Source organism: Taurulus bubalis (genome assembly GCF_910589615.1).
Source record: "Taurulus bubalis genome assembly, chromosome: 14".
Classification (NCBI taxonomy): domain Eukaryota; kingdom Metazoa; phylum Chordata; class Actinopteri; order Perciformes; family Cottidae; genus Taurulus; species Taurulus bubalis.
Window position 1 is genome coordinate 5,649,882 of NC_136602.1, and position 103,473 is coordinate 5,753,354.

General features: G+C 40.3%; 4 protein-coding genes across 8 annotated transcripts; 3 read left to right on the forward strand and 1 right to left on the reverse strand.

Annotated features, from left to right (window-relative positions):
• Positions 1-30,391: 30,391 nt before the first annotated feature.
• LOC306747208 (bone morphogenetic protein receptor type-1A-like) lies at positions 30,392-45,633 on the forward strand (the record flags this gene model as incomplete). The annotated part of the gene is made up of 11 exons (XM_079230233.1): positions 30,392-30,458; positions 38,723-38,885; positions 39,112-39,211; positions 40,150-40,249; positions 40,336-40,423; positions 40,565-40,700; positions 41,493-41,685; positions 42,459-42,756; positions 43,305-43,480; positions 44,780-44,910; positions 45,508-45,633. 11 exons carry the CDS (start codon positions 30,392-30,394, stop codon positions 45,631-45,633), a joined length of 1,578 nt encoding a protein of 525 aa, XP_079086359.1.
• A 4,318-nt stretch (positions 45,634-49,951) lies between these two features.
• On the reverse strand, positions 49,952-52,496 carry rps27a (ribosomal protein S27a). Its single transcript, XM_079230234.1, has 6 exons — positions 52,459-52,496; positions 52,283-52,347; positions 51,833-51,887; positions 50,596-50,681; positions 50,356-50,487; positions 49,952-50,193 (listed from the first exon to the last, which is right to left on the reverse strand). Exons 2-6 carry the CDS (start codon positions 52,328-52,330, stop codon positions 50,044-50,046), a joined length of 471 nt encoding a protein of 156 aa, XP_079086360.1. The 5' UTR covers positions 52,331-52,347; positions 52,459-52,496; the 3' UTR covers positions 49,952-50,043.
• A 464-nt stretch (positions 52,497-52,960) lies between these two features.
• LOC306746528 (clathrin heavy chain linker domain-containing protein 1-like) lies at positions 52,961-59,806 on the forward strand (the record flags this gene model as incomplete). Its single annotated transcript, XM_079229451.1, has 11 exons — positions 52,961-53,164; positions 54,081-54,268; positions 54,952-55,040; positions 55,741-55,939; positions 56,119-56,234; positions 56,872-56,971; positions 57,052-57,158; positions 57,601-57,772; positions 57,848-58,050; positions 58,478-58,663; positions 59,610-59,806. The coding sequence occupies 11 exons, from the start codon at positions 52,961-52,963 to the stop codon at positions 59,804-59,806; spliced, it is 1,761 nt and encodes a 586-aa protein (XP_079085577.1).
• Positions 59,807-69,204: 9,398 nt separating this feature from the next.
• LOC306747213 (reticulon-1-A-like) lies at positions 69,205-97,573 on the forward strand. 5 transcript variants are annotated; one of them, XM_079230238.1, is made up of 10 exons: positions 69,205-69,891; positions 74,982-75,020; positions 77,041-77,094; positions 78,899-80,770; positions 93,088-93,295; positions 94,093-94,231; positions 95,899-95,968; positions 96,200-96,246; positions 97,006-97,064; positions 97,462-97,573. In XM_079230238.1, the coding sequence occupies exons 1-10, from the start codon at positions 69,366-69,368 to the stop codon at positions 97,502-97,504; spliced, it is 3,057 nt and encodes a 1,018-aa protein (XP_079086364.1). In that variant the 5' UTR covers positions 69,205-69,365; the 3' UTR covers positions 97,505-97,573. The 5 variants fall into 5 exon arrangements, with proteins under 5 accessions (XP_079086364.1, XP_079086365.1, XP_079086366.1 ...); XM_079230241.1 differs by lacking the exons at positions 69,205-69,891; positions 74,982-75,020; positions 77,041-77,094; positions 78,899-80,770 and adding exons at positions 88,971-89,045; positions 90,361-90,384; XM_079230239.1 differs by lacking the exons at positions 74,982-75,020; positions 77,041-77,094; positions 78,899-80,770.
• Positions 97,574-103,473: the final 5,900 nt, after the last annotated feature.

The following is a 103,473-nucleotide window of genomic DNA, read 5'->3' on the forward strand; positions in this document are numbered from 1 at the left end:
CTGGGATCGGGGATAAAACCCTGGGCCCTCTTGCTGTGAGGTGATGTGCATCACCGTGCATCCCATGTTGAACCCTTTGTGCGAAAACTTTACAGAAATACCTCCTTGTTGTGGAATTGGTCGGACCTTCAATATTTTGGACAAAAACCTTTCAGGCTATGGCTTTGTTGTAGTCATTTCCCGATATAATGAGCATTATGGATTCATATAATAAAGATAAGGTTCCGCACAAATTTCTGTTATTATTTCGATGTCTTCATTTATATCTTCGTAAATAGTTCTTTAAGAATTTACATTTTAGAATTCATCTGGGATAAGAAAATACCAAGATTCAGAACATTTTCTTTCAAAGACCTAGATGAATAGACGGGATGGGTTTACCAAACTTTAAACTTTACTATTGTTCGAGCAACTTTTCGAATATGATCACAGAAACAATACCTGACTTGGATGGACATGAAAATCCTCTGCTCCTTCTTCCTTTCCAGCACTGCTCTTCTCAGCCTTACAGTGTCTCCAGTTCCATTGATTATCCGTCAGGTTGTCTTCCTCAGAATCTTGATTCAGATAAGAAAACTTTATGGTACCAGCTCCTTATTGGCCCCCATTATGGCAAATCATTCTTTTTCACTGTCGTGTGGTGCGAGATTATTTCTTTTTGGATCATCCACTTATTAACGGGGGCATATCAGTAATACATAAAAAGATGTCTCAGCTGACTACTTTGTCTAAGAGACTGAATAGAAACTAAGGTCAAAGGGCACTGTGATAACGTTTGTTAGTCTGCTGGCACACATATTATTTCTAATTAACTGCATGCAAAAATATTGCAAAAGAGATGATTCAGATTCAATAATATTCTCAATAAAAATAAGTAGCAGTAGAAGTAGCAGTAGCAGTAGTCGTAGTGACGTAAAGTTAGTGAAAATGATGTTCCCTTCTTTAACACCAGAGGGCGCCTGGGTCGCTCTTATATTTGACTTCAAAATAAAAGTCCCAAGGTCTCTGCAGGACTGAACAGAGCAATCGGAAGCGAAGGAAAAGAAAGGAGTTCTCACTCTGCCACTATATCGGGACAACAAATGTAACGAGTAATATAATTATTAATATTGACTTAAGAATAACATCTCAACTGAAATACTGGTTTTCATGATGATGTTCCAATGGCGGTTAAAGCTTTAAGATCATAAAAATATATAAATATTAAATCAACAATAATTAGAGTTAGAAATTATGTCATAACACAAACAACGTGTTAGATTGTTGTTTTACATGTTATGTTTAGCTTGAAGGTTTACATTTGACCGTTTGAAGCTATAAAGAAGTTTTGTCAAAAAGGGTTTTAAACCACTGAGATACAGGATCAGATGTATTTGTCTTTATTTGTTTGTGTATTTTAATTTTGACCAGAAACTAAAAATAAAGTTTCTTTCTGGGGGGTATTTTCAACTGTCCACCTATTTATTTTCTGTACAGTTTATTTCACAACAATAAGGGGTCAAATGCTGTTTAAATAATGTTTCTCCATTTTGCAATAATTGCAATCAAAGTATTTTCTTAATCATAATCATAATCATTTATTGGCCAAGTACGTTGCACATACAAGGAACTTGACTTGGCAAATAGTGCATACTTCATTTACTTTGACCTAAGTTTACCAAGATTTATAAGGTATTAATACAATTTTAAAAAAACGGGATCAGCCCATTAAATCCTGTATTTTCTTCTTTTTATTGTATGCAACTTGCCCACTATTGATTAATTTGAAATCACTGGAAAAAAATAGCTACTGAAAACATGAGCTAATGTTCCTCAATGGGACCTGCAGCCGTGCAAAGAACGCTAAAATATGTGAAAACTTAAATTTAAACTTTAAATTCCACACCAATTTGAAGATACCTGAAAGGTGGTAGAACCCGCGCATGCGTGGTCAGTCAACACCCACGCTTGCCAACCGGAAATTCGGTTGTTTCGAACTACAGAGTGATCCATCTCTCCGGTCACAGGCGATCTTTGCAGGCTGGTATTTGCTCTCCTCCATCATCAAGCAGCCGCGACCACAGACCGACGGGATCGGGGAGCAGAGGGACTGTACGCCGCCGAAAATCTTTAAAAAACGCTGTGAAATTGCGGTATTCCGTCTGGTTACAATGGTGGGAATTTGTCCTTGAGCTGCTCCGATGAAAGAGCGTCGAAATGAATCTCGCACACGGAGAGAGAACTTAAAGAAAGAAGAAGAAAAAGGTAAGGGTAGAAAAACAAAACTTCATTCCCAATCTGCGGGTCTGAGCCCGACTTTGGGGCTCCGTCTAATCGCTGGATGGAACGCATTCCCTGGGTTCAAGCGCTCCATGTTTACGATGTTTCCAGTTTTAACAGCCGAATACGTGACTTTGTGTGAATAATTATACAACATATATATGCGTGAATATCTCATGCTCATTAGTATGTATTCAACATTACTAAAATCAATAATGGCGTTCGCCGAACAGATTTGTTGTGTGTGTGTGAGTGAGAGTGTTGGCGCCAGAAGATAGACTGATCCTTCTGGCTGCTGTCGTGTAAAAAAAAAAGTTCACTTCTGCCGCCGCACAAAGTTAGTAGCTTAAAAAAAATCACAGTTCCTAATATCATAAATAATTAAATGATCGTGTTTATCACGTGAGTGTTAGCTGGTTTGTCCAGTGAAGGCTATTTACTGCCCGGTTCGCCACATTCCTCGTGAGCTAACTGCTGCATAGTTTACATAGCTCGCCTGTAATTATAGTAAAGCCTGAACGTGTGCGACCAAGTTACTCTCTTCAGTCTAAACATTGCGATCATTTTATTATTTCACACTCAAAAGCCACGTTTTTTTTTTTTATATATACGATGCAGACTAAGGTTTTAAGTGTCAGTTAACTTTAGTTTAGCTTCTGTTTTTTTCTTCTTCTTCTCCATTTAGCTTTGTGAGGTGAGAGGATTTGTTTTGGTCGAAGTTTGGTCGTTTCAAAAGTCTGATCCATGTGTGTTTTTAATTCCATTAATATGTTGTTTCTTGCACAAACATTGCATTAAGTTGTTGGCATCAAAAACATTGCATTATGTTGTTAGCATCGTCTGCTAACTCTGTTTGGGAAGTAACTTGTGACTGATTGTTTATCACAGTTAAAGCCATTTAAAATTCACATTTGCTGTTGTTGTTGTTGTTGTTGTTGTTCTCAGTTTGGTAACCAAAGTGTAACGTTGAACCATCTCATGAGAGCTGTGTGTCGTTTATGTTCAGAGATAAATCCGCTTAATTAAATTCAACAGAGAAGCAAAACATAATCAGATCTTCTGCCATGTGGGCTTTTGTTACTTTCGTTGTTTAACTTCACAGATGTAAAGTGTGTGCAGTTCACATATTTTATTTAAACACACTTGTTGCACTTGGTGAAAAGTAGCATTCAGGAATATGGATAATTATCAGTATTGATGCTGCACGTGATTATTTTTTGTTATCAGTTAATCTATGTTTCATACTTTGCATCTTTTTATTCTATATAACAGCCTAAAACAGTAACAAGTGTCGCAAGTGGGTTTGCTTTGTCCGGAAACCCCCGAAATTCAGTTTACAATGATATAAAACAGGAAAAAAGCGACATTATCACATTGGATCAGCTTGAACTGAAGAATGATTGAGAGAAAGGTGTGAACTAATGCTTGTTTTAGATTCATTTTCCTTATTATTAAGTAAGTTTATTTATATTGCGCTTGTCAAGTAAGATCCCACACAGTCTTCAAGCCTTTTTAAGGGGATTCATTATTACTTATGTATACAAGTCCTGCAACCCTGAAACGTATAAGTGGTTACAGATCATAAATACATGGATGGATGTATACAAGTCACAAGACTCTCACTCTTTCCAGTTTCATGTCATCGTGACGTTAATGCTTGTGGTCGACGTCAGATTTATTATTTGTTGAGCTGTATTGAAAACGCACTCGAATGACTTGTGAACAAAATGATTGCATTAATTTATGCACATATGTAATTTGGAGTTGTAATTATCTTTGACCATATTTGTCTTATGGGGAAAACTGAAGAATTTGAGTGATAGTCTTTCTTTTAGATCATCATCCAAAACGTTTGGCTGGTTTCCACAAACTTTACCAGTATTGCTAACATCAAGCGCCTTCAGCATCAGATAACGTTAGTCTTGTGATGTAGTTATTAAAAACATGGCAGTCAGTTGAATTGACAGATGATGGCGTCGTCTAATCTCGTGTTTTGATTTCAGCCTCTGTTGTAAATATTTGGGCCACAGATGCCGGCTGAATGATGCTTTTATGATTCTAACTAAAAGGTCTTTTCAGTTTTTTTTTGTTTATAAACAAGCAGTTGAACTAATTTAACCTCTGGTGTCCAACTCTCATGATTTACATTTTTTTTAAACATATATTGATTGGAAACCAAAGGTTTATTGTCCTGAAGCTGCCAAGTGACTTGTAGAAGATTCAGTTCAACTTCGACGTATCAACATTAAACGAGATGAGGATTGATTTCTGTTCACAGCTTCAGTCCAAAGGGTGACCCGATATTTTTGTCTGACAATAGTAAACAACGTTTTACTTTAACTGTTGCATAATGTGGCACTTGTTGTTTTGGTGATGGCTGCTCACTCTGATGCGGACAGGGTTAGTCAAATAACCAAAATGTGGATCAATTTATCAGCAATAGTGTCATGTCTGCTGTCACCGTACACTTTCATGAGTACATGATTATATTGTGTTAATTTAATATTCTGTCTGCACAGCTCCTCGTGTAATACCTGTGGTCATCTGGCTTCCAGTCAGTTGCACATAAACTGGTGGCGATTAATGATAGTTTCCATTCAGTGTGTGTTTTAAATCAAGTGCTCCCTGTTCTCAGATTGTCTGACCAATCAAAGGCATTTTGCTTTAAGTTTATTGTGACTTTCACCATCATTATTTTCACTATAATCTTTGCAAGGAACAAGCAACACAGATCATACAAAGGTCACATTGAGTCCAGCTGTATTAACTTTGTCGGCATGTTTTTTTTACCAAACAAGTTAAATAATGATAACAACATCTCCATTTCGGTTTTATTAACTAAAAACACAAAACTGTTCACTTGGATTGAACCCATTCAATGTGTTCTGTAGGTGTTTTATGTAACAGTCCACTTCTGTGTAGCTAAATCTGTCTGAAAAAGAGAAAATAAGTGCTTAAAAAAAAAATCTATTGCATCACGTCTTCCTCTATAAAATGACAATGCCAAGAAAACATTTGTTCTTATTTGATGTTCCCTGTTTTTGGTATTATCTTGACGTCACTGTTAAGATCAGAGGAGCACGTTAACTTTTTTTATTTCAAGTTAAAATGCATACCATTCTTTTGGTGACATCATATACGTTTCTTGTGCTGTCGTTGTGCATTATAAAACAATACTAAAAGTGGAGGAAATAATATTTTATACTTTGAATATGGTGGTCTCATGAATTTCTGTTTTATGTACCAGGCAAGGTGTGTTTGTATTCATTTATTTGTATATCCTCTTTGCTTTTAGACGAACAGAACGGTTTATTTTACTCTGCATTGGGACAAAATCGTAACTAACTTTAGTCGATAATCGGTGTGGTGATGCCTCTGTAGCAGCACAAACATTTGAACTTCATCATGGACTCTCGCCTGTTAAATTAACTTGTGTACCTGATAATATGGTTTTACAGGTTAGATGGTCAATTAGCCCGTCAGCTGTCGCATCTGCCGAAAGGACGGTCCAGTTTTAGCCAAAGACAAGTTCTCAGTTGATAAAGTCCGTCTAAATAAACCAATATTCAGGCGTTCGTTTGAATGTTGAAGCAGGCTTTGTTGCTGTAATAATTCCTCCTCTTCATATCGGCTATTAAAAGAGACGGGCAACAACCTCCACAGTTTGTTCTATGCAAAAAATATAGTCCAACGTTTAACTGAAGTTAACACAAAGCTTCAGCAGTTCTATGTCATCCAAAAGTCTTTTCAGCACAAAATTCCCAGTATTGTGTTTACCTGTTGAGCTTCGATGGAGTAACACAAAGAGGTTATTTCAGACAGAAATGACTTGTAACCTGTGTAGAACACACACCTCATTTGGGCTTCAGATAAACATCTGAATGCATTTTTTTTTTTTTATCCCCCATCACTTTAGTAAATCACTTTTTATGTCCTGTACGAACAGGAGACATGATAACTGAAAGCTAAACCTGTTTTAATGTCCAGAAGGACACCATAAGATGGGCTGTTATGTTTACATTATTGCAAACACCTTACGATGCGTTGGAGCCTCAGGTGAAACGTGTGCTTCACTTGTATCTATTTTACTACACAAATATAAATAACTACTCAACGGCCTCATCAATGTGTTATCACAGACAAGGATGTCTTTTCCTTTTAGAATATTAATGATAAGCAAATAAGCTTAAAAAGCTCTGAAACTAGTTTGAGTTGTGTTCCTTCAGCTCTACCATTTAAAAACAAAGACACTCTGCACTTCTCTACCTCTGCAGTCCATTACCTCCTCCCCCTTTTCCGGGGAACGAGCATATCGGAGTGGGGGGAGGCGTTGTTGGAAATTAAAATCTAGTATTATCCATATGCCAGACAGCTGTACATTCCACAGCCAAGCCCAGGATCTCTGTTACCGAAATAACAGAGTGACTGACTGACTGACTGTGGGTGAGCCAACAAGGCCACAACAAAAGAGAGATAGAGACATATTGTTGAAGCAAAAGACAAAATAAAATCTGGTCTCGTAGTATATTTCTTCAGCAGAGTTTTAGTCGCCTCTTTCTTCTCCTTCATGTCTTGGCTATAGTGAAAGTTGTGTTCATGTTTTTAACCTTTGAACTTGCATGATGGAAGTAACGGTTGCAACATAAGATTATGTTCCTAATCAATGAATCAGCCTGTTGTCTGATTAATCAGTTGATTGTGTTGACTAGAAGAGTGTCGGAAAATATGAAAAAGATAGAGCAAAACTCTAAAAGCCAGAGCCAACGTATTGAAAAGTAAAAAATCTAAAGTTATGCAGCTTCCTGTCATATAAGACAAAGAGAAGCAGAAAATCTTGAAGCTGGCCAGTACCGTTTAGAAATGTTCTTTGAAAAATTACTAAAGACTAATCCATTAATTGACCAACTCTTCAGCTCGGGTACAAATGGCTTACAACTTTTGCAAAGTCAGACCGTTGTCAAACATGCTTCGGTCCAAAGGAATAAATGCATTTAAATGTTTACCTGCACTGCAACTGTTCTTAATGATTAGTCAAATGAATCACCTATAAATTGTGATTTGGTTGTACATTGCATGGAACTAAAAGACACCGGTACAGGGCTGTATTCTACAGGCAGGATGTAACGGCAATGGCAGGGATGGACAAAGGTTAAAATCTCTTGCCGCGCTTTTTCTTTTCTGTCCATCTTCCATCTATCACCGAGGACACAGACGCAATGTAATCTCTCTTCCACCCACTGATTGTTTATCGTGTGTGTGGCTTCAGATCTATTCTCATAGAATGACACCACCACCTCTGTACTGGGACCAGACCAGTCTCCAGGAAAAGGCCAGTTAATGCTGGTGGAGTCTGGCCGAGCTGTATTTGGAAAAATCAAATATCAGCCAGTGAAACTGTGTTCTGACCGACAAACGCACACCTCAGACCAAAGCTGCTGCCAGAGAGCTTAGAACAAAATACAATTGATAACTGGTTGGATTTTTTTTCCACCGCACAGTCCAGTTACTTTATTGGCTAATCAAATGCATGGAAACGCACTGGCCAGCTAAACAACCTTGTAGCTTTTAGTTTGTAGCGTGTACATTTTATCTTGCAAACGTGCACCTTGTGACTTGAGGTGTTTACATTGTAGCTTATAGAGTGAACCTTTTTTAACCTGTATGGTTTCCCTTTTTATCATGTAGCTTATAGCGCGTGACTTGGAGCGCTTACATTGTAGCGTGGACCTTTCTTTTTTTTTAACCTGTATTGTTTATCTTGTGGCTTTGAGTGGTTCCATTGTAGCTTATAACGAGGATCTTTTTTAACCTGTATTTACCTTTTTTATATTGTATTATGTAGCTTATAGGGTGTGGCTTGGAGCGGTTACATTGTAGTTTATAACATGGATCTTGTGGTTTTGTTGTAGACCAAACCTTTTATAGTCACACCTTCAAAGTCACTCCCCTTTTGGCCGGCATCCATGTTTCTTTTTTACTCTTAGCCATGCTCGTAGCAGACATGTAGTTTGGTCGATGTTTAATTACATTGACACCATTTTCGTATCGTCTATCTTGCACAGCTGGAGAAGCCGTGTTCATCGTCTCAACCATGGCAGAAGAAACTAAATGCCTCTTGCTTCCACACGACCAATAATCACCGCACATATTTAATTTCAACAATCCAGACGACAAACTATGTGTCTGTTAATAAACTCACGATTATAACCCAATGATGCTTTTACCGTCCAGGGGTCATAATTTCACAGGTGGTTACCATTTTCTCAGAAAGGAGAAGAAGCATATTTCTTAAAATGTTGAACTATTAAATTCATACACTATCTTAAAAAAGTAAGAGTTAAAAACTAACAAATTACTACATTTTGATTTGAAGTTATTCTTAAAAAAAATGCTAGTATTTGGTACAATGCGTGAGAGACTAGAAGTGAAAGCAAATGACTGTAGATGACTCCATTGCCTGATAAATGTCAACGTTCAAACCAAAATCCCAAAACACTGAAAGCTGCCGACATGTTTTTCTCCTGCGCGTTCCCTCATTTTGTTTTGTTCCCTTCTCTTTGTTTCCTCCATCTGTTTCCCCCCTTTTCACATTACTTTTTTATTGGCTCCTCATTGGAACCTGAACTAGATTTACCTTTTTTAAAGAAAGCAACTGCTCACCTCCAAACTACGAGCAATGAGATTTAGGATTATTTAAATTTGGAATATGTCCCTTTTTTTAATTTTTTTAAAAGATCTTGATGTAGACCACCAACACAGATCTTTCTTTCTTTTCTGAATGTTTCTACTCTCGAGTAGTCTCTCTTTTCTACTCCTTTTCCATCTGTTTCTTCCCCTTTCTTCATTCCTCTTCTCGGTCTACTTCCTCTCGGCTTTCTGTCTCCTGGGACTGTTTCTGAGCTCGGGGATCTCTCTCTTTCCCTCTGCTCTATTTCTATCCCCCCCTTTTTTTTCCTCCATTTCTCCCTTTTTTTTCCTTCCCTCCTCCACCTCTCCCTGTCTCGGAGTGTGTTTCCAGTCTCAGAGGCTGAGGATCAGATTACTCAGGGAGTCTCGGAGGCTCTCTGGCGAGGTGGCAGTGGTGGTGGTGGAGGAGGAGAAGGGAGGGAGGAGGTAGGGAAGGAGATCAGGTTTCACATCTCCAGCGCTCTCCTCTGTCTGCCTCGCCTCCCTCCTCCTCCTCTCCACCCCCCCAGCGGCCTGGAGACAGAGTGGCTGAGCCAGAGAGGAAAACATGCAATCCACCCTCCTCCTCCTCCTCCATACATCCAGCCTCTTTGCTGCAGCACAGCAGATAAATAAAGGCAGTAAATGGGGAGCTGAGCACACAGAGGGACGATTCTTCACCACCTTCACCCCCCATCCCCCTCCCTCCATCCCTGCAGAGATATTTTATATCCTGCGCCGTGTGTTTTCATTCTCCTGGATGTGTGGCAAAGGTGAAACGGCTTCAGCGAGACTTTAGTTTCTTGAGACGACCAAAGCTGAAGATCAAACCTGGACTCAGAAATCAGTAAAATGTGTTTCTGGCAGTAAAATCAGAGGGGCGGCTCTTGAAGGGGTAGTTTTAAGACACTTGTGGCTTTAGCAGATACTGTAGTAATCCTTATTTAATGATTTTGTATCTTGTTTCTTTGGAGTTTTTTTTTTTTTTTTTTACTTTAGACTTTCTTCTTGTAAGAGCTTTGGAAGATTTTTTTTGTCAGACATTAACTGGCTCGGTAAGATGCAGACAAATTAGTTAGAAAGGTTTTCGTTCAAGATGTTATTGTTTTTAAAGTGCTACTTTTATCTAGTGCTGCAACTCATTATTTTATTTTTCACTTGATCTGCAGCTCACTGTATCTATCTATTGATCGATCGATCGTTTCAATGTCGAGTAAAGTCAACAAAAGCCCAGAACTAAAAGATATTCAGTTTACAGTCATTTAAACGGAGAAAACTATACTATTTCTACTGCTTTGCCACTTGAATTAAAGTATTTCACCTTACAAAACACTCCTCCCGCTGATTACTAATCTAGAGTTTCTACCTAATCAATAGTCCTCTGCTCTTGTACTGCACCTTAAGAAACCTGGCCCATTTTACATGCACACTTTTTGTGCAGTCACTCATGCCAAAATAGTTTGTTTAATCTTTGCAGCCAAACAAACAGTGGCTGTCCGGACTTCAGTTGAAGGTCGATGCTGTGCTGCATGTTCAGTCTCCCAGCGACAGCCTCCAGCTTTAATGGTATTGATCTCTGCTTTATATACACCCAGCCCATCCCAGTGAATAATTCAGATCCACCTCCCCACTGTGGTTTGATGTGTACGATAGAAAACATTCCTCTTATTCTAATGGTGGACGTTAGGGAGGAGGCCTGTCGGGTGGTGGGCCCCTTTTCTCTTTCACTCCCTGTAAAATGTGATTATTTGTGGCCATGTGTGATTTTCTGCGGTCATGTGACTGCAGCGGACAGGACGGCATTCCTCAAGAGTTCAAAAATCTAAAGGGTTAACCAAACCACAGGCATGAAATCAGATCTTTATATTGTGCAACAATGCTTCCTCTTCTTTCACAACATTACAACACAGTGGCTGTATATTGTTGTTTTTTACTGTAGTAGATCACTCTATTCCTGTTTTAGCTCCCGTTCGGTGTGTAGTGTTGTTTCTTCAGTGGAGGGGATCATTTCCTTTACATTTAAAACATGTGCAGTGAAACTCCCCCAACATCTGGACACACATTGAGGTGGAAAATATGTGGGGTTGAGATTTCTCTCAAATTGTTGAGTTCTAGCTTCTTCAATGTGAAGATTAATTCCTTTTCTCTGTTACCTAGAACTGTGAACGTAATACCTTTTTTGGTTTTAGACTGTTAGTTAGAGCAAACAAGATATTTGAAGACAATGTAATCTGGGAAATTTAAAATAGACATTTCAAGAATGTGATCTGGAGATTAATCAATCAATAATACAATAATTGTCAGTTGCTGCCCCATTTCTTTGCTTTGAAGAAAATAACTTTTTCTTTCTTGGTTGCAACTTTTTGACAAGTGTGACTTTAACTTTTGACTTCAACGTGGTTTCATTGTTTAGCGAAGACAAACCAATCTCTTTAGATAAGATATTTACAAGAGAGTAGAAACAACGCTCCTCAACACTTGTTTTGTTGTAAGCTCAAAACTAAGATAAAGCTTGATTTAAACGTGTTATCGTTTCTTTCATGAACCTAAACAAGGCTGTGGTTCTTTTAACTAAATGTAATTAACGCTAACATAGAACGAGAGCATAACATGGATGCTGTTAGACGTCTTTGTTGCGTTTCTCCTTCATTCTTGAGGCGGATTTGCTTTTCCTTTGTGGGTAATCCTCCGGCCTGATAGGTGCAGTGATCCCTCTGAAGTGACGGTGGCCCCTGACCTCAATCCTGACCCCTCAACCCCTGTCAGCTCGCCACTAACAGAGTGGTCTCCTCCCCATGTGGATTAGACCGTCTGACCGACTTAACGCTGATTTTCTTTATTCACAAAAGCAAGTACTGCCGGCTGATGAATTAGAACGTTCTCAGAGCGCGTCTGAGAGGTGAGATGAGGCTGGAGGGTGAGTTTGTTATTTAATTAACTGTGTGCTTCATATAGTTTTTGGAAACTATACGAGTTCATGAGAGGAAGTATATGTAATGGTAGATATCTAACGGAATATGTCAGATGTTTAATTTGTATCATAATATTATGATCAATATTGTTTGTGAAGATTTAGGTTGTCTGCTGTTTGGTTGCATATGAGATGAAAACTGATGCTAACAGTCAGATAGCCTTCTTAGTGTTTGTGTTTTAGGGGAAACGCCTTAGAGTATACTTTTAGTTTAAGTTTAGTTTAGTCAGTATTCTGGTGCTTATCGGAGTAACTTTCAGATCGACTTAAGGCTTTTTTTTGTTGATAGGTTTGTATATGTTAATTTTTGTATGTAGGAAACTTTTTGGGAATTCCATTTTTTTTTATTCTCACATGAAAACAAGAATATTTTAAACTATGACAAAACGGCATGAAACCATCAACCAGTCTGACGTTTTCATTTCAGCTGTTTGAGAACAATATCACCATTTCATCTGGTTTTTATTCAGGCAACAGTATTGGAGAACGGAAATATATAGATATATCAGATATATGGATATCACAATACCAGAAATGTGGTGATGTATACCAATGAAATTCCACAATTCTTGATACTCCAATTCGGCGCCACAGTAAACAACAAAACACTACTTGAGCTCGTTAAGTAGTTAAACTAGTCATAATTACCTCTTTTTATGTTGCTACAAAATATTACTTACAAACAACTATTTATTCTACATTTTACAAGACTACGTTTGAGCACATAATCATAATGTAATAATTGTCTTCACCTAATGCAGGACTTTGCTGCCCTTCGGCTGATTTCAACACTGGTTTGTTGTTCCTATTTTGCATTATCAGGGAAAAATAATCTGCCCCCTGGCTCGTTGACAGTGAGTTTACTCTTCTTTCGGATTGCAGATGGAGCTCCCTCTGTATCTACTGTCCGGTAGAAGACGAAAAAAAAGTTTAGAGCATTTTGCCATCGACTTGGTACCGAAGTGTCGCTTCTTGTGACCCTATTCTGTGTTACTGAAACTGTATTTTTGTGTCATTCACACCTCAGCTTCATACAACGCGTCACTAATAATCTAAATGATACACATCCAGAAATTGACCAGCAGTCCAGTTTTCAGGTGCTTCAAGTCTGAAAGAAAGAAACTGATAGTCAGAAGAAACCAAGATGGTGTGTTTTACAAGTAAAATGTGTTTTCTAAATTGTTCCTCTGAACCCAGTTGAGGTTGGTTGTAGGGCTGAACGATTTGGGAAAATAATCTAATTGCGATTTTTTAATTTTTTTTTTTCCCCTCCAATATTGCAATTGCAATTTAATATACGATTTTTTTTTCTTCTCTTTTCCCCAACAAAACATAATGAATGATTTAAATATGACCAACACAATATTAGATACATTTCGTGTAAAATGTTCTTTCCCATTGGCTGGGCCTATTTGTTAGAATTAAATAAAAAGAGGAGTGGGAGGAAATATGAATTTATTTAATCCCATCCACTTTCCACAACTCAACATAATTTATATATTTTTACACACGATAATTTACCAATGGCAAGATGTAATCTGTGCCCAAAACACTGGAGCCTCGTCCATTCATTGCGCCGTGCAGCCAGCACCATATTTGACGCGTTGTCTGTCGTGATGCAGACGTGTTTCTCCTCGTAGAGATCCCGAGCTCCGAGGTTGAAATCTCCGTCAATAAAATGGACTGTAAGACTCTGGTAAGGCTCAGCTGTGCGGCTTGACCACAGATCAGTAGTGGTAGCAAAAAAGTCCACCGTTTTAAGCTTCGTGGCGACTTTCTCTTTGCACTTTTTGTACAGCTCCGGTATGGCAGTCTGACTGAAATATGTACGGGGGGGTATCCTGTACCGTTTATCAAGCGTTTTTATCAATGCCATGGACGAGTGATTACCCCGTGTCATTGTGAATTACGTTCATATGGATTGACGCTTTCAAACATTTCGGTCAGTGATCCCTGTCTTGAGGTATTTGGCTTGTCTGGCGCTCTGGTGCTCGGCATTTTGGCCATACAACTGTCATACGTTGATTTGTGGTGTTTTTTTTAAGTGCTGGAACAAGTTTGTAGTGTTACCCCGTGAAGTAGCAACAGGAGCGCGGCATGCTCTGCACGTCACCTGACGCTGCGCAGCATCTTCTTTTTTGAAACCAAAATAGTTCCACACCACCGACGTGCTGTTCCTCTTCCAGACTAAAGTCTCAGCTGTGTCAGTTTCTGACTGTTCCGTGGAGCCAGAGGCCATTGCGCAACAGGTTAACGGGCCGCCTGAAAAGTTGATGCAGCCGAGTTCTCCGCTCTTTCGCTCGCGTCACGTGATGACGTTGTAATCGCGCACGTTGCGGTTAGAAAATCTCGTTTTATCATATCGCGATATTATCGCAAATGCAATTAATCGTTCAGCCCTAGTTGGTTGGCAACCATCATCGGGCTGATGAACTGCAGGAGGATGTTTTTCAGGCTTAACTGTTCTTTTTGTTTTTTCCTTGGCTGACCTGCTGGCTGCAGCCATGAGGAAACATCAGTCCTCCTCGCTGAGTTTTCCCACTCCGCCTGGGCTCCTGCGAAAGCAGTACCCCCGCCTCCTCGTTTCTGGTCTTTAATTTCAATTAGCTCACGCTGCTGGTTGACTTTGATGGCATTAGCTTCTCCTCCAAGCCTCCACACTCGTCCCTCTGCTCTCGTCTTCACTTGTTGGTTTTGCGAAAGCCGGTGGCTTTAACTGCTGTGATCAGAATCTGAACGCTTCGCTTCCACTTCCTGCCAGCATCCAGCCCGCTGTGCAACCCAACAGCCACACACACACACTCACACACTCTGCAGACTCTGTATGGTCTGCAATGGCTGTTTATGAGATATTGTATGTGGGCAGTCCTGTTAGCAAGGCACAATTAAATGATTGACGGGATACAGATCATCTTGATGTTTCCTGGCAACAAGATGCTCTCATTGGCCTAAAAACAGCATCACAAAGAGGAAACTAACAGATGTTTTTGGCCTTCAGACGTCATTGCTGCACCAGTTTTTATTTTAATGTTTTATTATTGAAGATTAATGGAAACAATCATTGAATTTAGATTTTTATTATAAATGGCCAAAGTTGTCTAAAAGCAAATTCGATTTTTTGGAAACTTTTAATGTGTAGTTTGGCTGGAGATGCCAATTTTATACATGCACCTTTTTTAAAGGACAAATACAGGTAATATATTTAGCTGTTAAGTAAATGTTTCACAGACGACACGCGTGAGCAGATCGTTTGCTTGCAAGGCTTTATAATTAACAATTCAGAGTGAAGAGTCAGGTGACTGCAATGGACAGGGGGAGCTCAACAATGGTGCGAGGTTGCACCACCTGAGAAGTAGACAACTGTTTAGACTATAACAGTGTTCATTGCAAAGAAATAGGACTGTAATTAACATAATTATTGATTGATCTCTAGATTACGCTCTTGAATAATCAGCAATTATAGAAGGAAAACGGGGAATAAAGTCCATCACAACGCTCCAAAGTCCACAGTCTTTAAATATCCTGTTTGGTTCAGCCAACATGCCAAAACCCAAGTTTATTCAGTTCACAGATATTACACTATAAAAATAATTAGAGACATGTTTGGAGACAGATGGCCGTTCCTTGACGGCAGACTTTTTTCTTCTTCTCCCACTGCTGATTTGAAACTGCAGAAAATGAGTCTCCGTTTGTTCTCTCGAGCTCTGCTGTCACTCTCTGCTAGTATTTGTGTTCATGCACCGTCGCAGCCTGCATTCCTCCGCCTCATGAGAGAAGGACTGGTTTCACAGCTTTTCTGTCAGACGGTGGTTTCACACCTTCGTCTGACGCATTTAGGAATTAAAATGTCCCCCATCAGCTGCCTCCGAGCCGTTTATGCTTCAAAACAGTCAAGGAACTCCAGAAACATCTCCAGTTACTTCGCTGCTAATATGACTAGGTTTTATAGTGACAGTAGGCCGAAGGGGGAAATGGAGCTTGAAAATGAACAAAGTTTGCTATTATTTGCAATTTGTTGGGCTTATTTAATAGACCTTTTACACAACAGCTAAATAATTGCCCACACTGCCTGTGCAGGTTTGTAAAAATCTGTATTTGATCATCTTTTGTTGAGAAATTGGCTCAAAAGTCAAGCAAAGTATTTGCTTTGCTGCTCACACTTAACATGCCGTGTAAACGATAAGTTTGGGTTTTATTTTGACATCGTAAAAACCTGGTTCCTCTTGTACCGCAATTTAAATCACAATTTCTTTTCAGCTGTTTGTCAATTAGATATCACTCTAATTCAACACCGTTCAATTATGCAAACCGTCATGTTTTATAACCATCATATTGTAATCTTTGTGCAGAGGATGAAATGTAAATTGAATTTCTAAAGATGAGGTCAGTGTGTAGTTTCCCTGTGTCTCTCTCACACTGCTGGGTTTCCTTTAAATAGCCGCTGGGTGTGTTTCAGAGTGTAAACAGTCCAGAGACATGTACTGCAGCTTTTACTGAGGATGGCCTGTTGGTGCAGGAACACACATCATCATCATCTGACTGAATGACAGGCTGGTGGTTCTCTACTGCGGTTCTTCACTGTGTGCTCGACTGCGTTTCTTTACTGAACTTTGCTGCGGTTTCTTAAAAAAAAAGCAGTAAAGAAACGGAGCATAATAGAGAAATGCAGCATAGTAAGACAGTAAAGTGTTTCCATTTTAAATTAACATTATTAAGAGAAACACAGTACACATGGGCATTTTTATTTATTCATTCTAGACATTGTGTACTTAATATATTTATTCAATCCTTGAAATGGTAAGAATGAATAATCAATAGATTATGAGTTGCTCAAAAGTCAGAATCCTGCACATGTCTGGCGTTCAAGACCCGCCCCCGCACCACAACGTGCCCGGCACCCCGCACTTATGCAAACTCTATCGGAATTGCAATATGGCCGCTTGCAGTTTTCAAATGTCTATACAGATGTTAACCTGATCTGCTGCATACATGTTTGCAGCAGATAAAAACATGTTTTAACAGCTTTATGCTGTTTCCACTAGGCTGTTAGAATACATCGTTGTTCACATAAAAATGGTTGGATGCAGAGCTTCAACTTCGTGTGTGGGAGATCTGTTTTTCCTTCAGCCTGTCTCTTTTTCTTGGCACCACCTTTCCATCCATAAACTGTGTGTGTGTGTGTGTGTGTGTGTGTGTGTGTGTGTGTGTGTGTGTGTGTGTGTGTGTGTGTGTGTGTGTGTGTGTGTGTGTGTGTGTGTGTGTGTGTGTGTGTGTGTGTGTCTGTCTGTGCTGGAGAGAGAAGGCAGCAGCTGTTTTTTCGCCAACCTCGTGACCGCTCTCGGCCCCCGTCTTCGGACATCTATTTTCTCCTCGTCTGTTCTATAATAACTCAGCGGCTGAATCCCCACCGCTGCCGTTTTCCTCCCCTGAGGTGGAGCTGAACACACACACACACACACACACATACACACTCACACACACTCTGAAGCTGCTGGTCAACTCATCAACACAGTTTTCCACGGTGTTCTTAAGTACGTTTTCCAGCTGAGTGTTAGTTTAGGCGGCAGCAGGGTGGTGTGAGTGTGAAGCCAGTGTAGGCGGTTGAAGAGCTGCTGTTCACGGCTGACCTTTGACCTCACATCAGCGTTGTTGTCTTTTTACCTTCGATATCGGCCTCTTCATCAATCTGTCCAAAACATTGGTGCAGAGTGTGAAATCTCCTCATCGGTTATTAAATTGTTACTTGCATTGTATTTGGATGAATGTGGGATTCTGGTCAGTAAACGTTTGCAGGGATCAGGCCTCTCGTGACTTGGTACTATTTTTAACTTAAAATGTGTTTCTGTGGTGAAAGGTCATGGCTGGGTTTTTGGATTTTCTGCCCCCTCATGTGTTCATACGTCGTAATTTTGTTTGGTTTTGTTTGGCTGCTGTGTGAGCAGCTTCCTGTTCTGCAGTATCTCTGCTCGCACTCCTTAAACCGCTGGTCAGCGTTTGACTCTCCTCTCTCTCTCTCTCTTGGGTGTGAATATTAACTCACTCTCCTGACGTCTGCCTCCTTGGATAAATAAAGCCTCCTTTCAGGATTTGAGAAACTCTGTGCGGTCAAATAAAGAGGCTTCTGTGTTTGAGGAGACGAAGAGGAGGAGGACGCTCCGACTGTCAGAAACACTGCTTCACTTATCTCCTTACAAACGGCAACAAGCCGCTAACACACGGACATCAACGGGGATCTAATGATTGGGCACATTCATGTCCAGGAGGTCTTGATGAGAGTCTGAAGAGGTTCCATTGACTTTTGAGGGGGTTTTATTGGACTTTTAGTAAAGTGTATGTGTCCTTGATGGGGGTGCTAGGAACCGTGCATGAGTTTTCATCAGTCATTTGGAGGCTTAAAGAGTCTTAAATAAGATTTCATCAGTCATTGGATGCAAGGAGTCATTGGGAGGAACCAAGGAGTCATTAGGAGGAACCAAGGAGTCATTGGGAGGAACCAAGGAGTCATTGAGAGTAACTTGGCAACAACAAAAATCCAGTTTAGTCCTGAAAAGTCACGACTAAGTGTTTAATAATCACTGAAATATACAAATATTTTAGTTTGAATGTTCCCGTTTGTTTCTCTGGCAGGTCGGTGATTGGGATGACTGTCTAAAGCCGGCCGGCTTCCTCTGCTTCGAGACTACATTTCCCATGGAGCTGTGCGCTGACACACACACTGTTGTACCATGGAGCCACCAGTCAGGTATGGACACACACACACCCCACAGAAGGCTGTTCCCTTCAGTCGGTGTAACGTCTGCAGGATGTTTATTGTGGTTGCATGAAAAACATTACTGGGTGGCTTTACCCTGTGTCTCCAACTTGCACACACATTTTTTATTTTGTTATTTTTTTTTTAACTTGACTAGCCAGTCCCTCCCCTCCTCCTCCTCTTTGAGGAGATTAACCCTTGACCTTGGTGCCGAAGGCAGAGCTGGCCAATCAGGAGGCTTCCTGGCTTTTAATTACAGACTCTGATTGAGTCATTTGAGCTGTCATCTGGTTTGATTAATAACCAAGCAAGAGGGCAGGAAGAGCGGTGATTACACTGAGCCTGGGGTGTGTGTGTGTGTGTGTGTGTGTGTGTGAGAGAGAGAGAAAGAGGTGAAGTCATGCCTTATGTGAGCAAAGATTGTGTGTCTGTTTTTGGTTGGTGTCTGTTACTCCCAGAGTGTCTATAGATTGTAATTTTTTTTTTTTAGACCGCTCCGACCTTTTTGTGCCGATACTTCAGGTCTTTCTATTTCGCACTTTTCTGGCAGAAGAAAATGCTTCCAGAAACATTGCGTGCAGTAGTGACCGTCCACCTCTGACCTTTTCTGACACTCTCTTGCGCGCTCTCTTCTGACAAACACTGTTATCATCTCAGTCTTCAGTCCAAAAGATAGATGGAATCATTTCCAAATTTCACAACGTGTTTTTATCGAACGAAATATTCTTCTTCACACCATGTTTGTTGCCGTTTGACCTTTCAAAAACAAAATTTTCCGCCACTATCAAGGAACCGTTTCCTCTTCAGCTTGCACACAGAGGGGAGGTAAGTACCTGTATTTCTGGACATTCCAAGAATTTTTACCTTTTGCTTGAGTTAGTTTGTTATTGTGTCATGGGACTTGTTGCCGGAAGACAACAATGGAAACGAGTGTGCGTTTGTTGTGTAGGAGAAGGGCTGTTGATCTTGAATTCTTTTTTAGGGGACATTAGTAGTTTTAATCATGCATTAGAAAGTTAGACTTATCTTTTTTTATATTGTTGTGAAAAAAATCTCCTCATACAATTGTATTTATTCACGTTTCTCATCAAAAACTCAATTTTAACACTATTTCCTTTAGACAATAAGTTGTATTATACCTTCGCTCAGTACACATTTTTACTGTCTGGACATTAAACGCACCATAATGTACATGACGTTGCTGTTACAGTAGCGGTTTGCTCCGTGAGAAGCAGGATTGAGACTCTGTGAACAAGCGAGCAAACGTTCCTGTCGAGCCCTGGGAAGGAATTTTTAAATACTTTTTCTTGGAAAATTGTTTGTTTTTCATCATGCAAATGATGACTCAACAGCCGCTTTAAAAAAAAAAGTAAGTTGGTGGAGTTTGACTTCGCTGCTGAGGTTTCTGGACGTACGTGACCGTGTGTTAAAACAAGGCCGGTTGCTGCCTTTTGTTTCAGGACGCAGTGACTCAAGCGTCTGAATCTCAGCTCGCTGTCAGACCTTCAAACAGAGTCGGCCAGTCTGCCGCACAAAATCGCTCCCATATGTTCTATCTGCAGCCCCACCCACACACACACACACACACACACACACACACACACACACACACACACACACACACACACACACACACACACACACACACATACATACCGCCCTGCACGCTTCACCCACACACTGCAGCTCGGCTCGGATCAGGTCGACCCGGCTCAGCTTACAGTTCGTCCTGGCAGAGAGACGAGGTTGGACTGCATTCAGTTTTTAAGTACAGAGGATTTTAGGCTGAATCCACAGAAAATGGAGGAAAAAAAAGTTTGATTGTTTTTCAAAGTAAATCCTGCTGCAAAAATTGCTTGGCAATGTCATTTCACATCACAATATTAAACTACTACTATCAATTGCTACTTTTAGGATTTTTGTTTTGTTGAAGCAGTCATAGAGGAGTTTTAGAAAATATAAATTATATATTTTAGCATTGAACTCGTAGTTAGTGATGTTTTACTGGACTGTATTATATTCAGACCCCCCTTCAGATATGTAAAGAGTGTGAAAGCCATTTAAAACAAGAGTGAATCCAACGTGGAAATGTCTTAAACGTGCAGTCTGCCTAATGGCCAGCAGGGGGCGACTCCTCTGGTTGCAAAAAGATGTCGGTTTGTATTGACGTCTATGAGGGAAATAACTCTACTTCTCACTTGATTTATTATCGCATTAAACTTAGCAAACATGAGTTTAATTGCTAGTTTTGAGTCTTCTATGCAGCGTGATGTTCGGAGACCTTGTGATTGACAGGTCGCTACCAGAGCTGTTCACGACGTCTCTACGTCACTCCTCCGTAGTCCAAATATGGTGTCTTGCGTTCACCGGTTGCAAAAGGCCGGAGGCGCCACAAACCAATTGTTGATGTCACGATGACTACGTCCACTTCTTATCCACAGTGTAGTTATGGCATATCTGCTGCTTGTCTGATATATCTTTACTGCTACTCACCCCACCTCAGTGGTCGTCACTATTTGGATTCTGCTGGTTATCAGAAAATCTACAGTCGGGGTCGTAAATTCCTCAGACACTCCTCTGACTGAGTCACTGTAATGAGCTCGCAGTCACAGCTTCACTCTTTATCATTTGTTTGAGCTTTTTAAAATGAGTAGGTTCTGAGGTTAATACGTCTTGCATGTGGCTTCTGATTAAAGCCAGAAGCATCAGACGGTTAATCCGTCTTGATTTCATCGTGCACGCAGCACCAGAGACAAGTAGCCAGCCGGAAAACAGACCGGTTACCGCAAATATCAAGGGAGTGATGCATAACACAAACAAACAAAATGTATTAAATTAGCCTACCATAGTTTTTAAATGTTTTCCATGTTGTCGTGTATGAAAAGAACCCAAAAGAACGCCGTCAGTGGACTTCTTGATTACTAGAAGCAAATTATTTCAAGAGCATTCGTGGAGGAAGGATTGTGTGCCAAGCTTTCTGATCCATGTCACGTTTATAGTCACCTGATCTGACAGACACGCACTGTAACTGTAACTTTGTTTTGAAAGGCGCTAAAATAAGTTTCTATTCTGATCACAAAGTTCCTTGCGACAAAAACTCATTCTGAAAGTAAATCCTAAAAAGATTTATTTTATTTATTTCTAAGAGAATACTGAATTTGTGATTTAAGGAGTTGGACTGGAGTCATCAAAGGGCAGACTTTCACGCACACACACACACACAAGAAAACACAGCCTTCTTCTTGTGGTCTCACATTAGACATCATTCTTTCTAAACTCGGCACTCCACTTCGGTCCACCAATTCCTCGACTGTTTTTCATGAACATTTTGAGGTTGAACACCTGAAAATAAACAGATTTCTGATCCGGTCCACAAAAAATACTGTTTTTGCCATTTTTACTTGATTCCTGTTTTGGGGTCTTTTAGCCTTTTTGGGGCTTTTTTTGTTAACCAACTTTCTATTTCTGATTTTACATCGGTAAAAAAAAATATTCTCATGTTTTCAGTTTTATTTTTTAGCTTAATCTTTATACAAACTAACACAGAAAAGTACACGCACACACACGCACACACACACACACACACACACCGGACCACCTGTATCGTTGTTTCGTCCATGCACGGCTCTGTGGCCTGGCTGTAGTTTCCAAGGCGACACGGTGGATGAAGCCATCCGGCCTCCCTTCACGGAGTCCGGCCTCGGACCAGACCACCCACTCACACACACACACACACACACACCGCCAATATTCTGTCCGCTACAATTACAGTTATATTTTAGTTTGATGTTGTTTCTTTGTGTCTCTGGGGAAAGCTGTCCGAGTTCCAGTCGTCTCTCCAGTTTCCATTCCTTCATACTGGGATCAAACCAGTGTGGCCTGCTGGCTGCAGCTGAGGCAGAAAATTACTTTTTTCCAAACGGCATACCCACCAAAAACACCAGAAAAGAAACTCAACATCGGCTTCGGATTGGCTCTGGGTGCCTGATCTCGGACAGAGGAATGATTGACGGCACATGTGGGTGAAGAGGGCGGGGCTTAACCGTAAACTTCCTGTCTCTGAGAGAGAGGTGTTAGTTGGTCTCACAATCAGTCCACAGTGAGGACGCTATCAGTGCTGTGACTTCCTTGTGTGTGCCGTTGAGGTGTATTTTCCATTACCTGCGTTGCTTAATCTCTCGTTGACGTACTTAAGTTGTTAAATAGAGTGCGGCACGAAGCGGTAACATTCATGCACTTCTGGTTCCCCTCGTTTTGAAGTCTATATGTTCTTTTTGATTTTTGTTTCGATGCCTTGAATGAGGTCTGTGGTTGACAACTAATTCATAATTGTCAGCTGCAGCCCTATTTGTAAAATATTAGATTGAATACCTAAAAAAAAAAATCTCTCTGAAGATGTAACATTTGGGTCAGGAAATTATATATAATAATAATAATAATAATAATAATAATAATAATAATAATAAAAAAAGATTACACCCAAAGCTTTTCAATAACTTTGTATGTGTTGAAGTGATGAAGGTCAGAGGGACAAACACATTTTCGAGGGATTTTTGTTTTGTTCAGAAGCGACAGCTTTTTTGTTTACCTCTCTTGAAACTACTTGGTTCTGTGTTCTCCGCAGCAGCTAACTGGTTTCACTGGGAAGATTGTGTTGTGTTGGGTACCTCCCTGTCTCCACAGGTGTCCAGTGTGATTTTACGAACATAATGTTGTTTTTTTATGATGAGTGTGTTTTGTTTTTATGACTCTAGTGTGGTGGGACAAAGGCAACACTGTGCCGGTGATGAATAGACCTGTTTCTATGGCGATTAGAGTGATTAAAATCACCTTCAGTGAACCACGTTGTACTGGTTTATTACTTAATGACTTTGTGGTCAAACTCAATGTCTGTCTGTCTCCATTGTGTCCACAGGCTGTGTGAGCAGCATCAGTATCAACACAGAGCGCTTATTCTTAATCAGTCAGGAGTTTACATCTGATATACAATGTAATTAATTTTTTAAATAAACTAACCAACAAAAGACAAAGAATTTATTCATTTTTAGATAATAAAAAATGTCTCTATAAAGAAAAAGTGTTGTATACTTCACTGTTTTAAACACGTTTTTGTGCATGAAGGAAAATGTAGTGACTACTACTCACAAAAGCACATTTCCACGTGTTAAATTGTTCATATCATGCTTTGGTTGGGACAAAAAGCAAACGGGTCACTGTGCTTTTAGCTGCAGCTTGTTCTCCGGGGGAACCTTCATCCGATGCACGTTATGCAAATCGATATATTTCTGTGGCGATGGACGTCCACTGTGCAATCTTTATGGTTGTTGTAGAATTATTCATCATTTAGCTTGACCCAACGTTAAAATTAATTTAATTAATGACGTCAGGTGGACAAATGCAGTTGCTCTGCTTTCCCTCCACATCGATTTTCTTTATTTTTTAAATATATTTAAATTTAGAATAATTGGCTCATGCTCCCATCTTGATATTGTATCTGTCTGAAGAGATCTAGCGTGTTTACTATGAACTACTATCTTCAGGGAAGCAGCAGCAGTTCATTACCCTTAAAGTCAAGATTGCTTTTTTGTTTACAAACGTTGTTCTAAACCATGACTATAAATGTATTGATAAAATCTATATATCGCCCATTTCTCCTTCACATGGACCATAAACCCGAGTTGCCCCCGTGGATGCTGGGTAGTCTGTGTTGCTCTAACATGATAAATGAAGAGGAGGAAAGGGAAGTAAATGTTCCTCCTCCAGTTTGTAGCTGAAGCTGTTCAGCAGATCTTCTCTTGGGCTCTAATGAAGTTAGGCTTTGCTGCTGCTCTCTCTGAGCTGCACACTCGCCCTCATCGTATTCATTTGTGTGCGAGAGAGACAAACGAGACTCAAACACTGCCAGGTTCAATTTCCTTTGAGATCACAAAGACTTAAAAACCAAAAGCTGTGTGTTGCCGCTTGCTCTTTTCGGGGCTTAACGGCTGCATTTCTAATAAACGTCCACTTTGAAATCATATACAAAGTTACTGCTTACAGCGTCACTTCAAATATATAGTTTAAATTAAAGTTAGACACTCTTTTGAGATGGGAGGAATTCAACCTCTTGCCCTGGCCTTCATGGTATTATACGAGCAACCACTGAAAATATATTTTTAATATGCACAGCTGTGGTATGTAATTGTTAAAATTGCCTTTTTAAAGCATCAAACCATAATGCTCATCATGAGTTGCGCTATCCCAAAGTGAAGGTGATCTGTATAGTGATTTAATCATTATTACAGATTAATTTTCTGTTTAATGACTGTTGATTACCTCATCATTTTTAGTATTCTTTGTCTTTACATTTTGCTTGTAATATAACAAATAAAAATAAAAAAATGCAGATTATCTTAATTTAAAGTTACCTGTAATCTAATGGATGAAGCAAAGCACTTGTCTGGCTTGTGGGTTTGATTCTCACTGTGCCCACAAACCCAAAGTGTGTATGTAATTGTCATTAACAAACTCTGTGATGGACAAAGAGTATTCCAGATTAATTGGTGTGATTAATTAAAGGATGAAGAAGAGGAGGCAGAAGATGCAGGGAGGAAGAGGCCCGCGGTGCTGCTCACCGTGGTTTTGGGTATTCTTATGCTAATCCATCGCCGGGGATGAGGCGCAGAGCAGCCAAGCAAACAATGGCAGTGGAGCCAGAAAGTCTGGCCTGCAGTCTCCCAGGCCCTGAAAGGCATGTCGGGCAGGGCGCCGACACCAACAGGGAGGCTGCTGCTGCAGCACCCAGAGGCCCGCCTGCAAGGAGGGGCCCCTGGAGGGGACGGGGAACGGGGCCAAGATGGAGGGCAAGAGAGGAAAGAGAGATGAGAGGAGAAATGGGAAGCAGCAGGGAGAGAAGAGGGGGGGAGGGAAAGCAACAAATGGAAATGGAGACTGGGGGTAAGAAAGAGGTAAGAGAAGGAAACAAGGGAACTGAAGGACATAGGAGATGGAAAGGAAGAGGGGAATAAGTCAAAGAGGAGAAAAAGGGATAAATAAGATACTGGAAAGTAAGGTAATAAAAAACAAATATAACAGAATAAAAACTGAATGCCTAGTTTTGCACATCCAGGCCACCGTACCTGGATGTAACTGGTTCATGTCTGCTCGTTCTCATTTTCAAACGGTTTCCATAATTCAGCGATTGCAACAAAAATCCTACTCGATCTTTGACTCGTAACTTAAATCACACAATGAATGTGTTAGCTAAGCAATAGGGATTGGAAGATTTTAATGACACGGCCATTATCGATTCTTCATCAATTCCAAAATATGGTTTTCAACGGAGCTGTTTTTGTTATCTCTGAAAACGGCGATGAAAGTCTGCCTCATAACATTTGAACGATGCTCCTTTTTTTTTAATACTATTACGTTTGGAAATCAGTGCAATCTATGTCTCACTATTTTCTAACATTTTTTCTAGACTAATAAATAGATGAAAAACATATTAATTGGTCCGATAAGAAGCTCGGGATGAAACTAATGCATACAAACAAACTGCCTCGCTCCGCCCCCTCACCACGCTGTGCTCCATCCCAGCTGTCCCGTCAATAATCTCCACCTCAACGATCCCAATCTCCCTCATTACTGCATTTATTTGGAGAGCTCAGGAGCTGTCGGCCTCCGCCGGTCCTCCAATCAGGCCTCTGTGTCGTTTATTTAGTCTGCCGCCATTCTCCCAGAGCAGGAAGTGGAGACGCATTAAGGCTTGATTATTGATGTCTGGCCCCTCGCGCTTCAGGCCGTCCACGGGGAGGACAAGGTGGTGGGGGGGAGCATGAGAGATGGATTATTAATGCCTCTCCACCAAGGTCTAGTGTCACTTTCCAGTATTTTAACAGCTCTGTGAGGAGCTGTAAAGTTAATAAATCACGTGTGGACTCGAGGTGCTGGAGCTACTTACACACGGAGCTGCAGCATTTTCCAAAACAAACTGTCCAACAATTTGATATAAAACCTTTTTCCCAATAGACACACAGCCTCTCCAGAAGTTAATATTCTGTTGAAACATTTGTGAACCTGTAGATTTGAGTTATACTTTATAGATGTCTTCACTTAGTCTCTACAGAGGCTCAGACAAGTGGAGGGATGGTCGACATTTAAACTTGTTTCTGTGTTGTTGATTTTTAATCTTTCACAGGAACAGAAGACTTTTTGTATTTTTTTACGAGAGAATTTGATGTTCTTGGACCACAGCACTTTTTATTACCAAACAAATAGTGTGACCAATTAAATAAAAGGAAGCACTCTTTGTGACGAAAAAAATATTGTTTTGTTGAACATGAAAAGCTGAACCGTGTACAATTTAAATCGGGGTTACAACTGGCTATTTTTGTCTTATTTTGTCCTCAAACACAAATATTTTCAAAGTATAATTAGACGGCAGAGAAAAGGATCAAATAATCAAGTTTGAGAAACTGGAACAAGCGACGGTTTCACCTTTTTTTGCTTGTGAAACAGCTGACTTAATACATTTAATCTAAATAGTTGCTGATTAATTTTCAGTCAATCAACTAATCGTTTCACTTCCACATAGATCTACCAAAAGGTCTGACGGTACGATCTCTATAAAAACTGAACAAACTCAAGTTTGCTAAATACACGGACATATGTTTGATATCTGAGGAGAGCCCTTGTTGGAATCGAACCTCTAACCCGGTCAGTGTTGGTGCCTTGCTCTGCATCAAACTGACTAAAACAAGATTAACCTACTAATAATAGAAGCACTCAGTATAACTCATACACTCCGCTGCAGTAAGCAGTGTAATATCACTTTACATAATAGTTTTTATTGCCAGCTACCTCTCCGACCAAATGAAAAGTTATTATACCCAGAAGCCTTTAAAGAGCTCTCTTTCTCTTACAACTCTTAACCCGCTGCTTGGGTTTCTATCCCATCAAATTTCCCAGCATCCCCGGAGCAGTGTGACCTCAAATTCCTTCCCCTGAGGGGGTGCTGGCTATGGCTCGGTGGTTCCCTATAAGGGTGTTTTATTCTGTACAGGTGGGACTGCGAACAATACGTCCTTTCATTCCCGTCCTCCAAGACTCTGATGTCACGTCCAGGTAGCCAGAGCAGCGACGCCACATTAACCTCCTGTTGGCTGAGGAGGAGGGAGACGTTGCAGACCAGGACGGAGCAAATGTATTTAAACGTTGTGCTAGAATGGCGCTCCTTCACTTATTTGTACATCTACTAGGACCTTCATTTGTATCAAACCTTTCTATAAATAGTATACACACATAAGGCACACAATAATAACCTCCACACATCATGACAGCTGATTATTTAAATATCTGCATGTCACATGCCACAAACATCGTATATTTAATAGGCGGAAATGTGACACTGGTAGCAGCATTTATTTTGTAAATCTTTGCAGCTTGTCGTTCTGTCAGCTTCTGCTGCTGCGGGAAGGAGTTTGTTGTTGGACCGAGAAACAGACGAAGGATTAGAGACAAGTTTGAACACGAGGATGGAGGGGATGGGGGGGACGAGGGGGAGGAAGAGGAGTGAAGGTTTCCTTACACCTAGAGGGTTTAAGGTTTGGAGAATCCTGCATTTCCTCTCTTGGATGTACATTTCATTTGTCAAATTAAATCGTTTGTTGTATCTCAGCTTGTGTGTGTAAATATAGATACATACACACACACAGTGCGTGTGCGTGCGTATACATTTGTGCGCACAGTGAATGCAATCGCTTTAGTGTTTTCAAAGGGAAGAGCATGGGTTGGATGATTTAGGAGGGGTGTGTGTGGAGGAGGAGGGGGTTGCGTAGTGCGGGGGCAGCTTCATGTCTTGGTGGCTCACAACAGATGATCCTTCCTGAACCTGCCTTGTCTTGCCCTCTCTCTGTCTGACTATCTGAATGTATGTCTTTGTGTGTATGTGTGTTATCTCACCATCCTCTTCCTCCTGCTGTTGTTGTTCTGTAAATGGAGCAAAGAAACACAAATAAACTTTAGGTTTTGTTGTGGCAGCGAGGTGCAGATTCTTCCACTTTCCTGTTATCGACTCGGTGCCGCCGACACAAAGATAAAACGTATTCGCTGTTGCATACAGTATCAGAATGTGTACACACACACACACACACACACACACACACACACAACATCTTACTTTTCTCTCATGCATATGCCTTATCTGAACTCATAGGTTTGAAAATGTGCACCTTTTTGATAGAAAATAAATAAAAGGGCTATCATACCCGTTTTAACTGCAAACTTTAGCTGCTAGATGGGCATTGTGTGGGCATCATCACATCTGATTGGAGTCGCTCCCAACATGACGTGTGTGTGTGCGTGTGTGTGTGGCTGTTTTGCCTCATTGTGATACTTTCCTGTACATTCTTCAGAAAGGTAGTCATTTTATCATAATCACTCTCTGCTTTTATTTGCACATCTGGAGAGCGTTTTGCCTTCCAGGACCATAAAACTTTATTTGACCTCTTTATTAATTAAATGTATTTGTTTTTACTGTAGCAATATCATGTTATCAGACTGTTCTTGGGAAAAAAAACTGATGCTTTCTGATGGAAAGAGGTGGCTGGAGACTCATTCAACCTTCTCTCTCCAACCTTCAAATAATCCTTTTTAAAGTAATGAGGACCCGACTGTCCTTGCGATGCAGAAATGTCCCCAGTACGGTGGTTTGAAGCTGAAATTGGTCCTCACAAAGATGGCAATACAAGCCCACACATCCATCCACACGTTCCCTTACTTGCCACTCATTCACACACACTTTTCCTGTCTCACATCCCACAACGCTGAACCCTCATTCACTTGCAATAATGCGCACATGCACACGCTTACACATATACACCCGTCAGGGCCTGTGTGTGTGTGTGTGTGTGTGTGTGTGTGTGTGTGTGTGTGGCTTTGTCTTTGTTCTCGGTCTCCTCAGCCAGAGATGTGTGAAAAGTGGGTCGCAGGTCGGGCCTCTTTGTCCCCCCCGGGCAAATGAAAAGTGACGGACACTGGCCACGCATCACCACTAATTTACCCTCCCTCTCTCTCACACGCACACACATACACACACACACACACACACACCCCTCCATCCCTTTCGGCACCCACTAATTGCGACATGCCGTTATAAGCGCCGCGCTGGGCCAGCGCCTGTAATTTGCAGAACATCTCTGGACAAATGATTTGGTAGTTAGTTGGACCGTCGCAGGCCAGCGCCGGGCCGGCTGGGGTCACCGGGTCACAGCACACTGAAGGGCGGGCCGGGGTGTAGAGAGGGAGAGAGCAAGCAAACCACCTGTAAGTTTCAAAACCAGGCCTCACTCTGATCCCGTAGACTAATCGGACACATCACTGAATATGTTCATCACTCTGGATCAAAACGTCCACTGATCAGCTGCTGTTTTAAATCAACGTAACTCTGTATCTTCTTCTTCTTCTCCTCCTTCAGGGTTTTGGACCCAAAGAGCCAGTGAGACAGAAGAAGACCTGGTATTGTGATCACCTCCCATCGTCTTCCCCTCTTTTGCATCGCTGCTGCTCGTTTTTTTCCTGCGGATCATCCTTCTCTCCGAGGCCTCTTCTGGCCGGCCGGAGCTACTCCTCCAATTCCCCCCACCTCCCTCGACTCCTGCTGTGAATTAAAGACTTTTATCAAGACTCTGACTATCTGCTGACCAGAAAGCTCCTGATCAGAGGCCGGCCCGGTCCGGGCCCAGTTCCGGTCCAGTCTCTGCTGCAGGATGGCCAGTCTTCCGCTCTGTTGGGCCGTGTTGGCCGCCGCTCTGCTGCTGACCCTCAGGGCCGACGGTAAGACATTCAACATCCGTTTCACGGCTCGGCTGAAAGCTTCTATGTTGTTATTCATAGAAAACACCTGAGGAAACTTTTCCTGTTTCTAGAAAGTGTAGATGGTTGGTACACATACTCTGGTTGACATTCATACACACAGAAAAGGTATATTATTATAACTTGGGGGTCTGATATGCAGATGAGGTCACAAGCAGCTTGCTGAGAGGATTTGAAATCAGCTTTTTAAGTTTTATTGGAATAAGAATTTATATATTTTTTTAAATCATGCGCTCTATTTATGTTGCTTGACCTTTTAAACTTCATGAACTTTGACCTTTGCAAGACTGCACATTGATTAAACTTGTCATTCAGCACAGTTGTATACACAGGAAGCACTTAAAAGTTTGACAGATGATCGCCGATTGATCGGTGATTGACTTGTAAAAATGAGATTCGTGAGCCGTCGAGTTTTAATTTGTAAGCTGTAAGAGAATCCAGGTGACGCTGCACACTTTAAACTTCTGGTTCCCTGTGCAAGCTGTTTGTGCAAATGAAAGCACTAAATTCAAAGTCAAAGTCCTGACCCAGGTTATATTCAACAGATAAGGATGAGCAATAGATTAATCAATATCTACTCCTACACGTAGCTCATGGATCTTCTTTCCTTAGTATCTTTGGATTGTGAGCATACTCGCATGTATGAGGGGGGAAAAAGTGCGGCGACGACCAGGGCATTTAAAAAAAAAATTAAAAAAAAGTATTGTCCCAAATATAAGACGACATCTTGTCCTGGAACGAGAGAATAACCAGTTTAACCTTCTTACAGATTGTATGTCTGCTGCAGTCGTATCGATTCATCACTTGAGATCAATACCTTCACTAATCAGCTGATGTTCAGGAGTTTATGAACTTGTTTTACCACCAAGGAAGTAAATTAAGACCAACTCATCTGTCAAAAAGCCCAAACTTGCCAGCGTCACGGATGATGAGGAGCTCACAAAGAAAGTCTTTAAACTGACTAATAGACAAGCAACTCAATAGATTTCCAGTCGGTATGGTAGATTTCTGTGCTGTGCGATTACTTGATGTGAATTAGATTATACTACGTGACGACGCCATCTTTGAAATACGCGAAAATCTTCCTCCACGGTGATGCGATGCATACTTCTGTAACTTTACGCTGCAAAACCATTTCATGATTACAACATGTCAAATTTCTCTGATTTATCCTTGTTTTTTTTTGTCTTTAAACTCTGAGGGCGTCTCAGCTGCGGAGTTATTCATTAACCCTTCGGGTTGTTTTCGGGGAGATAAGCAGTACATTAACATTTAAAGCCATTATGCCTCTCCTCTGTAATCAGAACCCCCCTCCCTCCCTGTGCACACAGATCTGTATCCGAGGACTTTTGTTTAAAGCTGTGATTAAGTTTCAATTGGCTGATAATGTGGAGACTTTAGAGATTATGCCGTGGAAACAATAGAGAATGCTCTAAAACAAAAACAGACCCGGACAGGAACATTTTCACTCCTTTAAACTTCTGAAAGAACTTAGCTTTGTTTCTGACGGAGACATTTCCAGATGGATGGCTCTGTGTTTGGGAAGCTAACTAGTTGATTTATTGTTTTCTAAAATGGTGTTTGGTAAGAGGAAGTCTTTTTAATTAAAACAAGCTTAAAGTGGCAGTATTTTATGCTTTGAAAAAAAAAAAAAAAAAAAAAAAATCTATATCAGTTTACACTATATTTAGAATATTTTCACATATTTATTAAACCAATTTAGACTTTATTGTTTTGGTTTTTGGGCTGTTGGTTTGACAAAAACCAACAGCAACAGTTCTTCCATTGCCAGACTTAAAGAGAGCAAGTATTTGTGGCCCTGCCTCTAATCCAATAACACTATTTCATACAAAAAAACCCAAATGGCCTTTTCCACCCCACATGTTTTTCCTTATGTGAAACAAAGATTGGATCATATTTGAACGTCGTACAGGTTTTAAATCTCTTTTTTTTTGGTGTGAGAAGGGCGGTTTATTGCGGAGAAATGGCTAAAACAGAAAAATAGATTTCCTCAGCAGTGTATGTGTCCAAAGTCACAAAAACGGCCGCCCTGAACATGAGAAAGTCACCGTCTGACCTACAACCGCACAGAGCAGGCTGATAAGAGCAGGGCGGCGCTCTGCAGGGTTACTGGCTGTGATTGACTCAGACCGTGTGACAATCAGGGGAGGAAAAGGAGAGACCGGCTCTGTCTTCTTATCGAACTGTTTTTCCACTTGTTTATTCACATTTTTAAACTTCACCTTCACTTACTCTGTTTCCAATGGATTTATTTTAGTGTCACTTAAAAGCACGAGTGCACCCCTCAAAAAGCTTTCGCACTAACTTTAAATCTCCCAGTGATGGTCTGAACGTGGCAGTGGATGTTTTCGGGCCCTCCGACTCTCCCCCTCTATCCCATCCACCGCTCGTCCCTGCAGGAAGCTGTTGAGCTGATTGTTGCCGCTCTTATTTCCTCTCGGCACATTAACTGCTTCCTGTATGGCGCTGTACGAGCCGTCGGCGGCGCTAAATGCTCCAAACAGCCATTGTTCTCCGGAAATATCCTTCAGTCCCTCTGGAGACACGGTCGCCCTTTTGAAACAGAGTTTATTTCCTCAATTAATCTTTTCTGCCACTGAGACGGAGAGTTGAGGCTGATTTCACACTTCAAATGTGTTTCTTGAATCTGATTTTAGTATTTAGACCAATGACCTATGAATTGCATTGTATGTTATTAGGGCTGCAGCTAACAATTCATGATTACTATGACTTGTTTTCTTTTCTTTTTTTTTTGACAACTAATTGATTAGTGGTGCTAAATAAAAATTTTAGAGCACAGATTCCCTCTGTGTGTGTGTGTGTTTGTTTGTTTGTTGTTATCGGAGCTTCTCCTTACTGAGTTGTTCTAGCCGGTCTGGCTGCTCGTGCTTTTAGTGCACGTGAGCGTGCCCTTCTGGTTGTTGGCGGTTACAGCTGATAACGCCGTCGGCGTGGAAACGTCGTAGCCCCCACCCTCCGGTTCCCTCTCAGGTAAACACTGTTAGCTCTGTCATTACTTTTGCAGTTGTTTGTTTGCACTTAGTCCCGTTAGCATCGCTGATGGGCGCCAGCTCAGGCGCCGCCATGTTGAGAGCCGTTGAAAGGGAATTTAAATGCTCCCAATCTCGTCTTTAGCACCTTTTCATCAATCAAAACACGAGGTCCCACGATGTCTTTGAATGTCCACAAACCAAAGAGATTCAGCGTACAATGATAGAAATGGCAAACAGTGAATCCTCACTGGAGGCTGGAACCAGAACATGTTTGACATGTTTCCTTGATTGACATTTATTTAATTATTAGATTCAATGTTGAGCAATAACTAACAAAAGCACATGGTTTCAGCACTAAACTTTTTTTTTGTTACTTCTAGTTTTGACTAAATTGAGACATATTTGGTCTCTTCTATACTGACAAACTAACTACAGCTTGATATATAATTTAATGTAGAGGTTTTGAACTTTTGCGGTTCACAAAGTGCTCTCTGGAGACCAAAACATGAAGGGCACAAAAGGTCAGGACATGAGAGGCCTTCAAAATAAGAGCATCACATAAATAAGAATGCTCCAGCATTGCTGCCAATCCAAATGTCCCAGTTTCTGTTAAACAAAAAAACATCAGAACTTAAATAATTGGCTAAACTAACCTGAAATGCCTTTTTAGTTGTGCATGTAGCTGTACAACTACTCTCGGGTGATCCACTAACAGGATGTGTATCGGGAATGGATCACGTTCTCTGGTCATCAGCTGCCTGTCGTCGTCTCCCGTCGACCTGCAGAAGTGATGGCGGCTTGTAACGAGAGGAAACCAAAGAAATCAGTCTCTGCTCTCAGCAGTTGAGATTCAGTGAGGATATTTAGGATGTTTATTTGGATAATTAAATGTCAGCCAGGTTCCTCCTGAAATACTTTCTACTCTAACGTTGCTTTTAAAACAAGTCTCCACATGTCGTGATGAGCATGTCATCAAACAATCAAATCTATGACTTTTTGGCCGGGTGAACGTCGCACTATAGATTTTGGACCCACAATTTTTTTTAATGGCACAATAAATGTCTCTTTCCATGTCTGTTGGTGCTCATTTTTTGACTATTATTAAGAGGGCTAAATTGTCACGTCTTGATGGAAAAAATTTGGCAAATTTTATCTTCTACTATTGTGAATCGATTCTCAAATGCCCCAAAATTCTTTCTGTAATAATGTCAGTTAATAACGTGCGTTTGCCGAAACCAAAAGGTGGAATTTATCTTGTAGTTCAGATAGAAAAGGCAGTATTTAGGCGAATTTGGGATTCAATAACTTAATAATGAGCTTTGCAATATGGAGATTGAAGCATTGTGTGAACGCTTTGTACTCCACCTTCAACGGACCAGGGAACATTTTCCCCTCCATACTCTCTTTTCACCACCAAGAAAAACAATGAACCTGTCATGCTGGTCCTTAAATTACACTTTAATTCCATTGTTCTCAAACAGAAAAAAATACTGTACCATGCGCAAATCGATGCAGTAAACGTTTTCAATAAAAGAAGCCGTATATTGTTTCACTTTTCTCAGCTTTCGACAGTGACCTTCATCAAGACCATTGAGCTTCAATGCCAGTTATGTGTCGTATTATATTCCAGTGGAGGAACGAGCCAGCGGGTTGGTGCAGTGGAATCAAACGAGGAAAAGAAAACCAGTGCCCTCCTTTCTGTTTCGTGAATTGATTCTGACTTGAATCCTGCACGCAGTATATCATTTTCACCCTCTCAGCCTCGGAGGCAGTTTGTCCCCGTTTGCTTTCTCGTCTCGTACGCTCGCTCTTCCTCTCCTCCCCCTCTTCCTCCTCCGTTTCCAAGGTCGGAGGAGGGAGTGGAGCCGAGGGAGGTGACACCGATCGTCCGCTCGGGGTTTCATTGTGGTCGACAGCTGGGCCGTCCTCTCTTCCCTCCCTCGTCTCTTATTTGTCTCCGTTTGGACGAGCAAAAACATTTTCACCTTTTTTTTTAAACCGTATTGTTTCAATTAGAAAAGTGTTTTAAAAGGTGGTTGTCGGATCCCAAAACTTACTATTTTTGATATCGGTTTAGAAATGTTACTACAAAACACCTTTTTTATAGCAAAAGCTCGAAATATATATTTTGTATAAGCACAAGCGGACTTAAATAAAACACAATCTGAAAGTTGCAAGATTATAACTCAATTTCAGTGTTTGACAGTTTTGATCCAGTGACGTCTCATCAGAGGTGGGATTTCCCTTACACCAAATAACAGACACACTTTAACCATTTAAATATCACCAACTGATCGTATCATCCACAACCAGAAAACGATTGTTGAGATGGACTTTAAAGTGTTACAGCTGTCACTCATTTAGCCCAGGAAACAACAACACCCCTGTCCTCAGCCTTGCTGTAAAGTCAGTGTGTACAGAGCATTCGTTTGTTTTACAACGCATGCCATACCAGACGGGTGGAGTTTATCACCTCAGGGTAGTTCAGAGTCAGTCTGGTACATTTCCAACACAGAGCCGAAGATAGCAATAACTTTCAGATACCGTTTAACCGCCTCCATCTACACTTGAAAAAAAAAAAAAATTGGGACGGGCCAGGTGGTAAAACAAGCATTTTTCGGGCCTATATATATATATATGTGTGTTACTATATATATATATATATATATATATACACACACACACACACACACACACACACTTTTTTTAGTTTTAATACTTACGGTACATTTTCAGAATTATACTTTCATACGTTAACTAAAGTAAAAACAATTCAATTCAGGACTTTCTACTTATAACACTATTTACAGTGTTGTATTTGTACTTTTACTGAAGTAAAGGATCTGAATACTTCCTCCACCACAGTTTTTTTTACTAAAGCAAGGAGGAAGCAGTTTAAAGATGTATTTATTATCCCAAAGGGCTGTTTCTTGTTATCGCCGTCTTAATTATTCTTTACCATATTTTTACGGTGTGGGTATCCGTTGACTTTGATCAAACAGTCTTTATTTCTCTGCATATTTGCAGTCGGTGAGTCATTGTTGACTCGCTCAACGTCGTAAAGATTCTCTGCAGGAGAGCAGAGCAGATAACTTTGTCTTTGCGCCCACTTTAAAAAGAGTAAAAACAAACGCTCCCCAGTCTGCTTCCGCCCACATTCCTACCTTTTTATTCTTTCATCCATACATAATTTCCTCTTTAAGGTGTTGACGTTTCAAAACCAAAACGGTTGGTTCAGTTATCAACCGTGTACCTACTATATATTTTGTATTGTGTTTCTTTTAGGATTGCAACTAGCGATTGTTTTCCTGATCAATTAATCTGCTAATTAGTTTTCTGATTCATTTATTTGTCGAGAAAATGTTCAACAACTATGAAATAGCCACACAGAACCCACGGTGAGGTCTTCAATTGTTTTCTTCAACCAAAAGTCTAAAACTTAAAGATATAAATATGGCGGAAGCAGCAAATCGTTACATTTAAGAAGCTGCAGAATGAAACAATGACTCGATTAACAAGATGGACGCCGATACCTTTTCTTTTTTTTTTACTTTCGATTCATTCTTTCAACGTTTTCGTTTCCTTTTTTTTGTTTTATAAACTTTAATACGCTTCATATTTGCAGACGGTGAGTCATGCTTGACTGCCTCTTAGTCGTAAAGTTTCTCTGCATGAGGTGAGCAGTTCACTTTGTGTCAGCAGACCACACCGACTGCTTCCACCCAAAAAACTGAGCGTCCGTGTTCACCGTTTCCTCCGGCAACAGGTTAGGTGTTTTAAAATGAGAGAGAGGACGGCCGCTGAAAGATCAGAGTGTTTTATCAGGCTTGCTGCTGCTGCATGTAAATAAACAGGCGGCCTGAAACAGCGCTGTGACTTTAAGAGTCTGATTACCCAGCGTGCTCTCTGCCAGACCTCAGTCTCCACTCTGACTGCCGGTACAATTAAGCACACATGTGGATGGAGACAGAAACAAGAGCAGCCATTTTCCAGCCTCAGCACACCCACCATTCCCTTTACTTCTCCTTCCTCCTTGCTTCAGGCACGCATAACTTTTTTTTAATATATTTTTTTTAGCCAATCAGAGCCGCCCTAAGCCGAGAGAGGGATGCGCCGACTCAGCTTGGTGTGAGGCAGCTCATCAAAGTCGTGTTTTTCCATTTTTATTCTGTTTTCTCACTCTTGGCGTCCCTCAAACATGAGTCTTCCAGTCCGCAGAATCACAGCAGACGTCTTCTGTGGTGGCCGGAGAGAAAAAGAGAGAGAGACGCGCAGACAGACAGACTGTTGCCGGGGTTACCAGGCAGCTCAAAGTGTAGCTGTGCAGGTTGTTCATGTCCAGACATGACAACATGACTGTCTGCACACCTCAGACTGTTTTTACTTTGAGCTTAAAGAGAGAGGAGAGACGGGGGGGTTGATAAGTAAAAGAAGTGCACGGTAATAAAGAGAAGGGAGTGAGGGAGGAGAGAAGAAAGAGGATTAAAGGAGATAAACAAAAGACAGTTATGGTGGACTGATAAGAGGGATAGAAAGAGCTGAATGAGAAGGCAGAGGGATGGAGGGATTAAGACGTTTCTTCTCTTTCTGACCTCTTTACCTCTCGGTTCATTTCATAAACATTTGAAAGAACATCGTCTCCGTCTGTTAAAGCTGAATTGATCAGTCGATCGACAGAAAACGAATAAACTAACCAAGCGTTTGTATGCTTAAAATCACACTATACGCAGAAAAGCACATTTAAAAAGGAGCCATTAGCAGCAATGTATTATTGATCACAATATCCTGATTTTTTTTTTTACAGACCAAGCAATTCATCAGAAAATATCGACAGATTAAAAATATGCCTTAATATGTCTTATTTGTTTTCATAAGAATTTTTATAATAGTAAATAGTAATCCTGACCAGGACTATTTAAAAATGCCGAAATTGTAAAGACTGACGAGACACACTCAGCTATATAAATAGCCTGTGGTCCTTTTATGAACCTCTTCTTCCTCCTCCTGTTGTCCTGCTGATAGAGGAGGAATGTTTCACCTCCTGCAGGAGTCGCTCTGATAAATCTGACCTGAAGTCTGCTGTGTTGAACTTACATCAAGACTATTAAATGAGATTACATTGTATCTCCTTCTTTTCCAGTATTGACTGAATAATTATTATCTTTCTTTCTTTACACCCAACTTTAAACTTGTTTTTGTTTCTCCTTCCAGCTGCAGGTCAGAACCCGGACCACGTCCTGCAGGGGACGGGGGTGAAACCGGAGGCTCGGCGGCCCGGCGAGGACTCGACCATTGCGCCCGAGGACGCCGCCCGCTTCCTCAGCTGCTACTGCTCCGGACACTGTCCTGAGGACGCCATCAACAACACCTGCCAGTGAGTAGAGAAGGAATCTTACCAAGGGCCCCAAAACATTCAGTCCGGCCTCGAGGACCGTAGGACTGAAGCTGATCAGCCACAGAAGGTTAAAGTCATTGTTATTGATCCGTACGACTGATCTCTCTGTGTGTGTGTGTGTGTGTGTGTGTGTGTGTGTGTGTGTGTGTGTGTGTGTGTGTGTGTGTGTGTGTGTGTGTGTCTGTCTGTGTGTGTGTGTCCTCAGAACCAACGGTCAGTGTTTCGCCATCATCGAGGAGGAGCATGGTGAGACCAGCCTCACCTCCGGCTGCATGAAGTATGAAGGATCACACTTCCAGTGCAAGGTACACACACACTCACACACTCTCTCTCCGTCTGTGTTTACATCAACAGATGAAATCAGATGTTTACTTCAGTACAGTTCTGCTGTTCTTTGGATTCATGCTCGACTTGAGTTTCTTCTTTTTTAATACAAGATTCGCACATTTTATTTAAGGTCAACATATCAGTCAATTTAATAGACAACGCACATCTGAATAAGTCAAAAGGAGAGGAGGTTCAATGTCTGAAGAGCCAAATGTGCGATTTGATAAATATTAAAAAAGAAATACAGTTCTTGTGTTCGGGTTGGGGAAAATGACACCAGGTGACGGCCTTAAGGTGTGGCTTTAAAACACTATGAAGTGGTCTGGTAAAATGTTAAAAAAAACAAGATCTGGGAATAAAAATACTCCAACTTCAGAGTCGAGAGTAATTTATGAAGCTTTCAGTGAGAAGTCCTGCTTTTAAGAGTGTGACGTTACTGTTTCACGTCATTCTCCACCAAAAAATTGAAATTAAGATGAACCGATGTAGTTTTCTGATAATAGTTGGGGGGGACTGAACAATATGAGGTATTTATTTATATATATATTTGCAATAATATAATGCAAAAAGAAATGAATACATGAACGCAGCTTGTTTTTAAGCGACGGAAATTAATTAACAAAGGAGCTGAACAAGTGATTTTCAAGCTAAATTACTGCGATGAGGTTGTGAGCACCTTGTTTCATGTGGAGAGATTTTTGTAATGAGCTCATAGTATGCAGAAAATATGCTCATGTCTCTGACCGACTGGCATCTCCTAACTGGCCAGGATTCCTCTGCAGTGCTTCTAAATATTTGCAGTGAGAGGAGTAATTAAAATGCTTTTACACGTAGGTCTAAAAGAAGATCCACATTTGTGTCATTGTGACTACTGCGAGACAGAAAACGAGGTTTAATTGATTGTTTTGATCGGCAGGACTCTCCCAACGCTCAGACCAGGAGGACAATCGAGTGCTGCAGCACCGACTTCTGCAACCGAGACCTGCAGCCCACCCTGCCCCCTGAGCCTCGAGCCGGTAACATTCACCCTCCCCACAGATGAGAGATTCAGGTGTTTGTCAGGTGAACGTAGAGTCAACCTCCAGTGTTTTTGTTTTCCCAGATGCCAGCCCTCACTGGCTGGCCTTCCTCATCTCCATGACGGTCTGCTGCTGCACTCTGATATGTGTCTCCGTGGTCTGTTACTACAGGTAGGGCACAAAAAAAACTAATTTTAAGACTTTTATGCCGTGTAACCTTTTAATAAAAGTAGTCTCTCAGGTAGAAGTTGACAGGATGTTGTAATAAACTGCCTGTTATTCTGTATTTAGTCATATCATTTTGTGTGTCAGGTATAAGTGGCAGAGTGAGCGTCAGCGGTATCACAAGGATCTGGAGCAGGAGGTCTTCATCCCGGTTGGAGAGTCTCTCAAAGACCTCATCCACCAATCACAGAGCTCCGGCAGCGGCTCCGGGCTCCCCCTGCTGGTAGGGACACGACACTGCACCTAGAGGACAAACACAATTACATAAAACATAATACTTTGCATATTGTGTTTGTTTATATTGTTGCACGAAGGATTAAATATTAATATGGCAGCCAGATTTCTGCAGAAACTAAATAACATTGAATACTGAAAATGTCATCCTTCTCAGACACGTTCATGTTTTTTTTCCTCCTGATACTTTGTAGCTCTATGTGTGATGTTACAATATTTGAATTTTGATTCTGACCAAAATAATATACTTTTTTGGTATACCTTTAATGAAAGAAACCAAAGTTTTTCATGCTAAATGAGAAACTCTTGAAATAAAAAAACATGTTAATATCAGTTTTTATTAGAGTAAATTGGCAAATGCTCTTGAGATGTAGTGGAAATAGTTAAAGAAGTTTTTTTGAAAGTCAACCAAAATAGGTTCTGTTGGGTAGTAGTAATAGTCGGGCTGAAAGTAGTACAATTAATTGATTATCAAAATACTTTCTGATTCATATTCTGTCAACTAATCTAAAGATTTTAGAATCTGGATTAACGCATTGACTTCACCGTGGACTGAAAGTACTCTGACTTTCCCAACTCGCTTCTGCATTGTTTATTTCTTTTCTTTTTTGGGCGCCACAATGTGTTTTGTAACGCTTGTAAACTGAATGTAAACCGTTAGTTTCATATGGAATTATTTCTCTGGTGAAATATTTGATGAGCAGCAAAACATCCACTCATCATGAAACCCTCTCTCTCTCGCTCTCTCGCCACTCTTTGTCTTCCTCTCTCGCACGCTCAGGTGCAGCGGACCATCGCCAAGCAGATCCAGATGGTGCGTCAGATCGGTAAGGGCCGGTACGGCGAGGTGTGGCTGGGCCGCTGGCGGGGAGAGAAGGTGGCCGTCAAAGTCTTCTTCACCAGAGAGGAAGCCAGCTGGTTCAGAGAGACGGAGATCTACCAGACGGTCCTGATGAGACACGAAAACATCCTGGGTACCAAATCACATCCTTCACTCATACTTAACTTATTCAACAGGTTCCTTTTTAAAGGCGGTTCGGAAAAGTGAATAAAAGAAAAACGGAACATTTGGTTGTTTGAAGCAATCCTTTTAATTGCAAACATCAGCTTGAACATCTGAACTGTGAGCTCAGAGCGACGGACGAAGACTGCAGGACTCCAGGACCGATCGATAAGTCGATTGATTTTTAATTTGGTTGATGATTTAAACTAATGACGGCGAGCGGCGTCTATCAGTCGGATGAGACAGACGGCGCTCTGATGGACTGAAGTCACACTAATTAGTTTAGAGAGGAAGAGGTGTGTGTGTGTGTTTGTGTTCATTACAGAAGTTAATGGAGCCGCAGGAAAAATACTTTAGAAAACTTTGCTAAGCATTTTGCACAAGCTTGCATATGGAAATAATCAATTCAGGCTAAAAATACTGTGACATTAATACATTTTAAAAAGAAAATCAAGGATACCGTTGACTTTAAAGCAAAATTAAAGATGAGGGAGTCTTAAGATCTTTAAGGAATTTACAGAAGTGGCTGGTAGACATTTATGTAATAATTAAAGAGCTACTTTATTATACATGTTAAGCTCTAGTTAAAGGTATCAGTGATCTCCTGTAAGAGAAAATTAAACACAAGAGCTTTTAAAAAGTGAAATGAATGATGTCCTGGATTAACTGGATACAATTTCTTTCAGTTTTCATCAGTGGAGGTTTGACCTGTCAATCATCTTTCTCTCTCTCTCCGCCCTGCAGGCTTCATCGCGGCCGACATTAAAGGCACCGGCGCCTTCACGCAGCTCTTCCTCATCACCGACTACCACGAGGTCGGTTCGCTGTACGACTACCTGAAGATGACCACGCTGGACACGCAGACTCTGCTGCGACTGGCGTACTCCGCCGCCTGCGGCCTCTGCCACCTGCACACCGAGATCTACGGCACGCAGGGGAAGCCGGCCATCGCCCACCGAGACCTGAAGAGCAAGAACATCCTGATGAAGAAGAACGGCGCCTGCTGCATCGCCGACCTCGGCCTCGCCGTCAAGTTCAACAGGTGCGCTGACGTTGTGCAACACAAGGAGCATTATAATAAGTTAACTTGATTTTTTTTTTTTAGGTCACTCAGGGTTCTTACGGTCATGTAAAACCTCGAAAAGTCATGGGATTTTAAAATGGTTATTTCCAGGCCTGGAAAGGTCCTTGGAAAAGTCATGGAAATGTGTTATATTCATGTGTTCATGTCGTTCATTTTCGCTGAGTTTGAAATAATGAATATGCTTTTCAAAGAAAGATGTTAAAAATATAAGCAGGCATACATACAGGCATCTATATAAATGTTTATTCTTTTAGTCAAACTATTGTCTCTCATTCTTTTGTGTCATTTAAGGTTTACTGTATGCTGTGGAATTGTCATTGTTAGTTTAAATGCTACATTTTCTCACTTTTCCATGTATACACTGAGATTTCATAAAATGTTTGGTTATGGAAATCTGGTTTAAAGTCATGGACATCCATTGGTCAAAATGTGTATGAACCCTGTCACTGTATAAACTAGTGTGACCTGATCATGTGACTGACGGCACTCTTTTTTTGTTGCCACAGCGACACTAACGAGGTGGACGTCCCTCTGAGCACCCGGGTCGGGACGAGGCGCTACATGGCCCCCGAGGTCCTGGACGACAGCCTCAACAAGAACCACTTCCAGGCTTACATCATGGCCGACATGTACAGCTACAGCCTCGTCATCTGGGAGATGGCCAGACGCTGCGTCACCGGAGGTACGTACACACACACACACACACACACACACACACGCACACACACACACACACACACACACACACTGTGTTTTATTGGATTGCATTAAAATGTACATGTTTTCCTAAAGGGGACACTGAGTGTATGTTTGTATATGTTTTTGTTATCGAGGAAAATTAACACATTAATAGGATTTCAAACTATTGAGGCAGATCTTTAGTGACTCTAAAGAGGCCTAAATGAGTCCATCAATAGAAATTGAACTGGCAACTTTAAATCGTTTCAGTAATTTTTCAAGCAAAAAAGCCAAATGTTTTCTCAGGTGTCGTGGCCTGTGTGTTGTGGGCGTTTTGTCAATCTCTTCATATTTTAGGATTAATTGAAAATGTTTTCAATTTGTATTATTCATTTAATCTGTTGATTATCTTGATTAATCATTCAAATGTAAAAAGAAAATGGGAAGAAATATCTTGGAATGGATGACTTTCTTTTTAATATATGGCAGTAGATTGAATATTTTAAGGTTTTGGACTTTGTCGGACAAAAACAGCTAATTGAAGAAGCTGTGAAAGCCTGTTTTCAGTGTTTTAATATATATGGGCATGTGCAAGCATAGATTATTTCCATTATATCAATTAATCTTTGAAATATTAAATTACTTTTTTTTTATTTAGAAGCTAAAACCAAAGAATGTAATGTATATATAATTTAAAAAAGCATTAGTCAATTATCATAATAGTTCATTTTTTGTAAACTAATTGATGCTGTTCTGTTTGTCAGTATTTATCCCTAATTTAGTATCCGAACACATTTCTGTCGTTTTCTGCGAGTGGAGATCATCTGTGGCTTAATACTCAGGTGTGATTGGCCAGTGAAAACATTCAAAACTTTTATCTTTTGGAGTTGACGTCAGCTCTTTCCTCATGAAATCAGCACAGAGCAGAATTAGTTAGTTTATTAAATGAAGTGGCTCCACCTGCTGGTCAAAACATGTTTCTGCAGACAGACCAGAGCCTCCATTCCCATCCGTACCAAAAGATTATTAAAACATTAGTGAAAAACATATTTAAGTATTTTACCAGAAAAAGATTTACAGGCCTTAAAATAATAATAATAATAATAATAATAATAATAATAATAGAAAGGATAACTATTCAAACTATTGAATATACAATAAATCTTTGAAGAGATTCGGTGGACATTTTCTAAACAAAACAATTAAATGATTAATCAACAAGGTATTGGGCGTGTTATTAGACAATGGAATGATAATTGTTTTGTAGTAATATACTTTATTACTGTATTCATTCTCTGCTCAGGTATCGTGGAGGACTACCAGCTGCCGTACTATGAGATGGTTCCCTCTGACCCGTCGTATGAAGACATGCTGGAGGTGGTTTGTGTTAAAGGAATGCGGCCGACGGTGTCCAACCGCTGGAACAGTGACGAGGTGAGACTTCATCCAAAACCCCAAAATAGGACATTTATTGTGACATAAAACGGAATAAAATGCATACAAAATTATGTTACAACTTTTTATTTCATTTAAATTGTTTATTTTGTGCAACCATTAAAAAATGTAACTTTGCTGTCATGAATGATGATAAAAAAGCATTTATCTTATTATAAAAGTCAAAAGATTAATGAGAAGAAAATCACGTTACTGTAATATCTAAAACTGAGAAAAACATTTTTCGAGAAAATTACTGAAATGAATAAGGTACAAATGATCTTTTTATTATATTATTAATATGTATTGTTGTTCCAGCAGCAAATAGTGAAACAAGAGGCATTACTTAATGAAAAGTATAATAAATAAGTAATCAAATAGGAAAGATATCATTTAAAAGGAAAACTAAAATAAGACGTAATCGAACTATGAAAATAGTTGAGAATACATTTTCTGTAGCTCGACTTATTAATGAATCGATTATTCAATACTGCTCTTCACTTTTCTGAAACCATCAGAAACGTTAAAAAGCTCCGGCGCTGTGAGGAGGTTTTCCTGACCGTGTGTGTGTGTGTGTGTGTTGTCGTGTTTCCGCAGTGCCTTCGGGCGATGCTGAAGCTGATGTCAGAGTGCTGGGCTCACAACCCCGCGTCCCGCCTCACCATCCTCAGAGTCAAGAAGACACTCGCCAAGATGGTGGAGTCCCAGGACATCAAGATCTGACCGCCCTCCTCCTCCTCTTCGTCCCGCCACCTGAACACACTCAACCTGACCTGGACTTGCTCAGGCTCAGTGCATCCCCTCTTCATCAGGAGGAGGAGGAGGAGGAGAAGCTGGGAGATAATAATGGACCCATGTCAGGGCTGAACTGTGCATCTCCTCCTTCCTCCATCTTCAGTCTGTCTGGAAACAAACATGGAGTCCTCCCTCCTCCTCCTCCTCCTCCTCCTCCTCCTCTTCCTCTCTCTGCCAGGTTTGACGCTTTCTGTGAAAGCCAAACGAGACGATAAAGAGGATTTTGATGGCGGGAAGAGAAGGGGGGCTCTCGATGCTCGTTGTGAATGAACACAGAATTTCTTTTTTTTTTAAAGGACGTCGCCTTCCTCCACTTTTGCCTGTTTCAAAACACTAAAAAAAAAAAGGCAATTTTTTTTTTGTTACTTTCTCTTCAGGACTGAGTTCTCCTGCCATATTGAAATATATCTCCACTCTAAAAAGTAGAGTTAATTATAAAAAAAAGGTACTATTATAATATGTGAATTTTAATGTGTAAATAAATGTTATCATTAGAATGCCGTGCCTACTCAAGAGAGGATTTAAAAAAAAACACCAGAACGCTATGCTGCAGTGGTGTTGACGTCCAGCCGACTCCAGGAGACGATGATGGAGTCACTGCGGAGACGTCTACCGTCCTGTCTGTCTGTCTGTCTGTCTGTCTGTCTGTCTGTCTGTCTGTCTGTCTGTCTGTCTGTCCATCCACATCCTGTCTGTCTGTCAGCTGTTTGTCTGGAGATTGATCGGTTATAAAGAGGTTGAGCTGCTCTGTTGTCACAAAGAAATCTGATTGGTTGAGTTAAACCTGAGTGGGTGGAGCCTAATTGACCAGAGGTCCAATAGAGAGGCAAAGTACCTCCCCTTCCGCTGTCCGACATGGGACATTAGTTCAGTAAAAATATAAATGGTAATCAACGGAGAGACGAATAGTTTTGATGCAATTTCAACGATTAAGTATTTTCATAGTTCAACAGTTTTACTACAAAATGCAGGTTTCTTGACATTTAAATTTACATTATATGTGTAATTCATGGCACAATTTGAACATTAGCAAAAGATTGTCTCTAACCGTTGACTACCATACATATTTTTTCCAAAATAAAGTCCTGTACGACTAAGAAAATGAGTAGTGTAGAACAACTTGAATTTTGTATTAATTAAGTTTGTTTAGATTCTTTAAGAGACGATTGTTTGACACCAGAAGAGGAAAAACCTCCTTGTGTGTCAAAATGAACGATGGCTTAAACTTCTGAGAGATGAAGATATAAATATGATGCAAAAATAATTATTCTTGGCCTTTTTTATTAGGTCAATGTCATTAAAATCAAACCTGTTCATATTTCCTTGATTTGTGTAAAAATAGTAATTTTGAATCGCCATCTCTTAATGCAAGCGTCTCATCCGGAGACGAAGGAAATGGAGTAAAGCTGTTATAACGCTGATTTATTTGAGTGTTTCTGTCACACAAACACAGTACAAAAAAACTGTGGACTTAAAATTTCTAAACATTTTTAAATGTAGTTTAAAAAAAGAGAGAAAAGAAGCCAAAAGACATGACGCAGCAGGAGGGAAGGGACATCATTTCAAAATAAAATGAAACCAAATTACGTACAATTGCTATATTAACTTTGGCTCCTCCCACTCAGGTTTCACTAATTCAATCGGATTTTTTCAGATTTCCGATAGATTTATTTCAATTATTCTCCGTTCTAAGGCATTAAAGGCATTACTTCAGTTGCATTTTGGGACAAAACTTTCTCATTAATATTATTTGGGAAACCAGTCCAGAACGTGATTAGCCTAGCTTAGCACAAAGACTGGAAGCAAGGGGAAACTGTTAGCTTCGCATCATAAAAAATTGGATTGATGTTTTATCCGTTTTTGTATAAACCAAAATATAAAATTAGACATTTAAGCAGCAGTTAGCATTTGAGCTAAGCTAGCAGCTTCCCTATACGTACAGTATGTGTGCAAAGCTAGGCTAAACACACCCTGGGTCTCTGTACTGCGTGTTGGTTTTCTCTCCTCAGCAGTCGGACGATGTGCACGTGTAGGCTCGGTGTGCACGTGTAAGATCGGTGTGCACGTGTGTGTGAGAATGAAGCTAACCGATCATACAGTTCACACATTTAAGAGCAGTGACTTTAGTGTTTTTCTCTGTAATAAATATGCAAGGAAACTCCCCGTATAGGAATAACCTCTAATATGTAAGTAAATCTGTAATGTTTTTGTTTTGGTGTTGTTGTTTTGTACAGCATCTGGTTCGGTGCCTTATGAGTTTACCAAGGAAATGAAAAACTCTGTATACAGTCTGTCCAATGTAACGATTTTTAAGTAAATAACCTTATTTTAGTACACAAACTGTTCTTTCACCTGTGTTTTGTTTTTTTTTGACTCAAGACTCGTTACTGCTTGGAAAAGAAGAAAATGCATGAAAAGTTAGCAATAATAGATATGAAAGATGTAAACGGACCATCTGTATTTTTATAAAGCCATTTTGTGATTGAAAATCTGACTATTTTAAGAAATTGAAACTGAAAATAACCAGATGGTCAAAAATCTGCATTATTTTAATGATTTGGGCCAAACGATGCATACTAGCTGTGATGTTTGACTCAGGAGAAGAAAATTTACTTTAATAAGTCAGTGAAAATTGATGCATCACATTTCTTTTACTTGTGATGTTAACCCAACTCTTGTTGTGGTGTTCGGGTCTGTGGGACCCATTTTCATTTTTTATGAAAAGAAAAATGATACGATGAATTATTATTTATCCCAGCTACAAATTGGGTGCGTGACACAATAAATATATCTTTGGCCTTGTGGTTCCTTATCATAACTAATCAAGGTAGCCAAAAGATTATCTGCTCAAAGGGCCTTGCAATTGATTTAGTAGGAAAGAGAAGCTTTTCATGATGTAGAGGAAGAGCTTTCAGAATGTGAGGATCCCATTCATGAAAATTCTGAGTCTGACTGACTTTGAAGATGAGATTGAGCATCAGCTCGTTCCAAAATGAAGACGAGCACCGGGACCAACTCGTCAGCAGCGGGCAAGTGAAGAAATATGGATGATCTGACCTGAGGGTTCCAAAATGAAGACGAGCCCCAGGACCAGAACAAGCCCGTCAGCAGCCAGCAAGTGAAGAAATATGGATATAAAATAAAAACGAGTAGCACATTAATTCATAAATGTGACCCAACAAAGGTAAAGGGCGAATATTAACCATTATATGATCTTTATATTGCTTGTAATTGGGATGAAGTAAACATCTGAGTATTTTAACACATAACAAATTGTGTGTTTGTGTTCTCTTTAAAATACCAAAATGCAGCGTGTCCACGTGACCCACGAAGACTGGCTGAATAACAAAAATATGAACACCACAAGGGTTAAAATTATAATTTTGATTCCTCATGTTTACTTATCTGAAGTGAAAGTTAGACCCACCTTATTTTTTACATGTAAGGACAATCCTATTTCGATTCAAATTGATAATTTTAATTGAATGTTTGATCAGATCTGAGGAAAGCAGCAGTTTGATGTTTTGACTGTTGAAAACCAAACAGCTCCACCTGCTGGACAAACGCAGATACTGCACCTTAAACATAAGAACCAGGTGGGTCTGAAAGAAGTTTACTCAATGGGGACATAATGTACAGCTTAATATTTTTCCTATAATCAGGGACGTGTAATGTAAATGTAAGATTGCCTTTAAATGCTATAAACGCCCAACTCAAGATGTGCACTGTTTCTATTAGTTTAATAGTAAAAAGTATCTGAAGTCCGGCTGGAGATAATGCAGGTCGTCCACTAAACTGGTCCCGGATGCAGAGTGAATGGATAAATGAGGTTAAGTGTAATGTGTTGTTGGTTGATGTTGAACTCTATGGAGAAACCCAGCAGTAGGATTATCATCACCTTTATTCTTTTTCAAACGTCATCTAGTAGACATCCGCAACAAAATGTGATTTGGTTTCTATGAAATAAGGCAAAACTATTTGCTTGCGCCTGATACCCATGTATTTAGCTTTGAGTCAGAAAAGGTTGGAAATGGGATTTACTTGGATGAACGACTTGTCGTTTGACCAAAAAGCAGTGGAATATTTTTTTGTTGATACTTAAGTCCTGCTGAAAATGTAAAAGTTACAATATTCCTGGGAATCCGTTCATCAATTTATATTTCAACTACCATGTTGAAAATGTATAGCCGCAATATTTTAAAACCATTTGATTTATAGCCTTTTTGTAAAGACTTTTAGAACAAAGAATGTTTTAACAGTTTAATTAAAAGCTTCAGAGAAAACAGTCAGAGTTGTGTCAAAACATTGCCATCTTTTTATTAACACCAGTCAGTCTGTCTACTTGTCCTCGGGCTTGTTGAAGCAGTAGGTGAGGCAGCACTTGCCACAGTAGTGACGGTCGAAGTGGCTCGCCATGAACACACCGGCACCGCACTCGTCAGCGGGACACTCGCGCCTCAGTCGGTGGATTTTACCGTTCTCATCCACCTGGGGAAAAACAAAGAATAAATGTAAGTTTCATCTTTGAAGAGAAAAAATGTTTTACTAAGCATTTCAGATGTTGCATCTTCCCTTTGTATAAAGCGCCAAAGTCTATTTTTAATAGAGGAAAATGTTGATCATTGTTCTATGACTGAAACTTGTCTGTACCTTGTAGTACTTCAGCACAGCGAGCTTGACCTTCTTCCTCTTGTGCTTGTTCTTCTTGGGGGTGGTGTAGGACTTCTTCTTCCTCTTTTTAGCACCACCACGCAGCCTCAACACCAAGTGAAGGGTGGACTCCTGAAAAGAAGAAAAGGTAAATAACCGTCAACACTAATAAAACTGATATTTCTCACGAGATAAAACCATCTATTTCAAGTTTGATCAGGACTTTTGTCCTCTGCTCACCTTCTGGATGTTGTAGTCGGACAGCGTGCGTCCATCTTCCAGCTGCTTTCCAGCGAAGATCAACCTCTGCTGATCAGGAGGGATACCTGCAGAGCACCAAACACAGGTCAACACACTGATACAGACGGGAATTTTTCAAATGGTAAAACCACTGCAGCTTCAGAAAAATGGGATTTACTCAAGTATTTCCAAAACTCTGGCTTTTTAATGTTAAACTCAGCGAGATTCTTTGTTTTATACTAACATAGTATTGTCACTTACCTCAATATTTTAGAATTAGATACATATTTATCAATATTTCCCCAAAAAAACAATTACTTTTGAGCTGACCATGTTGTTGTAACTTCATTTGTTGCTCGTCAATCTCTATTTTCCTCCGACACATTGACCTATTTCTAGTTTCTATTTATTAGAAACGACAGTTGTGCAGTCAAACTTTGTTCAAACCCTCAGATCTGTATTTTCATTTCTATTGGAGCTCTCAATATTTAAAAAGATGGTAAAATATGAATGAATGAATATATACTTTACTAATCCCCAAGGGGAAATTTAGTGTCGCGTAGCAGCCATCTACACAGAAAACAAGATAAGATATACAAACAGGGATGAAAGATATATGCAATAATAATACTGATAAGAAAAATGAAAATATATAAAATATCAGACTGAAGTTAACGCTGCTCAACTTCAGTTTGAATAAACAAAACATGGTGCCCTTTAGCAAAACAGTTATGCAATTGATGCCACAAAGGGAGACATTAAAACATTTAGTCAGGCATAATTTAAGTTGATTCTTACTTAAGATGATCTATTATCAGACTAACAGCTGATCACGTAGTTGACAGGAAGGACTAGGAGGTATAAATGGTGTAGTTTGAGTTATTTTTAAGACGGTTTAACACCCAGAACAGTGACACTTGTTATAGTTATCAATTAGTTAATTTCCCACGGGCCTCTAAATGTATTATTGCCCAAAACCTTAAGATATCTAGTTAACAGTGGTGTAAGATGTACTTCAGATTAGTTACTTTAGTGGAAGAATGCAAGTAATCAGGAAAATGTGCCAAGTATTAAAAGAACAGAAATGTCTCTAGTGACAGTACAAGTGAAACATTTGCATTTAAGTTACAGTACTTTAGTTAAGATTCTTCCACTGTTTTCCTGCATTTAATAATTCAGCAGCGAGTTATGCCACCAAACCACTAACGTTATATAAATAACAGTTTGAGGAACTCACCCTCTTTGTCTTGGATTTTGGCCTTGACATTTTCGATAGTATCTGAAGGTTCAACCTGTAACAAAGTAAAGAGAAGACATGTCAGCCATGACACCTTCTTCCGGTCAACGCTGCCATTACATTTGGGGTAAAACCAGAAACGTTTTTATATTCAATATAATACATCATGGAAAATGTGAGTGGCAAAACGGCCAGTTTACATCTGCACGTGTTTACGGTGTTCTGCGTAACTGCTAGCATAGCCACTTAGCTTCAACTATAAGCTAGGATAGTGCATAGCATCCACTCGTGATTTTTAAATACGTCCAAGCATCGTAGCAGATGAGTTAATAAATAATGGGGTTAATTATATGAGTAAATATGAGCATATTTGACAATGAAGTCAATAAAGCTCGAAGTAGCTGCAGCCAATGAACGCCACATCCCTCCACCACAGCCCGGCTCACTCACCTCGAGGGTTATGGTCTTCCCCGTGAGGGTTTTGACGAAAATCTGCATCCTGGCGTTCAACCCACCTACACGGGAAAACACGTAAGACTTACGACTTGTTGCAGATTCAGAAATTTACTCGTTGAAATCGTTATATTGTGATGATAGCTCGGTTTAAACACAGAGCACGATCTTACCACAGGTTCACTCGTAATGGCGGATCACGAGAAGAGGGCTTTCGCAAGCGAGCGATGGGGTTTTCTGCCCGCGTTTGCACGGGTGGGTAGCCCGTCACGAGTGCCTGATCGAAAGTAAAGACCAATTTTCAATTTGTATTATTTTGTAAAACCTTTTATCAAATGTATTGGTAATAACGTTGGTCTAAACATGAATATCCCCGAGAATGCTTTTACTTAAAACCGACCTAAAAAAAACTAGTAAAAACATAATTTCCCAGTTACACTTTAACTGTAACCATGGCAACGCAAGTCAAAGTTAGTTAACATTGGAACCGAGATGATCTCCAATTAGGTTAACGCTAGCGTTACGTTTTTTTTTTCAACTTTATCGTCATTTGAGTTTGTATCAGTCCAAATGTATTTGGGGTATATTTAAAAAGGATACAACCAAATGCTCAACTAAAAAAATCCTTTCCCAGGTAATATCAAACTAATTACATGTAAAAAAAAAATCCTAACTATGTCAGAGCCACGAAACTCCCGCGGTTCATCTTCAAGAACAGAAGAAAGATGTTCAACGCCGAACATTTTGATTTCCGAGAGCGATGAGAGGTTTTTCCAATCTCTGGATGAGTTTATCGAACAAGAGAAACGGTGTCTCCGGCGTCCAGAGGAAGGACCGGACGACCTCCGGTACACCGTCTACCGACACGTGTTTAATAAGGTATTAAATGTGAAGGTGTTTAATAAGGTATTTAATGTGAAGGTGTTTAATGTGAGGGTGTTTAATGTAAAGGTGTTTAAAGGTGTTTAATGTACAAGTTTTTAATGTAAAGGTGTTTAATGTACAGGTGTTTAATGTAAAGGTGTTTAACGTGAAGGTGTTTAATGTAAAGGTGTTAGTGTAAACTGGTTAGTAGATTTACTCAGATAACTTAGCTAACTGTAACTCCTGGAGTAACATTTTTAGTTAATTTATTAATTATTAGAGTTATTTTATGCTAATACTAATACGGAATTTTACTTGAAAGTATTTACACTTCAATATTGTTACTTTTACTTAAGTAAAATACCTAAATACTTACAGTACCACAGTCTGTATTTTGGAAAGTGGTCAGCCTGATTGTATCTAATGTTTTAGGGGAGAATGTGCCTTGTTTCCCTAAATGATGACTCTCTTCTTGAATTATAAGGTTGATATTTTGTGCTACTTTATACTCTAACTCCACAACATTTTGGATGGTACTTTTGGCTCCACAAAATGTTTCTGACAAAATTAGTTTCAAGTTATTCATGATGCTAATACTAATGAGTATTCTTACACTGTGGTTTTACAAATTTTACTTGAGTAACGCCCAGACTTGAATACAATTGAAAGCAATACACTTAGATACTTTAAATATATCTTGTTGGTATATGTACTTTTGAAATATGAATTTTGCTTTTACTGAATATTTTTACATTGTGGTATTGCTGAGTACTTCTTCCAGTGAAGTTTGCCTTTGTATGATTTGTGTTGGCTGTATATAAAAAAGAGTACAATGTTCAGGTACTTGTACTGTACACTTTATACTTCTACTCCACTACATCTTAGAGGGAAATATGGTACTTTATATTGCACCTCGTCTTGTTTCCTCCAGGTGATTGGACGAGCGACGACCTATAAGAAACTTCTGCTGACCATAAAGGCGGAGTATGATGACGTAATCAGGGTGCTGCAGAGCAGGGATGATGAGGCCAGGGCGGCTCGCCGAACTCTGGCGGCCTCCACTTCACACGTAAAATCAGTAATAACCTGCCAGAGACGAGCCACCCACCTGAAGGAGAGGTGTGTGCTATTGTACTATGTTTGTGAGGACATTTGATCCACTTCTCATTTCTTGGGAAGGATGTTTGAGGGTTTAAATGTTAGTTAAAGGCCCTGAAACCCATTTCAGCTTCTCACTATGAGTGATGAGGTCCTACATGAACACACAATTAAACAGTTTTGGCTGTGTCAACTGAGCTAATTGATGAATAGATTAATGCCTACTAATGCAAACCATCGTCTTTTATAAACTCGTCCTATGTTTTGTATGTAAAAGTTTGTAAAGTAACTAAAGCTCAATTTTCGTTAAATTAGAAATGAAGATAGAATTTTTCAAAACTATAACTTTTGTGTCTATTTAGTCATGAATATTTAATGTTATTGATAACAACTTAAGATGTAAAACCTAATTTCATGGGCCTTTAGGTTCTGTGTGTGTGAGAGAGTGAACACTTGTATATACAATATCATTTAATTTCTTTCTATGGAGAATGTTTTTTGAGATACATTATCTTTTATACAAACTAGACCTGGCTGACCTAAAACAAAAAGCATCATATCTGCCTATTTAAAACAATTCAATATGAAGCAAAACCTTTTTGCATGAATTCCTGATATGTCAGCGATGTTTGAAAATGTTGAAAGTTTTAAACACAATTTGCCATCCATTTTCTGACTGCAATCATCTCTTTGACTCTTTCCAGAATCTGTGTAATTCAGAGGGAAACAGCAGAACTTCAAGAGGAGATGAAGAGACAGAAATCATCTCTAGAGCAGAGCACATGGATACCTGGTACCACTGATACTAATACTCAGGCCGGATTACTTAGAATAAAGTGTATTATGTGTTGTATAAGGTTTGTATTTTGGAGGACAACTCGTTCTACAGTGATACATTGATTTATATATATTTCTATGAAAATAGAGGTGGTTTATGGTCCATGCAATGTTGTGTGCATGACAAAAACAGACATTGTCTTGTTAGACATATTGTCCATGTTCACTTGTCATTCAGCATTATTTCTACAGTAAATATTTGCCTGATTGTAAATCGGGCCGAGCTTTTGTTTCAAGTGACTTTTTCAGTGACATTTCTTGCTGGAATCAAATGACCACAAAGAGACACAATATGACAACAAAGAGACTCAAACACAACTGCGAAGATAATATTATTATTAGATCTATTGGTACGCGAGTTGATTAGAACCGTGGCTCGACCATGAATTGGAAATACGTCACAAGAGACACACGTTTACTACAAAGAGATGCACAACTACTACAAAAAGACCCTAAACGAGAGAAGAGATTCTTTGAAAGAGGTATTTTGCCCAAAAGCGCTGTGGTGTTAAAACTTTGAAGACACAGTCCGGATGTCTAGTAGGAGAGGTTGTCTCACAATCTCCCCAGAATGAGTACAGAGCGGCATTTGTAAACACTGTATCATCTCTGGTAAAACATCCATGTTTCAACCTCACATCCTTCTCGTCTCCCAGGTTTGACGGTAGCTGAATCAGAGGACCCCGAGGCTCTGGACGGACACCTGAAGCATCTTGAATCCCAGAAAGCTGCTCTTCTGGACAGGAAGAGTAACTGCGTCTCTCTGGAGGTCAAAGCTGAGCTGGACGCTGAGCTGCAGACCGCCAAGGACCACAGAGACCAGCTGAGCACCAAGAACAACCAACTGAAAGTCCTGTAAGAGCCTTAAAGTATCTCATATTTAAACAGAGCCGAAGAAACCTGGAAAACGAACTTTGCTGTATAAGATACCACATTTACAGCAGTCACACATTCATACCTATCGAGGGAGGCTTGTTGAGAAGCTGTCGTCAATATTCTCCAAATGAATGATCATGTTGTTCTGTGTTCTGCAGATACAAGCGTCTGAGATTAGTGTCTGACTGTCTGTCCAGCTGGGAAGGCGAGAATCAGCAGGTTCCCCTGGAGGAACTCTTGGGTTCAATACTGGAGAACATCAGACAGACAAGCGGTGAGACACTGCTGCAAACAAAAAACACTTTGGGATTCATATTCATGGTTTTAATGTGTTGTCAATCTGTGCAATCTGATGTTGATCAACCAATAGAAGTTGACCCAATGACACATGATCACAGCCCCTCATTTGCATAGATAAACAATAAATCCATGAAGAAATGTATAAAGAAAATAATACAGAGATAAATGAATCTGGGGAAATAAATTGAAGGGAAATGCAAAAGAGAAATATCAATGAATACATAAATACATATATTTAAAAAAGAATAAATACATATGAAAATACATTTAAAAGTAATTCAATAAAAGAGAAATATAAATAGTAATACGAAGACGAATAAATAAAGAAGAAAATTACAACATATGTCACAAATCATACATTTTTTATTTTAACATCCAGCATTAAAATGGTCAAATAAATTCACTACATATTGTTCTCAGGTATCATTTTCTAAAGTTCCAACTCCCAGTGTCATTTTACGTTTTAAAGAAACACATGCACATTCAAGTTATTTTCCATAATTATTTAAACCTGCCTTGATATTTTCATGTCACCTCTTAGCCAACACCTAGGCCTAAATTAAAAAAATCTTCGGTAAAGACACCTTTTAATCTTCTCATTCATCCTGCAGTCACAGAGGATGAAGGCCGCAGCATCGACGTCAAACTGTTCGAGCACGAAGAGCCGACCGGAGTCGACGAGTCTAAACTCCTGCCAGATTACCTGAACAAGTGCTGCGTTCACAAACAAAGTCTTGATCAGTTTATCTGAACTCCGCAGACTCTCTGAGGCATCTTTCTCTGTCTGCCAGGTTCATTGACCTCTTTGATTCGGCGCAGTATGAGGAAGCTGCTCTCCTCGCTGCTAGATCTCCTCGAGGAGTCCTGAGGAACCTTGACACCATGGAGATGTTTAAACGTGGGAAACACACATATTTTGTTGTGCTTTATCATTGATAGCGTTATTTAAGTGCTTTATTTAATCTTTTCTCCACCTACCGATCGTTGTCTTGAACCCCCAGATTTGAGTACAGTTCCTCTACTTTTTGAAAATACATTTTCAACACTTTCACATTTGTTCTGTTGGGAGGATTTCCTTCAGAAACTGTTGATCCAAGGAGAAGAGAAATATTTTCTTTTATGAAGCCAAAAAGTGAAATGATACAATTTAATCAGAACATAAATCCCACATTTGTGTAGCTTGTCTATGATTTTCTTAATTTATGCCATTTTTTTCTACTTCACTGCCAAAAAAACGGATGCCCTCCAGACCTCCATGAGTGACAAGACAAAGTTTGTTTCTGTTTATTGGTTCCTGTTTGTTGTTAAAACACATCTTCCTGTTCACCTGTCTCTGCCAGGTGTGAGGGGGCCCCCGGGCTCTCTCTCCCCTCTCTTCCTCTTCCTCGAAGCTCTACTGGTGACCGTCCCGGACGCTGACGAACTGCCAGCTGCTCTCTCCCTGCAGCTCGTGCACTGCTCCCTGCAGCAGGGTGCCACGCAGCTCATCACCCACGCTGTCAACAACAACAAGTAAACACAACACGTGGGTTTTTTTTTACGATTTGCTGCTGCTGCTCGGCTCTTAACAGTCTTTTATCCTCGCAGACTGACCTTCTCTGAGGGTATGGGCGACATCCTGACTGAGCATGCTCAGAAGAACCCCGGCGTGGCTGACCTGTGTCTGGCGTTGGCCACCACCGTCTACGCGGCCTGCAGGCTGGACAGGAAGACTGCACTGAGCATGTGCAGGAGAGGCTTCATCGACAGCGCCGCCGAGTTCATGAATTATTGCCAGGACCTCACAGCTGGTCTGTGTGTTTTTGTGTATTTGTTTTACCATCGTGGTAACGACATTCCTGCACTGTGAGGACTTTTTGTCCAGTCTGTGTACTTTGACTTGGTTTCATGGGTTAGGTTTGATTAAAAACAAACTAAATATTTAGAGCCAAATTGCACCGTTGTGGTTCAATAATGATCGAGGGTTACTTAAAATATTTTTTCTTTTGGGGCCAAAACTATTTCATATGTGAATAATACATTTGATTTTGGAATTACACTGTTTTTATCGCCATTAAAATAGTTGTTATTGAACGAAAAAAAGAAAACATCAACAACAACTGATTTAGAAATGTTCATCGTCAAACAGGGCCCTCAAAAATATAGAAAGACAAATGTGTTTTCTTGCATAACTCATAAAATAATCGGTTATTGAATCCCCCTTTCTCTCTCTCTCAGAGGACTACATGTGGGTTCTGTATCGCTCGCCCAGCCTCTCCCTCCTCCAGCTGTTGACAACGCCTCAGCAGGGCCAGGCGGCCATCTTGTCAGTGGGCGTGGTCTGTTACACTCTGCTGGCTGACCCTCAGCAGCAGCAGCAGCTCGCTCTGCAGCTCCTGGACAGCTTTGTCAGCAAAGGACGAGGTAAACACAGACTGTCAGCAGGCTCAAAGCCAGCAGTAACACAAACGCAGTTCTGATGCAGTGTTTGTGGTTTGGTAGTTTCCCGACTCCCAACAAATGCCGCAGTGCAATATTGGCATGAAGTTGTTTTAACATGTTTACCTGTTTAGACCATCTCCTATCTCAAACACACAGAAACACTCGGGGGCCAGATTTTAGTCATGAATCTACACACAAACAGAAATATTCAAGCGCTTGCTTTTCACCCAATTTATAAAGCTGCACATACATCTGATTCTGTTTTAAGAAATTCAATCATGGTGTAACTGGAAGTACCACCACGAGCCTCATTTCCTCTCCCACAGTGAGCCATGAATGGAAGTAGAAACGCAGCTAAACAATATATATATTTATATATATGTATATATTTGCATATTGATACTTGTGCCTTTTTCACCACTCATTAGACCTGAACCAAAAAGAAGAAATTGGCGAGGTTCTCCAACAGAACAGCTGTCATGACATTACACGGTTGTGGGTATTTATAGCACCTTAACTACCAGTGCTAAGAGCTTGTAAGAGACCAATATGAATGCCAAAGCCCACGTATATGTACTGCGCTTTAACAAATGTCATTTTTCAACAATTATTAATGATCATGTTGTCATGTTCTGATGCAACATGCATGGAAACATGGGTAATTTAGCTAGATTTCAGCTCTAGTCATCGTAATAAAGGGAAGTCTGATGAATATTATGACTATACTGATATTTCTGGCCCCAATGTTTGTACTGAGAGTTTGCGCTTGTTTTATTTTGCACAGTTTTACTAAAAAAGGGTTTTTTCAAAATGTAGTGATAAAGATGTCAGTTTTGTAGTTATCCACATCAAGCCACCACGGGACAGGAAAGATGGATCCTCAGTCTGACCTGTGTCTCAGTCTCACCGTGTGTCTCGGTCCTCTCAGGGGTTTTGGAGGAGATGATCCTGCAGGACAGCGGCTCTTCAGTGGACGTTTGGACAGACGTGGCGTCTCTGTGCTCTGAGCTGAACCGGGCTGACCTGAGCCGCGCCATCCTGTCCATTCTGCTGGACCAGAGCGGGACCAGAATCCTGTCTCCGGACATGGAGGGAGGCCGGCTCATGGATCACGTCTTCCTTTGAAAACTGAAGCTGAAAGGTAGAATAATCACAGAAACATCAGCTGTTAATAACCTTTTTTTTTATTCTTATGTTTGTGCCAGAAAACCTTAAAAACTTGTTAAAAAAAACGTAGGTTCTGGTAGCTGCTGTGTCAAAGCTTAAATAGCTCTTTACGTTTCTCTGTTTCAGACAAAAAATCATCTTTAATATCAGAATCTCTTACGCTCAAATATAAAATCCAAGGATTTTAATGTTTATGTGGTGAATTATAAAGACTTAAAATGATTGTGTGTTGTAACCAGAATAATCTCGCGTAGCCAAACCTATTTCCACAGCGCCGTGTCCACGCTAAAAAAAAGGTCCGGCTCTACACATTATCATTCTGGTGTCGGGGAAAATAATGCTCTGGCTTGTTTGTAGTTCTTTGAACAATCACAATAATCTGGGGCGGCACTGAACTCAGGATGCAGCCAAATAGATAGCGCCGATAAGAGGGGAGGAAAAGGCTGATGCCGATGGTAAGCTTTAATGCACAGTCTGCATCCGGTTAGTCAGACTATAACCAAACAATAGTCACACATTGCACAAAAGTAGAACGGCAGAATAAAAAAGCACAACATTTGACCTTTTTTAGGAGTAAATGTGCTTGCTACAGTTATTCTGTGCCCGTTTTGATAATCCTGATCACAGACATTTGATCCCTCAGCTATCAAGGAAACATTTGACCTTTGATCTTTAGTTTGTTTTAGTGAGATGACTCAGGTAAAAATCTGAAGTAGTGGCAGCTGACAGCCAGCAGGTGGCGAACAGATTCACAAACTAAAATAAAAATGGCCTTCAAACCCTCATACAGAAGTGGAGCTACATAATCATAGTTTGCTTATAGAGCACCTGTAAAGCATGGAAGCACACTTTGTTAAAATGTCTGTGTTTCCTAATGTCACCCTCTTGTAGATCCTCATTTATCTCATAAGTTAAGGAAACTTCAAGATCATGTTTCTACTTTTCCCAGAGTTTGTTAAAATATGTATATGCTATGAATGAAATACTACAACAGAGTAAAAGCTAGAAGTAGAAGTGGAAGTACTCAATACCACAGTGTAGATGTTAATGCAGAGTTTATTATGTTTTACAAGACATGAGGGCAGAAATTCAGAGGAGTAAATATACTGGTTATATATAATAGCGTAATGATAGTTTAACATTACTGTGATCATGCTTAAATATAATTTTATACGGTGAGGCTCCATATATTTCTTTGTGGCTTAGAAAAGTTATGTGTTATTTTGAAGTTAGCAAAGATAAGATTCTCTATGAAAGTCAGCTCTGCTAATACATTTCATATTTCTTTTATTTATTACTCTAACTGCTTACAAACTTTGCCACCTGACTACTGTTCCCAGTCTATTCTTTATTTGTTTTTAATGGTATGGACTGGAACACAATTTCGGAAATATTATCAGCCCAAATGAAATACAACAAGCATATCAGGTGTATAAAGGAGACACAAAATAATGTTATGACTCCAACCGAACCTACGCCCTCGCCGCTGGTTGATAACATCTATTTTATTGAAGGTGTTTACAGCTGGAGCCAATCAGACAGCGGAGCTTTAAATCACAGACTGTTTGCAGTGTGTTTAACGAGGCAGATAACGAGCAGGTAGATGGAGGCTTCTCTCATCAAACAGAGATTAGAGAGCAGATATCCAATGTATCCTGTAAAACTGCATCACTGCTTCTTATATCTGTGAGCAGCGAAGAAGTACAAATACTTACACAACAATTAGAAAATAGTCTGTTACAAGTTAAAGTCTTCTATTTGAAATCCCTGGTTGACTAAATTAACTCTTAAATCTTAGAGGATTATCATTTTACACTAGTCTTTAACCCTTAGAATATCTAACATAACCTCAGTTTAACTGTAATCTGAACCAATATGTCCTCATAAGAATAGCAGCATGTCCTCACAAGTCCAACTAACCCGACAACACACACACACGCTCAGCAGGTCAAACAGAAGAGGCTTTGTGTCAGCTGTAGGCCTCAATCTGTGAATGAAGCTACACACACACACACACACACACACACACACACACACACACACACACACACTGAGCAAACACACTCCCACTAGTCTATAAACTGAGGCTGACTGTTTACCCAGCATCCTCTCTGTCCAGCTCTCCATGTGTTCTCTCTCTGCTGGCCAAAAATCAGGAAATGAAGCTTGTATTTAGCTGTAAACTCAGAGGATCTCACAACAGATAAAACCGCCGTAGTCGGGGGGTGATGCAGAGTTTATCTTTGATCAGCGGCGTGGAAAGGCAGCCAGGCCGGTCCACAGTCACCTCTCCAAACCGGTTTTCAACCCTTGCCAGTCCTGTTGGTACTAGTGTTGTTAACAGACCTGCTGGCCTGCATCCTCTCGAGTCAACTCATGTAACATTGAATTGAACTTTCATCGAACAACAACCAGAAAATCATTTCCGACTAAATACATTTTTCATTAATATACTGTACCTTTGCCACCCTAGAGGTCCATGTCGGCACCAATAACATAAAGATCAAGCAGAGGGAGTGTTAAAAGAAAGCCAGGGTGTCAGAGTTTGCCAGAAAGATTAATTGTCATTGAATAATTGCTGTTGGGATTTGTGATGAGCTGTACAGACGGTTTGCTGGCTGGCTTCATATTGTAGTAATTTTTATTTTATTTTTCATCAAGGATTATGGACAGGTGTTTAGTTTGACATTAGCGACTGTCGGCAGGTGATCAAAGAGCCTGGTGGTTTCCAGCTCTTTATTTAAAATGAGTCTTGAACATGCAGTTGATGGCTTCCGTCATGCTAACAGACTGAGCTAAAGCGAACCCAGCAGGTAAAAGGTCATCGTCCTCACCAGTTAAAAATCCATGTGGTAGACGTAGAAATAAATAAACAGCATGTTTTGTTTGTGTACATTAACTCAAGCACTATCCTTAATTTGGAGGTACTTCTACTTTGAGTAATTGTTAAATTGAGCTTACTTTTACTTTGGTAGAATTTTGAATGCATGACTTTTATTTGCGACAGGGAATTTCAGTGGTACTGTAACTTTTAATGAAGTAAATTATCTCAATACTTCTTCCACCACTGATTTACGTGTATTTTAGCACTAAATGTAATTTAAATGTTCTTTATAACAAAGCCTTTGGATGTTTCAAATGCTCACTATATAGAAAACAAACATAGACAAGAAACAGAGCAGTTAGATTTATGCTTTCAGTCTACTTTAGTGTTCAAAGAGAAGACATGTTTTTATTACAATTTCATATTTGAAGAGCAGAAGGAAGAGAGAAAAAGATGCAAAGATTCAGTGCTGACTCACAACCACTTGGCTCCATTTACAGCCTATTGATCTCCTGCAGCGCGAGCGTGTGTGTGTGTGTGTGTGTGTGCGTGTGTGTGTGTGTGTGTGTGTGTGTGTGTGTGTGTGTGTGTGTGTGTGAGAGAGACACAGCTTCTTTGATTTTCGAAAATTATCCAACTTCTTCAGAGATATAAACTGTATAAAAGGCCTCTTGGATTAGCTGGAAAATGAGATAGCTGAAGATTGCCAGATAAATAAACCTGGATGTCACTGTCACATATAATTGGATTAATTAACTCAAACACACACGCACGCACACACACATACATCATCATCATCATGTCGCATGCCTTACCACGCCTCAGAAATATTTCCCATCAGCCACCTCTGCCGAGTATTTTCCACCAAACCAACAGCAGCAACACCTTTAATCCATGGAAATATCAACTGGAATCAACACACACAACATATGCCCATTCCTGATGTAATACGCTCAGTCAGGAGGGTGTGTGTGTGTGTGTGTGTGTGTGTGTGTGTGTGTGTGTGTGTGTGTGTGTGTGTGTGTGTGTGTGTGTGTGTGTGTGTTATAAATACTCAGGCATCAGTAGAAAAAAAAGAGAAAAATGCTGTGTAATCTCCCCCTCCCCCTCATCTCTGTATCCCAGTGGGTGGAGCTGAGGTGTGTGTGTGTGTGTGTGTGTGTGTGTATGTGTGTGTGTGTGTGTGTGTGTGTGTGTGTGTGTGTGTGTGTGTGTGTGTGTCCATGTACTTTTCTGTGAGGACATTTAAGTGTCACACCTTGAAGTTGAGGACATAATTCCCCTGCTCACCTCTTCTGTTTGAGATTTAAGAATTAGGTCGAGGTGAAAATGGATGGTTTGATGCATGTTGGGAGTTTATTCTTCAGTTAAAAACCTGAATATTGTTGGTATTTTACAGGCTGTTTCAAGTAATTTTCAGTAATTAACTGTAAGGCTGATAAAACTAGTAAAGAAGAAAGAAAAAGAACACACATAAATCAATAAACTATCTCAATCCTAAAGAGGAGAGTCATACTTTTCTCCCTGTTAATGTAATTTATCCTAAAAACAAGTACAGAAACAAGAAGAAGAAGAGCACAAAAACAATCTAAGTTGGGAAACAGTTTTGTAACTCATAGAATTACAAAATGATTAAAATGTTTGCACCATACAACCTCAAAGACGCTCGGATGGAAGCAAAGACTGAAGCTTGTTTGTTGAAAATGTGCTGCAAGTTAATTTCATCATCATTTAGATGGAACAATTCAGATTTTAACAACATGTCGTCGTGATAAACAAGCTGTGGGAGGACAAACTCACTGACCGTTATAAAACACACTAATGAACGGACGCTTTCTGATTATCTGTCTTCTCAATGGGATACTTTCTGTCTTTGTTGTTTCCCTTGCTGCAGTGGTGGAGGAAGTATTCCGATCCTTTACTGCAGTAAGAGTATGATTACCACACTGTAAAAATACTTTAACAAGCAGAAACCATCCATTAACAACATTCCTTCAGTAAAATGATGTAGGTTTGATCACGACATGTAGCCGTCTCTGACTGTTATACTATATATTATATCATTAGATCATTATTAGAAGTTTAATTAAAATACTCAAGTAAAGTACAAGTACCTTACATTTGTACTGAAGTACAGTTACATTCCAGCACTGGGTCTATACAACATGAACAACATATAAACAGCATGCGTATAAATTAATATTTATTTATGTCACCTACTGTCTGGTCTTGCAGGCGTCCGTTAACTTCCACTGAAACACACCGTAAACAGTCCAAACCTGTTGCTCGGCAACCGAGCAGCTGCCATCATCCCCAGCCTCCCTGCTAGATGACTAAAGATATCTCTGTGTGTCAACACACACACACACACACACACACACACACACACACACACACACACACGCACACACACGCACCCACACACAAAACCCCACCATTTAGTTGTTTTCATTTTAACAGTGTATTTACTCAAGTTACTTACGTATAAAGTACATACATTTTCTGCTACTTTAAACTTCTGCTGCATATGGTACTGTTTACTGTATTGCATTTATTTGATACTTTGCAGATTCAATCACGAACATAACATATAATAAACTAATAACGTATGATTCCTAGCTTAAAATTAGCTCCTCTTTTACCATCTGCAACATTAAAGTAATGAACACATGAATGCATCTGATAATCAATATTATCAGAAATTATTTTGAAATTTGGCCTTTGAAATAGGTAGTTCTGCAGACTGAGACTTTTACTGAAGTAAACTTTTGAATCAAGGACTTGTAACAAAGTATTTATTCACTGTAATATTGACTAATTTTCTTGAAGTGAAACATTTGAGTAGCTTCCTCTAATATCTTCGTTAAAACTCACTTCCAACACAAAGCCACTGCTTTAAGATGAACATACTCTGGAGGTCGAAACTCAGAGAAAAAGACGTGTTTCCAAAAGTGCTGACGTGCTCTGAGGTAGGATCGACTGCAGAGATGACCTCAGCGGATCAGAGTGTAACCAGAGTGTTTGATAGAAGGTGTAAACAGGAACAAGACACAGGAGCTCCCATCATGTGCAGTGACTCACCTCTGGGCTGACAGCGACTACTGCAGCATCCTCCAGTCAGCTGACTGCTGTTTCCAACACAACACACTGTACAACAAACAGTCTGCTGCAACATGGAGGCAACATCACTACCATGTTTACGTCCTTTTAGGGCCACGAATCCAGTCAAACGGCGCCAGTGTGAATATACTTGTAATATCTCCTCCTAATTTCTTCCTATTATTTACGACGGCTACTTCAGTGGTTTCATTATTTTTTCAGTCCTCCACCTGCGGACACACTGTTGCATCACTCCATCACATCAGTGTGTATAACCAGCCTTTTTCTATTGACCAGTTATGTGTTTTGTTGTCCACACCCATCTGTTCCCGATTTTAAGCCTCATATCTGCCACCAGGGGTTTTGACCTCTCGGCCTTGCTTCAGTCACATTGACGCGTACACACTCCTGTGACACCCTCAGTTTAAATGTGTTCGGAGCATAGAGGCAAAGTGGGCAGAACTTTGGATTTTGAAAGTTTTATTTTCATGATAAATGAAATGTTCCTCAATACAGGAGTCCCCTGACTGATCGATGCTCGACTAAAGTGTACTTGTTAGCAAAGAGTTACTTATTTCTTTGTGTTTATGTCCACCTGAGTCCTGTAAGTCCAATATTCACTATTTTTTAGCTCTGTTTTTGGTCACCACCAACTCCTGACTTTTTGCTAAATGATCCACTATGTTCACCAGCGAGTGTTGCAGTCCGAGTGCTTTTTTGTCTCTTTATTACAGTTTTTAATCTGAATGTGACGCCTGTGAGAGCAGTGAGAGTGGACCAGAACAGAGAAATTGTGGACCGGACAAAAAAACTGTCTGCAAGAGAGCTGCAATCATAGAAACAGAACAAGAGTCGAAAGGAGTAGAGTGGACATGGAGCTGTTTGGAACTTCAGACCTTGTTAACATGCTCTCAGTTTCTTCATTATGCACTGCGACATGAATACACCATGTTGAGAGAGATGACAGAGACATGTGAAGCCCCCACCCCAAAAACTAAAATAGAAAGATCTGTCAGCATGTTGGCTTTCATTTCCTGTGTCTTTAAATATAATTTAAAACTTAACGGAAACCATAACCCGTTTGAATGTATCTGCGTATCAACTTAAATATATATTCTTTTTCATATTTAGACTTGAATTACACATCTTCAGTTTCACAGAGCTGTGAAACCTCAAACCCTGAGCCCTCAAACTGTCTGAACTTTCAGACTCTATCAACTAGTTTCAATATTTCTAGGCTTTCAGATTCTGTCATTTATGTTTCTCTCTTTGAGAGAAAATCAGCCGTAAGTTTCTTTATGGTTTAGACAGTTAAACCTGTGACTCACTAAATGGTTTCCCCTTTATTACTCAAACCTAAACAATGTCACATTGAAGTTCATTGTTTCCAGCACAGCTTGTTCCAGTGATACAACCAAAATAATCTATTCCCTCAGAGAACACGAGGCTAAATATCCTTCCAAAGTTATACACGTAAACGTGAACCGTAAAGACAGTTGCTTCCTGTCTTCATCAGCAGATGGACCTTTTTAATCTGCTGATGAAGGCCACAAAGGGTTACCGAGAGCTCCACAAAATGTCCAGTAAGTGCCAAATTCTCAATAGATAAACCAGAAGATCCATTAAAATCTAACACCAATTAGAGAAATTCCAGACTTTTCTTCTTGCCAAACCAATACTTCCCCTTGGTATGAAGGACTGACTCAAAATAAACTACAAGTGTGTGAGTTAATGGTAATGAAGGAACGTCTCACCCAGAGCAACAGTGAGGCTCATTGATAGTTATAGTTTCTGGACAACAATGGAGCTCTATGGCACAGAGGAAGAAGATAAATCAGGCTTTGATACACACACTACACTTGTTTGTAGATACATTCAGTGTTGGTTTGAGTCTGTGCATGAAGAAACATGTCTGAAGCTGTCATATATATACTTCCATATACATGCACGTGTTATATATATAGTACCCGGCCTGCCATCAGTATGTGGTGTAACTTTATATCTCTCAAACTGAAGAGTCTGTCCCCCCTGCTCCTTTACTGATTCATGCCCAACCTAATCTTCTCCTTCAACTTTCTCTCATGAAACTTTATTGATCTCAGTGGGCAGCAAAACAGAACAGGAAGCAGCAAAGAACATTTTAAAACAATGCAGTGGGAGCTCATTTGCAGAACCAAAAGCATTTAAAACGATGAAGTGAATCTATTGAATAGGTTGCATACTTCACAGATATTCATGTTCCCCAGAGGATGAATCCTATAGTGTGATCCTCTGACTTTCCCTCTAGCGCTATCATCAGGTCAACGTTTGTGTTTTGCTCTTTTAGAAACACATCTCGACAACTTTTGGATGAATTGTTATGAAATATTATCGTTGCACAGAGGATGAATTTTAATGACTTGGGTGATAATCTGATTTTCTTGTGGCGCATTCAACATTTTTACTTATTCTGCAACTTCTCCTGAATTAATATTTTGTGCAGACATCATGGTCCCGAGAGGAGGAAGCCTGATGACATCTTACCCCATGGGTAACTAGATACTTTAAGTATAATACCTAATACTAAGGATAATACTTTTGAGGTATGACTTATACTGAAACATTTTTAGATCATGGCATTGCTAAAGTAAAACTTCTGAATACCTCTCCCAGTACTGCTTGTCTTTGTGTGACACATGTTGGCTGCTCAGTAGCAGGAGGAGGGAGGGGGAAAAAGGGCACTATTTTTAGGTACTTGTACTTTACTTGAGTCTTTCCATTTGTAGCTACTTTATACTTCCACTCTACTACATCTCTAAATTGATTTACAACATCAACTGGCGTGTTTTTACGTGATTAGTAGATTATGCTAATACTTCTGTACTTATATTTGTAACTGAGAATTTTTACATTGTGATACTGCTTACTTTACTTGCTACACACTACTTGAATACAGTTAAAGAGTAATAAACAAATAATCACCAAAACTATAAGTTTGAATGAACTAATTTGTGTAAGTTTATGTACTTTCATTGTTGATTATACTTTTCAAGTATGACTTTGCATTATGGTACGGCTAAAGTAAAACTTCTGAATGCCTCCAGGCTACCGTATGACATGTGTTTTCTGTACAGGAGTCAGAAGAAGAAAAAAAAAGTAAGTTAAAGTTACGTAAAAAGCGCCATGCTGGAGTTATGTCAGAGAACAGACTGAACTTAATGCTCCTAAATTTTAGAGGAGGTGTCCCATTACACCTCCACTCTGCTGGGCGGGGTCCGCCCCTAACATAGACGTGCTCTGATTGGCCAGAGGCCGCGTCACTCAGGGCTTAACCCGCAGGTAATTGGTCAGGAGAGTTCCCTTCCACTCCTTCTCAACTTCACAGTTCATCCGAGACTCGGGTCCGACTCAACTGTCGTGTGGCGCACTTGTCCAACTCTATCCGGTGTCACGAGCAGACGTACCGGGAGAGAGTTACCGGTTTCACAGCTTCCTCCCCCCGCCCCCCACCGGTGGAAGTTAGTAACACGAGGAAACCGAGCCCAAAACTTAACCGATCGGAAACTTTTTTTTCACCTCAGAAGACAGTTTGGGGATAAACAAAAAAAAACAAAAATGGCAGACAACGACTACGTCTCTTCCACCACTTCTCTGTTCGGCGGGGAGGCGCACCACTACCAGGCCGAGCCGGACAAGCCCGAACAGGACCATTTCAGCATGGATGCTATTGTGGACTTGGTCGGCGGGGCTCAGGACGCCTTGGACCGCCACTTAGCTGAAGACAGCGAGGCACACGAGTTCACAGAAGAGGAAACGACGTTACCAGAGCCTGTCCGCGTATGGGACCCGGTGTCAGTGCCAGAAATAACAGAACCGGAGCCAGACTCCACAAGCGTGTCTTTCGTTCCCGACGACATCCCGTCTTTAATCTCCGAGGAGCCCGAAGAAGTTGTCGCCCCGAAAGTCGAACCCGAGTCTTCACAGATCGAGCCGGAGCCACAGGCTGAACCAGAACCTGAACCTACCCCGGAGATCGACGCCCTCCCAGCGGCTGAACCCTGGAAAGCAGCCCCAGCCTCCGCAGAAGCAGCAGAGCAACCTGCGGTGACAGAGGAAGCACCAGCACCAGCTCCAGCATCTTGTGAGTGTCGAATCTGAAACAATGTGTCTAACTGTGTCATATTTAAGCGAGTTTAATCTGCTTGAATAGATACATTTGTATCAACGGTACGTTATGAGTGAGCCTTCGTTAAACGGGATTTCTAACTGTTACTGCATGTTCTATCGAACGTTCCATGTGAACGACCGTTAGCATTGTCTGCTCGTCCAGACGCCGAAATGGAGATAAAGAAAATGAGGGGCGTGACGCCACATTTGTCTTTTTAACCAACTTTTATTCCCATTTAAGGTTTAAATCGTATCGAAATGTTCGTGAACGTGATTATGCTCCGTGACAGTGAGGTTAGCCGGTTAGCGGGCTAGTGGTGCTCCGGGGAGCGGTTTCACCGGGAAGCTAACCTGCTGTCTGACAGCCGGACGTCCTTTTTTTTGGGATGTTAAAAAAAACACACTTTTAACCAGACGTGTGTGTCTGGTTTAATAAACGGGGCTATGTCCCGTCTTTCTGCACAAATTTCCGGTGAATGAGCTCACGGGTTCGCTCAGGGTTGTGTTGGAGAGATGCGGCCCACCTGTTTCGACACACGGCAGGAGGCACACTGTCCTGTTGCTTGGATGAGGTGGCACTATTGCACCATTTTTAGCCTTCAACGATGTGCTGACAAATTGCTCCTTTAACATCAATACAAGTCGTGTTTTATTGAACACTTCACGGGCACACATTTAACGTATTTCACGGTTATGCTTGTCATTATTGTGTCGGACTGAACGTCTGCTATGTGCCTCGACCGGCTGTTGCTAACATTAGGTAATTCCATTATCGGACATAGGGCGTTTTGCCGGTTTCCGTTCAAATAAAAAGGGATATAATGGAGCTGAAAGGGGTTCAGACACCCGGGTATCTCTTCTCTGCTATACAAAGCTCAAAAACAGGGCAAACACGACCGATAGTGTCAGGTTTCTCTCGCACGGTGTCATGTTGACTTCAGCAGGCTAACGCCGGGATGTGGTTGTTCACTTATGTGACTTTAAAAAAAAAAAAAAATGAAATGGCGATAATAAAGCGTGGGACTTTGGATATCTTGGCGGATGAATAAAATAAGGAAAATGCGACACGGTGGGGGGTGGTGAGGACCCGTCCGATAATGGACGCACCGATCCGTTAGCACAGCACGGTTTAACAGAGCTGTAACCCAGAGATTAGTCACAACAAAGGAATCCGCTCCGCGTCCACTCCCTGTCGGTCTCATGGCTTTTCCATATTATTTCCAGACTAACCTCAAAGCCTTCAATTCGGTGTTATGTATTTTGCCCTGTTGCCGGCCTATTATCAGCCATTCACCCCCCTCCTTCCCTTCCCTCCCTCCATCTCCACCCAAACCAACACCCTAAATCCGGAAAAACAATTTAGCCAGTGAGGCCTGTGAGCCTTCTTGTGTCCCCTCTTTGCTGCTAACACAGGTCTGAATTATCTTTTGAATGAAGTTGCGTTTTTGTAATGGTTGGATTTATTCCAGGAAGTGTTTATTCTGAGCTGTTGTTGTTTATTGTGTATGTGGCAGATAGCAGGTTAACAGGCCTGACTCTCCTCCTCCAGGCATTGGCAGCAGAGAGAAAGGGTGGGGCTGCCTGGCAAGGCCCATTTAGGTGAATAAGCCATGAGATCCTGTTAAAGCATTGCAGTCACAAGTCTGAACAGAAGACTAAAAGAAATGACTCATATTTTCTCACATTTGAGGATAATAACTGAGTTTTCTCACACATGATTTATTTTCCTTTCGAAACAAAAATTTCAGTTTGGTTATTTTTACTTTTTAAGGCTTGTAAGGGTTCTTGCTCTGATTGTTTATTCTTTTCTTTCATCTTCTCCAAGAAATTATGTCATGCCAAAAACTGAGGATGACGAAGTGTCAACATGATGTCATGATTTGCTGCATTCATCAATTTTTGTCCACAAGGGGCCCTACTGTACCATGAACTCCCTTTTTAACGTCATATTTTCTAAAATAGTTCTTAATAAGGTATCGTAAATAGTGGAGCATTCAACTCTCAGATGATTTGAATCGATATGACGATCCCCCAAAAATATTTGGAACTATTTTGTAAGCGATTATTCATTTAGGACATTATTTCATGCATAAACCAAACACATTTGCTGCTTTTCTTGATCTTACTTTACAATAAATGTATTATTTTGTGGATTGGTGTGTTAATTTGCTGTCATCTTATGCTGACAATTATTTTGATGGCCATTTTTCACTGCTTTCTAACATAAAAAGAAAATTTGATTAATGGAGTAAATGATTGACTCGGCAGCCAGCTACAACTCCACACTTCTTCGTTCTATTGCCTTCAATCTTTCTTCTCTTCTCTGAACATGACTCTTATTCGATGAGTCCTGCTGTGACTTAACACCACACAGATTCATGTCGTCACCTTTTTAAAAACGGCCACCCGACAGCGTGATTAATGGGATGGTTAATCAACAATCTCTGCAGGCCTACATCTTATTATAGGGTCACCTACATCTGTCGTTGGGTATTTGTGAAGCGCTTGTGATGTGGTCAGGTGGATTAATTAAATGGAGAGGGGAGACGTCAGACACACAAGTCACGGAGGCTTAAAGCTCAATGTGTGACCAGTGTTGTTGTTTTTCTCTGTATCCTGGTGAAGGCTTCACATAAGTGGGCTTCAGTCAGGCTCTCCACCCAACTTAGCACACCAGGTGCCTTGTATCTGTTGCTTTTACTCCAACAACACAGCAGCTAGCTTTAAGTCTAGAAGCGAGTCAAACAAAAACATGTGATGAACCACATGTTAATCTGTTTTAAATCTGGCCTCTTATCGCTGTGATGAACAGAGATATTTCCACAGCTGATGATACATACCCATGTTGTGCTGATTCAGCACATTAAAGCTGATTTTATTATTATTATTTGTCTTTTTCCAGCGACACCTGCTGTCTTTGAACTGTTTTTGTGTTTCAAAGATTGCCTGCTTGTTACAATTTGGTCAAATCACCAGGTTGTTGTTTGTGATTGAACCTGATTTATACAGAAACTGCTAGAAAATTACTTTAAGGAGCAATAATGATATTTGAGAGTAAACAAGAAGTCCAATATATTAGCAAAACATTTTTGATGATGGTCCCTTTTTAAAATCTGATTCTGAAAGCATAGTATGTCGTAAGTGGAACAATATACAGGGTGTTTACAGTGTTAATGTAATGAGACACTGTCTCTGAATGACCTCAGACATATCTGTGACATTTCTTGTTACTTATTGATCGTCATATACTGTAAATCGAAACCGATGCGTCCATAATTGAATAAAAGCGGATTATAGTATCTGCTGTGTCCTTGCAGTACAGAGCTGGTCTCATGATGTGGTTAGCCTAGCTTAGCATAAAGACTGGAAGCAGGGGGAAACCGCTAGCCAGGCTTTGTCTTGACTAATTTCTCTGTAGCAGCGACAGGAAAACCAGAGATTGAGATTATACATGGATATCAGACTCGTTGCTGTTTGAATTGTGGTTGAAAACTGATTAACATTTTACTGAACTGCTGACATGATCTTATTATAAAACCTTTTACAGGGATGTCCAGACGACATGCAGTGAGGATTGGTTTAGTTTTAGCTGGAGGCTAGTTTCTCTCTCACACTGTTGTGTCTGTAGACAGGAACATAACAGATCAAATGCATGCAACAAAGCTATATTAGAACACACACGGTTCCGGTTTTTGTGTGCTCTTTTCTCCAAAACTGAACGTCAAAGAGTCTGAGACACCACATACACCACATACACCACATCAAAGTAGGTGTTTGTGAAATGTGTTGTGTTTTTTTGCAGAACTGTTGGTTTTGTAAATTATAGAGAGATTGCTGCAGAGACAGTGAAATCAAGTGCAATTGCAGATATTCCATCCACCATTATACAAACCAGACCAAAACTACCTGCATTGGTTAACTGCCTTTCTAAATAATTGAAACGTTCATGGTACATGCATGTGTATTTTAAACCAGCAGGTACGAGAACCGTACATTGAGTTCTTTATTTTACAAGATGGCAGCAGGTGAGCCGTTGGTCTGAAATCGTATATCAGTGGTGAGCTGTAAAGGCATTCCTCAAGATACTTATAGCTCAAGGAGGAAACAAATACCTCAGTGTGGAGAGCAAGGCAGATAAACTAGAGTTAGAATATATTTTTAATTCTTTGTTTATTCTATTAAATGTCAAAAAATGATCTAATGTGAAATATATTATAGGGCACTTGAGAAGAAATGTGTAACTTTGTCTTTGATGATACTGTGAAATAATAGTTACCTAACTGTGGAGGTTCATCTCTTGACGTTAATGTTTTCTGAATTTGCATTACTTTTTTGTCTCACTTTATTAGTTCCATGTTAGTTTGTCCTCCAGAATCATTGAATTAGGCGACTATTGTAACTTGTGGTTAGTTACAGTGGCAACTATACTATAAAACTTCAACAGCTGCCTGCCGCAGGTTTTAAATGTCTACAGCCAAACGAAGTGTGCATTGTTCCCAGCTATGTTTAGGGTGGCATGTGATGTTGACTCTAATCTGGTAACATTTGCTAAAGCTGGCCCAGTTACTGTTGTATGTCTAAATCTAATAATGGGATACACCCTATGGATCATTGGTGCAGCCTGAATTTGTGCTCTACAACTGTTTTTGTTTCATGACACATTTAAAAATATGCTTCTGACGTCCTGTAGCAGACATAAATGCTACTCCAAATAATTTGAAATGTCTCTTTCAGATGATTTTGCACTAATTTGGAAACGGCCAAGAAGTAGTGCAATGATAAACCGTACAGTAATAATGTCTAAAGCTGGAATATTTTGCAGGACAATAATCACCAACTGTTTACATTTTATTTTATAAAGCATGATGGACTTTAACTCGTCTTCTCTGGTGTTTGTACACTACAACCACTTTGTTGAGAGGCATTCTTTCACATTCAGACAAAATGTAAAAACTCAGATTTAGATATTGAAATAGACCATATTTTTGGATCCTTTTGGTTAATCTGATGTTTGATAAGCGTACAACCTGTTTAACATTAAACCTGTCTGGTTCCATCCTACAGATCTTCTTCATGGCTGGAACTTAAACTTTGACAGCAGAGGTAACCAAACAAAGCGGCCTGAAATAAAGAATCAGTTTGGCCAAATGATTATCAAATTATATACATTTTTCGGAACCTTCTGATGAACGTGAATCCAATAAATTTGATCATTAATTTACGATGCACTTTTGCTTATTTATGCCAATTTTTGACTGATTGTCAAAGTTTGATTTTTAGTCCACACTCCTTTTCATATGATGAAACATTGATCCTGAAGCGTATATGTTTGAGTCTCCCTCCCTTCTTTATTTTAACATTCGGAGCTGCTCAATGCAAACAGAGCTCTCTCCTATCTTCTTTGCCGATCTAGTGCCTTGCTTATGAGCACTTCCTCGGTACTTGCCACTTCTTTGTTCATGTTTGTATGCATCTAATTACTTCAGGGGTTATTAAGCCTCAGGGAAAGCACTTATGTTGTGCTTAAAGGAGAGGAGGCTGTGGTTGTAACAGGAATTATAATGTTGTAAATACAAAAGTAAAAAGCTGTTAACTTTCTGGGTGGAACACCTGACTAGACAAACGTGTGTTTCTACTTAGGGATCCGAGTGCTAATTGGCTTATTTGGATAACTTTGATACATAAGAGAACTTAAAAACGGGATGATTCTCTGGGCAAGTTCTGCATAAGGAGCAGCTCTGTTTTTTTTTTTTAATCAGAGTTATGGATGTAAACACACAATGTAACTATATTCTCAGAAAATGTTAATAGTGCTGAATATAAAAAATATGTTCCATCTGTGTCCATATTTTACTTCTATATGTTTATGAGTTCAATTTCTCCTATCCAGGTTTGGTGCCACCCGATATGTCGGAGAATAAACCCAATACTGCCTCTTACGGCTCACTTAATTTAAGGAACGTCTAACCCATATCAATACGGTTAACTTTCCCTCGGTAACGTGGCAAACTCAAGTTTTGTTTCAATCCTAAACCGACTTGACATCTATCCGCCACACTTCCGGCACCAAATCCCATATAAACCAGCCAGAATGTTTCTCAGGTGGAAAACTTTATAGGTGAGCTGAGCTCTTTAAATTCAGTTTTGCTTTGAAATTGTTGCGATCCAAAAATTGGTACTGGTAATTTCTCACAATTTGGTCCTGGATTCTTTTTAATTTGTTTTTGTTTCCTGCAACATGCATTTTTGTTAAATTGGTGAAACATTCCTCCTTAATGTGATTCAACTTAATTCGTTTTTTAACCAATTATTTGGTTAAACTTTGAGCTCAGAATGAAGTTTCCTCACTTTGGGAACGTCACTGAGGTCATGTGGACTTGTGCTGTGTTGGTTCCATAACTGTTGAAGCTTTGAAAGTATTTCACATTTTAATTTAATTTTGATTACATTTATTTTTTTACATTTTTGTTTTGTATGCCACTGAATTGCCGGTGTTGGCCTCCTGTTGCGCACTTCTAGGAAATCTGAGGTTTGCAAACCAGTTATCATAATCCCTTCCACCTGATCAGAGGGGAATTATTTCTGTACTCGCGTCTCCTCTCGACAATTGTTCTCTTTTCGATGCTTTCAGTCCTCTTTATCTTTCTCAATAGCAAGCTGTCGTGTTTGTTTGGTCTCGCTATGACACCGATGCTCTGTCCTCCCCCTCACTACCGCATGAAACCTTTAACAAATATTCCCATACCTGAGAGAACTGGTTGAGTAAGCAATGTAAACATACACCATTACTTTCAACAAACAATGCTGTTTAAAAAGATGTAGCCAACGTTTTTCTGGGGAATAATATTTTTTAAATTGGGTTAAAAATGTCCTGCAGGGACCCACATGTCCCTCTTTTGGGTTTCTTGAACTACACTCAGAAGCTCTAATTAAGACATTCCAGCTGAGACTTACTGACATGTATCCTACCATTATGTTGGTTTAGGGACCTGTTTTTACACGTTACACTTTGGACACCGCAAACTGCGTTCTTTGACGATGAAGATGCTCTCATCACTCTCCCTGGTCTTTTCTCTTCTGGGCTGACTAAACTTTCTGCTGCTTTCTCTTGTTTCCTCCACAGATGTACCTTCTCCTTCTAAAGCTCAGCCTCATCCTCTGATGCAATTCCCTACAGGCAAGTTTTTTCTGCTCGCTTGTTTCCCCACGTCCTCTATTATTTTATTTCACCACTTCTTTAGTTCACTTTCCCTTCCTTTTTCAATGACGTGGCAAAAAGAACCCTTTTGCATGCAAGAAGCTGTAGATTTTTGTCACCTCTTATAGCATTTACTTCAGATGCTTGTGGGTTAATATCTTAAAAACACTCTATTGGATGTTTGACTTTGCTTGTGTTGCATTGTGACTCACACGTGATTGATGTTGTAGAGTAGATTGACATGAATTTAACACCAGTATAGTACGAATAATGATTCTCCTCAGTGATTGACAGAAACGATATTGATTCATTATATCCAACAATATTTTGTGAAAGTCCTTTTGAGAGGAATCATTATCTACCACAACTTAATAGTTTGTGTTTGTAAGATGAATTGGGCATGATTTATCGGCACCAGACCTGGGGACAAACATGTTTTACCACCATGCATCGAAGCAGGGTGGTAAATACAGACCACCAGACAAATGCGGCCAACTCCTGACTGTGGAAGGTAGTCTTCTCTGCCAAACAACATGAGAAACCTTTTATATTCTAGTCCTGTTTGATTTCCAATAACATGGCTGACTTTTATAGCTTTCGCTCTAAGACAAAATAATTTCCTTCCGGTCCTGAGGTTGCTTGATTTTGCTTTTCCAACACACAAAAGATATTGCAATATTTTTATAGGGACTTATTTTGTAGGTTTTGGCCTACATATTACTCAAACTTGATTGTTGGGAACAAAGGTGTGGCAGATTTAGTCCAGTAGGGCAAATGACAAAATCAAGATCAGAATTTCAAGGCAAAATGATGTCCATCATAACAGTCTATTAGATATTTATATTTCCACGTTTCCCACAGTGTTTTGCCTCTCCTCTGCTAATTTGAGTTGGGGCAATTTCTAGTTTTACCGGTCCGGAGTGCAAGCTTGATTTTTAACAGGCTGAATTGGCATTTAACATAATTATATTGTCATCGTTCACGTTCGGGACAGTTTTTAAAGTAGCTGTAAGTGCAGTTAAGCGCTGTTAAGTGCAGTGCAGAGATGCGGGCACAAGCTAGCTAGGGGGGCACGCTCGCATGCACAAACATGTACTTGAACTACGTGCGTGGCCGGCCCGGATATGTCAACAAAGAACAGAGAAGCTTGGCTTACAACACAGAGAGGGCGAGTGACTTAATTATCTGCTGAGGTATACATTACTCCACTATATCTAAACATAGCAAATAGCTCTGAATATCAAATTTAGAACCTTTTAATATCCAAATGCTTTGATATTCTTTTCACCAGCTCAACTCTACCCTATATGAGTGTGGTTGATGGTTTCAATTCTTTTACCTTTCCTTTCAAAATGAAAATCCACTGTTTTTAATTAACTAATGTCATCCAGGATTAAGAAATCAGTCCTCTGAACTACGTTCAAAGAACCGATTCATCTGGATGAGAGTTAAATTGATAACTTAATCTGGATAACAGTCCAAATTAGATGAGCCTCAGTATTGGTTTTAAAACTTTGGTTTCTCTCCTGTTTTCAAGGAAAGGCAAGAAGCTAACTTTTTGCTTTTATGTTCAATACTCGTACTGATTTTTAGAACTAGTCAGCAAACGGTGTGTCTACCGACTACCAGCCACAGCCAACCTTTTAGCAGCACTTGTCTGGTCTCGCGTTCTTCAAAATGTTTGTAATAACAGTTCTACCCAGGTCTGGTGAGCACTGTAAGGAATGGAGTATGTCTTTGATATGTGCTGTATTGCATTCTCCCTCCTCCCTCTCTACTCAAGCACTTGGGCAGAAGGGTGATTCCCCTGCTCCCATCTCTCCTCTCTCCCCTCTTCACTCCCCCGACTCACTGGAGGAGCTCTCTCTGACCGAGAGTCCCAACCAGCCCCCTGCTTTGGGATTTGCTGCATCCTTTGGCTCGTTCGCCACTCAACCCCCCACTACTCATTCCAAGGACATGCCTTGGGTGGGTGAAGAGGGTGGCTCTGGACCGGGCCGTAGTAAGATTAAGGAAGACCTAGATCCGTTAGCTGGTCCTTACCTGAGTTTAGGGAAAGATCCAGGGCCTCATAATCCATGTGAAGACAGTGGAGTTTCCTTTTCACCTGAGGAGAAGCTGATCAGCTCAGACAAGTCCTCCACTGGCCCCTCCCCCGTGAACCCCCAGATGAAGGTTCCTGAGTCTTACCTTGCCTCCTCTAACCCAACAGAGCACTGGGATTCACCTTTCCTAACATCTCAAGACAACTCCAAAGTCTCCATGGATACCTTCTCCAAGGACACAGCTCCCTTTAGCCCTCCCAGCTATGAGCCAGACCTGCACGACAAACAGTCTGATGAAGATGATGACCTGATGTATGAGGTGAAGAAGAATAATAACCCATTTGAGGGCTATTCCCCACTGGCAGACAGTGGTTACTCCCATTTTGGAGACTCAAAGTCTGACAACGTGGCCTCAAAAATGTCAGAGAGTCCGACTCCCGATCTGGTTCAGTATGGCCAGACTGCAGAATCCCAGGACACCCCACCATCTTTCTTAGACGAGGGGAAAACATTTGAGACGAGCAAGATGGCTGCTGACTCGCTCATGCAGTCAATGAATCAGTTCTCATCTGGTCTGAACGACGACGATGATGATGAGGAAGAAGATTCTGCTCTGCCAACGTCGCTTCCAGACATCCTGAAGTCTTCCCCGCTCAACCCCGACAAAATGGACTCCGGCTCCTCAGAGGGAAGTCCGGAACAGAGTCCCATCCTTGAACGGAGGATGATGGAGTCGCCCAACCCCCCAATCAATCTGTCAGCTAACAACCCGTTTGCTTTTGATGCTAAAGTGTCCCTGCTGAAGGAGATGACTGAGCAGTTGGAAGTGAGATCGACTGACAAAGGAAAAGTTGAAGATGACGCAAGCTTCGGGGCATTCGATCTTGTTAAAGAGGCGGAGGAAACCACCCCCAGTAAGATCAAGGAAGAGAAACCCGTCAAGATTGAGCAGAAAGATTGGTTTTCAAGCCACGATTCTCCGAAAATGATGGAAACGTTTGAGCCGCTTGACTTCCAGAGCAAGGAGATCCCCGCTGAGGATTCAGATTCGGAGTCGCCAACAGCAGACTCCCTGTCTCCAGTCCTGGAAGCGATGGCCAAGAACCCCGCCAGCTTCCAAGTGGAAACCGAGAAGATGGACCAGAAGATGGAGGTGGAGGAGCCGGAGATGGCTGAGGAGGTCTCTGAGCATGAAGTCTCCTCTGAGGAGTTTGAGTTCATTGAGCGCCCACCCAGGGGAGTTATCGACGAGTTCCTTGAGGCTCTGGATACGTCCAAGTTTGCCTCCTCCAAGCCCCCAGAGATCCCCATGGATGACGAATTAAGCTTTGGGCAGAAAGCTGTGCCTCCATTTTCTGCTCCACCTGTGACCGAAGTCGCCCCACCTCCCAAGTTTGAAGAGGAGGCTCCAAGTCAGAGCTCCTACCGCCTCCTCACCCAGGGGTCCCCCCAGAAGAGCAAGGCCGAGCTGGAGAAGCTCGACATTCAGCAGCCCCCATCCCAAGCTCCGCTCATCCACTCCCCTGTCCGCAAACCAGATGAGGAGGTCCCTAAGAAGAACGCGGAGGGCGGCACAGTGTTTAAGATGCCAAACGTGAACATAAGCGCAGGTAAAATACACCAGTCCCAGCATGGATACCATCTCCCCCCCCACACATCCAACCCGGTTTTCACTGGCAATTCCATGTTCATCGGCATCATTTTCATCTTCACTCTTTTGTTCTCCTCAGTTGCTTTCTCCCAGCCACCCAACCAGCAGCCAGTATTCACTTCAGACCCCTTCACTTCCTCCTTAGTGTCACCTTTCCTTTCTTGCATCATCCCTTCTGCATTTTTTTTGAGAATTAACCCTCGCATTTTTGAAAGAAATCTGGTTTAATCTTTGTGGTTGTGTGTTCCATTGTGGTTCTTTTTGCTTTTGCTGCATTTTGTGCATTTCTGTCTCATTAGATTTACCATAACTTCACCTTTTTTTTTTTTTTTTTTTTTTTTTTTTTTTTACATTTTAAGATGTGGTAAGTAAACTTGGATAACATTCATTTATATTTCTCTTCCGTTGGAAACATAAGCCCATTTTTTTTTTATATCAATACAATATATACAAAATATTTAAAGATATTTTATACATGACGAGCAGAAATAAGAAATCGTTTAGACGTTTACCACCTACAAACACTCGTAAAGTCCTTTTCTATTTTTTTCTTTTACATCCTTGCTGTCAAATTGAATTACGTTCTGTCTGGTTTTAGCTTCTCTCTGCTCTGGAATTAACTTGAGATGCCAATCTGAAACCCAAGACCACCTTATAGACCCCAACACCCACTCACAACTACTACACTCTCATACACCAGAGAACCACACCCTGTCACTGGCTCGGATTTCTGTGGTTTACAATCTCTCCACACCCTGTAAATTGTGATTGCACCAGATTTGTTTTACACGAGTCTAAATCCTGTGTATCAACCTCTTTGCCAAACACCTTAATTAAGCTGTAATGAGTGTCTCGTGTGTTGAACCTTCTCTCAAGCAACACTATAAATATTTACCTATTGGCAGGTTGTTTGACAGACGTTTTTTTTCTGAAAGATCCAATCGACACTATATACAAGTGTATTAGATCCTAAGTAGCGTTCATGTATGACAACACACATTAAAACAATTGGTGCTCTTGATTCAACTGTACGTTCAGTCCAAAGGAGAGGAAATGTATTTATCTTTTTGAAGTACAAAGTACAGTCATAACTTGGCGTGTCAGTTGCTCAATCAATAAAAAAGTGGCAAATATCACAGTAAACTGAATATCTTTTCAGTTTCGGACTGTTAATCCGATAAAGCAAAGACATTGGAAGACTTCATAGTGGGCTCTCAGAATTTGCAAGAGTTAGAAGTCAATATAATTCATGCAATTGATAAAGTCCACTTGATAACTTTAGTGGTGCTACCGCCCCCTCTAATGTCCATGGCGAGTTTAAAATCTTCCATCGCTGTAGTGTAAACCCTGTGTCTTTACCTTAAGATTACTGTGGTGATGTAATAATATTTCAGAGATGGTATGTTGGACAGATGCAGAGCTGCCTTCTTCAGGGCTTTCAGAAAGTGATGAACGGCCCCCGGGGCTCTGCTGCCTCTGTGAAGACAACACCGCTTAGTCTTCATTTTAATGGATGACTCAGTTTTATTTAAACTGATATCGATTGGTTAACACACACACACACACTCACACACTCTAATGCCATCTACAGTGTTGCAGACAGCCACTGTGTAACTGGAGCAGTAGGACTGTACACTTTGGAATGAGCTGGCAACGCTTTAACTGTGTGCGCGTGTTTGAGGGATCTCCTGTTAATTAAAGCCTCCTCCTCCCTGCATTGCGACACTGGCAGGCCCACAAAGGGTTCTCCGACCCAGAAACCACTCAGCAAATGTTCTTCATTATACAACTTGAGGTGCAGAGCTGCGATCTGAACTGAAATTTCCCTTCACGCAGCAGCTCGCTTGAATTTGGTATCCTACTGCTACAGACATTATACTATTTCTTTACTCGGATGTTTGTAACGCAAATAGCAACAAAAGATTATTATTAGGGATACTAGCAATCAGACTTTACCTTTGACCCCAAATCTGGAATAGAGCAACATGTTGAAGAAATCAAAGTCCTCAGACACCCTGAAGCTGCCGAAAGCATGTAACTCCTTCTGCGGCTCAGTGGGTGAAACCACCAACCATGTAAATGTTAGGAAAACATGCCCGAAGTAATATCTCCCTCATTTGTTAGTAAATCAGCCATTTGAGGTGAAACGTTAACACTGATACAGGATGGTGCGATATTTGGCAAATCAACATTTAAATCATTTTTTGATTATTATTTATATTTTATATAAGGATGCAAGGTTTTGAATATTTCTCCTGTTGGGACGAGTCACGCAGCGTCTGCTTGAATGACTCCTTTCCATTTACTTTGGAAGGGAAAAACATCATTAAATTCAATGATCTATGTAACTGAAGTCGACAGTTTTATGGCGTGAAAAAATTACACTGGGGTGTGTCATCAGTGAAGCAGTGCAGAGCAAAGTTTTCACGGTGAAGGGTCACGGTGTCTCTGAGCACAAAGCAGCGGACACTTTGTACTTCTCTTTTTATGCAACCGTCTCTTTCAACACCAAAATTCACCGCCTCTTGAACTGTAGGTTGCCACGTTGATAGCAGGGCAGCGAATGATAAGAGAGCCGGCAGGTCGGTCGGACACTCGGTCCTGAACATGAAACATCCCATTTAATAGGGAACAAATTCATCCATTTATAATTAATCAGCTCATTCATTTAAAAAAAGTTAATTTATCAAGTCTTTAACTGAAGCCTCTCTGTCATTGACAGAAAAACAATGCATCTTTACATTTACACTTCTAAAGGTCTCTGTTCTGATGAGTAAGGGGCCTTTTGACTTTGGCTGTAAGAGGGGAAGTAGAGAGGTTTATGAAATGAGACCTGCGCCCTCTACTGGAAGAAGTCAGCGACTACAACCTGGAAGATTCAGTCGAACTCCCTGCTACTGTACAATAATCTGATGGCAGTACAGAGCCACCCAGTGGCAGTTCAGTCAGGACTAACACAAGCTCTTGAGGTGGGGGTTTTTCTGCCCGTCCTCAAACTTGCAGTCATTATTTATTTAAATTGCACTGCACTTTGCTTTATTGCCTCATTGGAGATGAGGACAAAAATCTAACTCCAGGGATTTTCCTTTTTATTGAAATAAAGGGCTTTAGCTCTACACAAATCAGCTGATTAGTTGATTGACATAACTTTAACTCTGAATATTTGCTGCTTGTCATTGTAAACACAATATCTGTGTGTTTTTGGACCGTTGGTCAATCAAAATCTAAAAATGTTAACACATTTTTTGTGTTTGATAGTGAATTGCAGTACTTTCAAACCTCTGTGGAAAATGCTTTTCACTTATAATCAAAAGAAATGTTCTCGGTTCCTGTTGATGCTGCCTGGTACAGTAAACGCAACGGAGTCAGTTTCACATGGATGCACACATCATTTTCTGCTCTGTCTTACTGCTTCGTCAGCAGAAGAAAGAGGAAGGACAGAGTAGGGGTGAGAAAAGGCATGACTAGAATAGGGAGGGGTTGAAATTGAAAGGAGAAAGAGAGGGGGGAAAGATCAGATTGATGAGGGAGAGAGGGAGGGAAGGGAGAGCATGCCAAACAGGCGGGTCAGAGAGGGAGGAGGGTGAGGCAGGGACGTTTATAGTTGCTGCGTCAGAGCGTTGGCAGCAGACAGTCAGCTGACAGGAGACAGTTCATTCGCTCGCTGCAGTCATTTCCCCCAAAGGATAGCCTTGCTCCCTCCTTCTTCGTCCTCCTCTTCCTCCTTCTGCAGCCAAACACGCACTCGGACACATTAACTTGCACACATTTACTGCCACTTGCTCTGCAGCTCTGTCTGGAATGTGTGTTTTCTGATCGGACGGCATGGAGAACAACTCTCTGGACAAAGAGGAGTGCGAGCCTGCAGCAAAGCTATGGAAGCATCAGGGTACATATACCTCCACCTTTTGTGTCATTGTTTTGTTGGACAGTTTCGCTGCCTTGTTTGGAGCCGGGCGGCGCTGCAGGGAACTTTAGGGGTTAAAAATGTTGTCCATAATGCTTATTATTGTATTGCTTCGGCTCTTCTTTCATGCTGACTGAAGGAAATAGATATTTGACATTGGTGCTGAAGCGGAGACGAGCTCTAACTAGGATCGATTGGTAAATCGGTGTCAGACGTTGCAGCACATTTTGCTGCATGTCCCACTGTTGGCTTCATCAATTCAATCGTTGCAGGCTGAGCTTTTGGAAACCCTGAGACAAAATATAATTTAAAATGTCAGGATGAATTCTGGACTGCAGGATATTTCCGTTTGATTTCGTGAGGCATCAGGAGTTTGACTAGTTGACTCAATATTGGGATCATTTAGTGGAATTTTTAAAAGGACAATCAAGGTTTACCAATTGTATTGCTTCATTCATCTGTGGGACTACTTTTTGGTGACCGTGTGATTTGTATCTGATCCCTTTTTGTACAGGGAGGCACTGAGCAATTACAGATAACAAGATTGCAGCAGCTACAGAGAGAACCTTTGGACAGTCAGACAGTCAGCCACTGTGACCAAAGGTAGACGGTAGAGGAGGGAGGGCTTTGTGAGAAGAGTGACATCAGATGGCAGTTTGATGTTGGACTAGTATGCCTTGGATATGCTAATGAGCTGGAGGAGAGTCAGGCCTGAGCTTTCAGTAGTTTTAGCAGCTCTCTGCACTGACCCATGTTTAGAGTGTGATAGACAAACTCAAATGTTAGGTGTTTTACAGCTCAGGCATCCTACTGTGTTCCTGCCTCTCGTGTCATGTTTGGAAGTAAAAAGTGGACATAAAGTCGCAGTATTTTGTGCAGAAACTATGGATTTCTGTCATTATCGGTCACTTTAGTCAAGACAAGTACACCAACAGAAAGTTATTTAGCAACAACAAGGGTGATACTTTCATTTTTCAAGCAAAAATGTTATTTCAACTTCTGAAATGTGAAGAATCTGTGTCTTTTCCTCGTCATACATTATGTAAAATAGTGAGACATTGTGATGGCCATTTCTCACTATTTTCTGACATTTTGTTAACAGGGCTCACAATTGGATTTATCGTTGTAATACTTTAATTCTAGATTTTCATTTATAAACGTACCTTTTGCTGCTTTAAGGAATACTTCACACAAAATGATGATTTGTACAACCTTTGCTCACTTTTTTAAAAACAGTCTCATATACACATGCACACCACTTGTCTGTGCAAGTCCAGACACTCTGGGTTAAAATGGTAAAATAAATGGTAATATAGTTAGATAGTCCCTCATTTTTCTTGAAGAACAAAGTTATTTTCAAGAATTCAAGGTAGCACAAGGTGAGTAATTTATGTACAAGTAATTTTGTGGTATTTAAAAAGTATTCCTGTTTCAAATGTTACACCCTATTGAGGGATTAAAGCAGCTGTTACTTTGGTCCATTATTAGGTGGATGCAGCTGTTCTTCAGGCATCCTTTGATGAAGCTGTTCCTGTAGTCTTCTCAATATAAGTGTCATGCTTTGCATCATAGCGTTAGTTATGGCTTTAACACTATATAGTTCATCATAAAACGGAAAGGGATACCATTGCATGTTATCACATGCCAAGTCTTGCTGTCTGCTGATCTTCATGTGTCCTGCCGTCGTTGCATCATAGTGCTGCTGTCGCTTTTCATCGCAACACTGAAGCCTTTGTTCTGTGTGTCTGTGTTGTGCGTGTCTGTGTTGTGCGTGTCAGCGCTGCGTTTCATAACGGAGCGTCAGCTCTGCTCAGTTAGTTGAGCCGGTAGCGAGCGAATGACCACCAAGTGGTCGCCGCTTGACTGAAAGAAGCTGTTGTGTTTCTGTCAGGAGGGTTTTGTGTGACTCCACAAAGCCGACCGTGAATAAGCACTTTTTTGTGTGTCTGAGCGTGTGTTTGTAATCGACTCTGTCGTTGCAATAGCAGTGAAATAGTCAAGCTTCATGTTGCAAGTTCAGTGAGAGTCTCTGTTAGGAATGAGGAACATTATTATTTTTTTCACGTCACATCTGTCACCAACAGAGACTCGTCACGTTCCTCCTGAAGCCACTGTGACGTGTTCATTCTGGAAGAAAAAGACCAAACTGACTACTCAGTCGTCAAAGTGTGTTCTAGCTGCACAATAAGAACCAGTTCCATGAATACAACCTCACAAATATATTGTAGTTGCTCTTAGTCCTGCAACTTTTAAAACTCAACAATCTTTCAAGATTATAGCCGTTTTAGTCACTTTCTTTCCCGAGAGACGATTAAAAAGGACCATGTTCTAAGCAAAAATCAAATAAAAATGTTGTTTTACTGTCAGTGACTAGAGCTGAAACAATTAGTCAGTGAATTAATTGAGAATGTTAGTCACCAATTATTTTTAAGCAAAATTGTAAAATGTCATGTTTCCAGCTTCTCAATTGTGTGGATAATCTGCTTTACCTGATCGTACTAATTATGACAGTAAAATGATTACTACCATTAGTATATTACTGAAGCAATAAATCTAGATTATATTACACCATCAGTGTGATCCTCTATCTGTAATCTGCTACACAGTGATGTGGAATGTGATGCCTTGTAGCGCTACACCGACCGATATATCTGCAACCAGCTAATATTGATCGATCCATGTCTGTCGAGTTTTAATTTAGTTTGTATTTAACTTTTTTTTTAGCTGGAGGTGATGCTTCAACGTCGCTCTGAGTCTGCATCATTAATGGGAAAACGACTCCCTGACCGTTTGTTTGAATAGCCGATGGCATGCAGATGGCTTCCTGTTCAGATATTAAAAAATAGCCTGCAGGTGAGACTGTTCCAGTTTTGCAGGTATTTGAATGTATTGAACGTCTCTCTCCGGTCCTGTAACTGTCAGCAGTTTTGACAGTCAAAATGCGGCTTGTGATCTCTGGAGCGCACAAATACAAGACTTTGGACCGAGCAGTATAACGTTAAGCAGCTACAATATGTGTTTAGTATTAAACGATTAATTAAAGCCTCATAAAATCCCAGGATGTTTGTAGTGACTCCAAAGATTCTAGCATTCAGTCCACCGTTGGGTTGAAGTTATATTGAAGACTGATATAAATAAGATGTATAAAACTTGACTGGCACATGCTGGTCCTATATTACATCATTAATGTTTGAAGAAGAACATTTTTTAAATCCTAGTTCTTTGTTTTGGAGCCATTGGCTCCACCAGCAAGCACCTGGTGTTACTGGACAGCTGGCAGTTCCTTACATGGATTTTTTTCTCCCTTTCTTCCCTTCCCGTGGGTTGGATTTGAATTCCTAACTTTATCTATTCTGCTCAGCATTTCTGGGGCTGGTTGTCCTTTTACAGCCAGGTTTTGCAACACACCACCTCCTCCCTATGCCGCTGTCATAATCCTTAAACCCGGTTTCTTCATGGTGACAGAAGGTCTGCCTTGGTTGAACTTTGAACATCATGCTGTGTCACAATCTGTGTACGTGGTTTCCACCACCTTGAATAATTCGTAGTTGCTTATTGAATATCTTAATCACTGTCAAAACAGTTGATGTGGATCATATTTAAGGAAAAGCATACAAAAATAGTTCTGTGCGGTCATAATACGGTACCCAAGTGTACTTCTAGTGTGTATTAGAGCAGTGGCGAACATGACATTTATTTTAGATTTTACTTTAAAATTCACTCTAATAACATCAAATTTGAATCAAGATAGTTTAAAACATTTAAATATTGGTGGACTTCCTTATTAGATACAGGATAGGAAAGAGGTTTTGGATTCTATCACTAAAAAGCTTTATTTTACCGGTCCGTATTCTCAATAATTTCCGAGGACCTTTTTGTGTTTTTAGACTGTTCAATTAAGAACTCAATTTAAAACAAAGTAAACATGCAACTTATTAATATTGTTTGAAGACAAACGTCACATTAGTCAATGCACAGGAGGTCATCTGCACATGAAAAAAGTAGGAAAAAAGCTACTCTTGTCCATATTTCTTTTTGGCCTCATTTTCTCCAAATGTAGATTCGGGCATTTTCCCCTCTTCAATTTTCCATATTCAGGATTTGTCATGGAGCTAAACGTTATGTTAAAATCACATGCGAATAAATTCAGCAGAACCCAATCATTCGTCCATCCTGAGGGGGGGGCGAGCTGCGCATGTCTCCCTCCCTCCTCTTCCTCCTCTTCTTCTTCCTCTCAGTCTCTCGCTTCGGTCTCTCACCTCTCAGCCAGGCGGAGCCGCCGTGTCTCTGCATGCTTAACGGAGGTTCAAGATGGACGCCAAACAGGGTTAGTCTGGTCTTAATCTTTTGTTTACGACCTCCTCTCCGCGTTTACACGCCGCAATTGCGCACGGTTATTCTGCTGGTTTAGATTTTGCATGAGAACCGGGCACCGCGGCTTGATCGGGCCGGAGAGTGAGAGGCGGATCGGCCCGTCTGCGGAGGTCATTGCCGGACGGGTTTGACGTTTTGTTCCCCCGGTGATGACCTGACTGCCAGACTAACATCCCGGGGAGGATGATACATCGCTTTGAGGCCATGTTGCGGAGAGGGCTGGTGATTAAACGCAGGGTTTAGGTTTAGCTAGCTGTGATGCGGGGTCTATTTTTAGCGAGGCTCCGGCGGTGCTAGCCCGCCTGCTACCATATGTAGCCAGGCTGCCACAATTGGACCGCGGTACCTCCCCCTCCTCACCCACCTCCTCCTCCTCTCGCTGCTCTGTCCTTGTCTTCACATGCAGACAACGTCTCTGTCAAAACTACGTAACCGAGCTAACACCTAGCTAGCATTCTGAAAGGTTAGATAATGAGTGGGAGAAGCTAGCTGCTAGCTAACGTGCTAACGTGCTAACGAGCTGTCAACGCCCACATGTACAGACCCGCTTTAATAGCGAGAAGCTTCCCGAACATGAAGCCTCTGTTTCTATTCAATATAGTGTCTTTCTTTCTGGCAACCCCTCTGAACTGTTCTGGAATCGGTGGACAGCACCAGCTCTGTTAGTTGGTGCCATTCATTAAAACAGCAGCAGCACTGAAAAAAAACGTCCACTTTTTAACAAAACTCTGGTAGAAACTGTGCAGAACGATTGCCACGTAACAGAGGAGCAGGTTGGACAAAAAGATGGAGCATGTGTGAATGTTTCATTGATTTGTAAAGCAACTGATGGTCACATCATTAGTTTTAATAGATTACAGTTGTTCTGGTTATTAGTGTAATTCGTCAATATAAAAAGGCATCAAGCAATTGACAATTATCTTCATTATCGATTTAGTCCTTTGACCTTTTTTTTTCTTCTCGTTTTTAAAGATGCCCTTCATAAATTTATCAGGCGCTAAGATGACGTCTTCAAATGTCCTTGTTTTGTCGGACAATCCCCAAAAACCAAAGAGATTCAATTTGTTGTCATACCTGACAAAGTAAATACAAAATGACTCTCAGAGTTTGATGGAATGATAAATCAACTGATCATTTCAACTCTCGCGCCAAAAAGAAACATCAGGCGGGCTTTTTTTCCTTCTTTCTCTGTATTAAATGTTATACCTGTGGTGTTTGTTTCGATCTTGTCAAGTAATGAGCCATTCTTGGTTTATCTCATTTATCAGGTAACTGTGCAGAAAGACCAAAGGGTGAGCTAACATGCAACATTTGTACTCTCTTCAAATCTGTTTTCTACCTGAATCTCCTCTAATCCTGTTAAACTGTACTTTTTCACTAAAAATAGAGATGCATACTTCTACATGCATCCTTGACAGAACTAGCAACTACTTGTTGTGAAGTGGAGGAAAGTGCAATCTCTAGTGGCTTAACGTTATCAATAGCACCTTTTTTTTTTTTTTTTAAATGTTAAATGGCGAAAAATAGCCATGAAAATGTTCTTGTCTTCAGAAGCTTTCCTTATGCAACCGACCAGCAGTCCAAACGCATCTATACTAAAGATGCTCTTTAGTAACTGATAGAGAAGCCGTGTTTATCCATTTTGTTGACGCTCGATTTAGAATAAACAAGTTTCATATTCGTCTAATTTAATGTTAAACAAGTGTTTGTCTCGTCCTGCAGTCGGTTGTATTTGTCCACTTGGCAACAAATATGATTTGTTGCCTTCAGCCTGTGAAGCCCATTTGTTGGCTTTTGTGTATTTTGGTCAGCTTCCATATTGTGGTCGGTCTGCCGAGCACCTGCCACTGTCTCTCTGTACGTCCGCTCACCTGCACCCTCATTTTGCATTTTAATGCTACTTTGCTTATCGGCAAGCACTCTTCGTCTCTGGATGTATGCTCGACCTTGAGGATTATTTAGGGTGTTTTCATATTTGGTACGATCGATTCGTGCAGAGTACGATTTCGCTGCAATAAACGCACTGTACCGCCCTCTTCACCTCACCCAGCACGTCTTCACCACCACAGATAGAGGTCATACTCTGATCTGGTGCCTAAAGTAAAAGCCCTGTTGTGTTTTGAGATAGTGGATCGTGTCCTTGATTTTGAAAGCGAACCCTTTTTAAAATGTGACGGCTCTTTAGCTGTATTTCCAACAAGCGAGGCAGAAACCTTAAACTGTCAGATTCCAGCGTGCAGTCTGACACAACCGAGTCATTCAGAGTCACAAAGTGCGGCATGTGTCGGCTGTGAGCGACGTCGGAGCCTGTAGGAAACCCAGGACTCCTTCGTTGCTAAAATTGTCCACTGACCTGCATGGAATTTCCTGATGAAATATAAGCATGCTGCGTGCAGGACCCAGGTCATGAGCGCAGCTGTCTCCCGGGACAGTTCGATCCCCACTATCTCCACCACCACCAGTCTATGTGGGTGCTTGGAGAGCCGAGGAGCTCCCTGCAGTACCCATCCATCAGAAAGAACCCATGTTTAAAAACTTTTGTATTTATGGCACCTATTTTGTTAATAATCCCATAATTCAAGTTAATTCCTGAAAATACAGCTGTAAATTGGAAGTTACATAACATAGAAATACCCAACTAAAGTAGGCTACAAATACCTCAAATTTGTACTGAAGTGCAAACCATCTGGAGGCTTTTATTGTGAAGCAGTTAAAATGCCCACCATCAATATTCCAGCAGCTTGGATGCTGCTGTTCAGTAAAGGTGGTGTAAAGAGGCGTCTCTTTCCTCTACTGCTGATCCTTTCAACTCTGATCTGTTGTGATTTTAGTCCGTTAAAGGCTGTTGGACATTTTAAATGATCTGCCAAACTGGAACGATGCCGTCCTGCAGGAGAAAGTTTCAGAACTTGTAATTCTTTCGAGTGTTACGATCACATTAACAAGTTTATTTTTCTCCATGATACAATCGTCGTCTTTATTCAGTCGTCTTTTGTCAGCAGCCATTTTGTTCTTGGCAAAAAGACCGGAAATTAGTTTTGGGGAGTTTGAATGTTGATCCACAGAAATCTGAATCAAACCTTTCTTAAGCAAGACGGTGGGACGGGGTGGACATTTTGAGTTTTGGGCAGCACAATAAAATGACACTCATACAAGTCGAAGTGATTGACCTCCAATATGGCCGGCAGAGCTGGTGTTGCATCACTGGGAAGCAGTCATTGTGGCATCGGGGTAGGAAGAAAGTCCAGAAGGCACAGAGATGAGGAAGTTTGTGAGTCAGGAGCTGCAGTGGGGGATGACAGTGTGTGACCTCTGACCTCCTGCAGAGCTACAGCACAGGACATAAACCTAAAAGTTGCTCCATCACATGCCCCAACCACGCAACGGTTAGGACCAGAAAATCTGATTCTAGTTTGAACTGTCGGTCGAGTGGAGGCAGAAACAATATTTGATTCAAACTGCTTCTCCCTGAAGCACTAAAACCTAACGCTGATTCGTTTCAGCCTTATTCAAGACAATCCCAGTCTTATGTTTGGTGTGGACTCCAAACAAATTGATTGTTTTTTGGGTTTTTTTTATCTGAATTTTTTATCTTCACTCAAACAGTGCCTCTCTCACTTCCCACGACAAGTTAATGATTGCTGATCTCATCGTGCGTATTAGAGAGGTGTGAAATTGACTGATTAACTGAAAAACCCTCTGGTCATGCAGTTTTCAAGGAATTCACTCAATCGCTTAGTTATTGGGCATGTCGGCAATCAAATCTTACAAATTATGAGACCTAAAGAGCATAGATTCCATAATAAAAGTGTTTCAAACCCATAATTAATAAATTCATATGAATTACAATATATATTAAAAAAAAGTGGTGCTTTGACTTCTTTTTGTTGCAGTTCAAAATTAAATGAGCCACAACCTCCAGGCCTCATTTGAGAAACTGTCACTTCTCCCTGGATGTTTGTCACTGACCATTCCTCCTCCTCTTCCTCCTGCAGTGGTGGATCTCCTCTACTGGCGTGATGTGAAGACCACCGGTGTGGTGTTCGGCGCCGCCCTGCTGCTCCTCCTCTCCCTGACGGTGTGCAGCATCGTGAGCGTCAGCTCCTACATTGGCCTGGCTCTGCTCTCGGTCACCATCTGCTTCAGGATATACAAAGGTATCCTGCAGGCCATCCAGAAGTCGGATGATGGGCACCCATTCAAGTGAGTACCAGTGTAAATAGATTTGGCACGATTTCATCCTTCCCTTTGTCTTGGATTTAGACTGAGTTTGTCTGGTCCAGAAAATCAAAAGTGACCCCTGATCATTAATGAACCCTATCGATGGGCCGTACCATGTTGGGCTAATATTCCACGATCTTGGTTCAAATCACTACATCTCTCGACAGAACATCCCCACAGTAGAATTTCAGCACGCATGCATGGTTTTCTTTTTTTCAGCCCAACATTGTTGTTTGCAGAGCACTAATATATTTGTACCGAGAATAAGAAGTCAGCTCTAAAGTCATAATAATGCAGAATAACAGTAATAATAACACATTTGAATGGTGCTCTTTAAGATATTCAGACACTTTAGCCTAACTAATCAAATAAGTGTCAAGATATTTTAGAAACACAATACAAAGAGAAGCATAGAATGTAAAATCAAGCATTGGAAGAAGTTTGGTTTCATTGGGAATTAAACTCGGCCAATCGTTTCACAGAAATCAATGACCTGATTAATCCTGATGATCAGTCGGAGCTGCAGGCGCTCTGGTCTGTCTGCTGAGGTTATGATGCGTGTCTGGCCCAGATTACATGCCCTTTACTTATTCTGTATTGTGATGGTTTTGTTTTTATATTTACCATTACAAGCAACTACATCTACATTCCCTAAATACACACTAAATATCATGGTACACATTACAAGATGATTTCTATACATCCTGCTGTTGAGAGGAAGAAGCGCTGCATAAAGTCTCCGCTCTGTCGTTAACCCGCTCCTCTGCCGCCCCTCTCAGGCAGTACCTGGACCAGGATGTGGCGCTGCCCGAGGACGTGGTCCACAAGTACAGCGACTTGGCTCTGGCCAAACTCAACAAGTGCATCTGTGAATTAAGGCACCTGTTCCTGGTCGAGGACCTGATCGACTCCATCAAGGTGAGGATGAGAAGTCTAAATGACAAACTTAAATAAATTGCGGTCGTAATGAAACCTGAGGATCTTCCACGTCGTCTGGCTCCTCCAGGAAGTTCCAGTAATCTCTGAAAAGGCTTTAGGGGTCTTTTTGAGATGTGAAAGGGACCTTTGTGGCTTTCAGCTTTGTCCCGGGCTTCTCTTCGACACTAAATGTTGGCTTTATTTTAAATGTTTTCGGACCGTTTCTTTTTTTTTAAGGCTCAGCCATGTTAATCGGTAGCAACTACAGTGGATTAGTGTGTCTGTAGATCAGTGTTGGTAACCAATGAGCTTTCAGAGCTCTGCAGCTGTCAGAGGCCTGTCGTCACCTCGCTGCACCCTAAATACAGATCTGAGAGTAAGACACTGCAGAGGAACTTCCCTTTTAAGGGTAAAAAAAAAAAGTCTGATTCTTTTAATCCGATCAGGAGGAAGTTTGAGCCTCAGGGATTTTTTTTATTTTTATTCTCAACAGATTGCAAACATGCGTGTCTGGATGCATTAGCATATTCTTGCTATTCTTCTGCCTCTCAATGAATGTCCTGTTACCAGTTTACATCCACACCAGCAGGTCATTAAAATGTCACGATCTTCCCCCTCAAGCATCCAGTCAGACGTCTCACTGCCGTTACCGTGTTGGGTCTTCACACTGGCAGCCATGTTGGGCGTCTCTGCTCCGGGCGGTTTCCATGTTCCTCATTAGCACGAGCAGAAAACTGTCACATTAAATTACAGCACTAGAAGCATTTATGTTAACACGGCTTCAGGGTTTAAATCTCAGTTTTACTAAACAAAGACCAGAAGTGTTTCTGCACCCTGATCCTGTTTTAACCCTCGAGCGGATAAAAATAAAACGGAAAAATATTCAGATATTGAATTAGATCGAGGTGTCGATCGCTCTCTGACTGGACTCAGACAAACGTTCATTTAATATCTTTTGATCGCAATGTCTCTTATTTTCATAAGTTGTAATAGCATTGTACTTGTGGTGAAACATTTTTGACAATTATTTGAGTCATCGATTGGTCGATTGCGAATAAGTTTTGATAATTGATTGATGGTTTGAAAGCAAAACTTTCCAATATTTTCCAGCCTTTCAAATGTGGGGGTTTTCTTTAATTTTTCCCTTTTTAAAAAAAAATATATTTTTTTATATATCGCAGTAAATCGAACGTCTTTTTTTAACTTTAAAGTGAATTGAAATCTTTGTCTTATGGAAATATAACCCACGTTGTAATGAACAGGAATTATATAATCAATATTTTATCTAGTCTATTACTGAAAACAACATGGCCGCTGAGATATTTCTGTTCAGTGTCGGATATTTTTGACTCTTTATAAAGAGAATCAGACGACTCGTCTCAGACAGATTCATCAGTCAGATTTCATTTTTAGATTCTTTGAGTGTCTGTTTATTTGAAGGTTGACTGAAATATATGAATGTGGTTAATTAATGTGAAGAACTTAATTAACTGAATTAGAAGATACTACTAAATGGTATTGATTCAGAGCGGTCCTCTGTCTAAACGATCGTTGTTGGAGGAATGAGTTGTGGTGGAAGAAGTAATTGGATCTTTTACTTCAGTAAAAGCACTACAACTATAATGGAGCACTACTATAATGGGTTATCTTTCTTTTCCTCTCTGCAGTTTGCCGGGTTGATGTGGATCCTGACTTACGTCGGCTCCTTGTTCAACGGGCTCACTATTCTTATTCTTGGTGAGGAACCAGTCACATGTCAACATATAGCTTTAATGATGTACATGTTCAAAACAATTCATACTTTGGCTCCGTCTGGTGGTGAAAATGGAGAATTACACTGCTTTACATCACATCCGTCTTTTAGTTGCTTTGTGAGAGATTCAGTGACTGTTAGAGTTTGTAGGTTTAAATCAGATTTACAGGAAGCAGCTGGCAGTAAAACTGGTAACATAATTTCTTCTTCTTCAGCTCTGATCGGACTGTTCAGCTGCCCGATCGTCTATGAGAAACACCAGGTAAGTCTTCACCAATGACTCAATATGGATCAGAACCAGTCTGAAGTCTCGGCAGCCATGTTTTCTTTCATATATTTAACCATCAAACTCTCTTTTCTGCTACTAGTCTGACAGCTGTGTGTTTGTTGTCTATAATGGTTTCATTTACATTGGACTTTATTTTCCAGTTATCTAAATATGCACCTGCGTATAGGTTGTAAAAAACTAATGATTGATTCAATAATTAAACAAACATTAAACTAAAAGAATGATTTTCAATGTAAAAATAACAGTTCCGCTTATTTTGTATTTGTGGTTTTTATTTTTTATAGTAATACTGTATATAGTGACAGTTGTTGAAAGAAAACTGAGGAACAAAGCAGGGATGCAAAGAGCCACTTAATTCAACATCACTAAATGTCTCATTAAGTACTTTACTAAAGAATGTGAAGTATTTCTACTCGAGTACTTCAGTGCTACTCATCACTTCTACTCCACAGCTTTTATTTGACAGCTTTAGTTACTTTACAAATTGAAATTGTACATACAATACATATCGTAACCTGATGAAATAAAACACAATGTGAAGATTGAGTTTTTCAACCTCTTACAAAAACATCAATGTCTGTTGGCGGTTCCACCAAAGAGACATTTCGCCTCAACTTTAACATTGTGTCATTGAAATGTTTGATGCGTCTGACTTTTTTGGTCAAAACATGTACTTTAGCTGATAATACTTGTGTACTTTTACTTCAATTTGATTCGTTTGTGTGTTTTCAGGCTCAGATCGACCACTACCTGGCTCTGGTCAACAACCAGGTGAAAGACGTCGTTGGAAAGTAAGCAGCGTGTCCTCTTTCCTTTTCTAAATCTGAGCTCTCTGTAATGGTTGCACAATATGTTGTAATAAAATATTCAGCTTTGTCCTGAGCTTCATTTGACTTTAGTGAATCATTACGAGTTGGAGGAAACTAAATGTTGCTGCTGAGCTCAAAGACAGTTTCACCTGTTTCATGGAAGTCCGAGAAAATTATTTAAATAGTCATAACTACAAATTACAAGAGGCTTGACTTTTATTATTTCAGTACCATTTTATTTTTCACCAAATTTGAAAAAGCTTTTATATATCTAAATACATTCACATTTTCTACTGATCAATAACTAATTATTATATATATTTATTTCTGTCTTTGAAACAATTAATATATTTATTTTGTACCTCCTTTTGTCCCACAGGATCCAGGCGAAGGTCCCCGGGATGAAACGCAAAGCCGAATAAAGTAACGATAAGTCGCAGTTTGGATTCAGGAAGTCCTGAGAGTAAATGGTTGGAGGGGAGGAGGGTGTGTAGGTGGGGGAGGGAGGGTGTGTAGGTGGGGGAGGGAGGGGAGGGGGGGGGGGTGAAATGAAGGAAGGCTGAAGAGGGGTCTGGCGTGGATGCAGCCCTTCTAACTTTATTTGTCAAAATAATAAAAACACTTTTTTTTCCAGTTCAGAATTCCTTTTTTTTTTTTCTTTCGTGTGTGTTTTCTGGAAAAGTTGAAGCAGGTCAGAGTTCACGGCCCCGAGGTCGACTCGATGATTCACCTTTTTGTTTCATGTCGGGTTTTAAATGTCCGTTTCTTTGAGTTTCTGGAACTTACAGAAACACATTTTTAATCTTGAATTAAAAACCCTCCCTCTCCTCGCCCAGTGCATTGTGGGAAGTCGATCGCTCCCTCCGTCGAGTTTGGGTGTTTTACTTCCATCATTTTTTGAGGAGAGAGGGATTTTTTAATTTTTTGTGATTTCCCTTCGTCTGCTGTTTCCGAGAGCGAGCAGCACATCATGTGTATTCTGTTTGTTTTTTTGCTATGATTACGGAGTAGTATTTTGTGATTTTAGCTGTTTAACTGAAACACCATAGTGTCCCTAAAGCTTCGGGCTCGTTTCCTCGGTAACCTGCGGAGTGGTTTTTGCCTCGATGTGACGGATTTGTGAACGTCTTTGGGGGGGTTAGGGAGTACTACCATTAAAAAAGAAAAAAAAAATGTCATTGCTTCTGAGTAACTCTAGCTAGAAACATCTAGAAAACCTTTGCCAGACGAATACATTAATTACATCGAAGTTGTTATTTCCATGTCATTTGCAGCCGTCTAGTAATGAAAATCTCTGGAAGAAACACGTTTACATTCATCCACATCAGTTTAAATATTTTGAAAAGTTAAAAAAAAAACAAAAAAAACGAAATGGGGATTTAGAAAAATAGAAAAAATAACCATACTGTCTGTGGAACAAATATCTTAATGAAGTTGCAACTTGATGTGACTTTGGGAAACCTTTCGAGCATTTCTTTGTTATGCAAGTATAATTGTGAATGATAAACTTCATACTTCAATTGTGACGATAAAAAGCTTCCAGCTGGGAGCCGTGTTTGTGGAATGCATTGTGAGATGTAAACAATTATCAATAAAGCTTCTAGACGAAGAAAGACCCGCCTCCTCGTCTGTCCGTCAACCCGGCTTACGCCAGTTAGCTTCTGTTAGCTTCGGTCTTCCACGGAAAACGGAACAAATAAAGATGAATGGAAAAATGTTACCTTTTATAAGTTCTGGTTTTAACAAAGATGAATGTATATATATATATAATTTAAATTGTTATCAACTTTGTTTGATTCACTTAATTAGTTTGAAAATGGTGTATGAATGAATGATACATTGTCACTAAATTACCAAAGTTGATGCGAGTCAAAGAATGTTATTTAATTCAAACATCTTACTGATTATGAGACGGTTGTAATTATAGAGTGATGGATACATACTGCATGTTGCTGATTCCCTGTTAGATGAGATTTAATTGAGCATTCGGTTTACAGGTTAGTTGCATTTATATTGCAAGCAAACCTTTCCCCTCAGTGAACACAATCATACGGTCTCGCCCCATCAGCCATTCATCATTGGACTGTTGCACCTGCACCACTAATCCAGACTGGGCTCCCAATATAAACGGACAGAGATGTAGCTAATGGCTCCGATAACTATGCTGAATGTCAGGAGAGACATGGAGGAACTCGGATGACGGGATCATCGCTGACAAAAGAGGATTTAATAAGAGCTGATGTGAGTTCAAGAGGCAAAACAACGTCAATATACTTTCATTGTAATAGGAACATTAAAGGAATTAGTTATGTAATGTCTGTCCACAGCGCTTCACCAACCAGTAGAAACCCACATTTGAGCAAAACGAGCACAGAACTCTTTATATATAATAATAGAAAGAAATAGTAACCACAAAGGCCTCTTTAAGTAAAGGAGACTATCAGCAACAATATGGCTATTTCTTCAGTCATTCTTGATGTGTCGTCAGGTCTCCTCCAGCGGGGCCTCTGGGTAAAAGACAATGATATGGAGGTGAACTGCAGTGACCTTCAGCAAGAACTCTGAGGCCTCAGATTCGAATACAGTTATCTCTAGGAAACTAACCAGGATCTCCAGAAAAACAAGGAAGAACTTCCATCAACTTCCTCTGAAAGACGACGATCAGACGCATTCATTTGTTTGTTTGACCAGTTTGAACTGAAAACTTTAATAAATTTGATCTTTTTACCGTTTAGTGTATTTTTGTGCTTTGGCCTCAAGATGGCGCAACAGAACCAGAGGATCTCAGATGAGGGGCACAACAATCTATAAAGAGAAACGTGTCAAACTATATTTACAATTTGCGTTCATCAGGGTTCTTACGGTCATGGAAATCCTGGAAAAGTCATGGAATTTTAAAATGGTTATTTCCAGGCCTGGAAAAGTCCTTGGAAAAAAATAAAATCCCAAACGTTTTGTGTAAAAGTCATGGAAATGTGTTATATTCATGTGTTCATGACGTTCATTTACGCTGAGTTTGAAATAATGAATATGCTTTTAAAAGAAAGACGTTCAAAATATAAGCAGGCATACATACAGGCATCTATATAAATGTTTATTATTTGAATCAAATTATTGTCTCTCATTCATTTGTGTCATTTAAGGTTTACTGTATGCTTTGGAATTCTCATTGTTAGTTTAAATACTAAATTGTCTCACTTTTTCATGTTTACACCAAGATTTCACTAAATGTTTGGTCATGGAAATTTGCTTTTAGGTCATGGAAATCCATTGGTCAGAATGTGTCCATAGAAATGTCACACGACTCTTTATTGTTTTTAGCTTCTGGCACAAATCTTTTTTTTGTACCACCAAATGTGATGTTTTTCCATAATGTTTTTTTTTCTTTCTTCAGATGACATGAATGAAATAATTATGAATCTTTTGAATTATGTTTTTAATATATTAATATAATAATAATATAATATAGTATAATATTAATATATATATATTTTGCTCAGATGGCAGTAGTTTGTGTTAATTCAGTCTTTAGTTCCTGTAGTGCAGAGCAAAATAGATTTTAAAGTCACATTCGTAACGGAGACAAACACAAACTCTTTAATAAAATAAAAAAGCATGAATTCTGTCCATTTTGCCAGAAACGGGGAGAGGACAAAAAACGGAACACCTTCCAACCTGAAGTAATTTATGAAGTTCAGTTTCTGTTGAGACGGTCAGACGGTAGCTGATCTCCCTTTGATTGAATCCACCCACTCAGTGAGTCTCACAGGTGTGTAGCTCTGTTGGGTGATTATTAAATCTGAGGTAAGCATAAAAACAGATGAGTCGGAACCATCCCACACAGTGGTTCCCAGTGGTCGATTTTAATGAAACTCATCTGATCTTCTGCAGGAAGTATTTTCCCCTTCAGTCACCAGTATTACAGAGTAACATTTACAAATGTTGTTGCCCAGGTCAGAGAAAATAATAATGTGAAGGGTTTCAGCTGTAAACTAGAACTAAATTAGTGATTTCTGAAAAGGGAAGACGTAGTTATTCTGAAAATATCACTTGGAATCTTTGCTTTTCTCCAGGATGCACCAAAAGTTTAAACGTTTATATTTCACAATTGCCTGCACATTTCTTTTTGAAAGTTAAGTCATCTGATTGTCTCCAAGTTGAATTAACTAGTAATTAAAACTTTAGCATTGCCACCCTCGAAACTTACAACAACAACAAAAAGTAGGCAAAAATCACCAGAGGGAACTTTGATCTCCAATTTACATGAAATATTTGCATTACATCTTCGAATATTAGAATAAATGTGCTTCTCTGCAACCAATGAAGTCCGATGGATTACCAGTTTTTGAAATGAAATGTTGTAAAAGTTCAAAATTCAGGACGAAGTAACAATAAATGTGTTGGTGTAATAGTCAACGTGTCCTGTGATCAACAATCGAATCAATGGAAATATTAGAAAACATTGATGTGATTTCTGTCATGGTTTTATGTGTCTGTACATTTTGGTGAATATCTAAACTTTAGTTAAGATACAATAAGATAAGTATTTTTTCAACCAGAGGGAAAATGTTGTGCGGCAGGTGCAATGCAAAGATATAGATATATAGAGTGACTGGAAATATAACCAAAGATTATACATAAACTGCAAAAATCAAATGTGCATAATGCAGGAAATGTGAACAGGAAAATACCAGACCTCTGTTGTGATTATAAATCAGCCTGTGAAAACAAAAGACACGCTTCAGGAGAAACAATGGGGATGAAGGTGCAGATTATGAGATGTAAACATGTTATAATATGTATGTCAACATGATGTGCTTCATTTTAGCTGTAATGTAACAATGCATTTACTTGTACTTAAATGATTTGTATAACTACATGAACTTTCTCTCCTACATTTCTTCCTCGTCCAGCATTACAGACAAATGTGATATTTGTAGTTTTTTTTAAATCCTCACTGATAAGAAATTGTGAAAATCTGCAAAAACTCAAAGTCCCAGCATCCTTTGCGGCCGTGCGTCTTCTCCAGCGGAGCCGGGTGTTTTCTCTCTGTGCGTCATGGTTACCTCCCGAGTATACGAGCTGCAACAAGCGCGTGACAAACCTCCACAATAAGACCGGAAGTATAGAGATTTAGCCTTCAAAATGAAAGCCCTACATTTTACAGCAGGCTGGTCGACATGTTACAATAATATTAAGCTAATAATGAGCTCAACACGTATTTTGTAATGTTCCAGTGTGTTGAGAAACTAACACACACGATCAGTGACGGAAGTAGTCAACAAATTTACCAAAGTAAAAGTACCAATAGTGTGTAAAATACAAAAGTGTGGTTGATTCCTTCTTATATAAATAGTTGAATATACAGTCTCAACTACTACTCATTTATGGGCCAAGCACGTTGCACATACAAGGAATTTGACTCGGTGAAAGGTGCATAACAATAAACATAGAATAAAATAATTAAAACAATAAAACATGCATATGGTAAACAACAAACAGATAACAGTACTTTAGAACAAATATGTATTTTGATTAAAAATGGCAAGTGTATTTTAATTAAATAAAGAAAAGATGTTTTGTTCAGTTTCTGGTCCTTTTCCACTAATATTTTATTTGTATATAGTGTATTTTCTTGTGCAGCACTAGAGGCCCCTGACTCAAATGCTTTATTTTTGTGCAATACTGTTGCTATATTTTGTGCCTTATTTTTATTTATTTTTCTCCTTTTATTGTAATTCTGTGTTACAATAAAATACGCTTTTCATTGTACAGAGTAACTGTCTATTATCTGTCATTAAAAATATCTTGAATCTATCTATACTTTGATTTGATATGGCGCTTTTCTGAATACTCAAAGACGCTTTACATAGGAATCATTCCCCCACTGATGAGAGGAGCTACCATGCAAGGTGCCACATCAGGACTATCTAATATTCACACACGTAGGCACAGTTAGGGCTGTCTTGCTCAAGGACACATCGACACAGGCTAGCAGAGCCGGGGATCGAACCACCGCTCATCTGATTGAAGTACGACCCCGCTCACCACTGAGCCACAGTCACCCTTGAATCTTTTATTTTGTATTTTTAGACACCGGAAACGGGGTGTAATACTCTGCTCGGTGTTAACTTGACGCCTCTTGCTTGTCAGTCCGAAAACGAGCGAGCAAACATCACTGAGAGGAGACTCGGCGGTCTGGGAGGGTCTCCATCAGGCGTCCGGTTTACTGATCCGCTGGGTCTGTCTGTCTGCTCTCCTGCCTGTCTGTCTGCCTGTCTGTGGGTGGAGGGACTCAGCTGCAGCGGGAGGATGCTCTCTCCTCCTGCCGGGAATCAGGACTTCCCTCTGCTGTCATCCGGCCGGGATGCTGCGGTCTGAACCCGGGGTT

Bases quoted from the DNA above. Each gene is read 5' to 3' on its own strand.
- LOC306747213 (XM_079230238.1), top strand. From the start codon at position 69,366: ATGGCAGACAACGACTACGTCTCTTCCACCACTTCTCTGTTCGGCGGG. The intron at 93,296-94,092 runs GTGAGTACCAGT...CGCCCCTCTCAG, and splicing joins GATGATGGGCACCCATTCAA to GCAGTACCTGGACCAGGATG. The intron at 97,065-97,461 runs GTAAGCAGCGTG...TTTGTCCCACAG, and splicing joins GTGAAAGACGTCGTTGGAAA to GATCCAGGCGAAGGTCCCCG.
- rps27a (XM_079230234.1), bottom strand. From the start codon at position 52,330: ATGCAGATTTTCGTCAAAACCCTCACGGGGAAGACCATAACCCTCGAG. The intron at 50,488-50,595 runs GTGAGCAGAGGA...TCTTCTTTTCAG, and splicing joins CCGACTACAACATCCAGAAG to GAGTCCACCCTTCACTTGGT. The intron at 50,194-50,355 runs GTACAGACAAGT...GTTTTTCCCCAG, and splicing joins CTGTGCTGAAGTACTACAAG to GTGGATGAGAACGGTAAAAT.